A 144,179-nucleotide genomic window follows, 5' to 3' on the forward strand; every position below is an offset into this window, starting at 1 on the left:
AGCTCTGGGCTGGTCTATGGTAGCTGCATCGCTGACTGAGGCTCATTAACCATAGCTTTGGACATGAGAATACATCAAACACTCCTGCTCCTGCAGAGCTTTATGGGGGCTCAAACCATCTGTAAGTAGATTTCTTTCTATCTTACACGAAATATTAGTGCAGCAAAATTGTGCAATTTTTTAAGGTTCTATTGGATATTATATTCATAATACAAATCTATCCAAAGCACACTTTCAATGAACAGTCCATATGGAGTACGCAAAATTAGTAACCTGCAGTTAAAGAGTAGTGAACTGAACAACAGACGTTTCAGTTTGGATCTTTAGGGGCATAATTGATGGGAGAATCAGGATGAGATTTCTTTTACTACCTCTAAATTAAAATCAGGAAAGACACCACAATCCATATTTTCTCCATCCTTGTCATCACTCAATATTGTCTTCAGATTATAGGAAAAAGCCCATTAGCCTGGAAATTCGTAAGTTTAGATCCATAATTTAATGGCTTTTTGTTTTTATTTTCTTCAGCTTAACTAATACTGTGCTTATCTCGTGAAGAACTGTCAGCCATAATTGGAAGTCTGTGATAAGTCATTGTACTACAGGACACAGAGTGGATGCAGTAAACTATTGAGCAGTCAAAAATCAGCTAAAGGCAGTATGACAAATCTGTTTTCAGTCGACTGATCAATATTCCCCCGAAAAAGGATGTTAATATGCAAACAAGGGAAAAGTAAGGATGAAAGTTGTTTCGCTTAACTCTGGACTTTCAAACTGTAGATGTTATATCTGTAATAAAATACAGATGTGCTGTCTTTGTAGTCCATAGAGACAAACGGGCAGTTCCAGAACACATCTCCTCTGACCCACTTTAGACCTTTTTGATGAAAATGTGCCCTTCAGATGTCTTCTTCTAGCTCCTGAGAATAAGGGGAGCCTAGATGCTTAGCTCTGATGCAGCCATTACATTGCAAAAGTTGCATTTTTTCATATGACTCCCAGATACAGTAAGGGAGATTCAAAACATGCCTGACAGAGGCTCCTCCCTCCCTGCAACTGCACACTATAAAGCACAGTGTTTGGCACCTTGCTGACCTTTCCCATGTCCTTCCTGCAGACACAGAACTCTACAAGCCCTTTGGAAGGGACTTCTGTATCTCATTTTATCTGTCATCATTAGTGATCCTTGTTTGAAAGATAAAGCATAAGTTGCAGTGGGTTGTAGTCACCAATGTCTGGTCACTTTACCCATTCTTTTGTCCTCAGCCAAGATCAGATACATTTTCTATAAGATATATCAAAATATGTTTCTACATAGAAGTTGTGAAATGTTTTTAGGAATTATAACTGAGCAAAAAAAAATCACACTGGGAAACCTGACTCTGTAATGTTCAGCTACGTCAGATTTCTGAATATGTAGGCCCTTGAGAATAAAAATCCTGACAAAGCTGTATTCAAAAGCTTTGGCCATTCTAACTGCAGTAATTGTAAAATGTTCCTGCATTCATTCTCATGGCCATGCTGATTTATATAAAACCTACATCCATTGTTCCAGTGATTAGTATGGGACAGAAATATCTGTAGATCTATCTTGCTAATGTGTAGGCTAATGGGAGCTACAGGATAATAGTATGCCCTTAATTCACTGACTTCTTTCAAAGAAGAAGCTTTCTGTGCAGCCTATTAATCTACTAATGAGTCAAACCATTTCTGAAGTATATGGGCACCACTTCCAGACTTGCTAGAATTTGTTTGCATTTCCCTGGTTTTCTTCAATGTCAAAATGTTATCCACTGCATCAAGTGAGTCTATTTTAAGAATTACTTTCAGAAAGGATGACTTTATAAGGCTAAATAAAAAATATGCACAGTATATAGCACATGACTTTAATTTTAATGGAAAAAGTGCTGTTGACATTAAAAAATATGTAAAGATTTATATGTAAAGATGTATATTTGATGCCAATCAAATAGCAGACTTTCATAGCATAGTTTCATAATGGAAAAGGAAAAGATTTAAAGGACTGGTTCTGACATCATATGTATCCATGTCTAATCCAAACTATATTTACTATTTACTATATTTACTCTTTACTATTTTGTAAAGAATGCTTTATAAGTAGAATAGGAAAGAAACATCCAGGGGACATGGCACACTTTACAGACTATATCTGAAAAACATACTTTCAGGGAGAAACAGGGTTTTCACAAAGAGTTTTTATTTGTTCAAAGAAAAATGAAAGTACACAAGACACATTATAGCATCATGGAGAGTGGACTAGTTGGGGAACTAAAAACAACATACCTGGGCTCACAGATCCTGATTCCCAGACAAAGAAAGATAACTAGGATTATCTTTGCACAAACTGAAATGTGCCTCTGAAGTCCTGGCCCTTCTTTAGTGGCCCAGTATATGATGTATATGAGGGCAAAGATTGGTTATGATGGATCTGGTGTATACAATTTTTAGAACTAAATGTATGTCAAAAGCTAGTATTTTTCAAATGCTTTGATTATGAGAATTTCCATTTGAAAAGCAGCACAAGAAGGTTCAAGGACTGTGCTTCTAACTAGCTATTGTAATTCTTGTTACAGCATGTAAGCTTATTTAGCTTGTTAGTTCTACATTAGAGCAGCTAATATCTGAGCTTTAAATCCTCCTCCTTTTGGCCTCCTCTTCATCTGTTCAGGAACACTGGCCAGATGCCACAAGTTTGCAGCTGTCCTGGGTCAGTAGCCACCCTGTGTAACCTTAGTCCAACCATAACTTGGATTGTGTCCTTTGCTATTGCTTTCCATTTTTATTTAATGGTTGGACTCAAACCTGTTCTCTGGTATATTCAGTGCTGATCTTCTGATTAACCCCATGTTATGAAAGTAAACAGGGTGTTGGTGCTATGACAAGTAAAATTAAAGGCTAAGGAACAAATTAATTCCTCTCCACTGATATATATATAATCATTACAAAAGGAAACAAAACCCTGCTTTTAAAGGAATGTATTTTATTCCCATGGAACAGGTAAGATATTCAGACAGCTAAGTCAGAGTAACCAGCATAAACTTTTACAGACTACTGACTCTAATACTCTTGTCAATATTTTAAATACATTGAATAAGATCAAAAGGTTCAAAAAATTACAGCATTACATTGTTACACATTTTCAGGATAAAGAAATGCAGATTACCTGAGATTGCTTTTACTTGGCCAAATACATGTTACCAATTTATATTATAGAACTGTATGATGTGCACAATTAACAGTATAGTTGACAGAGTTGTGACATCTGCCTGGCAGGATAATTCAGATTTAGTACCTTAGGTGTCCCTCTCTCATACAGTTCTCTCACACATTCACAAGAGCTCCCAGCTCTCCTACAGTCAGTGGGTTAAGTGCCTCCACAAGGACATTGAGAAACCTTGAGGAGAGAGCCTTTCTCTTTCCAGTGGCAGTACAGCAAGTATCTTTGGCAATGCTCAACCATATTTGTCCAAAAAGTTATCTAACTCATGTACCTACACAGAACAGACAGCCTCACGTGAAGATGCACTGAATTAACTTCTGGGCACAAACAGCTAATGAAGGATGCCTTTTTTTTTTTTTTTTTTTTTTTTTTTTTTTTTTTTTTTTTTTTTAAATGCTCAACTAGGGAAGTTCATCAGGAAAAGATGCTAAGAGTTCCTTATGTTTATTTCTATGGGAGCACCTGAATCTGAGAGTTATGTATGCTGAGACCGAGATGCACTATTCATGGCTGAGGGAGCTGGGGCTGTTCAGCCTGAGGAAGAGGAGGCTCAGGGGAGACCTCATTGCTCTCTACAACTACCTGAAAGGAGGATGGAGCCAGGCAGGGGTTGGTCTCTTTTCCCAGGCAACTCTCAAAAAGACAAGAGGGCATGGTCTTAAATTGTGCCGGGGGAAGTTCAGATTGGCTATTAGAAAGAATTTTTTCACGGAAAGGGTGATCAGACATTGGAACGGGCTGCCTGGGGAGGTGGTGGACTCTTCGTCCCTGGAGACATTTAAAAAGCGACTCGATATGGCACTCAGTGCCATGGTCTAGTGACTGTGGCGGTAGCTGATCAAGGGTTGGACTCGATGATCTCTGAGGTCCCTTCCAACCCAGCCTATTCTATGATTCTATGATTCTATGATTCTCCACTTTTCCTGTTGAATCTGGATCACAGTGTAAAAAAGATCAAAACATTCAAAGGATTCATGGGAGAGAAAAAAAAGTAAAAAAATATCTTTTTCTATCTTAATGCTATGAATGCTTCCCTTGGAGAAATGCACCCTTACTTCTTGCTTCATTTACTCCCAATGTATTATTTGCACTGTTTAGCACACCAAGTTTTCAATATCCTGTTAGGTGATTATTACTGATATACAGAATCTTGTGTAATAAATAGGCCTGTCCTAGAATTATATCTGCTTTTGTATTTTATTTTCTATTTCTCTTTGATATTCATTTAAGAACAAATTTAAACATGTAAGTCAAAAGAAAAAAATTATCCTGCTATGTTAAAAAGTTATGTAATCTAATGAAGTTAGGCACATCCTACAACAGTGGTAGTAATTTGCAGTTGTATAACATCTGAAATGAGAAAATGATGTAAAAACTTTCCCAGAGTCTATCACTAGGGTTATTCAGGCACAATGGAAAGATGAATCAGGCCTCAAAACAGAATAAGTTAATTTTAAACTTCCAGTGTACGTCAGCTTTGAAATTTTGGTCTTTTCTTGTTTTAGCATTCATAAAACGACATATATAAAGAAAGTCATCCTCAGTAATCAGTTAGAGGCTTAAAGAGGCACACAATTAATTCATGTCCAGTGGTATAGCAAAAGAAGTATTAAAGCAACACACTAAAAAGCCAAACAACGTGTACATTATTTCCTTTTTAACAATGACAGAAAGGACTGTTCAAAGGACACAAATCACTTACACAAACGGTAATGTAGACACATCTAAATTTTCTTAATACTTATACTTAAGCCTTGTAACTCCTTTGGTATAGATAAACTTTTTAAAAAAGCATTTTAAAAGCAAATTGAGCAGAAGTAATTTTTTTGTTGTTTTTTTTTTGTTGTTATTGTTGTTGTTGTTGTTCAGCTTTACAAGAATTCATTTTTCATGCACATCAGCTACTTTACATGGTTCACCTGAATGGCTTATCAAAATAAAGACAGATGTCACTGGAGTGACTCTAGCACTTCTTGGGTGGAAAGATGCCATTTACAGCCTTCATTTTTGTGCCCACTCTTACCAAAATATCTCTTGACGTTATCTCCCTACCACCAATATAGTCCTACAACATCTCAGAGCCAAGCATGGAGAGGTATCAACAGATATCACTTTCCTTGCATGTTCATGTAAGATTTCACACTTTCCATAGACAGGAATTTGAGAATTTTAAGTGTGAGTTGAAGAGACAGGAGTTTTGTAGGACTGTGTTAATAAACAGATGTTAAGGAAAACGTTTACCTTTCCTCACAGACATGGGCCTTTCCCTCGCTATGATCATGGTGGGGAAAACAAAATGGCTCAGTTAATTTTAAGACAAATAGAAATTACAAAAAGAAGAAATCATGTGCTCCACAGTGGACCAGAGCCAGCATGGCAGGAATACTATGTAGTGGTTGAACTAGAAGCACAGACACAGCAGGACACAGGATAAGAAGGGGGTGTAACTAGTTTCCTATTCTGACAGCTGTAATTTAATAGAGGGTCATGGTGTCCCTGGGATGTTGGTCAGCTGTCTTTCAGCACTATGATCCTTCATGTTATTCCAGTAGCAGTTCTATAACTGACTATGTCAAACTGCATTTCCAACAACTTGAATACTACTTCAGAGCTACCAGGCATGAACTACTACTGTATTTACAGCAATATGAAACACAGCACTGATCTGGGAGTTGAGTTCATCTCTGACCTACCTGAGTTGTTACCTTCCCTCTAAAATAGAGGTTTATTATCTCTCCCAGGTTTCTAGATTGCTTTTCTATTATCTATTTATCTTCCACACTTTTACTGACTACCTGCTTCAGCTGAAAACTGCCACCTGCCTCAGATTCTCTGTGATGTCTGATGGAGATCTTTGACAGTTGAGTCTATTGCTGTAGCTACAGTGTGCTGTGTTATGTTCCCTGGAGCTGTAAAAGAAAAGAATTTTGTTGGGCCAGGAATAGACATGGTTGATGCTTGTAGAGAAAACTGACCTCAATAGAAAGTGATGTTTTGGATATATTTTATCACTAGAATTCTACAGTCTAATGACATTTATATGAATGTTATCATGGAAACTGAAGCATACATATCTCTTCCACTAATAAAACTAATCTAATAGGATTAGAGTTTTATGCTAGTGACAGCAACAGTTTTTATGAGTGAGGATAGAGTGAGACAGGCCAACAATGATTAGTTGTTGACACTGAGCTTATAGAAGATGACCTAGGTGATTTACAAATACAGTTCTAATGCTAACACTGTGTGTACTTGCTGGAGATGACGAGCCTGTGCACCACACCAGCCTGCACATGGACATGAGAGAAATCTGAGTTGCATATTTATGGAACAGAAATCAGTCCAAAAAAGAAAGCAAACAACATAATCAGAATGCATTGTAATGTAGGCCAGAATATCACACAATCGTAAACATGGATCTTTAGATCCAGAATTTGTGATTAGAAGACATAATCTGTGATGTGGCAGAGGAATCCAAGCTTAGAAGAGGGTCTGTACAATTTTGTGTTCAAATGAAACTGCATGAAAAGTGGCATGTGAGGGAAATGGACTATTCCACTAAGAAACTTATGCAAACAACTAGTGGAAAGACTCACAGAAAAGAACATCAGGTATTAAACATTTGTAGCATTTTCTTTTTCTCTGGTGAAAATAATACTTAACTTTTTCCATTAATGTCTCTAAAAAGACCTCAAGCAGATATCAACCAAAACAGGAGAGTGTACAGCATACATTCTCCCAGAAGTGTCTCTCACTACCAAATATACACAGAATAAATAATCAGAAGAGTGATTTCTTTTCACACATGCATGAGATAGATAAGTTTATTTCACTTCTTCTTTCCAAGTAGACCACTGAAAAACACAGAATGCCACCCTCCCACACAGACGTACATCAATGCACATGTAGCTCCGAACATTCGCTAGCTTCTTGAAATTCACATATAAATTATTAATTGCTATCACTAATACATTTTTAATTTTACCCTTAGAACATGGATCTGAACATTTTTACTCTGAATAATGGGCTTCCTACACTGAAGGTGCTCTGAGCCTGAAAGGATGAAACATGATGACTGTCTCTTTTTAAATCTGCAGTAGGGAAGGAATCACTTGTGATCCTTTGTTCTTCACTCACAGAGTGAAGAGAGAGCATTCACTTTAAAAACTTGATGCTATTGCAACATGAGGACCACTGAGGTAAACCCATACATCAACTAATAGTCTGAGATTTTACGGTCATTTCTGTGACTTTAAGAAGAATGCAAGCTGTATCTAAACTTGTGCAGACTGTAGGCCAGTATCATACAGTTATAACTGCATCTAGTTTAGCTTCAGCCTTTGTCTCTGACTACAGAACACAAAATGTGATGAAGCACCCTGCAACAGTAAGTCAAATAAGATCCACACACCTTTCCTAGAGAAGGTGTTCTAAAAAGAGATATAGAAAGAATCTGCATGAGGCACATATTTATATAGAGAAAATATACACATATATGTTAGTATAATCTGCTACGTTTATACGGATATGTCAATATATGCAGTAGTAATATTAATACAAATTTAATACATATAAATATAGAATATATCCATTTGTACTGTATGTAGCACTGCACTATACATAGCCTGCAGTATGTACCATGTAGTGCAGTAACACTGCACGTATGATACACCTTATCACATATATCACTGCGGAAAATTTGTGGTCTGTGATATCTATTAAAAAATCTGTATTTATATCTATATAAGTACACATTTATTCCAATTAATGCACATCAGTGAAGGAAATAGGACAATGCAATGAAAAATGGGCACCATTTATATTTTCATATATATATTTTTCAGCTCGCTTTGAAAATCACTTTCTTAATATTCTGTAAAACTATGTGAACTTCAATATATCACTATAAAAGACAATGTAGCCATTTTCTGCATTTGACAGGAACTGTCTGAGGTCCTATAAGGCCTGTAATTTTCTTCAGGGCACACAAGCATTTGAATATGGAAGAGAGCTTAACACCACTGTCATGTCAAACATACAACTTTGATTTCAGCACTGGAATCTTCTAAAAAAAAAGATCTTACCTAAGTATTCATCCTAATTTACACATTTTTAATCTGGTAATTGTGGGCCTGCATGGAAGCAACAGTGAGCTCAGCTGTGGGCATCTGTACTCAAGTCTCCTTTACTTGTAGTCCTGGGTTGCTTCTTAGTTGATGCTTTTCCCTCTTCTTGGTTTAGTGGGTTCCTCTTGCATGCTTGCTGATCTTCCAAAGGCTGTAGTACAGACTGCTGCCAAGACAGACACAGTGACCATGGAGATGCTGGGCACGGGTTCCTTTCAGACATTTGCACAAAAGATGATTGACACCACTACCTAAATTAATGCAAGTGCTCCATCTGTTTCAGGAATAAAAGCATTTGCTGTTTCTAACAGTGAACTACTCACTGCTCCTTATGACTACACTGCCAGTATCTTCCCAGAGACTGTAGCAACCTGCCTGCTTTACAAACACATGACAAGGATTCTCTCCTGAATCTGAAGAACTTGCAGTGGAAGCAATGATGCATAAATGACAACAATAATATCCTAAATAAACAAGGAATAATAAAATGTTACATTACTGAGATTTCTAGGTCTGTGTTTTCTGCTTTGATGAGTGTAGTTTAAAACAGAACAATTCCTAACACTTCTCATATAAAAGCTAAGAGATTCAAAAGAAGCAGAAACAAAGCAACATGATTTCTATGAATTTGCTCTTTATGGATTTATCTGTGGATGAATTCTTTGATGTGTACTAGGTATGGCCTTGAACACTTCCAGGGATGAGGCATCCACAATCTCCCTATTCAATCTGTTCTGGTGTCTCACCACCCTCACACTAAAGGATTTCTTCATAATGTCTAACCTAAATCTGCCTTCTTTCAGCTTAAAAGCATTAACCCTCATTATTACCCCTACATGCCCTTGTAAAAAGTCCCTCCCCATCTTTTCTTATAGGCCCCCTTCAGGTACTGGAAGGCTTCTTCTGAGGTCTCCCCAGAGCCTTCTCTTCTCCATGCTGAAAGACCCCAGCTCTCTCTGCTTGTCCTTGTAGGAGAGGTACTCCAGACCTCTGATCATCTTCAAGTCCCTCCTCTGGGCTTTCTCCAAGTGCTCCATGTCCTTCCTGTTTGATGGGCTCCAGAACTGGACACAGTACTCCAAGTAGAATCTCACGACAGTAGAGTAGAGGGGGATGAAATGCCTCCCTTGACCTGCTGGCCACACTTCTTTTGATGAAGCTTGGGATATGATTAGCTTTCTGGGCTACAGGTGCACATTCATAGCACCTACCCCTACCAGGAATGATTCCTCCTTCTCCAAGTCCCTGTCTTTGTCTTCTGTGACTTGGGCAGTATGACTTGAGCACTTGCTGGTGAAGACTGAGGCAAAAAAGTCACTGAGTACCTCACTCTTCTATAGGTAAACAGGTCTCCAGTTTACTTCTGGGAAGGGCTCACATTTTCCCTAGTCTTCCTTTTATGACTGACATATCTATAGAAGCTTTTCCTGATGCCCTGACTTTTCATGGCAAGATTTAATTCTAACAGGTCTTTAGCATTCCTAACCTGATCCTTGGCTGCTCAGACAATTTCTCTGTATTCCTCCCAGGCTGCCTGTTCTTAATTCCACACTCTGTAGGCTTCCTTTTTGTGTTTGAGTTTGCCAGGAGCTACTTCCTCATTCATGCAGTCTTCCTGGCACTTTTGCTTCACTTCCCCCTTTTTGGGCTGCAGCACTCCTGAGTCTGGACGAGGTGATCCTTGAATATTAAGTAGCTTTCTTTGGGCTCCTTTTCCCTCCAGGGATTTATCCCGAGGTACTCTACCCAGCAGATCCCTGAAGAGGTCAAAGTCTGACCTACTTTAGTTTGGGATATTGAGCTTGCTCTGTGCCCTCTTCACTTCCCTAAGGATCTTGAACTCCACCCATCTCATGGTCACTGCAGCCAAGGCTGCCCTTGATCTTCACATTCTCCACCAGCTGCTCCTGGCTGGTGAGAACAAAATCCAGCATTGCACCTCTCATTGGCTCCTCTATCACTCGGAGAAGGAAGTTAGTATCAATGTAGTCCAGGAATCTCCTGGTTTGCTTATGTTCTGCTGTGTTGTCCAAAGTACAAGAAAAGGACATGAAGTATTAAACAAACTAAATGCAATAAAGTTAAAAAAAAAATAATCACATTTTAACCACATTTACTTTTGTACATATTTTGCAACATAAAGTCAACAACTGTAATTACTCCAGCCTCCTCACACTACTTTAAGCGTAACACAAAATACGCAACCTTTACCCATGAGAACAGGCATTATGGTAACAGCCTTAATTATGCAATTATATGATTATGTTCTACCTCTTCCCCTACAGGATTTCAGCCTTAAGGACAGATTTTTTTGAGAATTTAGTGGCCACTTTTCATAAACATGTTAATAACGCATAAAAATAGTTTTTTGGGGTTTGTTTTTTTGTAGTATTTTTTGTTTTGTTTCGGGTTGTTTTGTTTTGTTTTTAAGGGATTGATAAAGAGAGCAGAGAGAGGTGACCGAGATTTTGATCGAAAACTTATTGCTGACTGGTCAAATTTAAATTCGTGCTTTAGAAGACGAAGTTCATGCGTTTAGCACAAAAAAACCTCATGGGTTTTTTTTGTTGTTTTTTTTCCAAGCCCGGGCAAACTGATGCGCCTTTTTGACAGCTTCCCGCGGAACAACGAGTGCAAAAAGCCTTATAATGCGAAATACTCGGCACCCTCAACCCCGAAGAAGAGGAGAACGGGGTGAGGTCAGGGGTCGGGGGTATGCACACTTCTTGCGCTGCCCGGAGTGAGGTGAAGATCGCGACACGCAGCCGGTGGAGCGGTCCCTTCCGCTCTCGTTCCCGGGCAGCGTACCCCTACCATCCCTGTCGCCCTTCCCAGGCGAGGCGCCGCTCCAGGTGGGCGGGGAGGTGGCGGGCGGTGGGGGCTTCGGCCCCGCTCCAGCGGCCGCCTGTGCCTCCGCTGACGTCCGCCTCCGGAGACCGGCTCGGAGCATCCCACCTCCCGCCCTGGCGCTGGCTCAATCTCCCCGTGTCGGGCGCCGGGCGCCGCGCCCCCGCCAGCCCCGAGGAGCCGGGTTGGGCAGCCCGGGAGGCGTCTCCTCCGCAGCCCCCGCCCTCCCGCGCCGGTGCTGAAGCGCTTCGGCCGCTCCCCGGCAGCGCCCCCGGGACAGCGGCGCCCCTTCGGCCCCGCAGCAGCACCCGGGCCTCCCTCCCTGCCGCTGCGCTGCTGCGAGGACAACTCATGGGAAATAAATAAATTAGTTGCCCCACTCACCCCCGCGGCAGGGAAAGGAGCCGGCGGCGGCTGCGGGATTAGATCCAGCCCAAGCTAGAGACCAGGTAACGTAACCTACCCGCCTGGAGGGAGGAGGAGGAGGAGCAGCGAGGCCGCTTAGGTCGCCCCCACCGGGGAGGGCTCCGGGGGACAGAGAAGGGGCTGCCGCAGGCGGGGCGCGCCGGCGCGGCCCCGGGCCGGCTGCGTGAGGGCGGCTGCCCTAGCGCTGTGAGCGCCGCACTGTCAGTGACACACACACCTCCACCGCCGCCCACGCAGGGATGGATGAATGGATGAGTGGATGAGTGGATGGATGGATGGATGGATGGATGGATGGATAGATGGACTGACGCCACTCGGGGTGCAGCCGCCGCCCCCCGCGGGCGCTGCCCCCGGTACCAAAGCAGCCATTGCAGAGAGGAGCCGTACGCCCCGGCCGTGCCCCGCCGCCCCTGCAGGGAGCAGTTTCCCGGCTGCCATGCGGGCGCCCGGCGCTGACCGCGGGGCAGGGAGGCGGGCGGTGGGGCCGGGGCCGAGACCCCAGCTTCGGGGTTGGGGGAGCCCGGCGCTATCCCGCCCCGCGCCCCTGCACGCATCCTTGCGGGGCGGCGAGCCTAGGCCACCCCCCGCCTCATCCCCGGTCGCTGCGGCACCGCCCGCCCCCGCCCCGGGGGCAGCTCCGGAGGGAAATGTGGGCGGGGAAGCCGCGGCGGCCGCAACAGCAGAGGAAAAAGGTCGCTGCCGCCCTTGCCATCATCAGGAACGGGCCTGCAAGAGGCGATAATGTCATAGCTCTGTAGTCAGGATGACCTTGAGGAAGGTGGGTCTGGAGGGACCCTGTGCTGCACCATGTCACCTGCAGCACTAGGTTGTTCTCTGAGCTCGGCAACGCTGACATTATTATCTCTAAACATTGCTGGGTTTAGTTAGTGGTTGTGTACTGAGCTCCCGCTGTAACTGGTACTAGAGATGGGAAAATGCTCCTTCTACATCATTCTCTTTACTTGACCTCTGTTAGTACACTGTGCAATCAAGGTCCTTGAAGGAAACGGTGCTAATTTTCTCCTCGTTGAGGACCAATTGTCCAGAGAGAAAAGTTATGTTTGCCACTTTCTGTCCTGGGTTCATGGTTGTTGAAGTGGCCCCTAAAAGGCACTGAAGCAATCTCAGAAGAGACTGAGAAGTTGCCCAGTTCACATTTCAGAGACCAGTGTTCCCTGGAACGTCAAGGAGGGCACATTACCTCTCAGCCCTGCAGGCATGCTGGACTGACACTGCTTTTCTAGTCAGGTGGATAGGAAAAAAAAACAAAACAGAATAAGAGCTGGCTGTTTTTTCAGATGCCAGCCTGAGCTTTCAGTAAGAGAATCTTACTCAAAATAAAATTGAAAGCTTTTTTTGGGAAGAAGAAAGAAACCAAAGGAAGCTGCTACCTGATGGAGGCGTCCATTCTTGTTTCATTGGTCTCTATAATAATCACTCGTGTTTCCATAGTGACATCCATCTGGGGCTCTCAAGTTACTTATAAAATAGTAATGAAATAGGTGCTTGCAGCTTCCATTGCAGGAATGGGGCCATAAACTTAGCAGCACTCCAATCAAACCGACAAAATATTGCTTCAGTTCTGTCTAGATGAATCATGATATGAAAGTTGGTCTTCAAGACAGAGGGATGTAGACTGATATTCAAAGGAAGCAGAAAACTGACAAATAGTTCAATAAAAGTGGTAAATGCTTTTCAGTACAAGTATTAAATCTGGGGATAATGTATAAGTGATTCCCTTCTTATTTTAAAGACAGCTCTCTCCTCTCTCCTGTTATTGTCTGCCAACTGTGAATATCATACTTGAGAATGAGTGCTGAATATTTACTCCTTCCACGTGGTGGAATAAATTCAGAGAAGAAATTATACTCCAGGTGTTTCCATTATTTGTACAATTTATTATGGAGCTGTAACTCTGTATTTGTAAGGGCCCAGCTAACTTAGTTTGCAAGATAGTGTTTACAATGTAAATGGCCACAGCAGACCAGCTAATTATTTTGAATAGGCTTGAGGTGGCTTGAGGCTATGGATTTTTTTATGGCAGCATTTTTGGTTTGTGAAATCAGACTTATTTATAGCCTAAATATCAACTGTGGTCTTCATGGAAGGTCTTCATGGATAGCAGAAAAAATAAAGTCATACATTTTATGGATAGGGAAGCTCTTTGGATTATATAGTGATGCAAATGATACAAATTATCTGAGTGGGTATTTTACATGTAAGGAGACTTTGAAATAGGACAAAGGGAAATATCAATGAAAGAGGTAGTTAAACATAGTGCCTCTATGGCTGTGGTGAAGAGAGATGGAATTCTGTGTAATTTCAGTGTAAATGAATGCACCATTAATAGTACGTAAAAGAAAAAAAAGAAAGAGCCTCCTTCCAGCACTTTAACCTAATTCCATCTATCCCTTCTCTGAAGTATATATTGGATTTAAATGTTCCTAGTTCTTGCTGTGGCAATATCTTCATTCTAGAATCTGAATTATATGTAGGCAGAAGATCCTTTGGGCAGCCTTACAGGTGATGCTGTTATTTATGGACAGGCAAGTTATAGATAAAAAAAGAGAACAATTTTTGAATCATAAGGTGATGTTTTTTAAAATATTAGACTTTCATTTCTCCTCTTTCTTGGATTTTGTTCACTATGTCATAGTTCTTGCATATTTCTTTTATAAATATAAATATATTTATGGCATGGACCCATTGTTTTTGTTTTTGCTTTTTCCCCTTTTAGAAAAGTCTTATTTTGTATCCTTGGTTTCTTAGGTAGATCATCTTGTCCTCCTTTTATGATGAGGTGGTTTTGCTTCCAGTAACTCTGGTTATTATTGGACCTCTTCCAGGTCAAGAAAAAAGACTACAGCTCACCTGATTTTTTTTCCATTGCAACATCACGGGATGGTTTTGAAGAGCTGCATTTTTCTTAAGGAGAGGATTGCTTTAGCAAATGTGGTGTCTGAATGCAATTCTCAGTTCTATCCCCCACATCATTTGCCAGAGTTAAAGCTGTCCATTTCTTTTGTGAGGATCAAGAGCAGAAGAATGTTCTTGGGATATGCTAATAATCTGTGATGTTAAGTGAATTTTATATTTCAAGGTCAGTATGATTATTAAAATGTAATTATCTTTTCATATTTGTTAAGTCATAGACATGAATCATGGATAGAGTGTTACCAGTTTCTGTGCCTGTTCATGTAATATATATGCCCTAACATTTGCATAGCATCAAAGAGGAGGTTAGCAAGGAAAATAGGACCTCATTGGCCACTGTTTGTGTGTCAAATGAAAGTGAGAAGCAGGCTGCATCTCAAATATTCATCTGAAGTCCAAATCCTCATTCCTTGACTTGCATGTATTTGTGAGCTGTTGTGCCAACTTTCCTAATTCTGTTGTGAATCTTGGAACACTTGAATAAAATTTTGCAGTATTCAGACAAAAGTATCTGGGACATAAGAGTAAGGAGATAATTTTCCATGACTTGAGAAATAGAGGATGTTGGACAAACAGACTGGGGAGCACTGTCTGTCACATATTCCTGATATTCCTTATAGCTCTTAGTCTTATAGTCAAACAATGAAAATAATGTTAAGCTTTTATTGAAGATTAAATACCTAGCTCACCAGGTCATTTTGTCTAATGAACTAGGAAGAGGCCCCAGTTTGGTTTTTTTTCCTTGCAGTCTTAAGATTTTTACTTCATAATATTCGTGTCTGAAAGGGTGATTCATCAGCATCAGCTTGTTTTTCTGCTGAGTACATTATTAAATTTAGTTTATGCAGTGTTTTTAAGTAGTTCCTTTATTTGCTATCTCAAGGTCAAGCTCCCAGCTACATGCTACTATTTTTTTTTCCAGGACACGGTATTTTCATGTCTCATGACACTTGCAGTGATATCTAATCAGAGGTGTGCATTAAAAGCAATTGCTGATAAAAATGGAATAAGCCTTTCCAAAAGGATATTAACATAACTAGAGCAATTAAAAAAGTTCTGAACAATGAAGGAGGAAAATTATTGGAAAAGAATGGAGTCTTAGCAAGATATACTTTCCTTTATGGTTGTAAGATATAAAATCCTAAAGAGAATTAATATTAATTCACAAAATCAGGATGCACTAGAAAACAAACTTAAGTCTGATTTTTATTTTATTTTTTTTTTTAATTTAGCTGTTAATGCATTTTCTTTTAACTTGGTGCTATGGTTATTGTATATGAAGTATTGAATGTATTTAATTTCCATACAACAATAAATCTGTGCTCTGAATAATAGTGTAAATTGTATAGAATTAGCTAACAATTAGATTGTAAGAAATTTTTACTTTTAAGTCAGCTATTGAAAAATTGCAGAAAGGCCAAACATTGTAGAACTTGTACTATTTTGGAATAGGTGGATTTTGCATCTTTTTCATATGGGTGGTATGAAAGATGACAACATCTGATTTGTTAACCTCCAAACAAAACTCCATGGACTGGAGTTGTCCAAATGTGCAGGACTGTTTAAAAAAAAAAGTTGGTTTTCTTCCAGTCTGAACATGTGTCCCACAAAAGGACACTTTCCAGTTGTTTTGACACCAAGCTTAGTAGTTATTTCATGTTATTCCCTGTTTAAGATGGACTCAGCTCTATGTGAGGATCAAGATGCTGTGGCAACATCCAGAAAGCAGACTGCAGAGAAGACAGATCAGAACAACTTTTGTATTTCATGTTTTTTCTTACCTTTATATATTTTTAAAAGTTTCAGTCCTTTAGAATACCTCATTTTCTCACACCTTCTGGCAAACTCTGGCAGATTCAGGTGTGCCTGTTGTGAAGTGCCCTTCCCATCATACTGCACCAGTGACAGCAAACTGTGGGGACTGCTCCCAAGTTTGGCACTTAGGAATAGTGCAAAAGACAAGGAGTCAAAATGGTTCTCAAAATATGTTTAACATCAAAGAAGTTGAGCCATTTGCTGTCACTGCAGTGGTGGTGAAGACAGTGAAATGATGTACGATGCTTTTTGCACATGTTCTGTGCAACAGAAACTAGTAAAATCACTCACAAAACAATATTATGTCATCCAAAAAGATAGAAATAATTCCATTTTATAGAAAGAGATGAATTAGGATTTTTAGCATTCATGCTCGCTGTTCCTCACTTCGACACTCTTGCAGTCTATGGTACAAGCAAAAAGAAAGATGAAAAAAAAGATGAAATCTCTATTTTCTCATGTATCAAACTCAGTGTGAGCTTCAGACTTGTATTTCTCAATGCTAGTTTTCTGAACTCAGGAAATACTGAGAACAAATGTGTATTTTACAGTTCTAAAAACGTGGAGTCAGCGAAAAAAGAACTTATTTCTGTGCTGACAAAAATTTTAAAAGCATATATGCAAAATGAGTATTTGATTATTTTAAAGCAAACTCAGTTCCTACCGCAGTGTATTTGAGTAGTATTGCAGATAGAGAAATGTGGTCACTTCCAGTGTATGCTTTTGAACTAAGTTTTATTAGAGTGTTTTTCAACATTTTCAACATAGGTCTTTGTGGCATTTTTTCTTTTTGCTTTTTTTAGATCTCTGAGACAATGATATAAATATTTGTTAGTGAAGGTTAGAATTTTTGATGTGACACAGGACTTTGTTTAAACTACCAACTATAAAACGTGGCTCCTGAGAGACATAGTTGCTTTTCTCTGCTGACCTTATAGTGAGATGAAAATTGGAAAACTTCCAGTGTAGGATGTCTCAACACTTTGCCATGCTATTGAATTAAAATGCAATAGGAGTTGTGATTACTATATTGAACTCCTATAGTTCGCATTCTTAATATGGCCTGCTGGATAGGTTTAAAAAAGAAATGGAAAAGAGTAACTTGATGATGCCAATAAGCTCCTCAAGGGAATTTAGGTGTCTGATTCCTTAACAATTGGTATTTTATGTGCTAAATTTCTTGACAATTCTGCCTTTGCTGAGTACACTTTCCACAGAAAAAATCTTTTCTGGAAATTAACTTCTTTTGTGTGCTATGCCAGAGATGGATTTGGGTCTGAAACTGGGTTCTGTGCCCTGTGTTCTCAACAGTGCCTTCTGCTTATGTTAGAAATGGACATTGGTGAGCTACCAGCTGCAAACTGGAACTGAAGACTGATTTCAGAGGCAGAAAAAAATGTCAGACTCCAGCTGGCTGAGAAAGGGGGTTGCAGGTCAAGAGAACAGAATAGATTGTGAAGGGAAATTGGTGCAGGAAGCTGAAGAAGGCAGAAGGCCTAACATCCCATTACCAAACCCTTTTTAAGATGTATATCTTTATTATAATTTGTATATAGTGTTAAACCAAGGGCTTCCTTTATACCCTGAGGTATTTGTGAGTGCTCTGCTCATTGTGTCACACAGGGGTCTTAGCACCTTGTCTTCCATTAGGCAGCCTCTTTCCCTTCTTCTCACCAGCATTACAAAATGTGACTCAGGGGACTCAATAGCCCATGATTAGAAGCCACAACGCCAGCTTTTAGAATGGAATGAAAAAAAGCTTTTGAATTTTGAGACCTCTGGGCTGTATATTTAATGAATATAGGTAGAAAACAATACGCCATAATAGCCTGTATTTACAAAGCATGAAGTATGCGTTGTATTTGTGAAGAATAAGTAAAAAGGAGGTCCTGTTTTCTTGTTCTTGTGCAGATATAATTATGTTGGCCAGAGGCATAGGGTAGTTTTTGTTCGCATGTTTTTCTGATGTAGTTATATACAAAAAAATGTTTTGAGGTAGTTATGCTGTGTAGGAGGGTGCTTTATTTCAATTTAGCCTATTTCCTCTTTCATACATAACAACACCAGAGCATTATGAAAGCTGTGCATGTTCTTTGTCAGTTTTAGCTGTATTATAACAGTGAAACAGGTTTATAAGGAGAACTAGTGTGTACAAAGGCCAAAGTCACATGAGGCATAGAAATGCAGGAAAAGCATTTAAAACTCAGGCCAAAAAACCTTGTGGTATCATCTCTCAGTCAAAGAATATGTCAGTGTTGTTTGGCTGACATTTCCTCTATTTCTGTGACTCCAAGTCTGAACTTGATCTCCCTTCCTCTCAAAATCATCACAGTTGGAAAAGACCTCTAAAATCACCGTGTCCAACTGCAAATGACCCCCTCAAATAAAATACATGTATCAATATTTGTATCACTCACTACAGCATGGCCTGAAGCTCCTCATCTCTCCTATAGTTCCACTGGGTTAAAAGTTTATACCCAGTAATGGCTGCTGAGACTCTTTCGATTGTTTCTCAAGACACAGTTAGTTGCCCAGATGACTTGCTTTGATTTATCTGATTAATTTTATTGGAATTTTTTTCTTATAACGTTTTATCTGTTTCCAAACAAATATTTTCATGTGTCTATCTTCTTTACTCTTCCCTTCCAATTTTTTTTTTTCAGGGAAAGCTTTTTCTTTCTCCCCATTTATTTGAATAAAAAAACTCAAAGTACCAAGTTAGCAATCTGCTCTTCTCATCCTACCAGCATGGCAGGAAACTCCTACTGGGTTTTCCACACTAAAACTGGAAAGTGTCAGAAGCATGCTCACTTGCAGGACAGATTTTATATGGCATAGATGATGCACACCTGTGCTAAACAGTGTTTATGTATTTTTAATGCTATTTTTAACTTTAATTACAGATGCATACATTCTTTATCCTTCTGTTTTTCAATCCTGCCTTTCAGGTGTTATGATTAGGGTAAAGAAAAAAATACAGCCTTAGGAAAGTTACAAATGTAGAGGGTGAAAACAGAGTAGAAGGGATAGAGACATTAAGCTGAGGAAATATCATTACTTTGAGGAATTTCACAGAGGCAAATATCTTCAGCCTAGCAGAAGGAGAATAATATGTCATATTTTTAATGAGATGGGGTTTTGGTTGTCTTCAGATTTTTTAATTTTTATTTTTTATTTTTGAGAAACTACAAGAGAGAATGCTGACCTTTACTTCTATTATTTCTGTGTGCTAATTGTAGTTCATAGCAAGTTTTGTTGTCTATGTATAGTTGTATTGCCTGAGCACCAAATGAGTGTATATTCTTGGCTGTGCTGTTATTCACACCAGTGTATCTGTCAAACAAGATTCCAATAAAGAAATGAATATGAAATATGACATGAGAAAAACTTAACAACTGAGCAATACAATTCTAAAATATCAATATTTCAACCTTGAAAATAAAAGGCAAGTATTGAGTTTTATAGTCATTGTTTAGCCTGGTGATTGAGAATATCTTGACTTCCAGAAGTACTTCACAAATACTGTAAAACACTACCAAAACCATTACACTTAACACTATAAAAGTAAATAAAGGCTAGAACCATCATCTTGAGTAGTAATGACCTGTGACCTCAATGGGAGCCAACCTGGACTCTGCAGTATGGGCTTGTTCAGATGATTTAGCAATGGGTGGGTGAAAAGGGGGTTGCTTCTGACTAACAGCTTGTTCAGCACCACTGAGCCCCAAGGCAGAGCTCCATCTGCTAATGCATCCCACTGTGTGTGTTTGCTTAGATGCTCAGCACATGCACAGGAGACTCCCTTCCACATGTGCTGTGGAAAAGGAACTCTGTGGAAAAGGAACTCTGACATATAAGATGCATGTATGTCATGTCTATACATGGCTGGGTCCTCTCACACCAACATGCATAAGGGAGTGTTGATCCAGTTGATGGTTTCCAGCTCAGAATTATTTTTATGATTAAAGAAGTAATAGTGGCTTCCATCATGTTGCTTAGCACTAAAGCAGATTGCTTTAAGCAGCCTGGAAAATACAGTCATAGGGTGTTTGTAATGTAATAGGATACAAAAAGCATGTCCTTTCCATGGCAAAACCAGATTCTTTTTCTGGATTTGATAGCATGGAAAGGTGTTAATGAAACAAGATGTTCTTGCTCAACTAGGTAGTCAGCTTACACTTCTGGATATACTTTAGAATTGCTGAAATATTATATAGCTAAAATGATGATGAATTAAAACATTTTTTACTCATTGGAAATGTATTGTAAATATGAGGTAATGATATATTTTTTCCTGCATCTATTTTTTAAAAATTAGCAAAGCTGTTGTTAACCTGTCCAATCTTACTTTTAAATTATTATGCATAAATTGCTAGTCTAATAGAATAGGATTCTTACAGAATACTGAAGCTTTAATTTAGGATTCAGAATATGTTTTTAACCTTAATAAGCTGGCTAGAATTTTTTTTTCTTTTCTCAAATTTACCAGTTTTATTCCAAGTGTATAAATGCAACAGTTTTTGTATGCAGCACAATAGTCTTGTGAAACCTGAATTAGGCACCTAAATTAGTATCTTTAATTCCAGTGTTACAGGGTCCTAGGTCAGTAGGTTTTTATCTCTTAATAACTGAAGATTAAATACTCTTTTAAATCAATCCTTTCTTCTACGTAACACTTGTACATGGTGGAATCAGAAGTTCTAACTGTATGCTGAACAGCCTATTTTATAAGTATTTTGAACAGCAAATATAGTTGTTTTATAAGCAGATAATCTTGCATTCTGGTATAGTCTCAAAGAAGCATCAGCTTGTTTCTCCTTATAGCAACTGGATAGATGTGAGGAGATAGTTTCTTAATAATATTGTATGAATAATTGTATGTAAATATACAAATACACAAGGTGATTAAAAAATGGTAAGATATATGCAATATGCTGCATACTAGGAAATGAAGTGAGGAAATTAAGAAAGTACTGGAAGAAATGCAGGTATATTGGCTTCATGTTTCATGAAGTTCTAGTGTTGCAGTATGGTATATACAGCCTGTATTAATCTGCCATGAGTACCATACGTACCTGTGGATTTATTTTCCATATGAATCTTTTGAGTTCTTTGGAACATTTCTAGGCCCAGGTGCATAGAACAAATAGTGATACTGATAGATTAAAAAAACCCTGAAGAGTGTTTCATACAAGAGCAGTGTGAAAGAAGGCATAGGACTGAATGAGGGGAAGTACAGAAGCATAAAGAGATGTAGAGTCTGAACTGGGTAAGAAAATGAATGTAACAAGGAGCAGGTTTCACTGCCATTGCTTTGGCTTAGGACATGAACTGTCAGAAAGGAACATATGTAAATTTACAGAGCAAATTTAGCCCCCTAGAGAATGAAGGATTCCTGTAATCAAGGAAGTTTTTACTCATCCAACCAAAGCAGAGACAGTTCTGTTTTGCAGTGCCAAGTGACTGAGATTGTTTGCTTCATAGCTATTCTCACTGCTCCAAAGCAGAATTTGAACTGTTTGGTCAAACCCTGCTGAGTTCATTAACTTTGTGTTTTTGTTTCTGTTACCCCATTGGGAAGAGAATAGTTTGTATTTATGTTCCTAAAAGATTGGACCTGGCTTATTTAACCAAGCTCCACTGAGGACAGAACCTTTTGTATTTATTTGAACTCTTGCTCCCAGGGTCATTTTCATCTGCTTCTCTGACCTTGCCAGAGGGAATCCCTCTTTATTTCTTCATTTGGTAGAACTGTTTATCTGGACCCTGCTGAGGATAGAAATGGGCTGCCTACTTTCTTCTGCAAAAAGGAACCATGAGAGACCATAATTTTTACTAAAGAGAGAAGAGCGTATGTAATGCTTTTTTTTTTTTTTTTTTTTTTTTTTCCTCTGCCCATCAGCAAATTGGTGATTTCTTGACTTGGAGGGTGTTGCAGTGATACTTCAAGCAGAAGTAGGAAGGTGGGAAGGCTGGGGACAGCAGTGAGAAGGTACAAGGTTTTGAAGGTAGAGAAAGAAAGGAAGGTACATGGATATAATCTGTCAAGCTGATGGCCTTCAGTTTTCAGGCAGTCCAGAACTGCAACGATTTGTTTCCTGTCCTGTTTTTGAGGAAGGTCATAGAGCTACCTAAAAACTCCTCTATGCTCAGAGTGGAGGGAATGCACGGTACTGTCAGATCACTGGCTTTAATTTCAATCCTAAAATGCTGAGGCATAAGTATTAGGGCAGTTTGAGCACCTGTGGTTTTTGAGACACTGTGTTAGTGCTGAAGTTTAGTTACTGTCTTTAAAAAAAAATACACACATGCACAAAATAGCTGCTGTAGAGCTACAGTGAACCCGTTCATTGATCTGAATCTTTTACCCATGGTAGCTAAAAATGTTGCATTTATCTCAAATACATGTACTTGGGGTGGCTTGAAAGAAGCTGACTAGTTCAGAGAGCAAAAATGAAAAGTGAGCTGTAAGGGAAAGGTGCTGCTGTTGCGGTATTCAGGCCAGCTGGGAGCTCCATAAGATTTATCTATTTCCTGAGGAGCCTCAGTTGGCAGGATTTCTGTGTAATTCTGCCCATAAAAATAAGCCTGCTTTACCGTGGTAGAAACTACAGCCAAGAGTTGATCCCCCAGGGGTGAAAGCTTCTGCCAGCACAGCTGCCCCTCCAGGCAAAGTAGAAAGACACTGTACTGTACTCTTTAATCACTATGGTTTGTATCTCCTTCTTGTCTTCATTACTTCATTAATTGCCAAGCATTTTTATCACTATGCGTATATGTTAAAGTACACATACTTTATAGAGACATAAAGACATACCATTAGAAGTGAAGATACCAATAAAGGCAGTAGTACCACTTCATTCAGACTAATTTTCCTTTTAGCTCACATTTTTCAATGTCATTACTGCATCCTCTCCCCTATGAAGAACAGTCCTTTTTTTTCTCTTGCTCAGTAAGTCTCATGTACACAGTGAGTTCCACTGTATTAGGCTCACAAACATTATCTGATCTGACTAGAAAAACATATTTTTCTACTAAAACAAACAAACAAAAAACCTGACCACAAATAATTTATTAAAGAGAAAGCAAGAGATTTAGTATAAAAATCTAAAGTGATATGAGTAAAACAGAAAAATTGCATACATATATCAGCGATTTGAACATATTTTGTTTTCATGAGTTACTTCAGTGTTTTTAAAAAATAAGAAAGTTTGTGGCCAGTTTTATACTTTTTTATTTAAGGCACTAGGTGATGCTGAAATAATGATGGCTTAATTATGCCCTGATAGAGTTACAGCCATCTGTAGCCTTAAAAATTGTTTTGAAGGTATTGCTTTCTTTTACTTCATGTATGATTAGCTTTGGGTTCATATAGATACATCTACATACAAGATAGTGTGGACACCTGAAGGGAAATCCTAATACCAGGGGAAGCATGAAATGTCAGTCTTTTTGTCACGGAGCAGTTTTTCCTTACCTTGGACTTTGTATACTGCTGAGTTTTTGAGCTATTAGAGCTGTTAACTGTGGGAGATTTAAGGAGGAAAAGTGAAGGGAGGGTGGTGAATGTTGCTGTGGAGCAGGCTGAAGCATTGGCCACTGTTGATGTGGCAGATGAAGGAGGTGGTAGGGGGGTGCACGTGTTTTCACTCCAGTGCCATTGCAACAAGTGCAGAATGTAGTAAAAAGGAAACTACTGATAGTTCACTTTAGCCTGAAACTTGTGCAAAGGTGGTTTTAAACCCACCCTTATATCAGGCTCATTCTGAGGGGTGGTGTACAAGACAGGAGAGTGTCACATTTTAAAGACAAATGAGAAAATCTCGTTTCACATTGCCCAGGTGCAGCATGTCTGTCTGCTCCTGTTGTCCCTTCATGTTGCCTTATGGTCTTTTCCATTCACTCCTTACCATCTCTTGAAGATAAATCCTGCAAGAGTGCTTACCTGAGAATCAGGAAAGAACCAGCCCCAAAGGCTGTGTGTACACACAATGTTGGGCAATGTGACGAGGTACCTTTCAGATTTGCATTTTTTTCATACCTAACACACTCAAACTTGTGCACTGTCACGCCCTGTGGTGGATCTTATTACCCAAGCTCTTGTTTATCTGCAGTTATCTAAGCCGGAATGATAACACTTTTAAAATAATTCACAGAGAGTATCTTTAAATTAATCTTGTGGAGTTTTGTTCTTCAAACAGATCTATGAAATTTCTTGAGCTTACTCAAAAAATCTTGGTAATATCTCTGGCAAACTGTTACTGTTTTTCTGGTTAGCTGTAAGCAGTCCCTGATGCATGTTGGTAGGTGTCTGTATCATCAGAGACAGCCCTAATTCTTTCATTGCATTGAGTAAAATACATTCTGCTGCCACTGCTCTGACATTTGCACGAAATAATATTTAATGGTAGGCGTTTTTATAGAATTTTAGAATGCCCCATCTTCAGCTATGATGAAATAGAGTCTCTTAAAATTCTAGAAGAATATGAGAGAAAGTATTTACGCATTGTAAAAATTAATGTCTTATTAGCAATTTAATCAGTGCAGTCACAAGTTGTCTCTAAAAATGCTGCCTCTCCAACTCTGCAGCTCTGGGCAACTGTCCAGTCTTTACATCAGGTAAGCTGCCCTCTATGTTGTTCTGTAGGACACTGACATTTTAACTGGATGGTTTATGCAATGACTTAGTTGAGTAAATTTTGAATTAAAATTCCACGTATAACAGTTGTCACTGTTCCTTTTTTTTTGAACAAGACAGTTATTTGCTTTTGCTATATAAAACTTGGCTTGAAAATTTACCTTCAAAAAGGATAGTATTAGATGGGTATGGTGGAACATAAAGCATGAGATAGTTTATCTGCTCCTTCCATACGTTTTCTCCTATACAGCCATGATAGCCATAAAAATATTCCTAATGCAACATTCCTGAGCTGCACACTTTACAAACACAGCAGCAAAAATATGGGTATTGCAGCACATGCTTTTCAGAGACTGATTACTCAGCCAAACTGAATATATTTTTCTCAGCAATACACAAAAGATTGCAAGATTTCAGATTTCAACACTGTACTGTAAAGCTGCAGATCTACTTCAAATAAGATGGGAAGAACATTTTTTAATGTACTTTTTAACTGCCTTATTTCATAAGACTTGCATAAGCAAACATGAAAACTCTTATCCTACCTACCCCAAAACACTTAAGATTTAAAAACTTTGACCTGGAAGAATGAACTGCTTCATTATTTCCAGTTGCCTGCAGCACCAAGAAACTGTGTTATGAGTGCATAGCACTGGGTTCATCCAAATGCAGAGTTCGGTGGCATAGATATCTATAGATAGCTATAATTCAGGTATGTGAATCCTAGCTATTCAGATCACACGCAGATGTCAGCACTGTAAGGGTCTAAATATGGCTGAAATAGTTTACTCTTAAATCAGAAAAATTGAGAAATTCCATATAAGCCAAATAACTTCTTGCAAGTCTTTGTTTATAAACTTAGGTCTTTCCTAAAATGTGAAAATATAAAACTATATACCAGCAGGAGAAAAGAAGTGGAGATTGTAATCCAGGATTTGAGGTCTTGCAAGGGCTTAAACCAAAACCAAAACATTACACCAATGGAAAACAACCTGTGACCAAATCGCTATTATTAGAACAAACCCCTACATAGCTTTAAGTACAATCGCCAGTGCTAATGTAAAGCATTCTTTCAAGGAAACCAACACCCTTGGATTGTGATTGAAGAAATTGTGTGTAATACTAAAGATATCACTTGGCTGTGTGTGGAACTGATTATTTTTTTAAAGTGTCTGTTAATAAATAGATATTTTACTGGAACAGTTTTTAGTGAGTAGTAAATCTGAGCTGCAGTTCTGGTCGGCATACAGACTACATGGTTATGGTGAAATTTCTTCAATTTTAACTGTTTAAGCTCATGATCCTGGAAGAAAACTTGAGCCACGTCTTGCTTTCTGGCTCTTTTCCAGGAAGGAGTGGTTAAATTTAACAAGTATTTGCTTGTGTGTAAGTGGCGAGCAAGATGCAGTAAAGCAGCTTCATCTTGGCACCTATTTCAAGTGAGCTCTTGAGTAGCTGGATTTGTATTATATTTAAAAACCTACTTGTCATTATTCACAAAATGCACTGTCAGATTAGTCTTATAGGTTGAGCTGAGTAATAGCTCTCTGGGTATCTATACATTTTATATAGACAGTGGTCTAAGACTATTAACTTTTATTTTTTGTCAAGTTCAAGCTGACAGTGAACTGCAGACCAGTTGACTGCCAGCAGCGTGCCCTGTGCCAATTAGCTCTGTCACTCAGAAGCACAATTTAGCCTGAGCTATGACCTTCTACCTCATGCTCAGCTCCCAGGATTTAAAAGATCAGCCTCGATGTAGGCACAGATGCAAACCCTTCTGTTTTCTGAAACAAATGGACAAAAGGCAGCTATGGTCCTCCACCCTGATGCCAAGCTGGTGCTGTGCCCATCTGTGTTGACCATGTAGTCAGCATCTCCAGAGGACAGCTGTGGGCTCATCTTCTAGGGACATTATAATGGTACCTGCTGCTAATCTCTCTTCCTGTGGCTGCTTTTCACAGATCCAGTGCCTGGGATCCTGTGGAAGGAAGGGCCTCCTGATGATGGGCACGGAAAGGGGGAACAGCTTTGCTGACACAAGTGAGAAGCTGGAGCTGGGACTAAACATAAGTTGTCAAAATCTAAAGGAGGGTTTTCAGTACAATATTGTCTCACTTCCTATTTCTCTCCAATAATAGGAAACATGGTATTGTTGTTACCACAGGGTCTCTGTCAGAGTTCAGCAACCCATGTTTACTTCCTTTTTGTCCTCTTCTTATGTGCTTGTGTCAGCAAACATGTTCCCTTCCTGCTGTTGTCCTCAGTGCTGAGAAGAAAACCCTTTGCAAGTTGTCCTCCCTGCAGTTTGGCCTTAGTGGCTCACCTATCACTGCCACATATAATCTCCAATATATTTCATCCTTCCCTAAGGAACTGTTTCATATTCAAATTTCAGACAGTAAAAAGATCCATTAAGTGATAATATTTTCCCATGATTAGGCTGGGCTTTTCTTTCAAGCAGCTCCCATATTGACTGTGCTCCTGGTAGTGCTAGGGCTCAGTCTTACTTTTTATATGAGATTGTCACAGGTCTCAGACATGCAGATTATCCTTAGCATCATTATTGTCAGATGCATCAAGAAATTAATTGAGAGAGTTGCTTCTTTTTTCTCCGTGAATATTCAAAGAAGTGAAGGGTGAAAGTAACAGCAGTTTTTTCATAAAGTTTGTTCCAGGGACTGCATAAAACTCCCAAACAAAGCACTTCTAAGAGCTTGAAGGATTTAACACCAATTGCACAGTGAACATCTAGGACAAGAATAAGTTCATAGTTTTTAACCTGAGTCATCAGGATGTTTTTCCATTTCATTTAGCCTTGCAATTTCACATCTTCCAGCATTTATTCCATCAAGACAAGTGTGGTGTGAGAGACTGGTGAGAAATAGCAGTCATAATGACACATACAGCTTTTTTTTTTTTTTTTTTTTTTTTTTTTTTTTTTTTTTTTAAGTTAACATTGCTTTTGCAATTAAATAGGAAGATGATCTGATTTTTTCCCTGTAAAAGTGATGAGTTTATGTAAAATTTCAGAAATAATGGAAAATAGTTTTCTGAGCTCTGAAGTAAATTTTGTATTATCTCCAAAACAACGGATGTAATGATGAGCATTACTTATTAACAAAGGAAAGTTCCTACTTACTCTAAAAAGCTTAATGTGGTATTTTAATATGCCTGTGAATGGAGCAGTCTAAAAAAGATTTAGTCAATTATTAATTACTGGACAATTTTGCTCAAAATGAGAAAAAAAATTTTTTGCAACATTAGCTGCGTTAAGTGCCTGAAATTTTGCTTTTAAGCTTCTGCTGATCTTTAAAGCATTTCTAATGTATTTTTATTTGTTGGGCAAAATCCTATTAATGCTGATCTTAGCTTATATGTGTTTTAAAAGGCAGGTTCACAGCAAACATCTCAGTGTGTGAAGTCCTGTAGCATAAGTCACAAACTATTTTCAGGTGTCCCTAGACATTAGCACTCATTTTAAAGGCTGTAGCATCCAAATATGCTTTGGAACTCCTTTTGATGAAAGTGAAAAATCCTGTATGTCAGACAAAGAATCTGTGAAAGAAACCTTTAACAGATGATATAATGTTCATAGTCCTTCTTGTGAGATTGTGTTCTCAGTGTTGAGCTTCACCATAACCTCTTGCACCTCAGTAATTTGAGATGCTTGTTGGTTTAGCAATTGGTGACACAAAATAAACTGTCCAAACACCATGTGTTATAATCAGCCAATCAGGTCTCCAGAGAGTCTTTAAATGTTCAAACTGAACAAAGGCTCTGTATCTATCAAGTTCAGATTATTGTCTTGGACAGCAGCTGTCTTCCAGGTAATGTGCTGGTTTTCTGTTTCCTTTTAACTTTACTTAGTGGTAATAGGTAGCTTCAGGTTACTGAGGTAATCCATGCAAAACTAATTGACTGATTAAATGCAAGGCAAGTCGACGTGCCAATGCATGTTGTCCAATATTTGCTATTGCCTTTTTAATGATTACCTAGCATGTATCAACAGAAGAGTGTGAAGCACTTCAGTGAAGAAATATTCCTGCAGTTTGTCTGCTCCTAAAAAGTTATAGCAAAGATTAACAACGGAATGGTCACACTTTTCAGGCTTTATAGACTTGACTGACATTTTTTGTTCATATGTGTTGCCAGTATTTCTGGGAAAACAGAGTTCAAACATCAGTCTTTTAAGAGAAATTGAAGAAATGGAAGAATCAGTGTTGCTCAGGCCATATTTCAGGACTGAAATGTAAATTAGAGTGAATGGTGTGCTGGAAGTGGTTTTGTGGCTATGGGACTTGGAGTGAGTTGGAGGAATGAGCAGACAGTGATAGGGAGTGCTAAGTGGCAGAAACAGCTTTGAAGCTCAACAAACTCACAGTTAACATGGAAAAAGAGGAATGAAGGCATGAGAGGATTTGAAGAAAAGTTGGACAAAGCTGAGGCAATGTGCAAGGTAGATGATTGCTGTGGCAGCATGTGTGGGAATGAGGACTAGAGCCTGGGCTGACAGGGCGAATTAATCTCATGTGTGCTGAAGTAACACATAATTTATAAATGCAATTTCAGTTTTACCTACAAGACAAGTCTTCATGATAAACATCACATTTTCTTGGGATTTTGGAGTACAGCAATAACATAATCCCCCTGCATGAAACTCAGTGATTGAATTAAGGCTATTAAGTTTCTCTGAGCACTTATACAGTTAATTCTTCTGCAGTGCCAGAGATTTTTATAATAAAGAATGAAGGGTTGCTTTAAAACAAGTAATCTAGGTGCATATTTCACTGACAAAAGTAACTCTGTTTCAGTCTTTTGCAACCTCAGAACTCAATATTCTATGCCTAGTTTTAGCTCTAGGCTTCTAAAATTTATTAGATTCCTTTGACTGAAGCAAGTGCAAAAGTAATTCCCAATTCTGTTTATCATGTATAACAACAAAACTTCAACCAACCTAAGCGGTCTCACCAATAATTAATGCATTAGGAGCTTTGCAATAGCTGATTATATGTAATTTTAGAGAAAAGTTTACTGAGTTTATTTAATGGAGATAACTGGATGATATTTGGTGCTGTTTTTGTCATCCCTGTTATCAAAGTTTAAAGCCCCAAGGTCTAACTCTGCTTACTGAGCTCAAAACTGAGTGCAAAGCTCTCTGATTTCACTAGAGTATACTGATGGCTTAGAGGCCAGAATTTTGGTTGTTGTCTTCACAACTCTTCTGACATCAAAATCACTGTAATGACTTACCATATAGTAAAGATATGGACTTAAAAGGATCAAGCTGCAACACAAAAAGTGGTCTATAGTAACATCTTTCATGCTTATTTCTGATGGATACTTTTTGCCTTTCTTTGTATTTTTTTTAAATTTGTATTTGTTCATTATATGATTCTTAATAAATCTGCATTAAATGTTAGTAAAATGAAAATAACAGAAAGGTATTCCTATAGGCTAATGGTAGAGAGATCCCCAAACCCTTATGTCGGGACTCATGTTTGAACAAGTGATTTTTCATGATGCTGCATGCAACCTTAGCAAAGTTTAAATTTGAGGAAAATTCCTTTTGCCATAACTTGCTTCCTAAAAAAAATGGTTTTCAGAATGTCAAACAAAACTGATTTACCAGTACAACTCCCTGTCCCCTTAAACAGAAGATGGAAAGAAACTGAGGGGAAAAAAAAAATTGTCTTTTCTCCCTAAAGTCACAGAGAAAGGAAGCTCTCAGCTTGAGCCACGTAACAGAATAAAGTGGCAGAGTGAAAGATGTGTGTGCAGTGCAGTTATAGACATTATAAAATGATGACTACATGATGTTTAAACTTTGCTTTATGGTGTTTCCACTGAGATATTCCATTAGTATGTGATGATAATGAATCATCACTGTACTTCACTGAGAGCTCTTGCCATGTCTGCATAATTTTATATTTTTTTTCCTTCCTGTGGTTTGCACATTGAAAAGAAAGGAGAGAAATTACTCGAAGAATGTAACCAGAATAGAAGTAGTAAGATTATAATGGTACTCAGAAGTGGACAAACTTTTCATCACAGTTTCATTTCATTCCATCAGTATTATTTTATTCAAGCTAGACATGCAGCTTTAGATATAGTCTTGTGGGTAATGTGAAAGAATGTCTTTAAAAATGTCCCTGGGCAGTGCATATGCATTGGCAAAAGTGGGGTTTTTTTGTTGTTGGCTTTTTTATGCATGTGTTTTTTGTTTGTTTGGTTGGTTGTTGTTTTGGGGTTTTTGTTTGTTTAGGTTTTTAAATTCCTTTTTTTTTTCTTTTCATTTCTGTTGACATAGCTTGTCTACAGCAACTAATTTGAGAAAGAATATTTTCAGCTAAAGAGAGGTTTAAACAAGACAAGTGATTCTTTACTGGTGAAACACTCAGCATCTATACTCCACCTCAGTTAAGCTTTCAATGTTTCTCCCAGATCTAACTCCTCCACACTCAGATGGTAAGACTTTAGAGCAGGGAAAGTGCCATCTGGTGATTCAAAGCAAGACAGAACTGATGGGATCAACTTCTTTCAGATGACAAATGGAACCGGTCATCAACCTCAAATAAAATTGCCATATGTGATGTTTGATCCTGAAGACCCTAAAAACTGACAAAACACTCAGTTATGTCCATCATCAGGTTTCCATGTGAAACTGTATTCTTTCATTATATTGCAGCACATTAACATCATAAGTTTAGCAGCAGTAAATCATATTCATGCATTTCTGTAATCACAAAAATGTCAGTGTCTGTGATGTGTGCTGATACAAAAGCTGTACTATACATATAGCAACTATATAAATTATGAAACTTAAAACATGTACTTATATTTGTCCTTTTAAATCAGATTTTTAATAGGGATTGTGATATACATGGAGATTATGTTGTACATGTGTGTAAAATATTAATAATAACATCGGTTGTATGAAGAAACTATATAAACAATAAGATGTTAGAATAATGATTATAACTATTTTATATGTAAGTTTAAAAAACATTTGATGGTTGATAAGCTGAAGATGTGTCCATAGCTGTAGGCCTTAAATTTAAGAACAGGCAACCCATGAAAAAAGAAAAAAAGTAGTCTGTGACTGCAGAGTAAGGGAAGACAGAAAAATGGCAATATTTTATTTAGCAAGTTCAACTCCTTTTTGTGGGCAGAACTGTAGCCAATTTATATCCTAGTTTGTGATAAGGGTGAATTAGTTGCTACAAGAATAAGGTAAACTCAATTCTAGCTCACTGCAGTTGTTTAAAGGCTCATCTGCAAATATTTAGTCTGAATATTGATTTTATTTGTATGAGTACTCTGAGTATCCTGTTGTTTTTTATAAAGCACATTATGCCAAGTTGTGGGTTTTTTTCATCAAGACTCCCTTTAAGAGGCTCATCAGGGGAAAAATTAATGCTGGAGTGTCTAGAAAGAAGTACTAAAATGATGTGTGTAAGCATTCACAAGAGTTGCTCCTTTAGTTTGAATACTGAAATTTTTATTGAGAAACAAACTAAAAATTCTGTAATTCCTGTTCGTAGACAGATTTTCTTTGAAGTCAGTAAGCAGTTCAGAAGGGGCAGACTGCATATGTAGTTTGGTAAACTGGTCCTTCAGTTTAAAGAAATACTTAATACAAAGTAACATTCAATGAATATTAGACCATATGAATTTTCTAATTTGTAATTTCTGTGTTTGAAAAACATTTGCTTCAGTATGCCATTTGAAATCACTTAGTTTTTTTATATATTAATGGCATTTTCAAGAGAAGAAAGTCATAAAGAAAAGAAAAAGTGCCCTACTGAACGCTTATGGCTCTCTCTGGGCTTATACAGGTGTGTTTTGCATAAAACTTCTATTAAGCTGCTAAGTATGACCTCAAGGTGCCTTGTCGTACTCTGTGAATTTTTAACATTTTTGTACATGGTGGCATAGATGATAATGCAAAGAAACAGTATTTCTCAGCCAAATCCTGTTTTGTAATCCTCTTTAGCTTGCTTGTTAAATTTTGTATATACAGGTAATAGTTCAGCTTTACCATTAGTTTACATTAGTGCCTTCTAATTTAAATCCTAGTGTGAATTTAGCTCTACAAATTCATACCGTCCTCTAATAGTGTGTGTCTGACATGGTATAGATAACTTTATCCATAATAGACCGTATATTTGTTATATGGAGATAAGAGAAGATGGTACTTCTTTCTATTGGTACACAATCACTGGTTGGGTCAAGGGGAGTCTGCATAGTAGAATGAGCTCCTTACAATTGCATCCAGTCACCTGATAATGTGAAATGGCTAATTTATCCATTCCTTTTCACTTAGAAGGTCAAAATGAACAGGTGTCTTAATTTCTGTTTCTATAAGTTTTCTATATGTTTTTTTTTCCTGTTTTCTATAAGTTTTCAAATGAGTTTTACTTTTTGGTTTTAAGTAATATTTATTTTGAAATATCAGTAGAACAAAATTAAATTCTAAGTGTCTTTACAAAGTTAAGAGATTAAAAAATAAATTCAGTTCATTGAAAATTTCAATAACAGTCCAATTTTAATGAACCTTAATGTTTTTAGAAGTCAACTAGTGGTTAAAACCAAGATTACTCTAAAGTAGATTGAGTGAAAGCAATTATCCTTTTAGTAACTGGAACTTTTTTGCATTTGTCATGTAATCAAGAAGGCAAAGAATTTTCTACCTCAAGAACTCTTTTAAGTTGCCAAAAGCTATATTGAGTTGTGTTCAGAAAACCAGAGAAAGTTACAGAATGCTTTCATTTTATCTTAAAAAGAAAAAAAAAGTATTTAAAGAACTGACTAAATAATTTTCAGCCTCCGAAACTGACGCAAAGTGTAAACAACTGAACTGTATATGGAGTTTAAGAAGTACTACAAATTCCAGGACTTTCACTCTCTACAACTCCCTGAAAGGAGGTTGTAGCCAGGTGGGGGTTGGTCTCTTTTCCCAGACAACTCTCAGCAAGACAAGAGGGCATGGTCTTAAGTCTTAAGGCCGGGGGAGTTTTAGGTTGGACATTAGAAAGAATTTCTTTACCGAGAGGGTGATCAGACATTGGAATGGGCTGCCCCGGAAGTAGTGGATTCTCTGTCCCTGGAGATATTTAAAAAGAGACTGGATGTGACACTCAGTGCCATGATCTAGTAACCACAGTGGTAGTGGATCAAGGGTTGGACTTGATGATCTCAGAGGTCCCTTCCAACCCATCCGTTTCTATGATTCCATGATTCTATGACTTGACTGTGGCATAGAGCCAGGCCTCCTTTGGAAGACCAGTGCTGCATTAGAGTCAGGATTCCTCCTGGATTCCTCCTCTTTTTTAAACAGGAGCTCTAGCAGCCTGGGAGATGGAACAGCAGATCCCCATCTGCTGCTGGCCAGCTGGACACTACTTGTACCTCCTTTGCATGAGATCAGCCTGGCAGCAGCAATTATGCTCTTCAGCCATCGTGCAGCTGAGCTGCAAACATGAATCAAAAGGGGAAGGTGCATTTCTTCACAGTCATGTTTGTGTCAAGGATAAAGTCCCTGGGTGTGTTGGGCTTTCTAGTTCTTATCTAGAAAAAACACTTAGCATGGGTTTGTGCCACTGAATTGCTGAGGAGTCTTTTCCTGGTGAGGAGCGCATGGTCCTTGTTAGGAGAGAGAATGAGATTGTTTATTGAGGATTTTTTAATAGGGAATATTATTGGAAGAAATATGTGATTTTCTGGTAACTAATTGCTTAGTGTGCTTAGCAGTGAACAAACTATTTTATATTTCATTAAATTTCCCATTGCTTTGTGCCAAGAGAGCCCTCATCTCTGTCTCTGAAGCCTTAACTCCCACATTTGGGAATACATTTTCGAAATTACTAATTTTGCAATATGTGCAGGAAATAGTGCAAAATGTGACATTCCATGTGATATCTTCTGCAATATAGACCTGAGGGACAAAAAGATAAAAGACCAAGAAAACACCATGGTAATGTTTGTTCTGAGAGAAACGGATGATAACATAGCTGTTAGGTCTGTTTGAGAGCAGGATTTCTAAGGGAAGGGTGGTGGGTTTTGTTTATTTTCTTTCTTTCCCCTCCTCCTCCCTCCTTCCCAGGATTTGAGCAAAGTTCAAAGTTTATGTAGGAAAGTAGAAAGGGATACAATTAGGTCTTTGTGGATTTGACTTGAAAGCATATTTCATTAAAGAAAAGAAAATTGAAATATATTCACATGGTACAATTTAAAATTGTTTGACTCTTTTATAAATTTCTGTATCACTAATTCTTCCTTACAAATCTTTTCAAAAGAGCAGGAATAGTCAAGAATGAGTAAGTAGTTCTGTATTGTCTTTAAAATGTATACCAGTGTAATTAAGAAAAAATCTTCACTAAAACTCTGATAATTGGTTACACAGTCAATAAACCTTCACTCTACAGAGATGTGAATATTTGAAATAGTTTGAGTCTTGTTTCACTAGTCTGACATAATTTTTTATTGTCTGTGTTCCTTGCAAGAACAGGAAAGTTGTCAAATTGAAGCTCCAGTCAGCTCAACATCCTGTTTCCAAAGGTGTTTAGTTGGATAAGCACAGACTGTAAGGAGCTGGAAATGTCTAGTATGATCTTGTAATAAACACTTGATGGTTTGATGTTCATTATGTCCTGTAATAATGAGTTCCCCTCTGTGAAACTGGTGTTTGGATGAAAATTTATTAATTTGTTTTAAATCTATCTGATAATTTCTTTGTGTAGCTCCTCATCCTTGCATTTTGAGAAGTAGCTGTAGTTGTTACCTACCTTTTCTATATAATTCAAGTTTTACATTGTGACAGACATAGATTAGCAAGAATACATTACTAATGTCATTACATCACCTTTAAATTGACTAGGAAGAGCTTTTTCATGTATTCCACTTTGTTCTGGGCAGCTATCTGTGGTGACTGTATGATGTATCAATTTGTTTTTCCATTATCCCAGAGTCAAAGAAGAGTATGATAGAAATGGATATTGAAAAAATAGAGGGTCTCATTATATCCTACAGTGGGAACATTTTTGGCTTGCTCTTTGTGTTTGTTTTGCAGTCTGCACTTCCTGGGAATGCAGACATGGAGAAATACTGATGCAGCCTGGGCGCCCAGGTTGCTGGTGGAAGGGAAGCCCCTGGCAGGCTGCAGGCAGCAGCCAACACTCCCAGAACAGTTAGGAGGTAACTCACACAAGTGAGTTACTCTGATGGCTGGCCCTTCCCTGAAGACATTCAAATTAGGGCTCCAGAAGGAAAAAAAATGTATTGTAAATGAGAGGTTGATGTTACATCAGCAGGAGGTCATTGTAACTTCAGTTTATGTCCTGATGGTGGTGTGCAACTTAAGAATCTGTGCTGGTAGTGTGCTTGGTAGAGAGGAGAAAGTAGAATAGCAAAATTAAAGCAGTTAACCTGTGGGAAAGTAAGTTTTTCCAAGCCTCTTGGGTTTTATCCCTTTGCACAAAGGGAAGGATGCCTGGCATGAAGTGAGGTGAAACCTTGAAACATGCAACAGAAAGGACTGGAGAGGTATCTGGGACAAAATGACTATGATGCACATGACCATACCAAAATAGAGATGGCTCCAGGAGAGGCAGCTGAAAATTCCTTCTTTTTAGGTGTTTTCTGGATTAGGGCAATTGAGACTGGGCTGCAAGGAGAGCAAGCTAGTTTTAGCTATGGTTATCTGAACTTTGCTACTCAAATGCAAAAATCATTAAACTGTGAGGGAAAGCCACCCTCCTTCCCATACAGTTTTATAAAACCCACTCATCTTAAGACTAGAAGTTAACATTTGAAAAGATCCATTTGAATGAGGGCAAAATTACAACTTCTGCAAATCAGAAGGCTAAGCACAGTATGAGGAGGAAGCAGTCTTTCATTTTATGCACCTTTATTCCTACTAAAGAGGCAGTTAAATATACTGAACAGTAAAATGAAGAAAAATGGAGAAGGGAGAAAAAATTCCTACCTATTGACAAGTCAGAAAACCTCAAGAAGTTTTTTAGGTAAATCTGGCATAACAGACACTTTAAATCACTAATCATAAGTAGACCATCACTGAACTAAAATACTGCTGAAAAGAAACAACCAGTTAAGTACTTTTGCGCATGCATTTCTGTATCTTAACTGGCTTGAGTTCTTTATTTTTTTCTTCACTTTTTGTAAGACTTCTCAGAGACTAGTAAATGAATTTTAATATTACTTTGATACATAAAATTACTGATATGTCCTCAATTTTAAATTCTAAATGAGTAATTTATAACTTCAAAATCAGAATAGAAGTAAACAGGAAGGTAACCCCATAGATTAGATATTTTTGTTTTAGTAATGAGTGCTCTTCATATACTATTAGCAAACTAATTTGTATCAGTCAGTAGGACTGAAACCCACTGAAACAAATATTAAACATTTTTGTAATTAATCTCTGATTTATGAAGAAGACTTTCTGTAATATACAAAAATATTAAAGACTTCAGTATTGTATATAAGAAAGCTTTGTGGCATGCATTGCATCCTTTTCATAGACACATTCTTTTCTGTCTCTCAGTAAGTACCTTATTTGCTCAAAATTTTTACATGACATTAATTTCTAACTTGGAAAGAATGATATAGATCACCAGTATGTACTAACATCTGCCTGCATTGTGGTGTTGAAGTGTTAGCACTAGGAGAAGGAAATGGCAAGCAAGTATACATAAATTTAGGCTCAAGAGCCTGCCCAGTGTACTTGTACAATGCTGGTTAAACAGACTGACAGAGACAGTGTAAGATGGATTAATACTGGGAAGTAAAATTAGTTCCAAAATAAAAGTAACTGTAATTTAAGCAGTAGATATGAACAGGAATATCGTTCTAGCCCTGTATGTAATCAAACCATACTGCAAGGTTGATGGTTTGCTGGGTACCGTTGCAGTTAAAGTAGAAGCTTTAAAGAGAAATTACAGAAGCAAACCCCTCAGAAATAAAAGTATTATACATATCACAATGCAATATGTCAGTGACAAAAATGCAGCTTCGTTTATTATTGCAACTATCATCTGAGACACAAAATTGTTTCTAAAGACTGGTGGAACATTTGATATGTATTCTTGAGGAGCATTGCATTTCTAACAGAAGGGTGTCTGAAGGGCAATATACCCTTAAGTGTATGGAAAAGTAGGCATACATTACTTTCCTTATGTCACTAATAAAATTTACATCTTCATCTAACTCTAAATTCCTTTTCTCTCCTTCCTTGATAACTATAATAGTGTAGAAGTTGAAATGTTTTTTTTCATGGCTCTCAATACTCTGAAGAACAATTAATTTTCTCTCTCTCAGATGTCACTTTATCCATCTGTCTTTCTCTCCCTCACTCTTTCTTGCATGTTTTTTTTTCCTCTGGAAAAGAGGATTTTTCTGAACCTGTAGCCTGAGTGTCTGACTATTGATATTTAGCCATTAGCCACTTCTTGATCTCTTCTTTTATTTCAGAGCATGAAGAGTGCAAATATGCTTCTACCTACTCAAGAAAGATTTATCCAACATTAGAAGTGTTAGATTTCCAGATGATCCTCATATCTTCATAGACAATGTTTGTGGAAGGAGATTTCAGGCAAAAGCCTGACAGCAATACAAGTCATAAAAATTCCTTTATGTTGCCCTAAAGTTATATTAACACATAAAACAACACCTGTTGTTATATTAGAATATTTACTTTAAAGTTTTATGCTGAATTTAATTTTTTAAAACGTTGAGGGGGGTTGGGTTTTTTTGTTTGTTTGTTTGTTTTTTGATGTATTTTATTTTCATCTTAATTTCTCTTTCTTCCATCAAATTCACACATCTATATATTAATAAGAAGAAATGCATTGCCTATTTAAGATGATATTGGGATTAAAATCAATTTTGTTTCATGGAAATCTCAAACACGAATTCACATTTTCCTGGTTTTGAACAGCCTAATATCTTCATGAGTAGGGAGCCAATTTATTTCTTTCCTATGCCTGTAAGTGAGGATGTATTGCATTGAAGATAGTGGATTGATCTTATCATGATATAATGAAATATCAATACATTCTTTAGCCTAAAGCCTGCTTTACAAAATTCTTGTTTCAGCATCTAATATCATGTGCATACCTGAAATACAAATAAAATTATTTTATTATGGAATTACTGCAGTGTACAGACTAACAGTCATGGAAATACTTGAACAAACAGCAGTAGGCTCAGCTTCAGGGAAGCAATTATTTACTGTGACTTTCTTTTAAACTTTTGTCACGTGTGATTTTCACAAGGTTTCTTTTATTACCCTGTGCAGTTGCCATAATAGCAGCATGTCTGTTGTTGGTAACCTCAGGCTGTGTTTGTCACAGGCACACGATGCAAGTAGGAAAAGTGTACTTAAGCTCTGACATAGTATGGCATGACTTGGTTCTATTATCTGGATTTGGCCAGCTGAGGGGGGTTCAGCATGTTACTTTGCTAGTATAAAATCTGCTCCCTTGTAATTTTTGATGGATCATTAATTACCCCTCTCAGGTAGTAACAATGGGTTTTGTAGTTTAATTCCTGCAACAAGTTTTGTAAAACATAGGATTATTTCTGATATGCAGTGTGGAGAATAAAACTAAAGTAAGGCTGATTTTAGCTTGTTTTGGTTTTATTCCTTTTTGCCATAATTTCCAGTGTTTGCCACTGTGCTTTTGTTGCCTTGTTGCTCATGTTTTGCTACATATAAATCAATTTCTTAGATATGAAACATTCTTTCTGATCCTAATGTCATTTGTGTTATTAAGATGAAGCTTCATCTATTTCTTTAGAAAGAAAATTTTAGTTTTTTAAATTTCAAAGCGAAGTGAGATAATTTGGAGTCTTCTTCATATTATTTTAACCCATTGGGAATTTTTCCTTTGGCTTAAGTGCATGCTGTACTGCTTGATTCTCAGGGCTGTAAGCTGTGATAGGATAAACTTTTAAAGCTATGAAAGCAGTGTCTGTTTCTTTTTCCAGACTGTCAACTGATAGTTCTCAGTCCATTCCTTTCACTGCTAGTATCTTTTAACATTTTTAGAAAAATATTTGGCACTGGGATTTGGAATGTCCATGGAAAGTATAACCCATTGTGGCTTATGAACTTTGAATTAACAGATAAATTCTAAGTAAGATTCTTTAGCCTCTTCAGTAAAAGAAACCATATGGAATTCAAACAGATATTAGTACAAAAATAATTCCTTCTAAATATTGTTTATTTTTTTACATGACAAAGTGAGAAAGTAATGATGATTAACAGGACATGAGATTGTCAAAAGCTAACTAAAACACAAATTATAATACAAAACATAGAAATATTATCCAGACTATTAGAATAGACAGCGGGAGTATTCATCTATGTATTTCATTACAACTTGGTTATGGTTTCGTTGATTACATCTAGCAGGTATTTATACTCCGATGCGCAGATATGTGTTTCTGATACAGAAAACTTTTCAAGTAAGGATTTTAAGACTTTTGCCAATAATCCAGAAATCTCAGATATGTTTATTGTGGATGCAGAGTGGTCTCCTGCAGCTCAGGACCTGAGATTCACTGTTTCACTGTCATGTATAACAGATGCTTACATTTCTGCCCAGATGATCTCAGGCAGAAATATGCCAGACCTACACAGCATTAATCTGAAGTCTGGATGTTTAACCCATAAGCAGTCCAAAGTCTTCTTTAAGCCTAAAGCTCCTTTAATGTTTGGGATCAGCTAATGGTGAGAGATACACAGATGAAGGGGCATTTGCTTTCAGAACAAGCTGAATTTTGTTAGTTTCTGTATGAGAAACTGGGAAATTTTAAAAACTGTCCTCTCTGCATCCTCTTTTAAAGTCTTTTAACTGTTGAGAGTGTGCTTTTTCCTAGAACAGATTTTTTTTTTTTTATTTGCATGTACAGGTAGGACAGACGTGTTTCATACAGAACATGAGTCTAGGGAATTAATTCCTAGGGTTTTAGAATCACATTGATTTTGTTTGTTTACCTATTTCCATCAGTCTCTTCCACTGCTTTGGTATCAGCAATAACATTTCACATGACTTTTTTCTCAGAGACACCTTGGGTGAAAACCAAACAAAAGCCTTTATTTTCATATAGACTTAAGTGTTAGAAACTTCTATTAAAGGGGTCTGTGAAAAGCTTAACATACTTTTGTTCCAGTATTAAAGAATGGGTTTTGCTTTTTTCCCCCACTTAACCCCCTCTTCCCAGCCCTGAATGTGCAAAAACATCTAAAATTAAAGCAAGAAAAAAATGTTTATGATGTTTATGATAGATATTTTTATCCTCTCAAACTTGACTTAGGATCTGATTGTCATACGATAAACGGTTTTGCTGTTAAGTTTTCTTAGGTGCTCTTTGCTGTGTTGCCACTACTCTTGTTGGTCAGCAGTATTTCTGAAAGGAGCATCAAGCCCATGCATCCATTTCTTGCAGGAAATTATGTATCTGATCTCTGCAAAGAAATACCTGGGTGCTGGATGCCAGGGAACAAGCTAAAGAGTAAGAAAATGGTGACAGAGAATTGAATTTGCTTCTAAAACCAATGTTTAGTCACACCACTTGATGAAGAAGGTATAAACTGTTAAATTTCTGTGAAATTCTGTGTTGATAAATTGTACCAAATAAAACTTAGCAGTTTGGCCAAGATCTACATTGTCTCCAAACTGCTGAAAGATTTCACAGTTGAAAGCTGTTTGGCCTGGCAGTTCTTCTCCAGAAATACTGTGATGTTTGGCACTGGTCAGCTGAGGCAAGAACGGCTATTGGAAAAAGTGGTGCAGGGTGATATCAAGCCAGAAATAGGCTTTTTTAAAAATACCTGTGACTGGGCTATACTATACAGGAGAAAGATACCTTGATTATTTGCATGAAAGCACACAATTTTTTTTTCAGCTTGACTAGAAAAGAACAGAAAGGAGAAGGCAACAAATAGATCACAGAGAGAAGCAAAACCTACCGAGAGGGGAGAGCTGAGTGTTTCTTTTCTAACAGGTGCATATGGCTGTATACATTACTGAGCCTGCCCACATATACTTGCTTAAGCCTCCCCACCTCCTTGCGTTACTTAACACATAATATAGGCAGGGTCAATGAGGGTGAATTAAGTCATGAGACGAAAAGGTGACCTTGTTCTGCTGTGATGCCAAATATTTCCTCTGAAAAGTCTGCTGAGTCCTCCTGCGATACCCTTGAGTGTGAGTACAAATATTAAAATACTGAATAAATAAAAGACAGCTTAAGTAAGGTGACTGTGATTATAGAAGGCAGAATGGATTACAAATACAATTTAGGCTTCAAAAAATATTCTACCTACCATACCAATCCCCCAGAATATTTTCTTGTTTTGTTTATGGCATTTTTTCTCTTTTTTTTAATAAGTAAGTTCTACTTTGGCACAGAAAATATGCAACACAGAAAATATGCTAATCTGCCTCTCTTCCTGCATGTTTTTAATGAGCACTTGCTCGTGCTGCGAAATCGAAACAGACAATAGCTTGGCTGAATGTGTTGAATTTGCATATAGGATTTCAGCTAAATGACTTTTAAGCCAGCATTGACTCTAATTTTTCCAGTAAATTCTTTCATGTGGGGTTTAATACTGGGTGTTTTATGGGTTTCTTCTTTCTTCTGCAACAAGTAAAGGAAGAGGTTATGGCTATATCATGCTTTTAAATCAAGATATCGTACTTTTCCATTAAAAGAACTTGTACTTTGAGTTTCTGCTTGGCCCACTAAAGATGTCATCTGTTGAATTCAGAATAGCCCAAAAGATGCATTTCTGTGCCTAAGAGAGAGAAATAATCTGGGATGAACTGCAGAGAGACTGTTGCTAGCCTATAATCAACATTGCTACTAGGTTTCATTCACCTGTGTTTGGTGCTGAATTTGCCAAGTTTCTACTCAAGACAAAAGGGAATATTTCTACAGCATCTGAATCATTTGCTTTAATCTTTAATGGGACTTGTATCACTAAATTGTGGGTATTGTGGGTTTTATTTTGTTGTTTGTTTATTTTTTAAAGTGGGTGAGAAAGAATGCTTCTGAAATAACCTTTTTCCCATTGAGTTCAGGTTATTTGCATAAATAAACATTTGATTTTTCATGAATATGGGAAAATAAATAAATAAAAATATTCAAAAAAATAAATAAAATTTGGAATTCCCCACTACTACTCTCATTTAAGAAAGTTTTGTGCAGAGACAAAATTTTTTTCTGTCTCTCTAGACTGTTCCAGAGAAACTTGATGGTATCGCAGCACTCCGAACATGTAGATTCCAGTTCCTACCTGCAGGTTAAAAAATCTGTTGTTTTTTTTAATCTTTGCACACCATTGTGGGGACATTGCAACAACAGTAGACAATTTAAAAATGCAGATAGATTAAATAGGTTTTGACATTGAGTTATGCAAAAGGTAGTTTTAAAAGGAAACAATGATGCAGCGTTAAAGGCCTTACCACTGAGAAGCATCCAAATTTTCATGCTGAATACTGCGAGGGGAATGAAGAGGGCAATAAACAATATATTCTGCAACAGTCCCACTCATCACTGAACTCCCTTAGTGGACAAAATAAAGATAATAAAACTGGTCATATATAGACACTTAGGTTGAGAGCATCTCATGGCTGGAGAAAATGGTCTGATTGCTATTTGCATCAGAGGTTTGTATTTGGCCAGTTCTCATCATCCTTCAATTTGCTGCATTAAAGTTTGATACAGAAAGGAATATAAGCTTCATATGTATGGTTGATACATAAGCTTCATGCATACATGATAATAAATATAAGCTTATATATGAACTTCAGTGATCAAGCCTTCAAAGAACTGCTGCATGACCAGTGAAAGCCCTTAAATGTCTTCTCCTAATTGATTTAGAGTGAGTTTGGAGTTACATAGCAAGTGCAGAAATGCCCCAGCCTTGATTGTGCTGGATAACCTACTCCCATTGGTATCTCTTAAGTAGGCTGCAGGAGGTCATTTGATAGATCTATCAAATGGACTGTTCTACATTTTAGAAGTTACCTGGTCAATGGGGTGTTACACTGTTGCTGGTGTTAGATGACTGACTCTTCATTTTTTAGGACTTGCCTAATGATCAGAATATTACTTAACATTCAAGTTTGTTTTCTGCTTAAGAAAACTCAACATCTTTTCCATTTCATGGGAGTACTTGAGTTTTGTGACTATTCAGGAGGACATTGACACTCTATCTGGATACAATTGTTTTGGTTTAGAAGCAATAATGTGATATTTTTTTAGTTGCTGAAAATGAAGGTACTAACGGAATTCAGCCTGAGCTGGAGAAATTGCTGCTTTGGAGGTTGGCATGTAAACTTCAGATTTTCCTGAAGTGAGTGTCCTTCCACCAGGGAGACATTAAATATCTTTGAACAATGAGAAGCTTTCAAAGCTCTGCACCCTGAATGTTTTAATTTCAAATAAAAATTGATGTATACATGTTCCTCAACTCTTTGTTGAGCTGTGACAGAAAAGGCTTGCCTAAAATTTGAAAAAAAAAAAAAAAAAAGGTGTTATGCAGAATGAGAAATTATGGGTCTTTGTGGTCTGAAACCTAAGTCACTGCCTTAACTAGAAGTCTGTTCGTCCATGTCAGGAATGGAGTTAAAATAATCAGGTGTATGCTTAATATTATTTGTGCATACATAGGATAAATATAAATCCTGAACAAAGTAATCATTGAGGTGAAAGAAAAAGATGCAGTAGAACCGACTGAAAAAAAAGAAATTGCAAACAAGGAGGAATTAAATGTGTCAATCAACGTGACAGGTACCAATCAACTCATAGTGGCGTGGAAACATGTTCCAAGATGAAAGAGCTTATGTACACCTTGAAAGACTTAATGCATCTCTCTGCTTTTGTTTTCTGTTTTAATGCATCAACCTATTTGTAAAATAAACATCATATGTCAGAAAGGCTATGTTTTTTTCACATTCAGCTACTCAGCATTCACATCCTGAAGAAACAGAAATCTATAACTGGTTATTATATTTAAATATATCTGTAAGTCATATTCCTCTCAGAAGTATAATACCCTGGAATGCATATAATAATACTATTTTGGATAGCTGTTTCTTGATAAAATATATCTTTCTTTGTAACTCATAAGGATAAAGACTCCAAGCCAGATTGTACAGTAGCCATTTTATGTCTGTCCCATGATGCAAATATGCCCTAGAGTCATCTTTGCTTTGCTTAAGTAAGCATTTTATTTCAAGTGCTTTACTGGCAATTAGCAATGATTTTGTAGGTACTTGGCAGCACATGGTAGAGTCATATTACACTATTCCACATCAGAGCAAGGATGTATGATACATTAGAGCAAATAAACCAGTGCTTTACTCAGTTAACAGGCAAAAGAAATTTTCTTACAGTAAGATGTAGCTATGCATATCTTCTTCATAAAGCCTTTTAGATATGAAGTGTATGCATAATATGTAACTGCAAGTTATTTTTTCCTTATGGAATTATGGAGGAGGCACAAGTGCAGGCTTATTGTCTAGCTCATCAACCACTACTATTTCTAAGTAATTTTCACAATTTTTAATTATTTTTTGGCATTATATCATCACTATTCAAAACCAATATTGCTCAATTTTGCTTTCTTAGGTTTTCAGAGAAAGAAATTGTTCATAAAGCTTTTCTTTCAAACTCTGTCAACTTTTAAATAATGATGCTTTTATTATATATTTCTTGAGAAATGATTCTCATGTAACTGTGTTACAGTATTTTTTTCTTGAACCTTGGAGGTGTCCTTATGGAAAAAACAAAATACAGTGAAATTCAGAAAGTGTACAAAAGCTTTGAAGAGGGTGCCACAGTCTAGCAACCGCAATGGTGGTAAAAGGGTTGGACTCGATGATCTCTGAGGTCCCTTCCAACCCAGCCAATTCTATGATTCTATGATTCTATCTCTAAACCCCAAACCTGGACCAGCCCCAGCAAGTGCAAAGGGTGAACATGGGTACTGGAGGCTCAGATAATGGTCAGAGTAGCCTTTCACAGTACTTACTTATGAGGAACCCATAGCAATGAAATATGCAGACAGATACCAGACTTTTTTTCTTGATCAGGGTAAAAAGGAGTATACAGAAAAGCACAATTCATATTAGGTGAGCAGCCACTGGTCTGAAATACATATGCTATGCATTAAGTAATGAATAATCACTCAGGCTTATTGTTGATTCTGCTAAAACCTTGCTTTGTTTTCATGTAATTTTATCCTCAAGCCTCAAAGGAATTGAGTGCTTTGTTTTATATTTATTTTCTGGATCATAGAAGGCATGTAACTTTATATGACAGGAGTGCTGTTTTGTTTGTTTTGTTTTGTTACAGTGCCTCTGGTTGTAGTTTCTGGTCAAATTCTCTTCTTCATAACTATATTGTATCTCTGTGTTTGGCTGCCCTAATAGTACAAATCCAGTACAACCAGACAAGTATTCTGAGTGCAGAGCTTCAATCTATTCATTTTATACCTGAGAACAATCCAAGTATTACAGTACCTGTTCTTTCCAGCTTAGAATTTTCAGATCAAAAATAAAGTTTGAGGGAGATTTTGAAATTATTATTAATTTAAGTACAGAATTTGTACATAATCTTTGCAATCTTTGTTTTCATTTGAACAGTTGTAAAAATTTCTATGAACTAGCATATGAAAAAATCCTGCAATAGGCCTATTTATGGATGATAATAGAAAAATTGAGACTTTCCTGTGATTGATAGAAAATTAAACAGTATTTTTTTTGTTAATTTACCATTTCAATTATGCAGAGCTATCATTGGTAATAATAAGAGCTATTTTGTAATGTGCATGGACTGCAAATGCATGCATGACATTATAGATAACACTATGAGGCATGTTTAGATCTAATGCACAGCCAATTGAAAAGCTGATAAATAGCCAGAGCTAGATGACATCTCATGTACTCCTTTGCCAAGTCCTACTTTGTTCTGCAATGAAGATGAGTCATTTCTTTACTTACATTTTGGAGATGAAGACAACACTAATTTCCTCATCCTTTTGCACTCTGATATTTTCTCTGGAACTCTGAACAGGTGCATTCTGTCACTGTCCTTTTTCACTTCCCCATCATATTGGGAAACTAAGGCTTAAAAAAATCAAGGTTAATCTTTTAAAATTCTGCTTTATTCTGCAGGGATCAATCACAGGTTTCCACACAAAGAGCAAGTGAAAAATTCTGTGCCTTCAAATTTCGTTTAATAGGTACTACACCAACATATATTGTACCATTTTCTGAGATGCACAGGCAAAAGCACACAGCTCTGGCATGTTTTTCCATAAAATGCTTCTTTTACCAAGTAAACAGTGCAATAAATTTATGTGACATTGTGCAGACTTATTTTTTGCACCAGTAAATTATGCTGGGGGGAAGACAAAGAAACAATCCATGCACATTCTGCACGTGAAACACATAGAGATTTATTTGGACTTGGTCAGGAGAGAGTACAATTTAACCCAGCCTTTGTCTCTTAGTATAAACATTTTTTGACTGAAGAGATGAGTCTTACCCTATATAATTCACAAAGAAAAAAAAACAAACAGAAAAACAAACCCCAAATTCCTTGTTTAATATAAAAAATGCAAAATAGGGAATAATAGTATTAAGGTTCAAGAGAAAATAACAGATTAAAACAAGTACAGCCTCCCCTTGGGAACACCTGGCAGTACATCCAGTCATTTTTTGAGATAAGTGAAATATTGAAAAGTGTGTTTGGAGAAGAATCTGTAAAGAGAAACAAGAAAGTGGCTGTTGTTTCATCTACAGCTATTGACTGAGAAAGAATCTATCTAAATGACAATTAGAAATAAGGATTTATAGCTTAAATCCACCTCAGCCCCCTTGCAGTCATATGGTCTGTATGGGAAAATAGAAGTCTTTATGTATGGGCAATCTATGTATAGTCAATGCAGACTTATGCATAGATAACAGTTTAAAATGTCATTAGAAATTAGTAAAAGAGAAGTCTTTAAGGCTTTTAGAAAAACAAATAACTCCAGAGTCAGGTGTTTTGTACACAAAGAAAGGTATTATTGCCTTGAAAACTGAAAGACTAATCTTCTGTGGACTATAGTGCTCTCAGGATGTGAATCTCAGCATTGTATTCCTTCCTCAAGGAAAAACCTTGGGATCTACAAAACCTCACTGCCACTTCCTTGCCTTGTTGTCAAGATAAAACGAATAGCTAAACTGAATGTGCTGGAAATGTTTTTACACATTACCAACAGTTTTACATCTTGAAAGTCTGTCTAAATTCTTCATTTTATGTGTAAGGTGGCCTTCAGAAGAAAGTATATGATAACAACCAAATGTGTGAATATATCTGCTTTCCACAAGGAAAACCATGACTCACTTTTTACCTCTGAACTGATTAAACTTCTGTCCTGAAAGGGAAAAGAGAGTTATTGCTTAGGCTGATGCTCTCATTGCCTTACACTCGATAACCCTTGCTCTTGATTTATTAAGCTTCCAGGTAAATTTGATTTACTAGTATTTTCTGTGAATATTTTTACTGTGCCCTTTTGCTAATTGGAAGCATGAAAATACCACAGAGGTCTTTATATTTCTTGTCTCATTTGCTATATATTTAAGTAAATTGTATGGCTGTTTCTACTGTAGCTGATAGTGAAATTTTGAAGATCTGAATTATTTTGATCAAGATTCTCAATAATGAGAATAATGAGTTTTATGCTATGTTATCTCTTGTCACAAGAGGATGATCTGAAGTGTAAAGCTGTTCTGGTGATGAAACAGACATGTGAAAGCTAATGCTTGTGAGCCTGTTTATTTTGGTGTGGTTTTGGTGAAGAAGGGATATGTAGAGCAAAGCACTTTGGTACATGGGAGAAGTTTTACAGCTAAGAGTTCAGCATGTATCAAGAAAAGTGCATCTCCTTGCTTATTTTTCAGGTTGCTTTTGAGTAATGACACAATGCTATCCCGTATTCTCTGTCAAAAATGAGTAAATTACCAGCAAAACAAGAACTATTGCAATAGGAAGCTCCTACCCACATAATTATCAGGACTTCGGGACTTCAGTTTTCAGGTCTACTGCTTGGGTCTGCAGCCCTGAGAGTGGCCTATTTGGATCTCCCACTTGTGCTTAGAAAAGGAGTTCCTCTTGTAGTGTTTGAAAGGTAAAATAGTTGGTAAGTTCGTTTGAAAGGTAAAATAGTTGATAAGTTCTGATCAAAAGGTGTATGCTCCAGAAGGTTCATGGTCGCCACTGCAAGCTGAGGAGGTGAAAATATACATGATAACTGTACAGTGCTGGGCTTAAATGGAATATCTATGATGGTAAACTAATATATAGAATGTATCAAAAATAAGGGGAAAAAATGGCTTTCTAGATTCTTCAGATATGTCTGATGGCAGTGGTTTCAGTCTTATAAAGCACTTCTCTTGTGTCCTTCAATGAACAGTCATCTCTTACTTTTCAGTGCCCCTGTGCCAGAGCAGAACCAGAGGCTTGACACATATGTGTTAGATGATTAATGAGGATTTAGTAAATGGCAGAATAAAAAAAGATGCAAAAGGTGCACATTAGAACAATGTGATTTTTATTATACTCTTGATGAATTCTAGAGCTAGTTGCTAATTAGTTGAAGATTGTTTTAGCTGTAGCACTGTAGAACTGCTCTCTGAGAGGTACAGCGGTTGGAGTACTCTTTGTATGTTGTGTACTGTGTTAGGAAAAAGTACTGTCCATAACAGACAAGAGAGGTTTTTTGATCTCCCCATGTCCAATTTCTCACAATGGGTGGAGGAGTACACATCAGAATTTGATCAAACCATCCTGGTCTTCAAAGTTGTTTTGTATATATATCAGTAGATCACCTCATTAACACTTGGACAAAGTACATAGTAAGTTTGTAATTAAACATCCTCTTCCTTCCCATGGAAATCAAATAGAATCATAACTTCTTCCTTCCCTGTATTTGTTTATGCTAAAACATTGCTGTTGCCTAAATTATATTAGTTTTGGTACTTACTTCAAATGAATTTTTTATCATCATGTTGCAGACTAGACAAATAATCATCATGCATGTACTTATTTTATGTATCTCAGTGCCATGATACCTGAGTAGAGCTAAGTTGCCTTGATGTGATACTGAGCTAACGTAGCTATTTTTCTCCTACTAGCCAATTTTAGCCATGAAGGGATAGCATGCGTATCAGTGTAGTAGTGCTACACTGTCCCATGTAAACATTTATCTCCCCATTTATTTAGCTGTCTGCTCAAAGTTACAGGCCATCAAATAAGAATAGAGCGTCTTTTACAATCTTTTACCAGCATAAATTCTTAGCATAAGACTGCAAGTTGAGTGGGATGGACCTGTTGTCTAACACTATGTGGTTAGAAATGCTCCCTTGTGCTGAACAGTCCTCAAGTTAAAATCTATAAAATCTTATTTCTGGGCTTAAGAAGTGAATCTTGAAGGACGGACCATGCATGGCCCCAAACATGAGCACTGTGCTAGCATATCTGCATGACTATCCATCTGCCTGGAATCAGAGTCATTTGGAGTGAGGAACATACCCTGCTGGCATATTTTGCTTTTTCAGAGCCATGGGTATCTCTGGTCATGGGTTTTATAAAATGATGATTAATGTCTCTGGCTTGAGAAAACTGAGTTGTCTGTGAAAAAAATGTTAGCATTTTTAGAATTCTTTCACTTAAATTTATGAATTGATTCAGTTCTAAAAACATTTTTAAAACATATATAAAAAGTTTTCCTTTTTGCTAAATTTTGATAAGGTGGATGAAGTTTAGGTTCATTCTTTTTCTTTCTTGCTTGCTTTTCTTTCTTTCTTTCTTTCTTTCTTTCTTTCTTTCTTTCTTTCTTTCTTTCTTTCTTTCTTTCTTTCTTTCTTTCTTTCTTTCTTTCTTTCTTTCTTTCTTTCTTTCTTTCTTTTCCTTCCTTTCTTTTCCTTCCTTTCTTTTCCTTCCTTTCTTTTCCTTCCTTTCTTTTCCTTCCTTCCTTCCTTCCTTCCTTCCTTCCTTCCTTCCTTCCTTCCTTCCTTCCTTCCTTCCTTCCTTCCTTCCTTCCTTCCTTCCTTCCTTCCTTCCTTCCTTCCTTCCTTCCTTCCTTCCTTCCTTCCTTCCTTCCTTCCTTCCTTCCTTCCTTCCTTCCTTCCTTCCTTCCTTCCTTCCTTCCTTCCTTCCTTCCTTCCTTCCTTCCTCCCTCCCTCCCTCCCTCCCTCCCTCCCTCCCTCCCTCTCTTCCTCTCTTCCTCTCTTCCTCTCTTCCTCCATCTTTCTGTCTCTGTCTTTCTTTCTTTATTCACATCTCTTTTGTATCCCCATCTGTCTGTCTTCTGATCTACTATGTTTTAAGAATTCTGGAAGGACCTCTGGATTAATTTATTTTTTGACAATATTAAGCTTGGAATCATTGGCTCACATTATGACTTTCATTGGCAGAAAGAACTCACACATCAAGACTTTCCTGGAACAGCTGTATCAAATGGATTTTTCAGTTTGAATAATGTATATGTTTTAAATTTTATTTCATACAAATAAATGGTTTTCTCTGCTCTCACACAGATTTTAAAATCTACATTAACTAAATAATGACCTAAATCCTAAGGAGTTTTTTAGACTGGACACCTACAATTGTAGTAACTATTCTTGCTTTTCCAGGATATAATAGTTCCAAGAAATTTATTTTAAAAGCTGTTTTCCTCATTGCAAGTTTTCTGCCCATTCCCTTTTTGCCTTATGTGATTTTCTCTAAATTAAATAAGTTTAACTGTAACTTTTCTAACAGATATTTCATAATTCATCAGATTTCTCAGTTCACACTTCTAAAAGTCTCTGTGTCATCAGAAGCGCTCTTAACGTTTTCCATTTTAATAAGATAGAAAATATTTATTAAAGTAGCAACAATTTCCAAACTGGCAGGAATAAATGAAATATGAACCCTGTAGAAGCTTTTGCAGCCTGGAATTATTTTTCAGCCTTGGTCTGGTATGTCTTTTCAGTCATATGCTCTTAGGAACAGAATCCAGATCAGTTTACTTCCTATTACATAATCTAAGTAGTTGTCACTGAGGCTTAAGCTTTAGTAACTATTTCCACCCAGGGGAGTCATGTGCTGCACAAGCATGGAGGATAAATATTTCCCCAGTATATGTGAGATGATTCTGGCAGGGTTCTGGCAAGTGGTGGGACATGCAGAGATCACACCATACCATAAAAATGAAGTAGAGAAGACAGCAGGCGATAGATTCTAATTCCAAGAGCACGGAGCAACTTTGATACAGTTTACAGAAATTAATGTCAGCAGAATTTGAATTGGAATCCATTGCATCTTCATAACATCAAATATTAAGCTGATAGATGGATGTGGATATTATGCTCAGCAATAAATGAATTAAATATTGCCAGTTCCAAATTGTATGTTTATGTAAAAATATATGAATTTTGATTTTGGAAACCTTAACTAATAGTACAGACTAAGAATAGACTACTTTTCCCAGCACTGATATTTTCTTCTGCAGCTTGGTAATGACAGAATGATACTAAAATGAATATCTATTATTAATGATAATGGAAAATCTGCTGTTTTGAAAATATTATGCTATTTATTTCCAAGCAATACACAGCAGCTGTGCAGACAACTCCATTAGCACTGACTTGAAACTTTGGTTCTCCCATTTATGAAATATTACAAATAAGTGAAAATTATAACTCTCCGTCTTCCAAACACTGGAACTCTTAAAAATATGTATCAAGCATGCAGCTCCAATTTTACATGGCTTCCTTTATGCTAGGTGTTCTTTTTTGCAACATTAACTCTATGTGAATTTTGAAGAATATATGTGTGTGCTGATGTGCTAGAAGGACTTTTATTGACAAAATTTGTTCAAAATTGGTGTATACAGGGTTAAAATTATTAGCTTATAGAGCAGGTTGTAAAGCTGCTGGCTTTACCATGAGCAAGTAGTACTAGAATTTAAAGTTTGGTATTGTGATTAGAAATTAATTAATAAGTGGATCAATATTCTTGCAGTGAAGGGAGCCAACACTTAGAGCTATAAATGATGTGGTTAACAGAGCTTATTACAACTACTTCTGTAATGGCACAACAAAGCTTTTGGTTTGGGTTTTTTGAAAGGTTGATTAGTTTGATGGTTTATTTTTTTCTGTGTATGCAGAACTTTTCATCAACCTCAATCAACTTATTGTTAAAATTGATTAATTCTTCATGCTGGATCAGTGGCGTTTTCAATTTATTCATCAGCATTTCATTTCAGTGAACTGCAACCTGGACATAGTGCCAACCTCTTCAGGCTAGATATTCTGTTGACTGCTTTTTTTGAAGTAATTAAAACAGAATTGAAATAACTTTGGTTGGAATTCATTTCACTTAACTTCAGTAATCTAGGCATTTAGTCATCAAGAGTAAGCCGGTCATTTAGGTTTCCTTCAAGGCAATGAAAAAAGGTAATAACAGAAGACATGATGAATGGAAGTTCAAGCCATGACTGTGATTGTGAATACAGATTATGGCTTCCCTGGAAAATGTGGCAGCACAACATATGAGATTAAGAAAAAAACCAAAACAATCAAAAACAAACAAACAACAACAATAAAACACAAAACCAAATAAAATAACCACAAAAAGACACCAACAACTCCCCCCCCCAACAAAAGTCAATCAATTATGAATGCTGCATTAATATTAGTTTTGACAAATTGTTACCATACTAGTGTCTCATCTGTGCTCAAAATCTCATTTGAATGATGTAGCTATTCCAATATAGTTTCAATATAATTTTTTCAGACTTGGGTTAAAGTTCTGTAAAAACCTGACTTTATTGAGTGACTTAGTAAGAGCTTTTGGACTCAGTCTCTGTTTAAACCATGATTAAATAGGGTCTTGGTGTGAATGGGATTTTAATTGCACTCTCACAGTGTAATTTATTCACTTTTACTTTTTATAAGGCAATATCTTACGGTGCTCGCTTCTGTCTCAATAATCATATTTATAGTCTTCAAACAGGAAGAAGGAATTACATGACGTGCTTTTATTCCAGTTGTCTTGGTAAAAGTGAATTAGGCCTTTCTTTATTCCCACAGACATCAGTAAATTACATCTGTAGTCATCCTTGTTTAACTCAACAAACAGTTCTTGTTGCTTTTCCATCCGATTATCTGCTCAGCTGATGCTGTTACTAAAAATCAGCCCATTGCAAAGCCAAACCAACCCTAAGAAGAAAGGAAGTTATTGGGATTGTTCATTTATTTTTATCTTGCAATATGTGCCTTTCCCTCTTTTCTGCTTCCCTCCACGGAGCCTGCCTCTGCTAACCTCCCAGGCATATGGAAGAATGATATTAATATGCCTGCTTGGGATGTGTGATGTGCAAAGGGCTATTACTTTTCCACACTGTCTTCAAGCACACACTTGTCTTGTTACTGCTTCAGTGAAATGACAAGTATACTATAATATTGATTCTAACTGTAAATTATGGATGGGTTGAATAACTCCATGTTTGTTTCATAGATAGGAATATTTAGAACTAGTTTATTCATCTCCTCTCCAAGGGAAAAAACAGAAGTAGTTTGTCTTTTCTCAATAAACTATAGTTTTATTTTTAAATTACCCGTAGTAGTATAGTTTCATATTGTTGGATACTGTGCTGTTAAGGACTGAAGCAGAATAGGCTTGCAAATTAAGACTGCTGATTTTCTTTAAGATTTGCTTAGACTTTTGGCAAAAGTAGAAAATCCTAAAAAAGCCCCATAAATACTATTTAATAAAATATATAATATAACATAGCATAACGTAGCATTGCAAAGCATAATCAACATAACATGACATATAACAACATAACATAATATAATATATATTCTATAGTTTATTGGCACATAAAAGCCTGGAAAGCATTCACAAACAAAGCCCTTTTGTTCAAGTCTGTTGGAGAAACTGCAAAAAACAGCAGCTTTGTAAAATGCTAGGTAGCCTGAGCACATTTTAGCAGTTTTGGTCTCACGCAGAGTTTATTTGTCCTGCAGGTTAGAACCTATTGGGAAAAAAAGCAGTAAAGTCAGATTCTGAGTGAATCTTTCATTTACCTGGGTCTCATTTATCACATACCCCTCAGTCTCTGAATGCAGACATTCAGGCAAAATGTGGACTATTTTTCTCTTTCAAGATGATTAGCCAGTTCTTTAGGGGTGGCTACCAGAGCTCATTAGGAACTGTGTAGCCTCCAGAGCTGAGTAGTTAGAGCTAAAAACAGAGGACAAGCTCTCTTGATCCCTTCAGTCAGTCTTTCTGCATCCTTCCTTTCTCCACAACAAAATCCCAAGTCAGAGCAAAACCATCTCACAAAACTAACAAGATATATTTCCTTCAAATACTGAATGTTGCTCACAAGATAGTGGCAATAGTTTGTAGAAGTCAGTGAGGCAATGCCATTTGATGAGATGTTACCCACTATATTGCCAACCTGCTTGGACCTCATGTAAGAGCTCTTAATAAAAATAAGGGAATCAAATTTTTTGCAGCTTTTAAGCAAGGATCTTTTATAAGAGTTTAGTTCCTATATTGCTCGCTGTTTTGCTAGTGCCACCACACCATCATTTGTTTCAAATGCAGCAGTTTGGTTAATGTTCATTAGGGGTAACATAGAGCAGACTATTCAAACCTATAAAGCAAATATTGTATCCCACCTGTGCTCCTAACACAAATACTCCTCCTGTATTAAGCAGTGAAATTAATCTCCATTTGCTTCTTAATGAGCTTCTAAAACACACATGTACTTTTAAATCATAGTCGTAATTCACAGTTTACTTGGACAGAAGTCTACATCCCAGCTCTGCCACTGATCTGGGAGATTTAGTCAGATTATTTAGCCTGTTAGTGCATTTGTTTCCCATGTCCAAAAGTGGATCATACTTCTGAATCACCCCACGGGGATGTTGTAAGACTGAGTTTGCTCAAGTTTGTGAAGCTTTTTGCAGCCTTTGGCTTGCTGTGTGGAACTGGAATGCACTACACAAGTGCCAAATATTCCTACTATCCTACAGCAACTGGGAACAGATTTTTCACGTGCCAGCTCTTTCACCCTGTGACAAACGGCTGCTGATTCAAGTGGTGATGGGGCAAATTGAGGACGAGGCAGACAAAATGCAAGTAGAAAACAGTTATTTTAATGTTGTAGAAAACAAAACTAAAACTCCCTGTAAAATCAGAGTCTGTAAGCAAGAGAACACAGCCCATTTTCAGAAGAGTCTTTGACAAGCTGTTGTGTTGATAAATGATTCTGGCAGCTGGCAACTGCAGAATATTAATGAAACATTGGTACAAGAGCAGTCTGAACAGGCTGATCATGAGTGACTGAAGTCTGTGGTGCATGATAGCAAGATACATTATTTGTCTGTAACATTTGCTCTTAGCTTGACCTTGTTGCTTGCTGGCTGCATTCTCATTCTATTTGCCATGTGTTTTTTTCTTTCTTTCTTTCCCTTCCTTCCTCATTTCCTCCTTCTCTCTTTTTCCCTTTCTTTTGCTACTATTTCTCATTCGCTCAATGAAGTTCAAATGCACTGAGACCCATATAATACTTAATGTAGCATATCAGATATTTTAAATGTCCTCTTGCCCTGTTTCTCTCTTGTTCTTAGTAGACACATGCAGCTCTTACTACAGCAAGCCATGTTCTTGTTCACTGCTTACATAAATGGGATTTATACTGGGGAACTAGAAAAAGCTTAGGAGAAAATCCTTCTGTATGGCCTGACTCAGGGTGTGGGAAGCCTGAGCAACCTCTGTGTGTCTGACGAAGCGAAGGGAGATTGATGGCTTCACTCAGGACAGGCTTCAGTCACTGTTCCCTTGCTGCTTGCCCAGGCAGAGGGCAGGTAACATTCCTCACCCCCTGCTTGCCTATAAAAGCATGGGTATGAGCAGCACTCACTCTTTAGCTTTAGGCACATGATTAAATTCACATGACCAACTAAAAAAACTGGTGGTAGCCTTTATTTACTCAAGTGCTGCATTTTGGTGTTTTGTTTTAAAATTTTCTGGTTTGGTACCCTGTCCTTCTCATGAGCATCATCACACATGCCCCTCTGTATGCTTCCTACCATATTTCTTTGTACTCCTCACAGCCTATAATAAACGCTGAGAGATCTGAAAAGGCATTTAACTTCTTATTGCTTCATTCTTCCCTCTTCTGCCTCTCACCTTATCAGTTTTCTTCACCATTCATCCAAAATGCTGTTTTGTTTTGATTTCTAAAGGATTTTGCACTTTTTCCATATTCTACCTATACTACCTAAATATTACCAATTAAGCTTAGAATACAAGTATTTACATTGATGGGTGCTAGACTGCTTTTAGAGGAGTTCAGTTTTGAGAATATTGAGTAGATTTTACAGGGGAGTTTCTTTAGCTCCTGAGCACGCAGAGGGTATTTGAGACATTGGGTTCAATGGTTCAATGTTTCTGATATTTTTTTTTTCCTCTTGGTGCCTGCATATTTTTGTTTTTGTTTGGTTGGTTGTTTGTTTGGTTTTTGTTTGGTTGTTTTTTGGTTTTTTCACCTTTTATTAATTGAAGTTAAAATTGTCTATCACAATCATAAAGGAACATCAGGGAAGCTGTTATTAACTCTGTTCTGTGGGCTACACAGGAGGTGTGACATACAATGATCCAGACTTTTCTTTGTTCCAATGATATCTAGTGTAAGTCAGCAGAGAGACTTTTCCTGCAGCATCACCACAAGCTGGCCATGGAGGGGGCTTTGCAGCCATTTGCCTCTAGGCTGAGGCACAGGAGCAGCCAATGCCTCTTTGCTCTTCTCCCTAATGCCTTCTTAATTTGCTGTGAAGCTTTTGAAGGGAAGAAAGCACTAAACTGTCATAGCCTGCTCTGCTGACCTGAAGAACTGGGTATAACAGGATCTTTCCAGTATTCCAATGCCTTAGTTACACTTAAGAACCTTCAGTTTAGGAACCTGACTAATGTGGTGGCAGTGATTTTTCAAAGTGGTTGAGCATTATTTTTAGAAAAAGGAGTGCGAGCTTAATTAAATTATAATCCCTTTCCATTTTTATTGAGAGCAATGCCTTGATGTTGTGGCATTACTAAATTTATAATAGAGATTTAAGTGTTGTCATGTGAACATGAAATATGAAAACAAATATGCTCGAACCTTTGAAGTGTAAGAAAACAATAGTTAACCTTTTTTTTAGGAAATAACTCAAAGTTTTTTCAGATGAGCAGAACAGCTTTCTGGGACAGATAGCAAATTTTGTTGTTTACTGTCGCTTGATTCTGCTTTTCATGACAGTTTGAAATTTTGTGCTTTTAAAGGCAATTGATCATCACTCTGTGTGTTGTAAGTTACAATGGGCTTTCTGAGATACTCTGATACTCTTCCTTCTTATGGGGCCTGACTCAGCAAAACCAAACTGGAATTTAACTGCTTTGCCAAAGTTAAGTCTCAGCAACTAGAACTGTCTCTGCTTGTCCAACTGCTACTAGTGGGAGGCTGAGGTTTTCCTCACTGCTGAATGTCAATAGACTAATATTAAGCTGAGACCAAGATAAGCAGAAAAAAAGTATGTGCCAGAGTTTCTTTCTGGACATCTATAAAAAGATTTATGTACTCTGTTCACAGAGCAATAGATATCTGTTGCTGCCAACAGCAAGTCTCTATGATGTGATGCAGAAGCCAAACTACCTGAGCTTTTACAGCCTTGCACAGAAATCAGATGTTTTAGTGGGTGATACAGCTTCTGCCTGGAGGTCTGCCAATAATCATGATGATGCCTGTGATCAGCTTCAGTAAAATGGAGAATCAGACTTATAGTGGGGCTTCTATCCCAGGGCTAGCCTAGTTAAGATAATCTCAAAAGCAACACTTTGCTAGTTCTGTGACACGATTGCATGCAGTGCTACATGGCATTTACCTTGAAAGTACTCCAGACAGCATCCCAGTAGATTAATATAAACTGACAAAGTATATTTTTTAGTTTTTGTTAAAGTAATCATATCACTCCCACTGCTAATGCAGTTTGCTGTGAGAAATCAGAATATGCCATAAATGGCATGGAAGAAATGACATAGAGACTTGCTGGCAATTGCAAGTATAACAGCATCCTACATACTGTTAGCATCCACAGCTTTTGGTACCAGAATGGCAAGAGATGAATTGAATAAGTTGCCTTAATGCCCAGTAAACAGGATGAAGGAGGAATTTTCAGTTTATACTGTATGTGTAGGCTGCATGCTGTATGTACATATGTATGCTGTAGGCTGGATTACCAAGAAAACACAGTGGACTCCGGCTCTGTGTTTAAGAAGGGATTTTATAGTGGAAAAATCTTAGAATTACAGAATGGATTTTAGCTACTACATGATTTCTAAAAATGTTATGCAGAATGTACAAAGCTTAAGTTTTTAGATGTCAGAATTTTAATAACCATATGAATTGTATTTTAAGACAAAGGAGTTTTATGTGGATTACCTATGATTTCTTGAGCAGCCTAAATGTGCTGATTGCACCTCTCAGAACTTCTAAAAGATATCACTCTGGTGGTATCTATTATGGTAAATTCTTCATTGGAGAACAGCTGAGGAAAATTTGGGAGTTTACTAGCAAAAAACTTTCTGATTTCTTCTGACATGTGGAAACAGAACAAAAATAGTTCCATTAAACTCCAACTTGGGCCAGTAATTCCTGCAAATAATATCAACATCAAATAATAGGAAGATGAAACTTTAAAAAGTAAGAGTACAATATGGAATTGTAGTATTTTGTATTTATATTACGGATACACAGGGAATTTTAAGTCTCTGATTAGATCCTGCTTTTTAGAGGTTCTCGTGAAGTAAGCAAGAGGTATCAGCAATGACAAAAAATTGTATAATGACAACATATATTAAAAGTTTGTGTAATGACTATTCCTTGCATTTGTTGCTGATGCTTTTGATGAGGTACTGGTAAATCTTGCACACACACAAGCACAATAGCATTTACTGATAATTTACTGTAGCTTTTTCCCATTGCTTTTTTTAAGACTAATTTCCAGGGCTTTTTTTCTGCTTCATTTCTGTACTAAACCCCACTGTTTGTAGTAGAGCTACCTAAATTAACCCCTGCAGACAAGTTACTTTCAAGTAAATAAGTAATCACAAATATACCTTCAGTGACAGAAATCTGTGAATTGTAACAGTGCCTCATTTTGAATAGGCTGTTGAAAATAATCTTGCCAGAAGTTTTTTTACAGAACAGTTTTTGCTTCTAAAAACAGTGTGTTCTGCAGCCCAGTGAAAACTGGAAACTGGTCTCTGATCTGGAGATTCTTTATAATCCCTGAAGATAATGACTGAACAGTGAGGTTTGATAAAGAAAAATAGAAAACTGTTAAAACATTGTTTCTTCTCTTCTTTTTCAGCCTAGTTGGAGAAGAGACAGAGACCAAAGATGCCACCAGCAATAGGAGCTCCAGAGTACCCACCTCCAGATGGAGGCTGGGGGTGGGTTGTGGTGTTTGGGGCTTTTATCTCCATTGGATTTTCCTATGCATTCCCCAAAGCCATCACAGTATTCTTCAAAGAAATACAAGAAATCTTCCACACATCTTATAGTGAGATAGCTTGGATATCATCAATCATGTTGGCTGTCATGTATGCAGGAGGTAAGACATTTGTGAAATTTGAATATATCATAGCTATTTTTTTTCCCTATGGTCTTAGAACATTGAAGTTAATCACTACCTGACTTTATCATTATGGATTAAAGAATTTGCCGAAATATAGGCTACTTTTTGTTTCATAATTTATCAGAGAGCACTTTTATGTGCATCATTTCTGTTTTTAAGCATTTTATATTCTCTTCCTTTTTTTTCAATGCTGAGACAGAGACCATAAAAGATATCTTTACAAATGGTGCTAATATCAACAAAAGCTTGCTGTTCAGTTATTTTGATCTCATTTTTATTCATATAATAGTAGAGAACCATAAATTACTCACCACAATCACAGAATTATTTAGGCTGGGAAAGACCTCTGAGCTCATCAAGTCCAGCCTATGACCTAACACTACCACACTGGCTAGACCACGGCACTGAGTACCACATCCAGCCTTTCCTTAAACACCTCCAGGGATGGTGACTCCACCACTTCCCTGAGCAGTCCATTCCAATTCCTGATCACCTTTTCTGTGAGGAAGTGCTTCCTGATATCCAACCTGAACCTCACCTGGTGCAGCTTCAGGCCATGCCGTCTTCTCCGGTCACTTGTTGCCTGGGAGAAGAGCCCGACCACAACCTGACAACAACCTACAACACCTCTCTACAACAGGGAGTTGTAGAGAGTGATAATGTCCCTCCTGAGTCTCCTCCAGGCTAAACAACATTATCTGACTTAGCCTCTCCTTGTAAGACTTTCCCCCTTAGTCCCTTCACAACTTTGTTGCCCTCCTCTGGACTCACTCCAGCAACTCAATACACTTATTGAAGTGAGAGGCCCAGAACTGTACTCTGTACTTGAGATGAGGCCTGTCTATAATATAGAGAGAATCATAAAGGATTTTACAGGATCAGCAACAATAACCAAGGGATTTGCCAAAATTCACCAGGTGAAGATCTAACTTGAACTAGTGCAATCAGGAGTGGAGTAAAAAGCAGGTATACTCCAATAGATCTGCTTCTGAAGGGTACATCAGCAGTTTCACTGTGGAGGGCATATGTGTAACTGTGGAGTCCCCTGGACAAGTGCTGGAACCATCTGCAATAAAGGAAGAGCACAGGAGTTGAAAATCTGCTTTTCCTATGCTGTGACTTTTGGTCTGGACTCTCTCACCATGTTTTTTAATTGGAGCTAAATTTTCTAAGGGCAGAATCTCTATAGAGTTCAGGTGCATTCTTTTGCTTTAATCTCTGAATAACATTTAATTTATGCTGTTTCTGTCACGTCATTGTTGACCCAAGTTTTATTACCAGCACAGAGGCAAATCACAGGATGTTTAGCTTTGGCCATTTTTACCTGTGAGGTGCAATGTGCCCAACTTTTCATGTAAAAGACAAAACATGCCATACTTCTAGTTTCTCTCCAAGACTACTTTTACAGTTCTGCGTAACAATATAATAACTTCACCTGTACATTGACATTAAAAATTAAAAAATTGTTTACTCTTCCTCTTGCTAACACCTACTTCAGTCACTATGAAGTTTATCAGCATAGGAACAGTAAGAAAAGTTGTTTGGATATCATGTTACAGACTTGTGGTTTTAAAATGCTGAGAATGACAACCCTTCCTGATATAAACATGCTTTGAAGCCACAGCTTCTCTAGAACCACTTCCTAAAAAATAGGCCATTTAGACAATCACTGGCAGAATATGAAATAGCAATCAGGAAAAACATTTCTGAAGGAAATCACTCCATTGTTTTTAGTGTCTGAAAGTGGTTTGATTCCTTAGCATTTGATGTGCTGCAGCGTGAAATACACATTCAGACCATGAGTACAAGGTGCATTGTTTACTATGAAGTAAATGTGATATCTACATCTGCAATGAACACTGTGTTCATCATACTACTAATTATGGTAACCTGAAAACATCTAAGATCTGTCATCCTCATTAGAGCTTAGCATTCAACCTATTAATCATCACAGTGGGGTCAGTGAATAAGTTAGAGTCTGTGCAGACACTCTTTGCTTTGGAGGCTGCAGCCTCTTGCAGTAATTAGCTGGCATCTGTGTTTCAGTAACAAGGTATTAACTTACCTTTCAATGCCTGGAAAAAAAAAAAAAAGTAGGGGGGGATCTAATAGAAGGCATCCAGTAAGGAGCTAAAAGAATGTTAATTATGTTTATCCCTTACTTCATACTTAGAATAAATGGCATTAAATTATAGCAGGCCATCTGGCAATCCATATGGTCTCCTGCAGTCCTGGTTAACTCCAGCAAATAGGTCAAACACAGCATTCACCCCGTTAGAAAAGCACTAAGCAGAGGTGACAAATCTGATGAATCAAATCAATATGAAACTCTGTTCCCCTCTCAATCTGGCATAATTCATACTTTCATACTGGGTTTTGCTGTGGGGTTCACATGTTTGTTTTATTACATCCTCTCTCCCCTCCCCCCTTCATCTCCTGGATGTTTGTTAGAGTTTGCTAAAAAGCCATCACAAAAAAAACTAGATCCTGTGATGTGATCAAGGTTACAGGTATTGCACAGCCTCTGCTGTTCAGCCTGTGCTTGAAAAAAGCATCCTCTGGAGAAGAGCAATAGTTCAGTCTCCATGGCAACACCTTCTTCTGCCTCTCTTGAGCAGAGACTGTCAATTGTATTAAATTAAGGGTGATGTTTTTGTGATGGACTCCTGCACTCAAGGGACTGCGACTGAGACCACCAGACTTTTGTAACTGGAGGACAGAAGCTGGGATTAAGTGGAATTTATTGAGTTATCCTGACAGGGCAACCTGTGTTTCTCTATATCTATGAAGCATATATATATAAAATGTGTGTGCATGAATATTTTCTTACATACCTAAACTATATATGTACTCATACACTTACAGAGCCACTTTTATGCTCTGACACATTCACACATTAAGGAATTCAAGAAAAAGATCAAATATCTGGTCTCACTTTCTCAGTTCATTCTTCTCTTTTTCAAAACTTCACCTCTCACTTTGTGGAGAGTTAACTGCAAAAAGTGATGGGAGAGCTTCATATCAAAGCTTGATCTGTTTTCAGTGAAACTGTTTTCATTGCTTTCAGTGTAGGTTTGATAGGAGCCATCATGGCAGCTATGAAAGCCATGTGACAGGTCTGGTGATTTCCAACACAGCTGACCTTGACTTTTAGAATTCCTCAGGGAAAAGGCAGTTGGTTTGCTCACTTGCCTCTAACCCCCTTTCTGTCATATTTTCAAGGACAATTTCAGTTTAGATTTTTTGTTTATTTGGTCTGGTTTTGGTTTTGTTTGGTTTTTTTTATTATTATTTTTTGTTGCTGCTGGTGGTTTTGCTTATTTTTGCTTTTCCTAAAGAACATTTTTGGTGTGACACAGGGTTATAGAGATTAGCTGAAGAGCTGATAAATCCTTCCATCCATACCCAGCTGTGAAACGTGGAATAGTCTTACTGGTTTGAAGTTCAAAAAAAGAAAAGTCCATTTAAATTCTAGATTATATTTGTAAGTAAATAATTTACAGAACACCTCTGGACCCGTTTTGAAGAAAGGTGCTATAAAAGTGTATGTAGGGACCATTGCCATTTTTAAACACATTTATAATTTTAAAAGTCAGCATTTAATAGCTTCCTCTTTCTTCTTCTGTATATCTTGAATTATTCAGTTTTGAGTAGTAGGTGAAGTAGTTCCAAACAGTAGTAAACCCTTAGAGGATTTTTCAGGTGACAACACAAAAGTAACCTATAGACAAATTCTCATTGTGACTTTGTCAGATATTAATTTGGAAAATAACATATCATATGGTACGTTCAAAATATTTGTGATTTTTATCTCTGTGGGTGTTTTGGTGATATTGCTGTGAAGATGAAATGGCATGCACAGTGGAGATGACAGTTGCAAAATCCATGTAACACAAACAACAGATGGCTATGGATTTTTACTTTTGGACAGGACCTGGGCTTCTGCACTTTTCCTCCTCCCTGGTAATATTTTCTTATTTTGGTTTTTCAAATAGTGGCACAAACAGTTCAGTGGCTGTGGAGAGGGAGATTGAGAAGCTTTCTTAAATTGACCTATGTCCTTTGTTGTCAGGGACACACGTTTTTCTCCATCATAATATGCAAAGTGTTGAATTTTAATAACCTCATTTAGAGTGTCCTTGAAAGCAGAACTTATCAACTTTCTGAATGCCTCATGGGCATGAGGAAATACTTCACATTTAGTCTAAAATATATGTAAAACATCTACATCAAGTTAAATTGAAACTCGCAGATAAAGGAAAAGAAGTCATAATGAGGTGACACAAGAACAGAGCATTTTAAATCTTACTAGCAAATGGAGATAAGTACAAAAAAGAGGTATTAGGAGTAACAAAAATATTATAAATTTAGTTCAGTTTTTAACAGAGAAGACCTGGATACTAATTAAACCTGATTAAGCCTATGAATGGTAAATTATCCATTTCTTCATTTTCTTGGAAGACTTTGAGTTTTAATAAAACTGTAGCTTGTAGGACAGTGTTCCATGATAACAATGTTTAGAAAACACTTCAAAATGATCATTAAAAAGCAGATATGTTTTAGATAGTTTTATAAACTCTTTTCAGATAGGTTTATTGTGTTGTCCACAGGATTAAGCTGGGGTTTTTTACCCTACAACTTGTTAAGTTTGGCTGAACAGCTAATTGTGAAATATCCAGTGCTTTTTGGAGATCCAGTGTTTTCAAGTTTTCATGAGACAGTTTTTACTGGGATCTACTAAGCCACAATCAGGAAGCCAGTCTCAAAGTTAAGGCCATGCTAACATAGAGAAATGAGGTGTTTTTATTTTTTCCTTTGATTATACACTTAATTTGAATAATTTTTTCATAATATTTTATAATAATAATATTATAATAATAATTTTGCCTGAATTTTTTCAAAAAGACATTACACGACAAAGAATTCCCCCTGTGCTGCTACCAAGCTCTTTCAGTATTCAAATCGTAGGTTATTAGCAAGTATTTGATGCATATCATAATATTTCTGGTAACCTAAATTTAGTTAACTCAAGCCCTTTATTAAGGATCTCATTTACACACAGGTAGGCAATGTGGATAACGTAATGAACATTAGTTAAGCATTCTTTTCCTATTTAAGGATTGGTCTTGATCCTAATGTGGTTGTATAGCCACACATTTCTGTAAGTGAAGTAATCAATATTGACAGCTTCTTTTGCCTGCAAAGAAGATGCTTTTTTCTCTCCCACTTAGTTTCAAGTAATGGGTCAAACAATAATAAATAACATGCATCATGAAACACATTTTCTAATGGGCTAAAACTTTTGGATTCATTAAGGAAAATATCAAGGTACAAACTTAGCCTTTGTTATCTTTTGTAAAATTTTGAAGAAAGAATGTTTGTGTGTACTAATAACGTTGGATTAGTTCCCATGTGGTTTTTCATATCACTGGATCATACAAAGGCTGTATTTTTGATGTGTGCCACATAATTCAAAGGTAGTGAAACAATGGTCTAGGACAACTGGGAATCATGAGATATTTAGGCAGATACCAGAGAAATGCTGTGGGGAAGGAAAAGTCTGTGTATACCATTGTAGTCACACCAGCACTTCAAATGAAATAATAAACCCAGCGTTTTACAAAGAACTTATTATAGAATTTTACTGGTCCATTGTTTTGGAATGTCTAAGAACTATTCCCTTGTTTATTTTGAAGGGTATATTCAAGGGAAACAGGGTTGCACTGGTATGTTAAGAAGATATTCTAAGCCAGTATCAAATGGCAACAGCTGAGATTTTACTATGATTTATAAAGATATGTAGATCTGTAATCATTAACAGAGTTAAGTGGACCAGAGGCTTAGTGACAAGTTTCTGTTTATGCCAGAGGAACTGCAGAAAAGAAAGAATAAAGTTGTTCTAAATGGTCTTTTAATATAACTTTAAACATTTTTTTAGTTGATTAACTGGTTTTGTAAATTTTTCCAAAGATCACATACAACATATGTAGATGAATGCATGAAGCCTTTTTGATCAGTGAGAATCATTTCATCTCACAGTGATATTCTATTAAGATAATGTATATCAAAAAGCACAAATAACTGCAGCTTTAATTGGTAATGTATATTTTTTTGTGCCTACCAAAAAAAGAAAAGCTTGCTTTTCTTCCTTTCTTTTCCACAATTTTTTTTCACTTGTCAATTAATAGTTAAGCATTTTCACTGCAGTTTTATTATGAGTAAACAACTAAGCAAAAGATTGAAATAAGAGACTATATTTTGAAATAAGGCACTGATTTCCTCGTCTAGTTCAAACACTTCTTGCTCCACTTTCCCACCCATGATTTAGAACATGGTCTCTGGTTTTCTATGTCTGCTACTTTGAAAGACTTAATGATAGGTGCTTTGACATTTAGAAAACTTTGAAGGAAGTAGAGCTACCCTTACAGCTTTTAAAAAATATGAACTAGAAGTAATATGGACAGGACTGATGTATTTCGTCTTCCTCAGCATAGGAACCTACATCTGATCCAGTTGTCTAGACATCTTCTGTTGTCAGTGAATAGAACCAAAAATTTCTGATTTATCCCTTCATAATTTAAATGTCCAGAACACATCAAATTAATAATGTATTAGGAAGAGTTTTCTTGCTTTTGAGTGATAAAGGGATCTACAGGAGGAGTTCAGATATCTTCTTTGCACAAATCTGAGGTAATGCTACCCTAGATGATCATTGCTCTATATACATTATATTTTTGTTGTTATTCTCCCACATTTGCATGACACTGACTCAGTTGCACTGGTTTTGATACAATTAAAAATACCTGGTAATTTTAAGATTGTCTGTTAGCATGTAATCTTCTGTAATCTTGCAGTGACTTTCCTCATACCCATATTTTCCCTTCCAACACCAGCTTAGAAGAAAACACAACTAGGAGAATAGCTGGTTTGATTAATAAGTGACAAAGTTTGCATTCTTTTGTAGCTGATTATAAGCTGATAGAAGCTGATGAACCTGTTATGTTTTCTTCTGTTCTGTGAATGGTTTGGAAGTTGAATACAGTTCATCCTCTTTGTAACAAGGTCCCCAAACTCTTTCCTATCAGTATCATCTGGCACTACTGATTTCATCATCGTACAAACTTACTCATACTGCTCTCCTATGGACGACTCCTTCGCTCTTCCAAGAGTCAAACTTATATGACTAAATTTTTTCTTCTGTTACAAGAATGAGCTTATATATTCTGCACGTGCTGCTTCTAGATTTGCAGATGTGTCCTAGCCTTTATCTTGTTATTTTTTACATCATAAGATATAATTTATTGTCAGGACTTCCCAAGGGCTCTACAGTGGCTGTCAGGATAGAACTGACATAAGAGAAGATGACAGGTGTCCTGTTTGGCCTTCCCAAGAACGCAGAGTAATCTTGTGTCCTTGGAAGTCAAATTTCACTCAGAAAAGCTTCAAGAGCAGTTCTGTTCTAAAGTGTTTGAATTACTGGCATATACCAAAATGGCAGAATTGATCCCTCCATATTGTGACATTGCTAAGTGTGTAATTAAGGAGCTGAATATGTTGTTATTTGCCTAATCAGAATAATTACCAAAGCAGCAAGTAAATAAACAAAGTGCAGTAGGTTTTGCTTCTGGATAGTCAACTTAAAAGACTGTCTTTGCAGGAGATATTCAATGCATAAGAAACCAAAACTCTGCAACTGTTACTATGAAACATGTAATAAAGGAACATAAGGCTTTAAATCTGGTGAGAAGCAGCATGACATTAAATATAGTGAAATAAAGTTTTTATTTAGTTACTTAGTTATTTAGTTAGTTTACCTGGACATCTGCCCAGCAAAAGGCAGTAAAATTAAAGATTTAAAATAAAGTAGTGACATTATTGATAAAGAACTTTAGGTCATATGCTGCATATGGAGAATTTGCAGGTTTTCTTTAAGTTTATAGCCAATTTTTCTAGAGTCACAGTTTGACAAGTGACACTGGAAAAAAATAAAAAATGACAGTAGGAAACCTTACAACAGATCCATTGCTATACATAGTAATGAACACCAGTTTTCACTGATGATGTGGTGCTCTTATCAGAGACATGTTAGATAACTGCCTGAGGCTCCATTCCAAATATAAGCACCATGGTGCTAATCGTGCAGTGAGTGCTTAATATCAACATGGAAACATGTTTATACATTTATGCAAATACGGTTATCCATAGGTGTTTGTAGCATCAAGATTTCTTGATAGTATATAATCAATGACTTAAGTGCTCCCAGAGGCTCTCATTAAAATATTATTTTCATTTATATTAACCTTTAAAAGACATTATTCATAAATGTTTCATGTCTTTTTGCCAAAATAAAATATAAATAAACTATAGAAGGTTAGGTTTGAGGATCCACAGTATTTGAGCAAAACTGGCAGAATTCACTTTAATCATTTGCTTAAACTTTTGACTTATTTGTCAGTGAGCTTATCTCTGCTTCATAAATAAAAAAGGAAAATCTAAGAACATGGTGCAATTTGACATTAAGTATGAGCCTTCTAACTTCAGTTTTAGTTTATTGGTTTCCATAGAGTCCCAGTGCTGCAAAAGGCACTGAAGGGTGAACAATCAGACCCTGTGATTTTATGTTTGTTCTGATTATTCACTGAAACTATGTAGTGAAGCACTTCCGTGTAGTGACCTGAAACTATATGATTCTCACGTGAGAAGAGAATGCAGTCTACATTAGAGGTGGCTGTAAGGGGCCAATAGTCTGCATAATGATTTCTGATTAACACAGTTGTCATACAAAGGTACAGAAAATATATATATTAAAAAAAAAAAAAAAAAAAAAAAAAAAAAAAAGAAAGAAAGAAAAGTAAAAGAAGAAGTTTTGACACCCCCTCTCCTATGGCATGGATTTGAAGAAGGACTAAAGGACTACACCTGCCAGAATATGATGGGGCAGTTACTGAGGTCTAGTGAGTGCTATGTGGCTCCGTACACAATCATAAGCAACACAGTTGCTTTCACTAAATTAAGAAACTCTAGAGCTGTATATTTCTGAGATAGTTTGGTAATGAAATGCAATATCATACCAAATGACCGGGGACAAAATGTTTGCAATTATTTTGAAAAGCTAAGAGGAAGAGTTATATCATGGGAATACCAGATAATTATAATTTTTATTTCTTTATTTGTATAACAAAATACATTTGAGGTATTTCAGAGTGACTTATTCAAAGAGTTTTAATTCTGAACTGAAAATTCTGAGACTTGGAATTTTTATGTCAACTTGAGAATAGAATGAATGCTAAAGCATAAGAATGTTTCGTGCAATACTTACTCTGATTTTATGTCTTGTTCTTTAGAAATCAAATAGCATGTCACAAAGATAATACACGTGGGAGTGATTCTCTTGTCTTTCACACAGGATCATAGTTTATATCTGTGCAAAGGTTATATAAAACATTATCATTGTGATTTACAAGCTTTTCATATTTACTTACTCAAATGTAAACAGTTACCTGAGTGCCAAGCACTTGACCCTATGCTCAGAGGAGCAGCGCTGAAGCAGTATATGGGATTAAGACAAGAACAAATTGTATCACAGAATTCCTACTGAATCATTTCTCCTGTTATATAAAAAATTTACCGACAAGGCCTTGATATTAATTTTGCCTAGATCAGTCAGCTTTCTAAGCAATTGCTTTTCAGTAAGATGTATTAAAACTTAGTAAAGAAACATAGATCCTCCTGTGGGGAGAAAATAATTCTTTCATTAGTAAAGCTAAGTAATATTCTCCACACAGGCCCATATGTTAAATCCTTGCAGAAACAGTTATATTTCATCAGATTATTTTAATATGTTCTGGCTGAAGAATATCAACATTACTCCTTAGATGAATGGTGGCTCCATAAATGCATGATATTTAGGCAACATCTGTAATACAAATCATGAGGAGCCTGTATTTTAATGGGCACTAATTTATTTTGAATTTATGATGCATCACAATCTTTAGAATTAAGCTGCTTGACATTAGTCAGTGAAGAATAAGTTTTCTGCCAGTGGTGGGTTGTTTTATTTCTTCACACTTCACAAATATGCCTGATTCAAAAGCCACACAAATATCTTCAAACGCAGTAAGATGGCACTAGGCCACTTCATGTCTTTTTTTGTATCTGATCTCAAATATTCTTTGGTCCTGTAAACAGACCTGATCTAGACTTTCCCCCGTTTCTCTATACCCCCTATTTTCAGAAGAGCTTCTCTATGGAAATTTATCTTTTGCTGCTACAAGGGAACTGTACAAAGAGTATTATGCATGTTGTTTCCTCTCTAGTGCAGGAAAACCACAAATTCCACAAGGACCTTTTCACAGCCCCCTGATAATATATTCCTTTTCCACTGCTTATGTCCCAGGCTTCCTCTACTAATTTTCTTGATTCTTTCACTCTTTACTTATACATATTTTATGAAATACTGTTTTCATAGGAGAAGACATACTTTCCCCTTCATTAAACGGAGTCACTGTGTTTTGATTGAAAATGTATTTGTTGACTTCACAAAAGAAATAATATGTGACTATACATAGGAGCCATCTAAAAATTTGAAAGACCCATCAGGAAAAACTCTTTCCATTGTAAATGGAAATCTAATAGTGTCAACTTGATGACAAATTCAAATTGGATGACAAAAAATATGTGAGGTGAGTATAGGATATGCAAGGATAAGCTGACATTTGCTCAGCTAATGTAAAAAATTTATCTGATTTTTCTGTCAATTCATTGCGTAAGAGTGTTTTCCTCAAGCATCTGCACTTCTGTAAAAGTCTAGAGAGAAGTCAGGAAAAGAGAACGAAAAGAGTTTAGAATTCATCCTTGAATTATTGCTTAATTAGAAAATGTTATCCTGAAGATTATTATTTTTGAAAAGCAGCTAAATGTGGGTTTTCTAAAATATAAGTAAATTGGAGAATGTTCTGTGGAAGATTTTCAGAATCCTAGACCCATTCACTAAGTTGACTCCACAAGATCTGCTTGCTCTAGAGTGTAACGAAGACTACTGATTCAAATACAGCTAAAATAAAGGAATGCATTGAAAGACAGAAGAAATCACATAAATCCTCTTGATCAAGAGGATAATATTTGGTAACTTTTGGATTTTCATTACTCTAGTTTTGATTTTTTTTCTTCATGCTTTTAGCAACTGAGCAGTTTATATTACTTTTAGTCTTTTTGACCTGGAAGACAAAGTATTTCCTGTTCCTTTACATGTCATTCTATAATCAAACAGATTTTCTCAGTACACGTGTTATTTTTTCATGTCTATGAAAAGAGGAAAAAAACATGAACAACCCCCTGCCAAAGATTCTCACTTGTAATTCACAATTGAATGTGTCTCACTCCTCCCCCCACCCCAGTTTCCTACTCTCCCCTTTTGCAAAACACTGGAAAAGATGCAATTTCTGTAGCTGGTATGATCCCATTCGTACACTAGCATTGTTTGCACAATAAAACTCTAAATATCTTAGGTGCTAAAACCTAATAAGAATACTGAGTTCCTGTTTTGTATGAGTCCTTTGAAATACAAATTCCCTTCCACTTCTTTCCTTTTCCCTTTCTGCTCCCACTTTTCTCCCTCTTCCTGCTCACCATCTGTAGAGAGACAAGAAAAACCAGGTGCCTCGAATTGCCAGTGAGTGGGTGTGAGTCCACCTGTGTCTGATTAGGACAGGCCCCTATTGGGCATGAGCAAGACCAGGGGGCCAATAAAGGTGGGACACACACCCACAGAGGAGACCTCAGTTCACTCTGGTGTGAGGCAGGGAGAGGCCAGCAGCTCGTTGAGCCTCTGGAGCAAGAAAGGCTCTTCCTGCTACACTTCTACCCTGGAAGCGCTGTGTGGTGGCTGGAGTCCTGGAAGAGACCAGCAGCTCGTCGAGCTTCAGGAGCAAGAATGGCTCCTCCCACTACAACCATCTATGTTGTAAACTAGATATTATTCACATACTTTTCCCTTATGCAGCTTTCAAGGCATGGTCTGATTTATGTGCTGCGAAGGCATTTGGGAAATTCCCCTTCTAATTGTTACCACTGACAATCACCATATGTAATTTATTGGATATTATTAAAAATACAATAATAATGAATAACAATGAATAATAATGAAAATAATTATTAAAAGATTTCTCTATAAAGCGCACACTTATGTGTTAAACAGCAAATGGGTTTAGAAATAATCTTACAAAGTTATTGGCAATGACCTAAAGGTCTCAGGACACATCCAGATTTATACTTCTCGTTATGTATATTCTGAATATGTAGATGACATTTAATGATCTACTCATGATCCATAATTCACAATAAGTGGTCCACAGAAACATCATAAGTAGCAGACTGAGTATTTTCAAGTTGAAGTTTAATTATACAGTGCTGAATTGAGACCAGAAGGGAATAGAAGCTTGTAGTAGAAGTAGAAAGTAGAAAGAAGAAGTAGAAAGAAGCTTGTGCTTTCTCTGAAATGGCATATTATTGCCTGTATCAATATATGAGGAATCATTTCCAGGCTGAGTTCGTTATAATATTATTCTGGAAGAAAACAAGCTGTAGAATGATGTGCAGGGCAAAAATGGAATACTGTATGAACATTAATATGATAGGCAATTGGCAGAAGACATAGAAATCCAAATGACAATATTAATCTTAACTGAAGTTGGCTGAATTTTTCACAGTGAATGCATTGTCTGAAAAATATAATTATTTGAGTGCAGAGAGTATATCCTACTTTCAAAAGAATAACTAAGTAGCCTATGCTAGGTCTTCTGAAAGTGTTTGCTATGACTTCTTTCTCTATCTTATTCCTTCTAGGCTTCCAAATGACAAATTACTGTTCTGATGCCAGGAAAAGTAGGCACAGATTTTTAAGAAGGTGTATAAAGACAATGACTGACAATGGGGAGTAATAAATAAGAAGTGATGAATAATGAACATTTTTTAATATTGTGTTCACACGTGCATACATAGATTTGTAGAAAAGGCAGCCATTTCTCAAAGAGGAAGAAAGAAAAAAGGAAATATTTATAACTAGTTAGTAACAAAGTTTAGGAAAAGGCTTATGAGGAATTAAAACAGATATCTGCAAGCATTGGGGTTTTTTGTTTTTTTTTTTTTTTTTTATTCTAACAATTAACTCTGAGATTAACAATATATCTCTTATTTTCAAGTTACTATAATTGTACCTGTGACAATGGTATGCTGTAACCTCTGCTTTCTTTTCTATCATCTGCAACAATACAGAACCCCTCCATCCCTTTTTAACAGAAGAAAATACAGAACTTTTTTTGGCAATCTGGTTCTAGCAGTAAGTGAGCTACTTTTATAGCTGAAAAATGTAATCTGCTTTGGCAACACATGAAGTACTAAATATTAAGTCTTCTTCAGTTACATATTTGAACTTTAAAAAGTGAGTTTAGAAGTTTCCTGGTGAAAAATACTTATAAATGAGATTACTACTTTCTGTTATCCCAAGAAAAAGCAACTCATTTATATCACTAGAAACCCAGCAATCAGATGTGTAAAATGGTGGAGTTTTTTGTGTTTGGTTTTGTGTGTGTTTGTGTAAATATAATGTATATCTCATCATAGCAGGCTGGTTTTTTTTACTAAGAGTATCTTTAAGATAGAAAAAAAAAAAAAACAGTAGAGATACTAGATAGCTATAAAAGAACCTGTAGTTTTGGATTAGTAATATTTTTCCTTGGTTCCCTAAAAGCAGACATATTATGTTGGATTTATTTTAATCTTTTCAGAAATTTCATGCTTCTTTCAGTATAAATGCTTTAGCACACATATTACCAAACTGAAGTAATTCTTTCACTTGCAATCATCCAGAGAGACTGGATCAGGCACGGAGATGAATGGATAATATTTCAAGGATGAGGTCTCTGGAAAAAGACACTAAATATTTTCAAGCCTCCTGAAATTCCCAATGAAACCCTCAGAAGGATATAAATTCAGTGAAGTTTATTATTAATACCTTCATATTGACTACTGATATAAAAAATATATTTATTAGTATTTACATATTAGTATTATTATTGCTATGATGTTTCCAGAGGATTAGAAATTAGTAAGTAGCATTTAATAGCACATTGTGTATGTCAACAGTAATATTATTTAAGTGAATTACCCATCATATTTTTTAGATCTTAAAAGCTGTTTCAAATCTAGAATCATGATTCCTGAAGTCCTGAGGAGTTAATTAATTCTAAATACTAAGCTTTAAAAATTGATTGTTTTTTGCAGGAAAGTTTCATTAATTCCTCCGAGTGGATCATATTTGCCACTAAATTTTCTAATCTTCACCTTGAGACACACATGACATGAACTGCTTAAACTACAAGCTAGTTGCATCAGTGTTCTGAGAAGAAATACATTTTTCTTAGAAGACCATTGGCAATGCACCTATCATGTGCTTATGCCATTTTCTGCTATCCTTGTTCCAGAGGCATGCAGACCACTTTGTGAAAAATGTGTGTCTGGTGTTGCAGTGTCTCTATTTATATGTATCTCTCTTCTAGGTGCTTTGGTTCCATCTCATCATTAGCTTTCTTGTTTCTTGCCTTTTTTCAAGTTGAAAGACTATTTTTTGCAAATACCTCTGCACAGGCTTTACTTTACTCAGTTACACTGAAGGTAACAGGTGTACAAATATTAGGAAGTTGTTTTTTTTTTAAATGCTGATGTTTTTTGCTGCATCTGGCTTAATTTCACAATAAATGTGTCAATGTGAAACTCGAGCAATTAATTTTGGGGTAGAATTTTTCTTGTAGTCAGTGACCATAAACATTTCTGAAAACTGAGTGTTCAGCAGCTCACAGAATTACTCTCATTTTCTATTTTATTCCTTATTTCTGATATTATGAAATTTCATTTTAATTTCAAATGAAATGTCATAAACCATCTTACAGTCTTCTGCTTTGTGAGCAAGTGTTCAAGCTTTTCATGAAAAAAATTCTGTAGCAGAGCATGCAAAAGATAATTAAATAAAGCATTGATTTGCATTCATGTAAATAATTATCATCATGGCTGCTTCTTGATCAAAAGCTGAGCAATTTCCCAATTTTTTAATTTCATGGAATATTTTGCTAAGTTGAAGTTGTTCTCTAAATTATGTTGTCCTTAACTCCATATATATTCACATCCTAGCAAACAAGAAACAAAAAGATAAGAAAACCAACAGATGCAATCAAAATATATAATGGTCTTGGTTCATGTCTCTGATGCATCACTGGAAAAAACAAAACAAAACAAACAAACAAAAAAACCCCCATCAAACAGCTCAAGGACCATTCATCTCTACATAAAAGCAAACAATACATTTAGACTAAGCCCCACCACTGATCACTTATTTTGTTTCTTCTGAACATTTCAGGATAAAGGCAGCTCATATTTGCAGCCAGACAGATGTGTTTCTGACTTAAGCACATCAGTTCAAAATTATCAGCATCAATCTTTTGGGTGGAGGAACCATGAAGAAGCAGCCAGTGTGTCTGAAGTGCTCTGCCATCAGCCAGACTCCTATGGGTTACCACACACATGATCACTGTATTTCTTATAAAAGTCCTAAGGAACACCTGAAGGTCAAATTAATCCTCATTAGTAATCAAAAGACAGAAACTTAATAGAATTCAAGGATCCTTCAGGACAGAACTGAGAATGTGCATTCAAGGTAATGACACTGAGGAAATGTAGTTAGAGGAGGGGAAGTGGTGAGCAAAGTGTGATGGATGCTTGAACGATCCAGTGCTTACTGCCCAGCATCCTGTGCTTTCAGCTGCTGAGCTATCTTAACTGAGTTTAGTGACCCTAACTCAGTGCTGGCCAGTTCTTTTAGATGATATTTATTGCATGAGCATTTTTTTTTCTCTTTTCTTTCTGTCAGGGTTACTGTATTGTCAGGGTTTATGAAATCAATGCGGACAGTTGTAAATATTATTTGAAATGGGAAAAAAAATACTGCCAAATGCACAGAAAAACTATAGGCGAAGCTTTCTAATAATTGTTGAACTACACTAACTTCATAGCTGTTACACAAACACTGAGGGTATGTCAGAATCACAGGTTTCCATGCCCAGAAATGTGATAAAGAATCTAAGACAAAAATAATTACATGACATTTTACTATTTCCAAATTAATCATTACTTTTTTTTATTTTTTTTTGGTCTTTCTCTAAATGCCTATTCAAAAGTACTAAAAGTATTAAGCCAAAAATGTTTAAACTAGACAGAAGACTGCCAGAGAAAGCTCAGTAGTTTCACTTAGTCCTGGCTGAGCAAATGTTAGGAAGTTCTTCAGTATGAGGGTGGTGAGACTTCGGAACAGATTGCCCAGAGAAGCTGTGAATGGCCTCTCCCTGAAGGTGTTCAAGGCCAGGCTGGATGAGGCTTTGAGCAGCCTGGTCTAGTTGAAAAGTGTCCCTGCCCATGGAAGGGAGGTTGAAATAGATGATCTCTAAGTTCCCTTCCAACCTGAGCCATTCTATGAAAAGCAGTATATTTTCAAAATGTTTTCCAACTTCCAAGTGTTTTAAATATAATCACAATCAATTTTCAGTTTCATTTCCTCTGGATACTGTAAATAATGTTCTAATGGCTGTACCAGGTACATGCTTAAATCATTGTGGTTGAAGGAGTTCCTTTAAAGCAAAATGCAAGGCTCTACTTTTGCAAAATGTTGAGGATTCTTTGTCAAACAGCAAATCAGCTCCTGAAAGACAAAAGTAAAAGAGAACCACAGGGAAAAAAAGAAGAAGAAAAAGTCTGAATTATATAAGCAAGCAGTTTATCCTCTTGTTAATTCTTGGAGCTCCTTGCGTATTTCCAGCCTTATAGAAAACAGAAATAAAAAAAATAAAGCTGGACTGGTAAGATAGCTGCATTGATTCTGCAGAGTAGATGGCTGAAAATGTGCTTCTTTAAATCACTTGGCAGGATGCAATCTACAATATTGCATTAGTGCAACTTGAAATATTAGTATTCCATTTCTTTTCAAATTCTTTCAGCAATTCACTTGATTGAAATAAATGTCATATTGTTCAGATTGAGTCATTTTAGGTATTTTTGGATCAATGACATTATAAACACTGTATGACATTTTCAATATATGCTTTTAAAATTACCTTTGTGTCAAGAAGGTTCTTCTCTAGCTCCATATTAAAAATAATGCAGGTAATGAAATAAAAGCATAAGTACACTGTTTGTATGTGAACCAATTTACAGATGTGAATGATCTTCCATTAAATCACTGTATGAGAGCAGTGAGAAATCAAACCAGGACAAATAAATTAAACACTAAAGCCTAGGTTAAATGAAAGAAGATTTAATTCGTATGGTGAATATAAATACAGAGTAGAACCAAAGATGACCTCTTTATAAACATAAAAGAAAATTACTACAGTTTGATACTGCTTCAAGCCAATCCCTTCTGTTGTAACCATTCTGAGTAGTTATTACACATTTAAGTTGCAGAACATCTTTTGATCCCTCACAGAAAGTGCTGTCTATTTACAGGAGAACTGTCTAAACTAAATATATACATATATATATATTTCTTTTCTTTTGATTTTGGCAAGGAAAAAATGATGCAAAAGAGAAAAGGCAGTGAGAATTCTAGTGTCCTAGATTCTGTTCTTCTTATAAATTAATGGAGTGTGCCTAACGTTTGGACTTATAAATGTTATTCTACCTGAGAGCTGTGCAAGAGATAGATTTTATGCCAAATAAATCTTCCTTTATTCTATTTCATGGCCTTAAAACTGATCTGCATGTACTATTACCTCAAGGTATTATGAAATGAAAATAGTGTTTTCTAATTTGTATGCTTTTAGAGATACTAGATATAAATCATTGCATTTTGTCCAGAGTTACCTAATTTTTGGTAGTATATATCTTTTTAGGGCTGAAAAAGAAAATAAATTGATAGATGTGTTTATATGGGTATGTGTGTATCTCTGAGGATGTAACAATATTGTAAAATCTATTAAATTTATAGTGCTTAGTTTGAACCCTTTATTCATTCCACAAGAATAGCGAGCAATACATTTCATTAAAAAGAAACTTCGTAGTCTGAGTTATGTTTAAACTGTATTAGTACAATAAACATCTTTTTAGAGGAAAAGAGTTATTATTTATTCAAACATATGCTTTTTTATGTCTACTTATTCAGTTAAGTAGGGGTTTTTGTAGCTCTTCATTTACAACAGCATGGCTTAAGAGAAAATTTAAATGGTGATTGAAAAGGTGAATGTGGAAGGCAAATATGGAAAGACAACAGTTATAAGAAACATTTAATCTCATTTGTAAGCAACGTATTGCTTCCAAGAGGTCTTGGTATTCACTGAAGACCAGCAAAGCATCTTTATCCTCACATTTTGCACAATACAGATGTGCAACTGAATGTTCTGCTGAGCCATCAAAACAAAATGTAGGTGTCACATTTTTATTTGCTTTGTATAAAAGATCATAAAGAGCTCCTAAGTCTCTTCTCACATAACTCAAATAGCTCTGCAATCTTTTCCTTTGGCATGTGAAAAAAACAAAACAAAACAAAACAAAACAAAAAAAGTGAAAAGCTGCTATTTTTTTTCTTGTTGTCTTCTAAAGTGTTTTCAGCCCTTTCTGAAAATGTTCTTCAGTGACACCAGTTACAGTTCTGTCTTATTCCTTCTCACAGTCTGGTAATTTGCCTCAAACAGAAAGATATAAAACAAAAATACAGCCAGGAGACTGTTAACGTATTATGATAATGGTCTGAAATTTGGTTTAGGGAGTGGATAGTCTTTTGTGGCTGATGGTTTCAAAGTGCTAAGGGAGAGATCAGAGTAAGTATTCTTGTGGGCCTCCTGACTTAACATCTGCTGTGTAGTTACTTCAGGCTTTGGGAAAGTAGACTCAGAGATTCAGCAGTGCTTTAGTGCATTAATGTGCATTAATGTGTATTAATGTATAGCATGATTTTGGCAGTGTTACAATACTTAAACAGATTAATCTTGCTTCTGCTAAAAAGAAAAAATATGCAGGGAATACAGATACATGCTGGCATGTAAGCATTGCTTAAATAATTGTAGAAGCTGTTAGATGTTAGCTGTTAGAAATTCATGCATGGCTATAAAACATGTGATGTTAGACAAACAACTGGAATTTATGTAGATTCATATATATTAAGGTATGAATATGCATTATTTTATGAGACTGCAAACCCAAGCATATACACAGTTGTCACAAGAAAATGTTGAACCTATTAATCATATTGGAAGTGTTCCTAGATAGTTTAAGGAGTAAGCTTAGTCTCACTCTGTGGGTTATAGAACAATGAATATTTTCCACATACACAAATTTTAAATCAATACTGGAATATACTAATAGAAGGCCCACAAATAAATGGAACTGTGGTGGTAAATACACATGATTAACTTAAGGAAAACATTTCAAAGATAATACGCTGTTTAAAGGAAATTTACATTCCTAACATGTTCCAGAGTTAGATTCATTTGAAAGTATGACCCATCAGACAGATTTGTTTGATGTCTTCAGCATTTTGTCTCCCGTGTCTTCATCCATTGCCTCCCTAAATTAGTGCATCCATATTTAGGCTCTATGTAGCAGGCCTTGTAGGTGAGGCTGGCATTGCTACAGCTAAGATCCAGAGGTCCAGTTTTCTTGCTCCTAATAAGGAACCTGGAACAGTGTTAAAGAATATGATTATCATAGTCAAAACTCTTTGGGGGTGAATATTACAGCAAAGCTCATCTTTGTCCTTGATTATGGTTGGAAAACTTTGTCAGAGCCATGCGATGCTGTCTTTTTGATCCATAGCTTTATTTCAAATTCAAGCAATATAGCAATATTGCACAATATTGCAGACTATTTGAATGCCATTCCTCACTTTTCACACTTTGTTTAATGAGAATAGAAGCAGATTGCTAACAGGTCTATCCACATCATAAGTGAAGTATTTGTGCAAGGGTACAATTCAAGATGCTGCATGTAGTGAATAAATCTGTAAATAGTATGGTAGAATATTTGCAGTGAGGCATAGCTATAATGCCTCTTCCCTAAATTGCTTTCTGAGGATCAGAAAAGGAGCATTTTAAGTAAGACTACAGGAAGGCAACAAACTACAGCAGTAGTTTTAGGGGAGATCAGAAAGTTAACAAATGCTAGACAAATTTTTCATTTACAATGTTGTAAATACTTCCATCTGATGACATGAAAAAGAAAATAATTTTAAAAGTTACTTTTTTCATATCTTTGAAGTGAAATACTGTTCCTCTGTTTAACACTTATAAAAAATGAAAACTTTTTTTTCAGAAAACTAAATTTAATGTATTTTTAAAAATATAGGTGCTAATTTATATAGGGATGGAACTTCTAGCTTTGAGTTAAACAAAGAGTTCCAGTTAAAAGGGGTTTTTTTGACCCAGAGGATATATTTGTATTGTTCATGTATTGCAAAGGGGCATTCTTTCTGATTCATACATGAGCCAAACTACGGATTGTCTCAACATATCTCTATAGTAATTTTTTCTTTAAAAAAATGTGATTTAAGTTATAGTTCTATATAGTTATGAGAGAACGAGTTTAAGACAGAAGTAAGCATGATATGTTTGGGAATTGATCGTAGTGTATTTTGTCCATCCTTATTGTTTCACTACTTTCTCCATAAAGCCTCAAAGGAGAAACCCCACCTCATCACTGTGCTGCCTAGTGGCTCCCTCCAAATGGAAATAAGAAGTGGAAAGTATCTCATAATACAAGCTGTCAGCAAAATGTTTTAGTGCTTCATATGTGATTTAAAGTCTTTTAATAAATTTCTGGTCTGTTATATATTTGTTGAACCAGTCCATACTGTGGATATTCAGTTCTGTTGGTTTCAATGTATGGTTATGCTTAAGCTGCATTTCGGTGAGCAGCAGAACCTGGTCTCTTTATAGGTCTGTATAATGAACCCTAATGCCTTCAGCCTGAGCATTCTTTACCTTCCCAGTAAAATAGCCTCCTTGTTTATCCTCTGTGCCCCTACCTACCTTGAACAATGTAACTGCCTGGGAAAGAACATAAATGGCTTTTACTGGTAGAAAGCTGAGTGTATTGGCCAGGATCTGCAATGTCTGGACAGGAACTCCTTTTTTAAAACAGATGCTGCCCTAGGCTCCTTGTGACCCAGGTTGTTTAATGAATGCACAAACCTTGAGATCTAAATATCACTCATATCTTTGCTTTCCCATCAAGTTAATTTCAAACTGACCTCTTGATTCACAAATCATTAGACAACATGGCCAGGCACAGGGCAATATTATTGTAGAAGCTTATTTCTGTAAGGAACTAAGCTAAAAGATGATAATTTGACATACCCTTAAGACTTTTGTTGTCTATATGAAAGCAGTAATTAGCATTTTCAGTATCTCCATAATGATAATAATACTTTAATACGTGTGAGGTGATTAAACAGTAGAGTCTAAAAATAATACTGTATTTATGGAAATACAGTAGAGTCTATAAATAACACTGTATTTATGGAAATAGATTTTTAAATTGGGTTGCAATTGGCTTTTTCACATCATGGAGCTTCTGGTATTTGTTCCTTTAGATACTTATAAAGATAGAGACTGTTACCAATAGAGTGAATGATTTGCAATGAAAACAGCTGCAGAGTTTGGCATTCCACTTTCTGCCAGGTGCATGCTTTATTTTGAATTTGAAACTTTTAATTATGGTTTTTTTTTTTTTTTTTAATCAGATAGGTTTAGTCATTGCAAAAGCAAGACTATTTGTAATAGTTTAGGCCAAATATAGTGCAGTCAGATGGTATGCAGGTATACCTAAAGAGCTTTGACAACCTCTTAATCTTGATATGTAGTACACCATCTATTCTAGTCACAGTCATTTAAAAAACATATAATGCATGTCATGCTAAATTGCACACTAGCTGTTTGTTTAGTATGGACGTAATTACACCATAAACTGAATTGCAGTTGAAACTGAAAAATGGACCTGTAGTAATATTTTCAGGGTTTATAGGGCTTTATGCTAAACCACATCTTAGATTTTCCCAGAAAACCTATAGTCATCTTGGTGCACATTAACACTTCTTTCTGCGTGAGGCAGGGGAAACTCAGCCTGAGGGGCTTTCAGATTTATATTTTGATTTCACGATATTTTTTAAATCTATGTGTAGATATAAGTAGTGGACCAGTACATGCTACAGGATTAAGATCAATTATTAGTTTGCTTTCCAGGAGATTCCTTCTTCTCTGTGAAGAGGAGTTTTGATATCTGTCTCATTTGAAAATTTTCAGTCCTTGCACTTTCAAAACTTTCATTGACCAATCTGAGTATTGATTTCTTGTGAATTACAAGAATGTCTCTTGCTTCTCTGACGTCTTTAATCTTTTGATCCGTCTTCATAACTCATCATATTTATTTTGTCTGGAGGCAATATGTCCCCATCCAGGCTCATATGTCTGAAAACCCACATGGTGCTTGTAAGCCAAGACAGTATAGAAACAGCTCAACATTATATGAGATGGAAGAACAAAGCATTCCAACATACCCTAAACACAAAGACATGTGATGGAATTACCTGGTACCTATTAATGTGTTTTCTTTCTACCAACAGGTCCTGTAAGCAGCATTTTGGTGAATAAATATGGTAGCCGGCCTGTGATGATAGCAGGAGGTATCTTGTGTTCTTTTGGTATGATTGCTTCCTCTTTCTGCAACAGCGTCCTGGAACTTTATATATGTATTGGTGTTGTTGGAGGTAAGAGTCCTGTTTAAAAGGAATTATTATATTCTATTGTATTATTTCAATACTGTTCTACCAGTGAACCTCACTGATCACAAACCCACTGTGCAAGGCATTGTACACATGCAAACCAAGGTAGCAAATTCAGTTTCATTTCAGCTACCTGAATCCTTTAAATTAGCTGGTATGATGTTAAATTATTTCTTAGGGTATTTCAGTAACATGTGATGATTTTATTCAATAAATGCTGCATGTAGGTACTGTTCAGCACTGCACTGTAATTATGGTATAAAAATTGATTGGCTTGTGACAGCACTTATTACAGTCATTTGTGTAGAATTTCACATTCATTCTTTTAGTTTTCAATCATGTTGCACTTCAAACAGCATGGCAGAGGCTAGCAGAATTCTAGTAAAAATGCAAAAGCTAGTACTAACATTCTGTAGCCTTGTACATGCATATACTCTCATGGAAAACTATAACTTACATTTCAATGTTTTTGTATTTACCACGTCTCCTATTCATATATCATCAAAAGCCTGGATGTTGCCTAAGGCAATGAACTAAAGTCATCATAAAGCAAGTAAATTAAATAAAATACTTGTCAAAAGTTGTGAGGTTTTTTGATTGCTTTTTTTTAAAAACTACAACCTCAGAATAAAAAAGACAAGTGAGGTGAAATACTGACAGATATTAAATGAATGAGATAATACGTGTTACTATATTCAAGATCATCGTGATGTTGGGATTAATGTCCTTCTTTGTTCAGTGACTGTTTCTTAAAGCTCTTATTTTTTTCATATCCTAAACTTGGGGTTCACTGAAATATAAAGTCAGGTCAAAGAATGAGCCTATCAGAGAATGGTTTCTCCTGTGCCATTCAGCAGATGCACACCTATTAAGACCTCATTGCTTAGATGTCAATACAAAGAAAAGGCCTAGAGGTTCAGCTTGTACATACAGCACATGTGGCTCAGTGGTCTGCTCCCATGTTTATCATCTAGAACTCTTCCACCTTAAGCAGTGACTTCCATACCTGATTAATGGAGATCAATGTGCTTCAAAATAATTAGCCATTTTAACCTCCACTTTTGTACACAAGTTTGATCTTAAATAGAGCTGGAAATAAGAAATTAAATTTATGCATTTAAATATACCCTGCACTCATTGTAGCTTAGGTTACATTTAATAACTTCTGTGACATGAGCCAAGGGAGAATTGCATTATAGCAAATATAAAATTGTGAGTCAAGGCACTGATACCATAATTCTTCTGTCTACTATAATGTCTACTATTATTCCCCTGTCTCTGTCTTTGCTAAAACACAGCAAAGAGTTTTGGGTTTTATTGCAGTGCTATATGGGGAAATGACAGAAGGCCACCAAGACATAGTCTTGTCATCAACACACATGGAGAGCAATGGAAGTTTATTTCATTATCTGATACTAGTTGATTTCTATCTTCATTGAGAACCATTGGATTTAATACTGGTCATTTTAAAAATAGCTTGCAAGGGTGTGATAAGTTTTTTTTTAGTGCATGATCTTCAATAATACTGTCTTTTATGTGTTGTTTAGGTCTGGGTTTAGCATTCAACTTACAGCCTGCCTTGACCATGATTGGCAAGTATTTCTATAAGAAGCGTCCCATTGCTAATGGATTAGCCATGGCTGGAAGTCCAGTGTTTCTGAGCACTTTGGCACCTCTCAATCAATTCCTCTTTAATGCATTTGGCTGGAAAGGAAGCTTTCTCATTCTAGGAGGACTTCTTTTGAACTGCTGTGTGGCTGGGTCACTTATGAGACCTGTTGGACCGAAGACAGCCCCTCCTGTGAAAAAAGATGTTGAAAAAGGCAAAGGAGATTCTGCCTTGCACAAAAACAACAAGAAGTCTTTTTGTCAAACTATAAATAAATATCTTGATCTGTCCCTCTTCAAACATAGAGGGTTTCTAATCTATTTGTCAGGGAATGTCATTATGTTTATAGGTTTCTTCGCTCCAATAGTTTTCTTGGCTCCCTATGCCAAGCATAAGGGAATTGATGAATATTCTGCTGCCTTTTTGCTATCTATCTTAGCATTTGTAGACATGTTTGCTAGGCCTTCAATGGGACTTGTAGCAAACTCCAAGTTTATCCGGCCAAAGATTCAGTACTTTTTTAGTTTCGCTGTCTTTTACAATGGTGTCTGTCATATCTTGTGCCCTCTGGCAACAAATTACACTGGCTTGGTGATATATGCTGTATTTTTTGGGTTTGCATTTGGAATGGTCAGCAGTGTTCTTTTTGAGACATTGATGGACCTCGTTGGTGCTGCCAGATTTTCCAGTGCAGTTGGACTTGTCACCATTGTGGAATGTTGCCCTGTGCTCATAGGCCCTCCTCTAGGAGGTAAGAATCTCTTTTATTCCATTTTTTTCAGACATTACAGCATAACCTTGCAATTTAGTATTGAATTAATATAAATATTATTCTTAATGTGATTTAATGTCTTCTGTGTGACTAGGACTGTGTTGTAGCAGCAGTGCACTGCATCAGTTATCTTCCCACTTTACAGATGCAGATCCGTATGAGAATCTAAAGGCATACATTGTAAGCATGTGCAATAGATAGATAAAGAGCATATTACTACTTGCCCATAAATCCATGAGATCAATGCATGCTTTCCTGACAGTACATGGTGCTATCTTTGCAACCATGATTTACATGCATTCAGCTCCAATATGCTCTTTGACAACTTACTTCTTACTCTCTTGAATTGGTTGAATCCACTAGTCAGATTTTGTGAAGATCTCACAGTGACGAATAGTTTCACTAACCTAATGGAAGCCAGAGGAAAACCCACATAAATTTAAAATAGGACCTTTAATTTTGCATAAACAGAGAGGATTGGCATTTCCAGAGAAAAGAAACCAGTAGGGAGGTGCCTGAAAGAACACAGGCACACGCAGCATCCTAGGCAGGGTGTGTGCTTGGTGGGACCCCAGTGCAGTGCCGTAGAGTGTTTAGATTGAACATTAGGAAAATTTTCCTCACTGAAAGGGTTGTGTGGCACTGGAACAGGTTGCCCATGGAAGCAGTGAAGTCATCATCCCTGGAAGTATTTAAAAGATGTTTGTAGTTGTGGTGCTCAGGGACATGGTTTAGTGGTGGACATGTCAGTGTGATAGGTTAACAGCTGGTGATCTTAAAGGCCTTTCCCAACCAAAAGTATTCTATGAGTCTATCATTTCACACCACAGCCTCACTCCCAGCCAGTCCTTTAGACTGTTTTTGTATCCAATGGATGTATCTAAAATAATTTTTGTTTGTTCTTTTTTGTTTTCTAGTTAGTGTTTAGTAATGCAGTCAGTAGGTTTTGTAATCTTAAGGTTTCTGATTATATTAGAGACTAAAGAAATAGATGCTCAAATCTTACTGAAAAATATCCATTAAATGTGTATGTATGTGTGCTGCAGTGTAAAAACAATAATATGAAAACATGAAGATGCTGAGATTACCAGCCTTGTGAACATACACTATACTCACTTAAGCAGAGCTTCAAAAGTCAGCAAGATTGTTTGTGCCTAAACCCATTAATATTTATCAAAGTATTTTGAGGATTACTCTCAGTATTGATATGAAAAATAGCATTTTTTAGTGAAATTTGAAATAGACCTAAACAATTCCACTCACTTCAGTGCAATAGTATTTGTAAAACTATATATGTAATAGTCCTCGAGACAGTCCATATTTCCCTCATCTTTTAACATAAGAATTCTTTTTCACAATGGGGGAACCAAAGGTATTCTTCTCACACAGACTCTTCCTATGCCACCTAGTGGGAGACTGAGCCTGTGACTGCTGGAGTCCAGCCTTTTCAGTCAGGTTCTGAAATCAATATTAATATTAACTCCAAACATATTAAAAGTAATATTTATGGAGCAATAGCATATGCAAGTTTTTTTTTCCCCCAGTATATTAGCTTTGCAGAAGTTTTGAAAATGATGTTTGTGCTATAACTGTATGAATAATTGATTTATCTTGTTAAATAGAGACGACAATGGGGATGAGCACATGGAAAAGCTAAATTCCAGTTTTAACTTGTTCATACCCACTAGCATACTATGCTGAAGTAATTTTAGTGTAGAATTTCATTTTTCATCATCAGTATTATGAGACTGCTCATCGATAAAAACCAGAAAGTGGTACTACTTACACTAATGTCTGAATTATACAGTTGCAGTGCTATTTGAGTTTTTCCGAATGCAAGGTCTGTGAAATAAAGAAAAGACTGAAATAATTTGATGGTTTGTAAATGTGTATTAGATGATTAGGCTGGCATTATAGCTTCAACCCAGTAAAAGCATCTAAATACATAATAAATAGAAGTGCACAGGATATCCTGTGAATTTCAATGGTAATTAGCAGAGTTCAGAGCTAGATAGTTGGACACATACAAATGTTTATTTGGCAGTTGGGAAAATTTAGAAAGAATGGCTCATTAAATGGAAGAACAGTTCTATTTTATTTTCCTTGTCATAACCAAATTAATCTCAGAGGTCTGGATGTAATTTTTTGGTACAGGCTTCAGAGTTCAACATTACACAGTTGAGAGTGATAGTTGAAGGCAAGAGCCCCTCTATCTATTTCACCAGTCACAGGAAAGTAAAAGTGAAAAGCAAGCAGCTGATGCACAGTGACAGCAGCCTAAAAAGGCACATACCTCTTCATCCTATTGTCTGTGTGCAGCCTCCCTGAGTGTCAGACAGTCACTCCAAAACAATAGGAAACACAATTAGAAGGTGAATAAAATAATAAGGTGATGAAAGAAAGGAAATGAAAGAACTAGAAGACTGTCTGTCATTATTCATTAAGCTTTATTTTCTTTGTTCTTCACTATTTTATCACTGACAATGATTCCAATGACAATTGCTAGCTTGACTGAAACAGGTTTTGTTAGAGTTCCAATATGTATGCTATGAACATACTGAAAATGCTTTCCTCCCCAGCTTCAAAACCAATATATAGATATTTATCCTAGAGAAAGATCTGGATTGTATTGGGTATTCTATTCTAAATAATCTTTTTCTCTCTTGTCTTTGTGTTTCAGGTTGGTTAGTAGATGTTACTGGAGAATACCAGTACATGTATTTTGTCTGTGGAGTGATTGTGACTGTGGCCAGTATCTGGTTGTTCATTGGCAATGCCATTAACTACAGGCTTTTGGCAAAAGAAAAGAAGCTGGAAGATGAGAAGCAGAAAGCTCTGAAGAATGCAGACTCAAAGGAAGCAGAACCATTAACAAACAATGAGAACGAAGATGCTTCCAGCAGAGCTGATAAAGCTCTTGAAGATCCTTCAGAAAGAGAAACTAATATTTAATCTGCAGTATAGCTCAGAAGCTATATGACATTTATGACTTCCATTAGAAATATGTCTTCAAGACACAGGCCAGGTTTTGTGGTTATAATGATCAGTCACAATATTGGATGGGAACAGATTTTTGCCCCATGGCAAGACTCTTAAGTTAAAATATTGTCTACAGTTTATTTATTTCATTAATACAAATTTGATGTTACAGAGGTAGTTACTCCATATAAATGAGTCCATCTAAATATGACTCTGGACAATCAAGAGTCTGGTAAAACAGACTATATATAATGCCTTCCAATTACAGTTTTGTTTTAAAAGTGTATCTAAAGCAAAAGTATCTCTTACTCTCATATGGAAAGATACTTTGTGTTAACCTTAGAGTATTGCTAAAGAGTCTCTTCAAATAATCTGCCCAAACTGTACTTGCTACTAATATTAAAATAATATAATCTGAAAGATTTGTTTTAAAAGAGGCAGTGAATCTGAGTGAAGCACAATGAAACCTTTTTTCTCTTTTGTATGCCCACAAGATCAAAAAGATACATAATGTCTGTATAAAAAATTACAATATGGATGTAAAAGCTAAGTCAAGAAAATGAACAGTTGGTGGGCTGCATCTCTAAAATACAATAAACAGCTGAATTACAATATATTCCAGAAGTTGTTTCCTCCTGTGATAGCTGACTACATAGTACTTCAATATGCACATTAGAACACTCAGTACGTTCAGACCTTGCTAATTCAAACTAAGCTAAAGTCTGCATGTACATAAAGGGATTTAAAAGCAAGATTTACATTGCTATCAAGAGTGACAGTTAGTTTGTTCAGTTATGTGCTCCTGTATGGTGGAAGGAACCAGATTAATCTGTGAAGCATTCCTCCTAAAGGAAGTAGATTCAGAACCTGCTGATGTTGAAAGGATACTTACCCTTGGCTTTTGTGGATGAGTTTCAGGGCAATGACTTCAAAGTAGTTGCTTGGGTTTATTGGCCTCCTCAGAGGAGACTTAAGGTCTAACTTTAGGTCTTTGCAGACAGGTAACTTTATACCCATTCTTAGCTCCCTTTCCCATGTATTTAGTGAAAAGCTACTTTTTTGTAGTGCCAGTTCAAGCAGAAGTGCTGCAAGGCATGTTGATGATACCAGTCTGAAAGTTTGTACTGACATATCTTCGAGCAGGGTATTTGGTCTTGTGTCTACAATTTCACACAGACATTCATATCAATTAAAATACACAAAATTGTTCCTCTTCCTTTATAGAAAGAAAGCATAGGTCTACAATTTTACTTAACAGAAATTAGCATTGCACTTCAAAGCTAATAGGGCAAGCTTCTAAGGGTATTAGGTGAAAATATTTCTGATCTGTTTGTAAGGGAGGAAAGATGTAATTTATTTTGGAGAGATGCATACAAATGCTTCAAAATCTGAAAATTAAGAGTCTGATTCATAAAACATCTCTGTGCTTTTGATACGATTACATTTAATTCAGGGAAAAGACCGTAGGTCATTTTAGCCCACTTAAATCTCAAAAAGCTGCAAATATTTTGGGCAGACAAAAGCAAATAGTAAAATCTAGAAAATATATGTGTGCATTTAAGAAAGAATAGTGTCAATATTATTCGCATCTTCTAAAAATTTTTGGTAGTGCTTGCTTCTGTTTTGCAAGATTATCATTTTATATACTATGAAATTAATTCCACAGTAATACTGAACTTTTTCATTCTCTGAGCACTGTTTGGGGGATCATGAATTTACTTGCATCAAGGAACAGAATTTAATACCTACTCGTTACCTAATTATATGCTTGAAAATCAGACATCTTCTATAAGTCCCCTGATTTTATAATTGCATCAGCAACGTGATACATACATTTCAAGTTTTGGGAGAAAATGTGGGTCACATGCTACATTTGATTAGTGATCTATGTAAAAGAGAGTGATGCAGTTCCAGTAAAATTACAGTTCCTTTCCCAGTCTGCAACTTCAAAGGAAAAATAAGTATATTGCATCTCCTTCTCAACTGTAGCCCTATCAACACAAGATGAGGTAGAAGTGTCGCTCTGGTTTTGGCTATACAAACATATAGGGTGAACTTTAGGATCTGTGAAGGCCCTACATGCCCAGAGTCAGTAAGTGATGAGGATTTTCATAGGGAGTAAGCTTTCATGAAGTGAGTAATATTGATTATAAGTATTGAATTTTGAAAGACAAACTGAAATTTTATCAAAAGTGTAGTCATCAGGAATATCACTGTGCTCTTGGCAAAAAGTGATAGAAAGGCAGAGATTATTTGAAAAGAGATTAATAAAGAGGCTGATCCAAATTGACTGTGGAAAAATTCTAAGTGCTTATTGTCTCTTTGCAAAAAACAATGTGATTAAGGATATAGAGTAGAAAATGAGTGTCAAGTTTTTATTTGAATCTTCTAAAAGTTGCTGTTGAATAAATAAGGGACTCAGAAGAAAGATGGTTAAAAAGATGTCTCAGGAAACATGCAGGCAATTTACCTCTGCTACGCAGGATCACAGAATACTGTGCAACATGGCATAGGAAATAAAGGAAAACAAGGTTCCTTGAGCCATAGACACACTTGACCACCAGTAACAAAAATTATGTTTCTGTCTCAGAGGAAATAAAAATTGATATAAGCATAAACATCTGCAGAGCTCTTTCATCTCTGGTCAATTATGTGAAAAAAATAATACGAGTGAACCAGATGCTTTACCACCTCTCACCAAGGTGCAATTTTATTAATCCATAGTGTAAACCATAGGGTAAAATGATAAATCTATAGAGTAATATGATGTGGCTGGCAATTGGAGCAATATAAAGTATATAAAGTATGAACTGTACCAATGAAACATTTCCTTACATCTCTTTCCTTAATTTTCCCCAATAACACTAGCAATGAAATAAAAACATCAGAATACTCTTGATATTACTAAATATTAAGGAAGTTAAAAACCAGAGATGAATGAAAAAAATTGGAACTCTATCTATGCAAAAACTGCCTGAAATTTAAAAGCTCCGTCTTCCAAATAACAGGTCCTAAAGGGGCAATTGCCTTGTATATGTAGCTCTTATTTCTAAAAGTAATAATAAGAATAAATTGCCTTGAATCAATTCTTTAGTGAGCAGCAAAGTAGTAAAATGAGTATAACTTGCCTTCAAATCCCTGAATATCACTCTTAGTTGCATATGCTGTAATTTGTACTGCAAATCACTTCATCATTACATTTCTTCTTTCAGGATAAGACCCAACTATATTCCATCTCTCTGAATTCCCCTCATGCCTTTTAAATACCTTGCCCCTACTCTGAACCATTGCAGCATCAGGACTAAGAGATGCCCCTGCCCTACAATCAAGAAATGTGCTCTTAAACTTCATGACATACCAGCTGGATTAATTATGCACTATGGAGTCTGTAGTATCTCTCAGCCAGTGCAAGCAAATCCTTAACTGCTCCTAATATCATTTATACTCGTGTATATATGTATGTCATCCTCTTAATTTCTCTGCCACAATATCATTTAGCCTAATTATCATCCTTATCAATATCACATTAGCCTAATTACTTGATCAAGCAAGAAAATGTCGAAACTTAAAATTAGTAAGGAAAGGAGACAACATAAGTAATATTTTTCCTATTTAACATCAGGGTAAAATTCACTGAGATGTTTTTATGTCTTTAGGATTATTTTAGATTGTACTCTCTAGTAGCTGGGAGGTTCTTCTGTATTGCCCTTTCAAACTCCAGAGAAAGACTTCTCACCAGTAATTCTCATTACTTTATCAAGAACATATCAAAAGTTCACCCTTCCCACTTTTCACTGTTGAACTATGGTTGTAGATTTTCTTAGTTCTGTATTCTCATGAAGTTCACAAAAGCATCTTTTTATATGAAGTCCTGTATCATAGTCATCAGACTACAATCTTTTTATTTCAGAAGTGTGATCTGAGAACTGTTTTGACAGTTAGGGAAAGTCTTATTTTATCTTCAAATAGACTTATTTATTTTTTATAGTGCTGTCCTTATGAGAGAAGGTTCAACTTTACTTTTTTTTCCCACATATCAGCATCCATTGTGCTTAAGGAACATTTGACAGTGTGTACTTAATTGTTTGTCCCAGAAAACCTTTATTCCTTTTGAAGGTTCCTCGTCGCAACCTCATTCTCCTTTTTGATGTAACGCAAAGATTATGGGCCTTGAACTTTCTTGTTCTCTTTCCTTAAATGCTTACGAAACATTTTCACTTGCTACTTTCAGGTCTGGATGGTTGTCAGTATTAGTGGGAGGTATTATTTGAGTACATAATAAGCTACAGATATCACATACAGACAGATCTGGGGCATCCATCAAGATTTCACTAAACAAAACCAGTGACCATTTTTATAGATGAACATGTTGTGACTGATATTGAGAATTAAGAGAATTGAACTGAGGAAACTTTTGTTAGTTTCTCTATAGATGACTATTTTTCTACTCACCAAGAGGAATATAAAGGGATTTTTAACATAATTATTTTCTGAGGCGATATCAATTTTAACAAGGCTCTCCAGACTATTTTTTTTGAGTGGGTGCTTTTCAGATATTTGTGCATATATATATATTGAAAATATTTGTGTGTTTTATCACCTTTTTGATCAAAAGTTGCATAAGCATTTTTATGTAATTTCAACATTATTTGCATGTTGTTGTTTTGCAGTTCAAATTTTGCTGGTCATCTACCTCTCAATTGAAGTTTGGAGACTTGTGTGACCCTGGAAGAATGTAGTTAAAGAAAAGCATAATGATCAAAGCTGCACAGAGTATTAGAAAGTCTCCTGAATTTTTGAAAGTACTAAGTTCTATTTTTTAGGCAGTGCATATTTGTGACAAAATTCCTGTATTGGCATAGCTATACTAAATCTAAAGATTTATTCCATACTGGTATAGGTTTTACACCACTGAACTGGTATAAAAATTTAATGTGCCATTTAGATATTCAAGGTCTACTGCTCTTACTGTGAGATCCTGACCTTCAGTCTCCTCCCCCCCTTCCATTTCTGAGTTTGTGTAAATAATTAAGTGGAAACATTACGTAGTTATCACATCCACCTTTAAAAAATATTACTGAATACTTTGGACTTTGCATCCCTAAAAAAATGAATAAAACTTAAATTTTGTTTAGAAATAATGCAGAATTTTGGCTTGCTGTTTTTTGGTGGTTTTTTTGTTTTGTTTTGTTTTGTTTTGTTGTTTTGTTTGGTTTTTTTTTTTTGAGGCCTTTGAGGGAGATAGTCATGAAATGTTGGACTGGAGTTATGAAATAATAGTTACTCTTCATATGTTCTTTACAAAAAGATATGATGATTGTTTCTTCAAAGATACTGTTTTTTGTCTTTCTGCAAACCATTCTTGCCTTCTCACACCTAGTAAAAAGTCAACTGAAGACAACACAAAGAAACCTTTCAAAGTCAAGGATCCTTATCAAACACTGGAGATGATGTGATGTGTCTTGAGTGGAGGTTTCAGCCTTACTTTCTCCATAACAAATCTCAAAGAGAATCAGATATAGAAGAGCAAATGCTGGTTTTGTTTCAAATGACAAATTTAGCTATACCTGCATAATATACCTGATGAGCTGGTTCCTAAATTAACGCACAATATATAGCATTTTAAAAGCCTATGTAAATAAAAAAGTCAAACTTAAACTATGAATGTAGATTATAGAATGTAGAGGTTTTTATTTAAATAAATACATGAACAAATATGCTTAGCTCCAAAGGAAACAATCCATTTCCTTTCAATACTTCCTTCAGCAGTTTATAATCTTAGTTTTTGTTATATCCACAGAAAACAGTTTATGCCTTTTGGGAATGTATATATAGATTTATATATAAGGGAATATATATGTGCATGTGTGTATATATGTACTCCCCTATATATAAAACTCTAATTTATATATATTATATATATTTATTTATATATAAAATATATATAATGTCTTAGAGTTAGTTCCATACTGTGCTTGTGAAATGAAGCATATCTTTAAGCAGATAAAACACTTCTGCGAATGAAAGAAAAAAAATTTTTTCAACAGGAGTATATTTTATTGTTTTTCAGCTTCTGCTGGTTTTATTTATATTAGAAATACATTCATAAAACATCAATAACACTGGTATTTTGACCATGACTTTATTCCAAGTAGCCTATGATCACTGAGCATTTTCATTATTGTTAGACTGTGCAACCCACAGTGTTGGTGGGGGGGCTGCCTGATTGCTTTTGCTGTGGAGTGTTAACCAGATGATCTCTGAACAGACTGCAACACATAGACTGAGTTTTCAAATGTTGCAGTATGTATGAGATCACAGGAGGTAAGGAGGGACATGATATTCTTGGAAAAAGTATGGAGAATGAGGACACTCAAGGCTGTGCAAATAATCTACCTATTATGCTATTATGGCAAACTCTCCAGAACACTAAGGCTCTAAAAACACAGACAATTTTTCATACCTCTTTCAGGTTTTGGTCTTTTTGTTTTGTCTGCAAGTAGGAAAGACAGTGAAAACTCTGTATTTATCTCTGACTCTTTAAAAGTTCTACTTTAAAGTTATTGAGAGATCTTTTTGAAGTGGTACATAAAGCACTTGCATAAATACCCTTCCTGAAGTGTGACATAGCTGCAGTTTCCACTTGTAGCCTACTTGGAAAGTTCACTATATCTGCAGTCTACCAACAGAACTTGGTATTGCTATGCAATAATTAAATGTGCTGTAGCCATTGTTGCTGACTAACAAATTTTTTCTTCCTTTTTTGTATTTTGCAATACTGTACGGTTTTTACTTGAATCTATTGCCTTTTTTTTTTTTTTTTTTTGACAATCATTTATTAGCTATAGGTGCTATTTATTTTCCAAAGATATCTGGGTGAATGATAACATTCTCTTTATAGATGCCAAATCCTTTTTCTGACCTGACAAAATTCATTGTTCATAATGTATATTGACCCTGTAAAATGCTTATGCACTGCATTACATTGTGTTTAAATGCATACTTGCTCATTAACATCTACGCTTGTACCAGTGTCAAATATGTCCAATTTATCCATATATATTTATGGAAAGTTACATTGAAAAATGTGTATGATAAACAATAAAAAAGAAAGAAAATAAAAATCCTGTGTAAAGTTTCTGAAAGGATCTAAATGCTGTTTTGTAGACTCTTTAAGAGTTATTTATTTACATTTGTAAAGTGTGCAAATATTCATAGATATATTAACAGATTGCTCAAGAGTAGCTGAGATCACAGAATCGCTTCTTGCATCCAGGAGCAGAACTGGAAGATTTCCTGCATAGGAAAGATACTACCATTGGCAGAACATGCTACTAGACCCTTGCTTTTCCTAATTCCACTCTAACTATGGTTTAATCTCATACACTGCTCAAATACAATCTGAACAACGAGGATTTTTTAATGTTATTCTGATTGGGATGTTTTTCTATATTCCATGTACATGCAGTTTTATTCAGTTGTCATTAATACTCATTTTTATACAGAAGAGGAATTTATCCATAAGGCTTGAAACAGAGAATGTAGACAACTGTTTCTCCTTATCTTTTTAAGCATTCCCAAATGCTATGCATTTTCAGCTGACTTATGTTTATAATTAATTGACCCAGTTAAAATGCTGGGTTTTTTATAGAAAGTGACTGGATGATTACAAATAGAGATATTAAGGGGATATTAGAGATGATATTAATATTGCAGTTACTAACATCTTTTGCATGATACCTACATAGCTTTCACACAGAAGCACAATAAGTTACTAGGAAACAAACATGTAAAAAATTAACTGTTTAATAAGAAAGAACTAACATTGTCTAAAAAAGAAAATGGTCTTTATTATTAGATTTCTAATAACTGTAAAATCTATTTTCAAAGAATGCTACCTATAAACTTCTCGAAATGGAAGTGTTGATTCAGCTACTAGAGTGTATTTGGGTTTTGTTTAGATTCTATGCCCTTGCAATATTTGCATATTTGAATCTTTGTAATGGTAATAAATAATTTTCAGGCATTGAGCAAGCAAAAAATAAAATTAAAAAAATCTATAGTGACAAAAATGTCCTTTTGGCACAATGGCAATATAATACTTAACTTATTGGTGATTAATAGACACTGATTTCAGGAAAATCTTACTTGTTCCTGAGTATTTGTATGTTGATATCTCAGTGAGTGACAAGATAGAGAGAGATTTTCATCTGCAGTTTGTCTTTAAAGTCAGCTGTTACTATATTTTCCCACAAATGATATTATTTTCTAGTAATGAGTCCTTTCAATTAACAGGTTATTCCAGGCTGGGCTAATTGGTTACAATTACAACTGTGTTTCAGCAGTAATCTCTTCCACATTTCACTCCTCTCATCAAGCATTGCCATTCAGTAAAATTCTAATAGCTAATATTCACACACTATAATATTTATGATATAATTAAATCCCTTAATGTATCTATATGAACATTTGTTTTTCCCCATGCTTCCTCTTCACATATCCTGATATGCATGCATTTGCCATATCAAATTATGCTTCAGTTCATCTTTTTAAACTGAGAAAATTCTCAAGAGATCAGAGATGCCAAGTTTATTGCTTAAATATAGAATCAGAATCACAAGCCAAAGAAAAGCAAATGGTATATATAGTGCTTTAAAAAGAGGCACACATCTGATGGTTGACATAGGAAATTCAAATTTCATTAAGAAACTTTTAATTTCCAGTGCCTGGTGACACCAAACTGTAAGCAGGTCTCAGGATGTAACAACTATTTGATTAGAATAAGAGGATTTTTTCATAGAAACTTTCTGCAGGATCCTATTGTACAATGTAATGATGTTTTCACCACAAAATGAAGAGATGATTCTGCTTTTTCTCTGACTAACATGAGACCTTAGTCTAGTACTGTTTTCTGTACAAAAGAACTCTTTGGCTAATAGACAATTCCACTGTTTTTCATAGAATCATAGAATTTGCTGGGTTGGAAGGGACCTCAGAGATCATCGAGTCCAACCCTTGATCCACTACCGCTGCAGTTACCAGACCATGGCACTGAGTGCCACATCCAGTCTCTTTTTAAATATCGCCAGGGATGGAGAATCCACTACTTCCCTGGGCAGCCCATTCCAATGCTTGATCACTCTCTCCGTAAAGAAATTCTTTCTAATATCCAACCTAAACCTTCCCAGGCACCTCTCAGCAAGACAAGAGGGCATGGTCTTAAGTTGTGTTGGGGGAGGTTTAGGTTGGATATTAGAAAGAATTTCTTTACGGAGAGAGTGATCAAGCATTGGAATGGGCTGCCCAGGGAAGTAGTGGATTCTCCATCCCTGGCGATATTTAAAAAGAGACTGGATGTGGCACTCAGTGCCATGACCAGACCAACCCCCATCTGGCTACACCCTCCTTTCAGGGAGTTGTAGAGAGTGATGAGGTCTCCCCTGAGCCGCCTCTTCTTTAGGCTGAACAGCCCCAGCTCCCTCAGCCTCTCCTCATAGGGTCTGTGGTCGAGGCCCTTCACCAGCCTGGTTGCCCAATCACAAGATATCTTTTATCACAAGATATACAAAAAGATTGTTTATCTGGAGAAAATCCAGAAACATATAGGCAGAAAAATATTTTAAGGACACTTAACTGTCATTTTGTCCATTACATGTGGATTTAAAAAAAGTTTGAAGCTATACTTTTTTTTCAATTCAGTTCAAAATGTTAGAATCGTAGATTCCAAGTATTACTTGCAAATTAGATCAAATCAATAAATCTGAAATAAAAATCAGTTCTAAGAACTAGTATTCATCTTTAATTATTTTCTTTTTCACGTTTCATTAGACTTTAAAGTAAATGGGCTTGGAAGATAATTAAGTTCCCCCCTTTCCTGTGCTCTTCTGGTCCTAACTTTTTCACTCACTTTGATCATGCTGAAAAAATATCCATCAAATACAGTAACAAATGTTTGCTGCCAGACATGGATCTACAAATAATAAAAAAAAATACACCTGAACAAAATTAAGTTAAAAAATGGGGGGAAAAATAAGGTCTTTTCCAGCAATTTGGAAAAGCAAAACCTCTCAGATCTTATGAGATAAAAAACATCTCTGAGAAATCTCTTTGAATTCCTATAGAAGGAAGTAACTGAATCAAAATGCATGACTGGAGGAGGTACTGTTAATCATTTGTAGGTACCCTAAAATCTTACACATATTATTCAGTTAAAGAGAGATGCAAATAAAGTCAACTTTATTTGAATGTTTTTAAGCAGCAACATCTATGCAAGGATTTCTTTAGGTTTGTTAAAAAGCAATGAATTTTATTTCTTTTGATGTCTATTTTTGAAATGAATTTAATTATTTTTCCACCTGGAAATTGTGTAAGTGTAGTCAAGCTATATATATTTTTCTGGATAAAATTGTTGCAGATTTATTGTGACAGCAGAAGAGCTTTGATGTCTTTTGTACAAACTAAATACAATCCCAATGAAATCTAAAGGCTCTTGCCTTTTCTACTTACCCTTCATATAAATCTTCATAAGCTGGATGTGTGCACAATCTACTTGAACCCTACAATATTAATGAAATCGGAGTGGAAAATTTTACCAATGCCACTTTCCTTGTTTCTTAATTTAAGATAGGTAGAAGTTCATCAGCACAATTTATTTTGGTTTTATTGCCCTCCTAAAAGTTTACACAGATCTACAAAACATAAGCATTTAACTAAACTCTTTATATGATATTTGAATTTATTAGGAAAATGCATTATTCAAACATCTTAAAACTTTTAAAAGTTTCTGTTGAAATAGGATTAAATTGAAAAACAATAGTAAAGGTTTGTTTTATGTGATTTCTTTTATATAATCCATAGCTTGTATGAGGTTGTATTTTCCACAAAATAAATCAGTTTCAGGAATGGTCCTTTAGAACCCTAAAGCTTTAGCTAGGTATCAAAAGAAATGGCAAAATTTTCTGAAATGCCACAAATGTATCTGTTTTCAGTGACAAAAGAGTTTATTTTGGAAGAACACTGTTTCTTTTTGCCAACCATCATAATATACTCTGATTAATAACTGCAATTCCAATTTGACCTGAATGATCGATGAGTAGCACTTAGGCAGTGTAATTATTCAGTTCAATCACTGAACTGAATAATTGGGAAAAAATGGCTGAGGTTGAAATGAAGGGACTATTTTTCCCTCACAGAAAAAATGTTTCTTTGCCTTAATTACAAAACAAAGCTTTTTGATTCTATTTTGAATCTTCTGAATGGAAATAAAGGTAGACATGGCTACCATTTATGAAACAGTAGGAATCAGTGATGATCACATCATTAACCAGACAGAGAGAAACAGATTCAGATCTTCCTTTTGCCTGGTGTGAATGAATGCATGATTCCCACTTGTAAAGCTGATGGAAATTTCAGGAACAAGTTGTTTCCTGCTAATAATTTTCACTGCCATAGAGACTGGAAATTTTTGGATCCCTTTCACATGGCAGCACGCTAGCACCTGGACTAAACATCTTCCAACAGCTAATATGTTATGCAAAATAAAGGAACACTAATAAAAGAATGAATTAATACCTGCACTCCAGGAAAAATCCTACAGAATCATGTTTAGGAAATATAAGAAATGCATTGATTTGAAAAGATAGAGCATCCACAGGTTTTTTAATGTAAAATAGAGTAGCATTGATAATCTCCTCTCTCTTTTCACCCAGTATATATTCACTGCAAAGAAAAGATTTTATCATTGGATATTATTAAAATCCACAATCAGCTGCTTTGTTTTTACATGGATGGAATTTACATGGATGGATTAATTCCATGGATGGAATTATTGTATCAGAGGTAAGATCTGCATTGATTGAAAATTACTGCCTCACAGAACTACATATTTGTCTTTGCATCCTCAAACCCAGAGGCACGGAAGTTTGGTCTGGATATAAAACGCAACTGAAAATGGGAAATGATTCCCCCAAGCAGCAATTTTTTTCCAAGAGGGTTAGTCTGTCTAGAAATACTTTTCCTACAAGTAACAGTGTCATCAAACCGTCTTAATTCTGGCTTCCACTCACTTTTAATAAATCAAGATTTCATCTAAAATTAATCAAGTGAGAAGATATTAAGAACTCCTTCTTTAACTGTGCTTCAACAACAGCAGCAGCAAGGACCTAGAGATTCAGTGCAGTTGACAGAGGGTGGCTAGTGTATGTAATCCCAGGGGCTCAAAAGTGTGACAGACTCAATCCCCCTCAGTAATTTTAGATTAACACGAGTTTGCAGCCAGAGGACTGCTTTTACTTCTGGAGTTGGTGCTGGGCATCAACAAGAAGCATGTAACACCCTGCAAACATTTACAATTCCAGTCTGTGTATCAGTTGATGACTTTTTCCCACACCTGTGTCATCAGGCTTGGAAATGTATTTTCTATTTACTGGAGCAACAGCCACTGAGAGGCCTCCACAATAACCTTGCTCCCACCTTCCCCTGAGTGTCAACCAGGCAGCTGACTGGAGAGCCTGGGGTGGAAATTGCTTGACTCACACTTTCAGCACCTTCTCCAACTTACACCTAAGCATCCCCAAAACACACCACCAACAAAGCAGTGTCTTTCTTCAGCTCTTCAAGGTGCTCAGTTCAGGGGCTCATCCACTGGCTTACGACAAGAAGCATCTGTTTTGCACAGTCCAGCTTCATCTTCCCTCTGCCCCAAACCACATCAAGAGATGACCAGAGCTGAACAGTTGATGTAGTTCTTTCTTGTGGTGGTTTTAATTGTCAGCATGCACAAAGGAAAAATGAAAACTTAAATAAAAAATGAAAACTTTAACTTACGAACTTTTCTTTTTGATGGATTTTGCCAAAAAACCCATAAAGAACCTCAGAGAAAAAATACAAAATATGTATTAATTGATTCTTCTACTTTAGGATGCCTGACACTGGGAAGGTTTCTCTGTCAAGAAATTTTCAGTTTCTATGGAAAAAATACTGTCTGGAATAACTTTTTTTGACCAAACACATGATTAGAAAATGATAAGTACTCCTGTCCTGGAAGTATATTCACATGGATGAAAGGAACACACAAAATTTTCAGTGTAAGAAGACACAAGAAGTATCACTTTCAAGGGTCTTTCTTCCACTTCTATAAAGCTTTTTTCTTTTCATACACACTTTATGGGAAAATTTGTGTGTTTAGAAAGTTTCCCCTTTTAAATAGGGCCAAAGTATAACCAAAAAGAAATTAAATTTCAAGATAATAGGAATTTCTTTGATAGATTATCTTGGGAAATTTCCGAGCAACTTTCTGGACTGTATTTTTATTTGAGTTTTCTATATTACTAAGTATACAAGAAATTGTGTCTAGAGACCTTTGCTAAAAAAGGTGAAACAGACAAATTCAAGGTGCAATATCAGTGATTACTAATATTTTTATGTTCTCAGAACACATACTGTTTTCCTTGTCACCTTTCCAGCAGCTGAAGAACCACTTCCCCTGTTACAGAATTGCAGTTCTCAGCATGAGATTGCTGGCATCCCTGAAGAGTACCACACAGCTACTGGCTTTTCTTGCTTTTTAACACTTCTGGCCTAGAAATTGCCTCATAGTTCAGGCAAACTCAAAGCCACATATTAAATTAAGGGCAATTATTTCTGTACTCAGATGCTTATTTCTAAGTGGGGTTTATTACCATAGGAAATAATAGACACAGGATTCTGTAACAGTGCTAATGTGTTAGATGTTAAAAAATGTTTAAAGCTTTGAGAAGCTAAAAATATAAACCAAGCACCAGAGTTTCAGGATCATTATCTAATCTGTATTTACAGATTAGATGAAAAGTCATCTTGCTCTCAGTCACCCTAGCATCTGAAAGTTCAGCTGGTGACCCCTATACTATATAAATTGGCTAACATTATACAATTTTGTGGATCTCCAGAAGACATGGAGCAAAGAAAGGTCCATACAGCCTCCTAATACCTTGAGTATTCTTAGGTGTTGTGTTGAAACATAGACAGCTCCCCTTGTTATCAGAAGTTCATATGGTGCTGACTGGTGTTGTGTGTTCTTTTCCTCCTTTTCCATCTTCTTTTCCACCTTCTTTCCTTCTTTTCTATCCTTTCCTCCGTTTCACAGGACAAGGCATGTCCTGTCATAACTTTCAGTCTGGAGACAGGATGCAACAGAGGGGAAAGGCTGTTTGCCCAGTAATATGTGAGTAACTCCTACCCTAAAAAATAGTAAGTGGTGTGTAGGAGCTGGGCCTTATCTGGCTATCTCTTCTCTCACTTTTTCCTTTCACAGGGAGCTTCAAAATGCACTGTTGGGTCCCTCAAAATGCTCTCTAACTGAAAATATAGATGATTGCTGCTGAGTAGGAATGACCTTACTACAATATGACACTTTTGGTCTCTTTTGCCAGATGATTTTCAACAAGACAAGAGGGCATGGTCTTAAATTGTGCCAGGGGAGGTTTAGGTTGGATATTAGAAAGAATTTCTTTATGGAGAGAGTGATCAAGCATTGGAATGGGCTGCCCAGGGAAGTAGTGGATTCTCCATCCCTGGAGATATTTAAAAAGAGACTGGATGTGGCACTCAGTGCCATGGTCTGGTAACTGCAGCAGTAGTGGGTCAAGGGTTGGACTTGATGATCTCTGAGGTCCCTTCCAACCCAGCCAATTCTATGATTCTACATGATACGACTACTGATACTACATGATTGAGTGTGACATACTATGTGTGATTCAGTGAAACATCTACCTCACAGCAGCCACGTGCTTCAAGATGAAGAAGTAGATTACTTACATCTCTGCTAAGATATTTTATCCACATAATTTCTATTGTATCTGCTATCCTTCAGCCTGGCTGATTAACATCACCAAATAAATGGTTTGCTAAGCCACGGTTTAGATGCTGTTTCCATGAAAGTGCTGAAAGTGACAACTTCTGTACAAAGATGAGCAACTTTGAAGAGGTTATGTGTGAGAAGTCCTCACAGGGAGTACATGAACTATATGAAGAGTATGGGACTCTTCGTTAGTAAGGCTACAACTAAGGAGGGAGGGAGTGAGAGGAGGGAATGGGAAGGCCTTCAAGCTCCACATGCTTTGATTGCTTCAGTTTTACCATGTGTCTGTACATGTGGCTGTGAGACAGAAAAATGCATTTCCTGTTGTGTCTCTGCAGTGAAGAAGAGGGTGTATATATAGGATGAGGAAATATACTGCTCTCCAAAACCTTCATTTCAACAATACAAAAGCAAGAAGGGAGGAAAGAAACAATAAGTGAAATCCACAAAGGGCATGATCACCTCTATTTCTCTCCGTTGCTGTCTGATTTACGAAGCTCAAGATGTAGCAGTGTCTTAGCTTCAGTTAATAATAGTGTTTCCCAAGCTCTTTTCGAAATGATGAAAATCACAGCCAGTCTCCTGCTTTCACCTGTGTTGCATGAAAATGGCTCACAGGTGCAACACAACATTTCAGGCTACTGTAATGTAATTCTGACTACTTTTTACTTAAAACATTATATCCATTACATTATAGAAGAGCTGCCACAAACAAGCCTCTAATAAGCTAATTTATGGCTTTCTACAGTTAGCCTTATCATAGAATCATAGAATTAGCTGGGTTGGAAGGGACCTCAGAGATCATCTAGTCCAACCCTTGACCCACCGGAGCAGTTGCTAGACCATGGCACTGAGTGCCACATCCAGTCTTTTTTTAAATGTCTCCAGGGACGGAGAATCTACCACCTCACCGGGCAGTCCATTCCATAGCCTGATCACCCTCTCCGTGAAGAAATTCTTTCTAATATCTAACCTAAACCTCCCCTGGCACAACTTAAGACTGTGTCCTCTTGTCTTGTTGATGGTCGTCTGTGAAAAGAGTCCAGTTCCCACCTCGCTACAGCCTCCTTTCAGGTAGTTGTAGACAGCAATGAGGTCTCCCCTGAGCCTCCTCTTCTTCAGGCTGAACAGCCCCAGCTCTCTCAGCCTCTCCTCATAGGGCCTGTGCTCGAGTCCCTTCATCAGCCTGGTTGCCCTCCTTTGGACCTGTTCCAGGACCTCTACATCCTTCTTAAACTGAGGGGCCCAGAACTGGACACAGTACTCGAGGTGTGGCCTAACCAGTGCTGAGTACAGGGGCAGAATCACCTCCCTGGACCTGCTGGTGACGCTGTTTTTGATACAGGCCAGGATGCCATTGGCCTTCTTGGCCACCTGGGCACACTGCTGGCTCATGTTCAGTTTCTTGTCAATCCAGACTCCCAGGTCCCTTTCTGCCTGGCTGCTCTCCAGCCACTCTGTCCCCAGCCTGTAGTGCTGCATGGGGTTGTTGTGGCCAAAGTGCAGGACCCGGCACTTGGCCTTGTTGAACCTCATCCCGTTGGAATCGGTCCAGCTCTCCAGTCTGTCCAGGTCCCTCTGCAGAGCCCTCCTGCCTTCGAGTTGGTCCACACTTCCTCCCAGCTTGGTGTCATCTGCGAATTTGCTGATGATGGACTCAATCCCTTCGTCTAAGTCATCGATAAAGATATTAAACAGAACTGGGCCCAACACTGATCCCTGGGGGACACCACTAGTGACCGGCCGCCAACTGGATGCAGCCCCGTTCTCCACCACTCTCTGGGCCCGGCCCTCCAGCCAGTTCCTAACCCAGCACAGGGTGCTCCTGTCCAAGCTGTGGGACAGCTTTTTCAGGAGAATGCTGTGGGAGACGGTGTCAAAGGCTTTGCTGAAATCCAGGTAGACCACATCCACCGCCTTCCCCGCATCCACCAGTCGGATCACCTGATCATAAAAGGAGATCAGGTTGGTCAGGCAGGACCTGCCCTTCCTAAACCTGTGCTGGCTGGGTCTGATCCCTTGCCCATCCTGCAGGTGCTGTGTGATTGCACTGAGGATGATCTGTTCCATAACCCTGCCAGGCACTGAGGTCAGGCTGACAGGCCTGTAGTTTCCCGGGTCCTCCTTCCGGCCCTTTTTGTGGATTGGCGAGACATTCGCCAACTTCCAATCGTCTGGGATGTCCCCCGTGAGCCAGGAAATATAATACAGAGAAAGAATGAACATACCCATTCTGATATATATCCAAATTTAACATTGGATTTGCAACTGTATTTCTGAATATGTATGAAAACCTAACATCTTCAACGAGCTCTGCAAGCTGCTGTCTGTCCAAGTAGCTTGATTCGTTGTTGGATTGCAACCTATTTTAAAAAAGATGGTGATTGTCAGCTGAAGATGTCAGAATCAGCTTTGAAAATAGCAGCCATATGTTTCCCTGGGTAAACCCTACCTTTAAAATATACCAGTTGGATAAGCATGTAGCTGTTCTGGAAACTGTGAATGCAATGAACTGAAATTTTAAATTATTCCCCAGAAACTATGATATATATATATTATAAATTAAAATTAAAAAAGATATGAATTCATTTGTAAAAGATGTTTTATTATATTTGTATACAGATTTTAATGTTCAGTATCTTCTAATGTTCCTAAACACAAAAGAAAGAAAACTACTTGCTTCAGAAAGCAGATACTTGTCAGAGATATTTAGTTGATCTCTTCTACATTTATATGAAAATAAGTTTATTAAAAAAGTCAGACAAGTTTTCACTCAGCACTATGAAAAATTTCTCATACCAATCAAATCATTCAAAACCCCAGTACTCAGCACAGCTTTTATATCTCTTCATTTTCATTTTCCCTAGTATGTATGCAGGAAGGTCCATAGGAATCTGCTGTACTGAGTATAAACTTCCTGTGGAGCTCTCCAGGTAACTTGCAGCTGAATTTCCATTTGATTAATTTAAATTTAAAAATATTAATTATATAAAAAATGTTTCATGTTTCAACTTATAAAGCTTTCCTTCTCATAGGGAACAATTCTCATTTAATTCAGACAGTTTCTCTATATTAATAATTAACTGTCCATTTTATATTTCATTTCCTTAAGCTCTTCTGTTAGGAAGATTATTTAAAAAAAAAAAAAGTGTATAGATGAAAGTGTCAGAAACTTAATCTGCTAGCACTGATCAGTAAATGAGATCTGTCCTTCTAATCTGAGTCACCAAGAGAATCTTCTCAGAAGATTAAAGAAATGGCCCTGAAAAGTTCTGGTAATCGAAGTTGCATAAAGTCAAAAAGCAGTCGGGCTGCTCTGTTCATTAAATTCACACTTTAACAAAAGAAATTAAAAGCATCATTGGCCTTTTAAATCTTCAAGACTGCAGCTTAGAATTGAGCTGAGGAGAATAAAATTTAGGCTTAAAGCTTTAAAAAGTGATTCAAGTCCTCCTGTAGGAAATCCTGTTGAAGATCTACATCTTTTAAAACAGTTTGACATTACAATCTCAAATACAACAAATTGTTACCTCTCAAAAAAACCCAAAAACCGAAAAACAAAAAAAAAAAAAAAAAAAAAAAACCCAACCAAAAAAAAAAAAAACAACAAAACCCAAACCCAAACCAAAACCACCACACAAAAAACCCCCCATACTTTAGGCACATCAAAGGCTGGGTTCATGTGCTGAAACAAGTCTATGCAATCATCTCAGAGTTTTCAATTTTACAGCCATCTACATCTTCCTGAACCTTCAGCACATCTCTGTTACCCTGATCTTCCTGTATGCTGCCCATTGCATTAAAGTGAACACCTGTGCACAGTCTGTAATTGCCCAGTTCTGATTCTTTTGTTTCCATGGAAATCTTTACATTTTAAGTTACGGAAAACATCTCCATCATGACTCTCATCTATCAATAGCTTTCTTGCACACCAGTGGCATATGCTTTTCTATTAAATTTCTTGGCTTATTTCTGCTAGATATTTGTATTCAGCATTCTGAGGGGAAAATAAAATGTTGACAGAAGGCAAGAAATAGTTTAAAAAATAAGATTATTCTCTCAGAATTAAATGAGATTTGACTAGTATATAAAAGAGATATGTCACGCAATATTTGATCATTTGAAGAGCTCACTATGTAAGTCATACATCATCTAGAGTTTTCCAAGCCTGATGTTAAGAGCTGTGAAGTTGTCACAAATAATTTGGAGTAAAATGAGAGGATTTGATGTCTCACATGTCTGTACTGTGAAACTGATTGAATATACCAGAAAAGTGAAAGCATGTGTTGAGCAAAAATAGAGCCAAGTAAAAGTGTATATATTTAATAATACCCTTTGAGAAACCAAATCCTCATCTGATGTAAAGCAGTACTATCATTATAATTTAGCATGTCACAAGCATAGTGTATTTCTTTTTTTTTCAAATTAGTTTTTCCATACATAATAATTGCACTCAACCTGTAATAAAAAGAGCAAAGGTTACATTGCAGTTTGTATTTAGAACAAATTAAGTTTAATGGAAGAATATTTTTCAGTCATAGCAGAAAACATTCCAAGAAAATAAATGGAGACCTTAGTCTCCATGAGCTCAATAATTAAATCCAAAATTTCCACTAGAAATGCAGTAGCTACATATCAGACCTACTCAGAATAAACCTAATGGTTATTATGGTGCTACTGAACCAGTTTTACACCATTTGTAAATAGCTTCTACTAGTATATTGCTAGTATTTGATACCTCAGCCATTTGACACATTGTCACTTTCCTCATTTTCATTAAGCCTAGAGTAGGATTTCTGCTGCCCTCAGATCTCTAAGAATAATTAAGTTTTAGAAATATATGTCTCCTTCCAGACTCTGGAACACCTCTCCCTCTTCCCCTCCCTTTCCCTTTTCTCCCTCTCTCCTTTTCTCCTTTTGCAGGCAGAAATTCAATTTTTCCTCTTCAGATTTTACCAAAAAAAAAAAAAAAAAAATCATTCACCATCAACAGAAAGATAAAAAAAAGTCTTATCAAGGTGAAAATTCAAAGTGAAATCAAAGTGAAAAAAAACAATTTTTTTTGCACACAGTAAAATTCAGCAGTATTGTAAATTCAGTTACCCCTGGGAGATGGTTAAAACAGGTTGAGGTCCATAAGTTTATTTTTCACAGAACCCTGAACCTGATGGTATTTTGCACAGAAAACTTCCACTCATCAGGAATGGTCTAAAGGATCTCGCAGGACAGTGACTGCCAGCATCAGTGTGATATCAGGCGTCTGCTCTGAGGAGCATTTTCCTTACAACATTAGTGGCAAGCAGAGGAAATTTTGTACTAACCTTCACACTGTTTCTGTATCTTTTGAAGATCATCATATTCTGACTTTTGGCTCTTTCTTGGCCTTAACTGGAATCAATATTAATACCCACCAGGCTGAACTTATGAGGTGGTGACTTATTCCTATTGAAATATTGAACTGAAACCCTACTATTAGGGGAACCAATGGCTACAGATTCCTTACCATAAAAAATTCTGAAATTCAAGACAAAATGTAAATATGACTACTGAAGAATGATGACTACTCTATGTATTTCTGTATTTCACACTAATTAATGTACCTGTTTCTATACATAAAGCAATATTGAAAGTAAGAATGTAGAAATTATAAATTTTCTAAAAAAAAAAATCAAGCTATATTTCATTCCTTGCATACATAGTAAGAGAAAATACGAAAATTTTCTGCCAATGTTGCTGGCACTATCTTAAATAACAAATACACTTTTAGTGGAGAAAAATTCTGTTGTTAAAACCAATTAAAACAATTGCAATTAGGAGCATTTGGAGCTGGACTTTGACCTGACACTTCACTTTACCATGTGTTTGTCTTTATGTATTTTAGATTCAACAACAGAAGATATAACTGGACAGTCAGCCCACTTATTCCAGCCAGGCTGGTAACACTAATCAGGTTCCTAACATTTTAGAAACTAAAGTAGCTGTAATTGAGTTAATATATTGAAAATCTAGAGATAAGGCCATTAGCACAACTGTCCAAGGCTCAAAAAATGAGAACTGCTGGATCTTCAGTGTTTTGAAACTAATCTGCCTAATTGGCTCACAAAGTCTCACTTCAAAGATGTACTTTTTTGTGATAATAAAACACATAATTACTAGATGTTAGATTGGGTCAGCCTTGATGAGGAACTGAAAGAAAACCAAAACTTCTTGGCACCACATTCAATTTCAGGTGCTTAACTTTCTCCATTTAGTTGGAGAAGAATAACATACCCTGTCCAGATTAAAATATCAATTTTATGGTATTGTCTTAAGCTATTTTTTTCATAATCAAAAGGAATAAAAGCCATTTACTTACTCCTAATACTTTCTCACTTGTCATTCATATGTGTAAATGTTTCCAGACTGGGAAAGCACTGAGAGGTCTGAGAAGACAGAGCAAGGAAAACTCCCATCCATAAACAGAACTCAAATTCCTGCATTGATACTTAAACATCTCTTTCCTATCACTGGTCTTTCAGCCATGCCTTGTAATTTATCCAATTCAAAACCAAACCTAAGCCATAAGTTCATGTGCTTACAAAACACAATTTACTTTCCTTTTGTAACATCATAACGAAGTAAATCTGGAATTATTACAGAATAGCTTGTGAATGTGCTATATTGCTTATTAAAAAAAGAAGTCTTACTATATAATGTCTTTGGATTTAACCTTTGGTTTTTATTAGTATGAATATAATGGAACACTAATTTGGATGTGGTTCCCAAAAAAATCCTAAGGAAGATCACTTACAAAAATATCTTTAATAGAATATCCCTTTTTAAAATTAGTTTATGAATAAGGGATCAACCAACTCAGATAAGAGTTTTTTCTTTAATTTTAGTAAGCTATACTTGAAAAAAAATGGATATTGCTTTATGTTTCATCTTCTTTCACCTATTTTCTTTTTTAAGTCTGTAATTTTATTTGAAGATTTATTTTTTCTTTTTACTTCTTTTGTGGAATTTTTAACTGGTTTTGTTTTCTTCCTTCAGTTATTCTTCTTTTATATTAATAAGAAGGTTCTGAAACTTTTGATATATAATGGAATCTGAAAGCTTTTATTATGAGTAAGAACAAAATACATGTACAGCGTAAATAATGGAAATATAAAGTATGAATATATAAGCCAGTAGTGGAAATTTTATTATTAAAATTTCTATAAGCTAAATTAAAAAAATTAAAAATCAAAACAAAAAAAAACCTTAAAAAAAGGAATTCCTACACCTAAAAGGTGAAGAAAAAATGTGTTCTAAATTGACAATTCAAGAAACAGGAAAATATTCATAGATGAAAAGAGAATTTTAATATTTCTAGAAGCATTCTATTATGTCTTGGGAAATTCCATGTAGACTCTCAAATATGCAATCTTTATTTACTTGGGAAAAGAAGTCTCACCACAGGTATTTGATAGGGTAGAGAAAAATCACTTCAAGACAGGAGAAGAATATTAAATTTGCAGTGTATTTCTTCTTTTAAGCAACATAAGAGCACTATGGGCAAAGGGTAGGGTACTCCTGTCCTTGTTAGCCAATTCAATTTGTGGAACGATAAAGAGATTTCAAATCTTTTAAAGTAGAGAGCCATATATGAGAAATGTAGAGTCCCATATACTTGAAAATTTCTAATTTTGGAATAGTGGGGAAAAAATGAGGCTTCATGCCACCATTCTTCAGGTACTTCTGCAGCCCCTGCCTGTGCTAACCCTGGTTTGACCTTGTGGGGTGCTGAAAGGCTCATCCCTATAGCCAAAGAGGTGTGATGGCTGGGTGGACCCCAATGTCCCAGTCTGAGATGGGAGATACCTCTCTCTCGTGCCTGTGGGATATGGGATCTAAGGGCTGGGGGGTGTTCTTGGACATGGTGGGGATGGGGAGATCCCAGGGGCTGGGCAGAGCAGTCAGGGCTGGCTGTGCCCTCAGAGCATCACATGTATTATGAACAATTCTTTTTTTCTGTCGCAGTCCTGAACATCACTTTTGAAACTGTGTTGTGATGTTTTTAAGTGCATTTGTTTACCATTACTTTAAGAAAATGTATTTGTATGCCTTATAATTGCATACATTTCACATCACTTTAAATTTTTTTGTTTAATAGTACATTTTAAACACAATTTTTAAAAAGGTGTTTTCATGCTTTTTAGGTACATTTGTTTAACATTACTTTTAGAAAATACTTCATGCTTGACTGAGTTGCCTTTACCTCATTGTTCATTTTTGTTCTACAAATTGCTCATACTCTCCTTTATAAATCCACAAGTTTCCTTGCAAACATTGGAGCCCCATGACCAGAGTTCTCTGCTTCCCAAGGTTCTATTCATGGTGTTGAACAAGTGTCACCTGCTGGTAGCTGTTCAGGCATCCTGGTTTTGAGTCAGTGGTATTGTAGTGTCCAACAGCCAGTTGCTGGCAATCAGTTGATGGCATCCAGGGCTCTCTTTCCCACTGCTGGAGTGATACATTTTATGTATCAATGTATTTCCTAATTAGCCAGAGCAGGGAACAGGATCAGGCCATAGAGTCTCTTTGAAGAGGATATAGTCATAATCTTCTGTTTCTAAGAAGCTTTCATGGCAATTTTTCAGTTACTCCTTAGCAATGAATTCACCATTAATAAAGACAGCTAAAAATAGCTGTGTGCAAGTTTTCCCTGTGTAAAGCACATCTCCCACCTTCTTCTTGTGAGATGCCCCATGTAGATGAAAATGAAATTTCAGTGCATTTAATGGAAGGAAACTCAAGATCATATCTTTGTATATCCCTCACACATAGAAGAGGCTATTCATAATGTAAAAATACATGAAGCTTGTCATAAGCATGCTATTTATCCAAAAATACTAAGTTATGTAGACATACTGGATGCCTGGATGCCTGTACTGGATGCCTGTACATTTTGTGATGTACATGAATTCATCATCTCTCCACACTCTTTACTTAGGAAAAATACAGAAAAGTGTAAATTTTCCCGATATTGCAGTAGTGAGGCTTTCAGAGGCATTCCAGAATACAGATGCAGCTTGTCCTGGCAGTAGTAAAACTTGTCAATGTTGTAGATGAGGTGATTCTGCCAACTTTTAAAGAACATGTTTGCTTGTCTTTCCACTTGAAAAGACTATTAGTAGGTTCCATCATGTGAAAGGAAACTCATTTAGAAGGAACTGCAGATTCTTCTGACTTCTAGTTGTAAAACTCAGTGTTATTACGAAATACGTTTCCTTTAGTAGATATAAAATTTTTATTTATGCATCCTGCAGCCTTATAACTCTGGACTGTGATCCTGTCTGAATTTATAAATGAGATCTAGAAGGAAGGAATGCTGGAGGCATTCAGTCTGTGTTAAAGACCTTCAAGGAAAATATGCATGATGCAGGAATTAGTAGTGGCTGTTATTAAACAATGCTTTTCCTATGAGTCAAAACATGAAATAATATCCACTTGGTTCTGGATTAAATGGAAGAGAGAAATCTTTTTCTTGAAATAGTAAGGGATAATAACTTGAGAGGCCTATCAGTTAAGCTAGTCCAATATTTTTTGTCCTGCCTTGTTTATCCCTTACGCTTAGTCATAAGTCTTCTTAGACTACATCCAGTGAAATGCACAGGTGCCTTTAAGATAAAAAGGGTAGATATTATGCTTTTAAACTACTCCTCTTTCAGAGTTTATCATCAGACTCAGGCTGCTGAGCACACTCCTCAGTACTGTTCCTCAAGTCTAAAAGCACTGCTTAGAAACTGGAGCTTGAAATCCATTCAGGGGATTTTTAGTCAGAATTTATCCAAATACTTTTTCTAGTCACTATGGTATAAGAACCTTTCCTTTTTTTACACTGTTTTCCCAAGGATCATTAAGGACTGAGATATTTTGGTTCTGTGTTCCAGGAGAAACTGGTATTAAAAGTTATGATGCCTGGGAAAGCTCTGTATCTTCCAGCAGAAGGATAATCTGGAAAGTGAGAATGTATTTTCTCCTATGTAATTCTTGTGTTGCTGAATCCTTGTCTTGCAGACAGAAGATGAGGAAAAAAAAATATACATATATTATGATTATACAGTATTCTATTACGCATTCACTACCAAGGAGAGTCTTAGATTTTGGTCAGGCAGTATATTTTTTTGTTTGTTTCATTCAGTAACAATGTAAAACAAATTGAAGAAGTGGTTGAGGTGCTTGTGTTTAGTGACACTGAAGACAGTAGCCCAGCCATTAAACTGTAGGTGTTCATACTCTTTCCTGAGGAGGAGGCTATCCAGCCTATTACGGATTTTGCAGGAAATCGAAGGGAGAAATATAAATTTAGAACCCACGATTTCAAGTATGGAAGTAAATACTTACTTACTACTTTCATTGAGACTCTAATAGCTAAGTAGTAGTGAGAAACTCTCGAATTCATAAATGCATCATTCCTGTTCGTATCATTAGACATCTGGAAAAGTTGTCAAGTGATAGCACAAATTATTTTGAAGTTATTTCTATGGTCTTTAGAATTCAATAATGCTTAGGCAAAAGTCAAGTCCTATTCTTTAGTTGCATGCAAGACATCCAGATGTGCAGAAATAAGGAACTCTCAGTTCAAAGTCATCTAAAAAAACCTTTTACATTTAATCAATTGCCGTATGCAGTTTCATTTCAGTGATAATAAAATTTTGTAGATTACTTATCAACAAAACAAAACAAACAAACAAACCAAAATAAAACAAACAAAATCCACCAATTTTTCTAACTGGAAAAAATAGCTGGCCAGTATGGCCAAGAGGGTCTTTGAAAGAAATTTTGCGTAATGGAAGACTGAAAACTATAAAAAAGGGTTATGTGCATTTCTTGTATATGGAGTCAAAAAGTCATGCTTAAGGAACATTGGTATTACTCATAAACATTCCCCATTGGTAAGCACCTGAAGGCAAAAAGAAATACTTTGAGTAAGCAAAAACAGTTAAATGAAGTAAATACATCTCCTGTCGGACTGTTAAGACTCACAGATTTTCCTGTAAAACTGATGGTGAGTGTGGGGCATGTAAATCACCAAGTCTGTAATGCAGTTAACAGCCAGTCAGCCTCTAGCAGGTTACTTGTACTCTGTAATCACCACTGATTTTCAGCTTCTTTCTGAAAAAGCTTCCTTTTTTGCCCACATGCCACCACCACATTCTTCCCTAGAAAATGAAGCAAAAATTTTGCTGTCAAAGTATCCCCATGTTTCTTACTGGAAACATGGGAACACCTAAGATATGCTCCTGAAACTACAGATGTTTTTGGACTCTAATGTTGCTAAGTATTTTTGTGAATACATTCAAACTTGATTCAAGTAACTTAAGATAGAATTACACAAAAAAAAGAAAGGAAAATATCTCAGATATCAGCAAATAAGAGAGATTTAATTTCCTCTCCTCCAGTGACACATGAAGACTTCACACTGACTGAACCATTCATTTAAAATCTGTACTTGATATAAAAATGAAGGAAATTACTGCTGTTTCTTTATAAAGTAGATTATTCTGATTTTCTTTCCTCTTCTTATAGCATCAAGCAGATAAGTCAATGCAAATCAATATGCAAAGTTATTCGATCACTTTCCCAATCTAGCTCCTGTATCTACTGGAGTAAATCTAAGATACATTAAATGACTTGAATGATACAGAAATTGCTGCTGTACTCAGACCACATGTCTGTATTTCTCTATATTCTTTCTGACTATTTAAAAATGTATATTTTCAGCTAGCTTTCACATTTATTGAATTATAGCCCCCTGAATGGTTTTATAATTAGTACCAGATTTTACTGACTGCATTCTTTCATTATAAAACCAATTAAATGAACTGAGTAAACATACCACTAGCTACGAAATTATTTTTAGTAGGTTGACAATTATTTCTTTTAGCTTTTCACGTCGAAGAAATCTGAGCTTAGCAATTGTTACTAATACCACTGATCTCTTTTAAAAATATGCATATTGCAGTTTGACGTAGGTCCTCCAGTCACCACAGAAAAATATATTCCTTGAAGGAAAATATATTAATGTCTGCATAAAAAAACACTGGTGCAAAATATATTATATACCCTTGTGTTTTATCTATATTTTCCCTATACAGTCTTTATTTTTTTTTCTGAATACTGTTTCTTGATGATCTATTGGCCCTTCAGCCACTGTTGTGAGACTCTTCTACTATCTTTCAAAAAATTTTTACTTGATTTTGATGTCCTTACAAAATTGTTCATAAACAAACTTTAAATTCTTGTATTATGTTTTTTCATTTAATTATTTATAATCAAGGTACTTTTATAGTTCTAGAGAGAAATTCCAGTCTTTGAAGGCAGTCATTTATTTTTTAGGATCCTCATTTACACTTCTTCTTACACACGTTGCCATTATTTGTGTTCTTGTTGAAGATGGCTTAGATAAATCTTAGAGGGTTTAATGTCATTAAACATTCTCAGTGTTGCATGCAAATTCTCCACTTGTTTTGATGTTCTCTTAAAACTCTTCTTAATTTTTCCAAATTTCATTTTTTATAAGTAAATAATAATATAGTGAATATTTCTGCTTGCTTTTCAGTTTTAATCAGCAAAATAAATTCTGTAAACTGTGCCCACTAAATGATGATGAACCAGATTTCAACCAGTTTCAGCACATAGCTTCAGGCTTTTAAATTAATTGCTTCAAACAACAGTCTAAACATTATAGCTGAACTAAATTTTATGTTATTTATGCTTTCCAGATGCCCAATCAGTTGGCTAATACTTAAAATTACAGTTCCTACTTTTCTTTGACATGTACTCCATGCTAGTTTTTTGACACAAATATAATACACAAACAGTGTATTCACTATATTTGGTTAAGTTTTCCAAGTGTCAACGTTGCTTCTTCACTATTAGGTCTGTTCTGTTATTCCTATGAATTTTTGTGCAGTGGTAATATGGTATTTTGCCATTTGTGTTACTGACACTGAAAGAGGTTTTGGTCAATATACCCTATGACTTTGTTTGCTGAGACTCTTTGATTATTAAAAGCTATGAAGTTCGGTCACCTCATGTTCCCTTCCCTTCCCTTCTCACTTCCCTTCCCTTCCCTTCCCTTCCCTTCCCTTCCCTTCCCTTCCCTTCCCTTCCTTCCCTTCCTCCCTTCCCTTCCTTCCCTTCCCTTCCTCCTTCCCTTCCCTTCCCTTCCCTTCCCTTCCTTCCCTTCCCTTCCCTTCCCTTCCCTTCCCTTCCCCTTCCTTCCCTTCCCTTCCCTTCCCTTTCCCTTTCCCTTTCCCTTTCCCTTCCCTTTCCCTTTCCCTTTCCCTTTCCCTTTCCCTTTCCCTTTCCCTTTCCCTTTCCCTTTCTCTCTCCTCTCCTCTCCTCTCCTCTCCTCCTCCTCTCCTCTCCTCTCCTCTCCTCTCCTCTCCTCTCCTCTCCTCTCCTCTCCTCCTCTCCTCTCCTCTCCTCTCCTCTCCTCTCCTCTCCTCTCCTCTCCTCTCCTCTCCTCTCCTCTCCCCTTTTCCATTTGCATTTCATTTTAGGAAAAAAAAGGAAAAAAAAAACGCTTTTATACTGTCATTCGTCCCAAGGTCAGAGGATCACATAAAAAATTTATTGGAAGATCAGTAATCCAATCCCCTTCTCATAGCTGGGTTGGTGTCCATGACCTGGGGACAAATGCAACCCTGATTACTCTGCCCAGCCCCTGGGATCTCCCCATCCCCACCATGTCCCAGAACACCCCCAGCCCTCAGGTCCCATGTCCCACTTGACAGCTGGTCCAGCTTGCTGCTGGCCAGAGTCACAGCCCCTGACAGAACACCTTGCTGGCCCCATGGGTACCATGCTGGCCCTCAGTACCCCCATGCACACATGCCCATATCCCAGAGAGCCCCACATCCAGGAAAATCACTAGACATGGAGTTTAGTGAGAAGCTGGGACCAACTGTAATGGTCAGATGCAGGCATGGGCAGTCAGGTGTCCATCCCAGCACACATTTGCACAGGACAACCTCCTTTGCTCCCCTTGTCTCTCTGTTTGTTCTCACTTGTTTTTCCCAAAGCTCTTGTGATCCTTCGCTTTCCTCACCTTCATTACCTTACCACAGCACCATATAGTGACACCTCTACAGTCCTGAAATGTTTCTCTCTGAATCCTACAGCAATCCCTGTAGCCCTTGGCAGTGCCCCTAGTTTGAGAGGAGGGAGACCCAGAGAGCCTCCTTGCTGACTGTGGTGCTGGGTGTCCCCGATCTGTTGGTACTGGGACAACCCTGGGGGCAGAGCTGGAGCTCCTGTCTCTGACACCATTGGAGACCACCAAGCCATCACACCTCTTGGTTGTGAGGATGACCCTTTCACAGGCTGATGGATCCTATGGGGCATTTGATGCAGCTGGCCAGGGTGATACTGAGATTCCCCAATTTTGGCATTCCTCTGCAGTCCTTTGTGTGTGAGGGAGGTATTTTTTTCTCATGTTTCCTAATGGGAATTTTTGTTATAAGAATGGATGGTATTAGATTGTGTCTGTGTTAGTACTGTCACAAGTACATGACAGAAGAACCCACACAGGTCAAAAATACTTTCTTTAAAGAGCAATAAATCAATTAAATCAATTTGCCAGCAGTTTAATGATGCAACAGTGATCTAAGTAAATTGATTTAAATATTTTGCTATTAAACTGCATTTTTCTAAGCAGAATTATATTGTTAAAATCCACACATGCACTACTAGGGACTAATGACACTGTCAGTCAATATATCTTATTTAATCTCTGAAAGCCTTTGTTCCCATATGGTCTTGGTTTACAAATGGAAATGAGTGAGATTAGTGTTTCCAACTTAATTATTCCTCACAGCTACATCAAATAACCCTGAGAAGACATTTGTGCCTCTAAGACTTTTACTCTGTGTCCCAAAGATGAATCACACCCCTGTTTCCATAGCAGAGTCCTTCAGCATGGGTTATGTTCAGCAGTGCTTGCACTGTGTGGAAGTATGGATTGCCAAACTTGTTTAAATTCAATTTAATTTCAGGAGTACAAAATCCACATTTTGTTATAAAAATAAAATGGTACAACTTATTTTATTTTATTTCAGCCTTACTTCATTAAAAGCTGATAGTTTCTTTATTAAATGTGATTAAATGTATTTTAGTGTCTTGTTGTGGAATTTTAAGAGATACAGACTACACTGAAGATAAATTCCTGAGAGTCATGGCAATGAAGTCCAATAAAAAAAGTTATTTTACAGAGAAATGGTAGCTTGATATGTCTGTAAAATTTGTAGGAATGGAATCATCTTCAAAACCTCCCAGGAGTTAGAGAAGGAAATTGCATTTGATGTAATGGGAAACATTTGAGATTTTTTAATGCAAGGCAATGTATTCTACATCCTTGCTGTCAAGAAACTTTTTCAATCTTCTTCTGCCTTTGGGATGACACTTCTGATGACTTTTAAAATGAGAGAAGGCTTACTCTATATTTGGGACATTGGAAATACTTGTATGCTTGTGATGGAAATTAACTGTTATGAAGTTTTACTGTGAAGTTTATTAGAAATTTTCCTTACGTATAATGTTTTACACAATTAGAGGAAACAATCTGATTTTGATCAAATCTCTTTTACCTGTGATTGTGTCCCCAGTAGATAAGTATGAAATATAGGGAAGAGGATGACATATTTGAAAGAGATTTTTCTCTCCCAAGGATTTTGTGGGCTTATACATTTGTTTAACAGATTGTATCTTAGAGTGGAGTAAAATAAGTACATTTTGATAAGGAGTTCTCTTGAATGTAGACTAAATGTTTTGCAGGCCCATAGAGTGTAATCTTTGACTGCCATATTTAGGACCTTAAATCTGAAAATGACAAATGCAAACCTAAGATTTACATTTAGGAGTTGATAACATTTTAAAGCAAAACACGTGCATAATTGCAGAATTATTATATTTAATATTTTCTCTGTATTTAAAAAGTTTCTTTTAAATAAAGAAAATATTTAATAATATTGAATGAATATATTGAATATTGAGTATTAAAAGAAATAATATAGCCCATATATGATTCAGTAACCTTGGAAAGAGGCTCATGGAATCTGAACATAAAAATACAGCAAATCTCTTGTTTACATTAGCCATTGATATGTATGAATATGCATAGATATAGTAAATATTTTCTAATGTTTCCAAGTGAAAATATACAGTGAAGAACACTGTCCCAACAGCTCCCATACAGCGTCCCAACAGCTCCCCATGGGGAGCTCCCCGGGGAGCTGTTGCGCACAACAGCGTCCCAATAGTTGGGGAGTGGAGCCGAGCCGAGCCTAGCCTAGCCTAGTCTTGCCTCTAGCCTGATGTCTCTGCTGGCTTTTTCAGGACTGAGCCAAGCCTTTGAGTTTGAGCCTCACCTTTCATTGGCCCCCTAATCCTGCTCATGCGCAGTTGGGGTCCACCCTAATCAGGCACAGGTGGGCTTAACACAAACTCATGCCCTCTACCTGGCAATTAGTGGCACCTGGTTGCCTCATTTCACTACATTTCTCCCCTCCTTTTTTTTTTTTTTTTTTTTTAAGAACTACCATTTATTACAATGACAATTGTAATATGTTCTATTGTACACAAATACAACAAAAATGACAATTCCTCTCACTTTTTTTTTTTGTTGCTTTTTTTTGGCCTTGCCTTGCCTTGATCAGTGCTATTGCTCCTTTCAGGTTAAAACTCAGTATGTGATACTTCTCCTTCCCATCAAGTCTTTGGCAAGTCAGGAAGCCACCCAGCTCATTAGCTGCAAGTGTATTGGACAGAGTGCATGTTGTGTAATGTTCCATTTTTCAACTTCCAATATTATCCAGCTATTCTGTAGACTCCTTGTGTGAAGAATAACTTCTCTCCAGCAAAGGACCCTTGTGTGCAAAGGGTACTCTTCATAGTCCTTCTCCTTCATCTTAATTTTAATTGATTGTTTGGTGGCTTAGAAAATTAACTTCTTCTTGTTGTTGTAACATCCATTCAGCAGACCACTCCAGGCAAGTATACAGTGAAAAAACCAAACAGTTTGTACTGTGGCATGTACAAATTGCAGCTAATACCTCTTCCTTAGATATTCTTACAAATGAACAAAATTACCACAAAACCTCATGGCATAAATGCCAGTAGGATTACTATCAAACTCACAAACACAGGTGAATTAAAATAAGAAGGTATTCATCAATAATTTATGTAAACCTCACAGTATCCCTACAGCTTGTTACATTTCATTGACCATAAAAAGGGAAACATTAGGTACTTGGTTCCTCAAAAAAATATTACGATAAATTTGATCTATTTTGAATGTTTTTTCCTTCACAATTTAGAAAAGTTTGAGCTACCACAAAGTTAAATGCCCGTTTTCCTGATCCCCACATCAAGGCAGCACCATACTTCAGATTTTCTTAATTGCTGGAGAACAATATGCATAAAATAATCAAATTTTCCTTGAATCAGCAGGTTTCTGAGTTTTCTTGCTGTATGAATGAATAAGACTTTAATGACTCCAGCCAAATTATTCTATTCAACAAGCGAGTGGAACATTTTGCATTGTTTTGTCTCTTGCCACAACAATTTTCTGTTGCAAGACAAATCTTTCTTAGGGATCAGCACCTCAAAGTCTTAACCAGGTGTCGTAATAAAGACTTGCAAGCGGTGCTCTAAGTCTATAGCTCACAGAGTGGAACTAGCCTAGATCAGTCCTGTGGCTCAAAGAGCTACTGACCTCTCTGATGCCTAGCCCAAGAGTGAGCTACCCTGTGGGTGTGAGCCTCACCTTTTATTGGCACCCTGGTCCTGCTCATGCTCAGTAGAGGGCCTGCCCTAACTAGGCACAGGTGGACTTGATACATGCTCACACCCACTCCTTGGCAATTTGAGGCACCTGGTTGCCTTGTTACTCTACAATTTTCTCTGTGGGGAAATTAATGAAACCCTTTCAGGTCAGCTTCATAAAGAGGATTTTTAATTTTTAAATTTTTTAATTATTATTTTTTAACACTTTTTTTAATCTTTCAAAATTGGAACGTATAATGAGAAATTTCTTTACAGACTGAAATACATAAACACTGCAGGAATTCCAATAGTTCCGCTCTCCAGAGTTAAATTACTAGGATAGAATTTTTGGGATTAATAATTCTGAGACAGTGAAAATTTATGAACAGACTGAGATCCCAAATTGCATCCTCAGTCAAGCGTTAGAATTTTGTGGGATAAGTATAGTACTTTTAACAACCCCATCTCAGGTTCCAAAATGCATCAGGTCTTCAGCATCATGCAATTAATTCTTGAGGATCTATTTCTGTTATTCCTGTGACTTGTTAACGTAGACAGAACAGGAGATGGTTAAGGTTTCCTAGGTAGAACTTAAATAAAAACTGATCTGTAGTATTAATCCTAGCGCAGATATTTTAGCAGTAAAATTTGATTCTTGGACTATGATTGTTCTGCAACTCTTTCAACTGAAAACAGGGACAGACAGACTAAACCTGGGGAGTAAAAAAATTAATCTGTCAGAATAGGAGAAAGAAAAAACACAACCAGATCTTAAAATACCTTTCACCCATCCCTTCCTTCTTCCCAGGCCCAAATTATTTCACTGTGTCCAGTTCTGGGTCCCCAACATAAGAAAGACATAGAGCTCTTGAAGAAAATACAGAGGAGGGCCACAAGCATGATCAGAGGGCTGAAGCATCTCTCCTGTGAAGATGGGCTGAGTGAGTTGGGGTCGTTCAGCCTGGAGAACATAAGGTTCTGGGGACATCTTATAGTGGCCTTCTAGTACCTGAAGGGAGCCTATGTGAAAGCTGTTGGGAGACTATTTACAAGGGCATATAGTGATAGGGCAAGGGATAATGGCTTTAAAAAGGAAGAGGGTAGGTTTAGGAAGAAATTCTTCACTGTGAGGATGGTGAGACACTGGAACAGGTTGCCCAGGGAAACTGTGGCTGTTCCCTCCCTGGAAGTGTTCAAGGTCAGGTTGGATGTGACTGTGAACAACCTGGTCCAGAGGGAGGTGTCCCTGCCCATGCAGGGGGTTGGAACTAGGTAGTCCCTTCTGACCCAAACCATTCTATGACTCTTTGATATGATTCTCTGAAAGCAATATAAACTTCTTGCTGACAGCCTCTTTTTCTGCAGAGGGCTGCCTTTTTATTTTAGTACTATGAATTAAAAATCTTGTTCACTTTGCGCTGATCACAAGCTGGTGCATCATAGTAAATACAGTAATTTATTTTTTATTTATTTTTTTAACGCTTCATTTTCAATGTAGCTTTGAGACACCAAGAGAAAGGAAAATAGAATTGGAGCCCCTATATGCTGATTAAACCAGATGGATGTTTATCCTAGAACAGATATAATCAGATATTAGTCATTAGGGAAGTTACAGCTGCCTGGAGTACCATTCTTGGCATCAGAAAACACACGTTGCATTTAGTACAGGAAAAAAACAGCAGGACAGAGATGAAATAGAAAAAAAAGGATCTAATTCAAAAATAAATATTTTATTATGTTTTTTAAACTAATTACATACCTGAAATGCATGACCTCAGGAGATCTGGATGCTGTCTCTGGATATGATTTCATTTTATGACCTTGCTCATAGCCCCAGATATGTGATTCTCAGATCTCTAACAGACAGCACAATATTCAAAGAGTGATTCAGGGATCGTGCAGGTTTGAAATGGTGAAGTTACAAGCAGCTAGTGAGAAAGAGTAGACTAAGAACATCTCTAAGGTGATCTCGGATGCTTTGATAGTTGACTAAGGGTTACTCATTAAGAATCTCTTAGCTGGGTTTCAGAAGAGGCATGTGAAATTTAAAGAGAAAAATATCCTAGGTTTGATTTCTTGTAAAAAACAGAGAAACCACCATTAGATAAGAGTGGTAGAATTCTCTCCACTGGTTGGAGAAAATTCAAATCCTCACAATATTATTCTGCAGCTATGGATGAGATTATGACAAGCAGCCTTTTCCCTGTGAAAGGCACTTCTGAAAGCTCTGTAAGATTTATGAGTCAATAATAACAATAAGAAAACCAGCTTTGCCTGTATGTCAGCAGCCTGAAGACTCCCTGAGCTCTCGTCTCTTGGAAATTCTTATACATAGGGCAGCAAAGAAAAATATATATATGCTTTCCTGGTCAGAGGAACATGAAACGATTCTTGAAATCGTTCTAAGAAACTACTGGTTACAATGTTTCCTCTGTATGTTACACAGTAGAGTGACACCATCAAGACTTTGAGCCCCTGGACTGCTCTTTAGAATGAGCTTGGCTTCTTTTTAGTGGGCTTCACCTAAGTGGAGACATGATCAGATCTTGTACACCTCTGCAAACCTATCTTTGAATTTTGATGCTGTTTACAAAGAGAGTAATGGTTAGAAATGGTCCCGTGCAATTAAGTGGATGGAATGTTGGGATGCAAAGCTGGAGTCTTCTTTTACTTAGAGTGTTTGAAGAGTATTCTGTCTTAATTCATCTCTGTTGAAGCAGATTTTGGACTAAATTTTATCTTTTGCTTGTTTCAACTCCGTTATGGACAATGTTGTTGTCTTATCTAATGTCTGCTTATAATGTTGATTACTGAACGGAATATTAAATTTATCTTGAATTTCTGGGTTTTAATTTAATACCAATAATACAAAAATCATAACTGAAGCATTTGAACTGCACAGTATTTCTTGCCTTCTCCTGTCATGAGCCTGGAAGTATTAGGAAGATTCACAGGAATAAAATTCAACACTGTAATGGTTCCAGCTTGGAGAAGCACTTCTAATTTCTCTTAGACTGGATGACAGAGCTGGACTTATTCTGTCTCACAGAGGTAAATGCTAATGCATCATTCATAAAAAGCAAATGTTCATGGGTCAGAGAGGTAGAGGCAAACCTGGGAGATTTTGTGTGTATAAGTAGCATCACCACAGGCCTTACTATGAAGCAGCTTTATCTCAGATTCTTAACATGAGTTTTACACCTTGAGCGTCACAGGTACTGCAAGTATAAGTTGCTTCCAATGAGCAAAATTAGAGTTTCTTGCTACATGGCTAATTAGTGTAAGAAATCTTGTCTCATAGCAACATAGATGTGATGATGAACACCTGCCAGCCCAGATGGTTTGGGGAGGAATTTTCTAGTTTAATAGAATAAAGTACTTGTGCTGAGCTTCCTCAAACTATTATTTAACAGAGATTTTGCAAGAAGTCTGAAATGTGATTATTGTGAAAACCTTACAAATAAGCATCTCCAAAAATAACATGTTCAGCTGTCATCACTTGTCAAGTCATGGCTTTTAAATAATGCAGGCCTGTTACATCTTAGTCTGTCAATGTGTGCTGACAATAGTATTGAACAGGCGCAAACTCAGGAATACTGCAAAACCAATTGGATCCACAAAATTAAGATTGGATCCACAAATAAAAATTTGATCCAAAAAATTACAAGATTTTCTTTTATTAATTGCAGTCTATATTCTAAAAACCTGTATGAAGAAACAATGAGTTCTAGGACATTTTTAAAAATTTCAGAAAAAAGTTCAAATACCTTAAATATTTACTGAATTGAGTCTTGCAACTTATGGCAGTAGTTCAGTACAGGTGTGTTAAAAACTCAAAAATAGCTCTGTGTGCTAGAGATATTGCTGCAGCAACCTCATAACTTACAGCTGAAATTTTGAAATCTGGGATGTGTCAGGCTGCAAGAATGGCTTGAAGCATTTCTATCAGAACACAGAACACATATTTTGGTTAAATTGCAGCAAAACTACTTACATTAAACAACCACAACTTACATTACAGGATTTTGCTTATGAGGATTTCCCCTTTTTCCCTCTCTTGCACTTTTTGGGTTTTGTTGTTTTGTTTTTTTTTTTTTTTAAATTATCATTCCTTTACAGAAGGGAGAAGGAAGAAAACTCTATTAATTCAAAGGATTTGCTTATCTTATTTTTTTTACAAAATAGTAGGAAAGATCCTATGAGCTAGACTAGAAATACAGAAGCTTCTGAGGCACATCATCTGAGGCATTGCTTTTCTCATAAATGTATAAATCAAGAAACGTGATTTTTCTGTAACATGTACCACTGTTCTTTCTTAAAGGAAGTACAATACACTTAGAAAGTACTTCATGTACTTGCTTACTAATAATGTTTAGAGGGACTGTTGGTACAATTGAGAGGGACAATAATGTTTAGAGGGACAATGCACAATAGGGAGCAAATTATAAAATTTCAGAAATGCATTGTGAGTTCTTAGACTGAAGTCCAGATTAAAACAAAAATGGCATTATACTTGTAACTGTGCATCAGAGCTGCAAGGTGTAGCCACCAAGATGAAAGATAATGACCTATTTCTACCTTGGTCTCCTTCCCCACTGTAGAGTCAAGCTCTCTTCAAGATCAACATCAGCTGTTACCATTAAAAATAATATGGTGAAACAACATGAAATCTCTTTGAAACATTCTGTGGAATTATAAATTAATCCATTTGGCCAAGCTCCAGGGTTTTATTTTTTTATGTTTGCTGTCCACAGACATTGGAGAAATGCAGTTTACTGGCAGGAATACTATGGAGACAAGTCTTAAATTACCCTCAGTATTTGTACTGAAGGGGTTTGTGCTCTTGTCTAATCAGAGAATAGAAATGAATCACTAAATCATAGAACACCAGGTTGGAAGGGACCTGAAGGGTCATATAGTCCAAGCTTTCTAGACAAGATGCCACAGCACCCTGTCCAGCTGAATCCTAAGTATCCCAAGCTGGGTAACCCAAGACTTCCCTGAGAGTATTATTCCAATGGCTGATTTTTCTCATGTGAAAAAATCTTTGCAATTTGATGGTTTAACATAAAATGAATATTATACTAGTGTAACTGAATTTAGAATCTTCTTAATTGATCTAGTGAATGCAAAATTTCATTATTGGATAGATACAGCAATAAGACAAGTAGAAAACATCATAAATTCATTCACTGAAATGTGTTAGTTAAATTGTCCATTTAATGGATGTGAAAGGAGCAATAACTCACATGAAGAAAAGAGAATGAAATTTTATGGATATGTTGCCTGACTCTGTAAATGAGGGCTACAAATCTAATAGAACAAAAAAAAAATTAAAAAAAAAAATCATAGATATTCCAATTCACGATTGGTTCCAATTATTGTTCAAGTACTTCATGTACTCGGCCTAATGTGCCAGTCCCTTCCAAGAGCCTACATAAGAGCTGCCTTTCAAAAGAATCAAATTAAAATATACATTACAAGCACTATCTCTGTAACTTGATTGAATGTGGATGAGAGCAAGAGATACCAGAAAACTATCATACAGAGGTTACAAAGAAAGGGTCTGAAAATCAGGAATGCTGATTTTATGAAATTGTAATTTGAATGACAAAATCTACATTTACTCTCCTATGCATATCTTTATTCTGAGCTTCTTTGTTCTGCAATCAAATAAAAGTTCCATGAAAGCACAGATCTGACAGGCATTCCAGTGCTTACATTACTGGTACAACCAGCAATACTAAGCTACTTGAGCTTTTATGTCTTTTAGGATTTTTCAAGGAGGAAAAACTATGGCAGCTAGTGAAATCTCTCAGCTGACTATTCTGCAGACACAATGAAATAAAAGGATAAAACTGTATCGAGATGAACTTCTTTTAAGGCATGGCTCTTCAAGGTCCAACCAGGTGTTCCAGCAGAAATTGTGCTTGGAGTCTATTGCCCTCAGGGTTGTTGACCAGCCTAGATCAGTACTATTGCTCCAAGAGCAGCTAACCTCCCTGTGGCTTGCTCAGGACTGAGGCAAGCCTGTGAGTTTGAGCCTCACCTTTATTGGCCCCCTGATCCTGGGCATGTGCAGTGGGGGCCCACCCTAATCAGGCACAGTTGGGCTTAACACACGCTCATGCCCTCTACCTGTCAATTAATGGCACATGGTTGCCTCATTTCACTACATAAAACCTTCTTCCTCTCCTTCCTCTTCATAATTTCTGAATGTGAAGGTGGTACTGAGCCGTGTCCTTTTGTGAGATCCAGATCTCCAAATAGTCTTCCCAGATTAATATCTGCATATCATCTGAAAATATGCAGACTGTGGTCTAGATCCACTGCATAATGTCATGTCAAATTTACTCAAAAGAACTGGACCAAAGTGCCTTGGCTGTTTCTACTTGAGTTTTGGATTCAAACAGTATTCACAGCAGAGATACATCTGTAATTTTTCATCTTCATTTTCACTGACTACAGATGGTTCTGTCCTGCAGTCTCAGGACATCTGTCTAAGCCTGTAACTTCAAGCCTAATGATACCTGTTGGCTTAGAGACCCCAAAATGACTTATTCTGGTCCTGCCTCAGTGCAACTGCTGAACAAAGTCTGGATCTGCAAAATCATACAAGGTAGCAGGATGTGCAGACTTCACAGGGGAAGATGCTCACACTGAGAGCAGGTTATAGATATCAATTAATCATATTTGTCTTAGTCCAGAGCTCCTGGGTATAATCAAGGTACAAATATTAATTACTAAAAATAATCTATGGAATGTTCACATTAGATATCCACTGGCCATAGTGAATGACTGTACCCTTCATGCTGTTTAATTAACTTTCCACAAGAGTGTCTAAAACACTAATGAGAAGTCAGGAAGTACTGCAAACAAGGCAGACAACATTACTTATAACTTTAATGATAGACAAATGGGAGAAGAGAAGCCTGTTTCCAAACACAAAAGCACCTTCTAGACCTCAATCATATACAATATATAATCTAGGATTGTCCTACATTAAGGACAGAGCATTGGAAAACGTACCCGAAGGTCCTTGTATGTGGAAAAAATTAGATTCATAGAACTTCTATATACCAAGTAACACTAACAAGTATCCATTCTGTTATGTATGTTTTTTGCAGGTAACCAGTGGAGGCTGCAATATCTAAAGCTTTTCTCAGCTAATATGACAACTTCAGTTATTAAAGATATGCAGTCTGGATATAATTTCAAAGGAAAAAATATGCTGTATTTTGAAGGTTCTTATAAGAAGTGACTCTATTTACATTGAAACTAACTACAAATCCAACAGTTAAAAGAATCAAATATGGATTCCTCTTCTTCTTTTACTCACCTCCCAGTCTGTGAAGTAGGAATGTAATGAATTATAACATATGTTAAGAATACAGTCAGGAAAAAATGTTTCCAAATCTCTTGAAGAGAAAAGAGAAAACAGCAACACCTCAACGTAGTGTTTGTTTCTATACAAAGAAGTTAAAAAGATTGATCTTTTGGAGTAGGTATGAGATGCAACTAGCTTTTCTGGAGGGAGGAAGCTGTTGGAAGCACCATGGACTGATTGCTCCTGAAGGGGACAGGAGGTATATGTGATCCTAGGGCAGAGAACTTACCAGTGAATCTCCATCCCAGAGTATCCCAGATCTGAAAATTGTGGTCAGACTCAATCAAGAGTCCTAATATAAAGGCAATTCTGTGGTGATGAGGCAGGACCAAGGCCCAGACATTAATTTACCCTGGAGGTCAGGGTTAGGATGAGGTATAGAGATTTCCAGACAGGTACATTGTGAGAAGACAAGGCTAAGAAATCCATATATAGGTCAGGATATGTGTCAACAGGACCAGTGACTGGGCTATAGCTGAGCTAGAGACTACCCAGCTGAGAATCTTTTTTTTTTCATTGGTAAAAGAGATCTAAGGTATTCAGAAGGTAATTAAAACATTAGTACAGAGGTGTCAAACTTAATCTGATCTTTCTTTAGAAGTGAAAAAGTTTGGCTGTTCTACTAGCTGGTAAAGACATGAGACAAAGAGAAAGGTAGAGCATGAAAGAAAGAAAGGGCTGAGAACAGGTTTTTGTATAACAGTTAGTAGAAGCTTTTTTTTCCTCACCTTTTCAATTTGATAGGTGGTACAATGGTAAGCGTCTGTCTCAGAAATGCAGTTTAATTATTAGCTTAGTCAAACACACTGATCATATTTCAAAAAGAAATGCTGATAGGACAGGGACAAAGCTGAAATGACATTATTTGATAGCTACAAAGCCAACAGCTTTAAGGAACTGACCAAAAAATTAAGAATTTTTTTTCCATGAGGTAGAAATGTAGACTCTTGGGTCTCTAGTCAGTAATATCATTCTTGGTACTTTTGCCAAAGGTTTGATGAGTCACTGGAACTTCTCCAGGTGGTTCTCCTTTAAAGGGAATCAAATCCAGAATTCCTGCTGGTGTTATCATCTGGTTTATGCTATCCACATTCTACATTTTTGCATTTCTTTCTCCTAAAGAACAAGGTGTTATAAGCTTTTGTGAAATGATGCTAATATACTATTCTAATCAGGCTGAAGGAATTTTATGGCTAGAAACATCGATGTAATGAAAAAATAAATAACTATTTTAAAATGGTGCTTTCAAGAGGCTATTTCAGCTTCTAAGTTCTCTCTAGTTATTTTCAAATAAAAGCAACTTATTTTGCCAAATTTTATAACAGTGTTGTTTCACTTTTTTGCTCACTCACTCCAGTTGAAGATGACAGGCTCACTGTGACAGGATTTTAATTAGTTTCCATATGTGATCTGTTTCTACCATGTGGCTCTGAGATTGTGTTAGAAAAAGAAGCAATTCAAAAAATTGCAATTATTTACCTTTATCCATTCTAACATTCCCAGATCAGATGACTTTGACACTTTTATATTCTGTGTGCAGGGGTATATGTAAAAATATGTATATTTTTAACATATATTTAACAACAATACAAGCATATATTGCATTTATATGTATACAAAAAACAAGTACATATTTTGGTCTGTATACAATATATTGCTATATATGTCTATGTATATACATGTGTGTGTATGAACGTGTACTGTTGTTTAATTCCAGACCGTTTGGATAGACTTCTCGCTCTCTGAGCAATCGTGTTGGAAGAAGGAACAAAGATAGACAGGAGGTCAACTGAAGGATTTTCAGCTGTTAAAGTCAATTACCAGCAATGGCTGAAATGAATTTAAAAAAGTCTTTTCTGAAGGGTGAATGTACTCTACTTTCAAATATCTGACATGACAGTGCTGGGAGGCCCTTTCTGACATTAACTTAGCTCTGCTTACTATTTTATTTGTTCATGGAAGAGTGAGGCTTGTTGCATTGCTTTGGTTTCGGTTTTTCCTTTGCATCTATTCAGTTTTCATGGCTCACTAAAAACCACTGTCAAGTATACAATAATTTTCTGTATTCCCAAGATGTGCTGTTCATCTGACAGGAGCAATTAATTTACAACACACAAAGAACAAAAAATGTTTTATTCAGAGTCTCAATAATTTTAAACAACAAAATGAAGTGTCAGGGGGCAATTTGGTTTGAATTACAGAGGAAGGAGCCCAACACCTATTCTAAAGAAAAAGTGATGGATTAGTGTTTTTTTTTTAAGCTCATAAAACCCAAATAAAAGAAGGATGTTTCCCTTTTCACGTCCTTTGTCTGATTCATTGTGTAAGTGCTGACACATTCCCAATTATATAATTATCTGCTCTGCACAGTTTCTAGTTTTGTAGACTGCTTCAAACTGCTCATTACGTGTCTATATATGTGTGTATATATATATATATATATATATATATAAATTAAGTCTCACTAAAAATATTTGTGTCTTTCTCCTGAGTTCATAATTAGAAGTCTTTGGAATTATTTCTAAAAATGGTATTTGCTAGCTACAGTGAAGACCATATGTATTGTTGATAAGGATTATTAAAATTTATTTTAGAGTACTGTTTATTTCTCTTAGGAGTCTCCCACTTGCATCAAAAATTAATTTAAAACTTAGAACTTGGTACAGAAAAGCACTTAAGCACATACCTAAATCTGTCACAATTCAAGATAACCTATTAGTACATTCATGAGTTTTGACCCTGGAAGCAACAATTAGACCACCTAGCCTGACACTTTATATAAAAAAAGGGAAAATATAATGTACTTATTGCTGTAATAACTTCTGAATGTTGTCTTTTGCTATTAAACATTTCCCAAAAATCTATTTTGACATGATAACTTCAGGTTATGTGGTGTTCATAAGTTGTATATTCTTACCCACAAATGCTGAATGAAGGTAATTTTTGATTTATGTGATTTAAATCTCTATTAAAAATTAAGCAGTTTTTATCTCTGAAAGAAAATCTTTTCCCATATCAAAGCCCCACACAAGGACATCACTGAGGTATCTAGATCAGACTAACATTCAGCTATATTCTTTTTCCTGTGAATGCCAAAAATCTAGCTGTGTTAATATGGGCAAAATGGATATTAAACTATGGTGAGTTCAGGAGATTAGTTTTATGAGACAGGATTAACCAAATTGATACTATTACAAGCAAAGAAGAATAATGTAATTTTAATGGGGGCTTACCAACAATTCTGTAGTATTCTAAATATTTTAAAAGCATTTTATGATTTTTGCCTTATGAATTTTACTTCCTGAGGAAGGCTGACTAATGACTAGGCATATTAAGTTGTTAGGATTACATCAGGTAAGAAGATTTTTTATACATGTAACACTAGATCACATAATTATGGAATAAGAAAAGTTACATTCCAGATACGATCTTTCATCAGAAGCTAGAGAGTACAGATTTTCATACAAGAAACAGTTTATATGCTTTTTGTTTGGGGTTTTTTGTTTGTTTTTTGTTTTGTTTTAATTGTTGTTTTTGGTGGTTTGTGGGGTTTTTTTGTTTGTTTGTTTGTTGGTCAGTTTTGTTTTTTTCCTCCAGAAAGGGGACCTGATCCTTTTCTGATTAAGTTTGACAAGTTTTACCTTTTTTTTTTTTTTTTTTTAAATTGATGTCAGCCTTGTCCTCAGTCTGCTGAAATTTTTTGTCAAATTTTAACACTATTTTCAACAGCAATGGTAGAAATTCCTTAATAAGGGTGATTTTCTTCTTGTAATCATACAATTCAGTGGCAGTAATAAAAGCAAGTCACAATAAAAGGTACATAATCTTGCCTGGGAATCTTGGGACGCAGATTTTGTTCTTCACTCTCATATTATGTTCTAGGAGGAAGTTTTTCCCTTGCGTAAATGACTGTAAAATTCTAATCCTCAAGAGGTTCCTATTTCAGTAGTTTTTGTCTAATAGAGCTGAAAAGAATATATTAACCTAGGAACTCCCTGAAGCCATAAATTGTAGAGTTCAAACTGCCACTTACCTCACTTAATGTATGCCAAGAAGATGTTGAGCATCAATTTTAGCTTGCAACCACTCATAAAACAAAACAATAGAAGCTAAGAATTCAGCTGCAGGGGGTTGGGGTTTTTTTTCTTTCTTTCTTTCTTTCCAAAAATCAGAACAGGAATCAAAGGCATTGTAATTTATATGATACAAAAGGAAGCAAACCACCTCCATCAGAAAACGTCAAACCTAGATACCTACTTCCCTCTGTCCTTTGGTCAAGATGGGCCCTCACTCAATCCCTGGATTCCTCGTGGACACTGTTCTCTCAAGAAGCATTCACTGGAGGTAGAACACTGTCTTCTTAGACAAGCCTATCAGCTGCTCTTTTTCTTAAAGATCTGTTTACTGCAACTAAAAGAAATACCTCATTTACTCAGTACAAATACTAGCAAACACTTAATTCTTTCAAGTATAAAATGTCCTTGTCTTCTTCATTCAATAAACTCTACTGTGATCCAGCATTCTGATTTCTCTACTAGCAAAATGTTATTATAAGAAGTCTTGTAATGTCTTTACCACTGGTTCCATATATATATATATTTATATATACTTGTGCTCTTAGTGAGTACTGAGGTGAAAAAAAAATATCAACGTAGTTTGAAAAATCCCAGCCAACCAGAAAAACCCAACAACCCCACCTCTCGCTTAAAAACTTATTAACAAACTTCTTAATTGACAATCCTGCTAAAGTTATTTGTGCCACCACCATCTGCTTGTGTGTGGGATCACTCCTTCCCAGGCTTTGACTGTTCTAATGATATACATGGGTATATCAGCAGTTCTACATTTGACAAAAATAGAAAACAGATTAATATCCATAGCTTATCACTGACTTCTCATGAAGATCAGGCACAACGCTAATCTCTCCTTTGAGGATGATAATGGAGTTGGGGTAACTATCAGCCCCGTGTTTGAAGAACATCATGAAAATTAGACTAATAATCAAAAGAGTCAGCAAACTGAAAGCAATTAAGCTTTGACTTGAAAATTAAATGCTAGCAAAAATAATAGGAGTTGCTTGTAGATTTGGAGTACTGTTGGAAAATTTACTCAAAATTTATTCAAAATATATTTTTACTATGTTCCCTGGGAAGTTCAGTGAATAGACAAATATTCTACACAAGGATTTTAAGTAGTCAGTACATGTAGAAAGATACGGTGTCTACCACATTTTCTATTTTTTTTTATTTTATTTTTGCCAATAAAAAAAATGAAATTCAATATTTGTATGGCTCATCTTCCACTATGTTGTGAAAAAGTGACATGAGGCTTGCAGATCCCAGGTTGCCTGATACTAGCATTTGTTTTAACTACATTCTTTTTTAGCTGAAAATCATGATTGGCTGATCCCACTTCATTCACCAGTTTCGGTAGAGATGTGTGTTGCTGTATCCCCTTCCCATTTTCCTTCAGCACTGTGCATTCTGTTTCTCTTAAGCTTAGTCAGTAGCATTCCTGCTACCAGCTGGGGCTGGTAAAGAAAGCAGAGAAGAGACAGTGGCATTGCCTGACCAGTTTTGTAAAATGAGGAGTTCCTTCACACAGGAAATTCTCAATCAGTTCTCCAGCTTCTTCATTTTCACGTTTTTCCATAAGAGCAACATGAAATGAACTGATGGCTTGGAAACCCAAACTCCATGTTTTAGGTACAGTTTGTGATAAACAGAAACAACCACTTGAGTCAGCTTGTAGCTATTGAACCTTAGTCCTTTAGAAATCTTCTTGTGTTACCTTATGTGTCTATTTTCTTTATGTAGAAAAAAGAAAGAGGGTTTTGTGAGTTTTAAAGGTAATGGTCCCCAGTTCAAGAGGAATACTAAGAGCTGGAACAAAACAGACTATTTCTAAAGCATAAAGTGCTAGTAAAATCTCTGTTAAAACAGTCTATTAGGCAATATTTAGTGAAAAAAAAACCCTGTTAGACGTTTTTCTTATAAGTAAATAAGTGTAAGTATTATTAGGGAAAAGTTATAATTAATTTGGGCACTCTTGTATTAAATGTTTCTAAGAGAAGATTATTATTTTTCTCACAAAATGCTAATATCATTTCCCCTCCAATTCAAAACTAAAATGATTTCTCCAAAGATAGTAAAAATGGCTTAAAAATTGTATTTTTTTTTTTTAATTTCTAGTTTTAGTTTGTTTACTGTGGAGTTTTCTATTTTCTGCTGAAAATGGTACCATTTTTCTATGGCAAATCAAATCTGCCTGGGTATTCTACTTCTCCGTGGCTGTGTAAAATTTAGAATTTCCTATCACTTTGTGCATCAACCCTCTTCATTAAGAAAATAATGAACAGATTCTTTCTTACTTCTGTTTTCTTTGCTGTTGCTGTTGTTTTGATTTGTTTTTTTCCCCCCTTTGTGAATGTTTGCTTCATGATCTACAGGCTTAAAAAAAAATAAATTCTTCTTTTCCTTCTTGACTTCAGAAGTTTTTTAAGAAGACACAGGCTTCATAAGAGGCTTAAAAAGGTTCAGTCTTTATAAGTAAGATAAAAAGGTTCCTGTCTTATGTCCAGTGATGAGATGTCAGTGAACCAAACTACCTTACAAAGGCTCTGCTACTGTATATCGTTGCATTTCAATCTTTTAACTCTTCAGAACTCCACGTGGGAGTTGAGAAAGAGGAGGGCAGTGCACAGGGTTGTGCAAAAGAGGAAAAAACAGTCAGCTTTTCAACTGCTGATCTACTTCCTTTCAGGGATGTTAATGTGAGGATACATGAAACTGAGCCATAGTTAGTCTTGTATGGAACTTCCCACCATAGCTCGTAGCAGAAGCCATGTGAAAACTTTCTGTTTCCCTAACTGAATAGAATCATGGATAAAGAAATATCTATGTCAACTCTGTGCTGTAGCCTAAGAACAGATCACTTCATCAAATATCACCTTTCAGAACAAGATAGGCACTGGATTATCTCTCTTTTGTTAAATCTTTCCTGAAAGATGCATCTAGAAATTGGGTTTGATTGCCAGTAAGGGCATTTTTCTGCTCTCCTCTTGAAATCATTTGTACTTTTCTGTACTTCTCCTCACTTAGCATGTCTAAAAGATGAAGAAATCAATAGCAATACCAGACTTGTAAAAATACTAGCCATCACATAATCTCTCCCTTTAAAGATGAAATTTTGACTTCCAGAAACTTATGCTGAGATGGCAACTAATAGCTTTTCAAAACTAATGTTTGGCTGTAAAAAAAAAAAAAAGACATTACAAAAATAGATCTCATAGAAGTGTTTCACTGTGGAATCACATTACTCAGAATTCATGATACTGAAAACACTTCTAGGCATCATTTATTAGTAAAGTATTAATTACTAAAAGTTACATGAGCACATCAAAACCAAATGATCCCAGAACATGTTATGGTGTAATATTTTCCAGTGTTCAGTGTTTATGTACTCAATTTTTTGACTGGAAGCCATCCATTTTTTCCTAACTTTGGTGAATTAAGTAAGTTGCACAGTAGAGTACTGTATTGTAATAGCGTCTTTGGTGACAGAAAATTAGTCAAGGCATGAATCACATTCATTCATTGTGAGAAATTGTAGCGGGAGGAGCCATTCTTGCTCCTGAAGCTCGACAAGCTGCTGGTCTCTTCCAGGACTCCAGCCACCACACAGCGCTTCCAGGGTAGAAGTGTAGCAGGAAGAGCCTTTCTTGCTTCAGAGGCTCAACGAGCTGCTGGCCTCTCCATGCCTCGCACCAGAGTGAGCTGAGGGTTCCTTCTGTGGGTGTGTGTCCCACCTTTATTGGCTCCCTGGTCTTGCTCATGCCCAATAGGGGCCTGTCCTAATCAGGCACAGGTGGACTCATACCCACTCACTGGCAATTCGAGGCACCTGGTTTATCTTCTCTCTCTACAAGAAATCACACATATTTATTTAAGTTAATTGCTAATTCTTTGGGACAAGGCCCTCATGTGGTCTCTTGGCTTTGTTCCACTTATTTCTACAGTTCCCTTTTAAACAAAAACTCTGCCAGGACAAAGGGTTGTTATTCTTGTAGCTGGGGCAGATTTTCTCAATGTAAACAGGAACTATAATGTGGTAGGTAAGCACAGAGGGTACTTCTTCACAGCTGACTACTGGAAAATGACAGCACCTGGTGAGTAGTTAGAAACAACAGGCTCAAAGCAATATGTTGAAAGAGAAGGTTCAGACACGCAGGGCTTGAGATTGTCATCAGGCAATGTGTCAAGCTAATAAAACAGAAACAAATTTGGCAGGCAATGAAGTTGGCAGATTCAGGAGCATCCTCAGGGGACAACAGGACTGTGGAGAAGTCACCATAGTGCACAAATTGAGAATTTTCCCAATGCGTCTCCAATCAGAATGACTTGGTTTTATGTGACTACTTTTCCTCTAATTTGGGGCAGTAAAGAGGCTCATAACAGAAGGAGGATAGGTGTTACTTCCAGGGCTGCTACATCTGTAGTGCATGCTACATCTGCATCAATTGTCTTGATAAATCATATTTCATTACCTATTCGTGAAGGAATCACCTGACTGCCCCAGAAAAAAACCTGAAAAATCTTATAAGAATATAACTAGAAAGTTATCAAATTTTCTTTCTTAGAGACTTTAATAAAGACTTATGCTTTCAAGGTTTTTGGAACAGTATAACACTTTTAGGTCTGTAGTTTATAACCATAACCTGGTTTGATTATGTATGATGCTGCTTCTGTGTATTAGCATAAAAATTTATGAATAAAGCTAAATATTAACAGAATATATTTGTTTCTTCAAATAGTAGCAAACAGTGCTAAACAAATATGCATGCCCCCAAGAATGAAATATTCAACTGTGGAATGTGATCTGCAGTTTATACATTGACATAGTGAGAAAGGGAATGTGTTTATTCTACATGATTTATTTTTGACTTATGCCAATTTGGAAAATTACACAAGAACAAATTAATGCAATAATAAAAATAACTGAATCAAATTAATTTCAGTGAACAAAATGCAACATGAAAAAATATTGGCAGAGTGCCATGCCAGAGGGAGAAGCAGCACAGTGCTGGCTGTCAGGGAGAACCAGCCCAACACCACTTGCTGGGCACTGGAGAGGAGCCGTGCAGGTAGGAGCAGTGTAGCCCCATGCACCATCTGCCAGTCTGTGTAGAGCTGTCCCAGCAAAGATTTGGTGGTGCAGAAGCTTCCAGCAGAGACTTGGCAGAGGGGAAAGCTGGTGACAGAGTTTTTATGGCAGACAGCTGGTGGCCAATAGTTTGTGGCATCCAGATATCCCTTTCCTCAGGCCAGGTGGATTTAATCCACTGTGCTGCATAATTTGCCTTTGCGTGAGAAGCTTGCTTAAAAGATGTAAATTTTTTCTATGCAAGTATAATGGAACTCTCATCATAAGCACAGAGGATTTCTATGCACATATACTTACAGTGCCTGAGGCCTTTCTTATTACTAAGTATCAAATTTAGAGAGCATGAACATGCATATTTGTAAACAGTGGTTTACCTCTCTAAGGACATTTTGCTGCCAAAATGCAAATGCCCACTGGCTCTAGGTGCTGTGTAGTTTAGTATCAGCTGAACTATGGTAGTGAGAATTCTTTTGGGGTTTTAAAGGTAATATTTTTTCTTTGTTTGTTTTGGAAAAATAATATACTACCTAAATAATTTAGATTTTGGGTCTATTTTTTTTAGAAGAACAATTGAGCCCTATTTGTAACACCAGAAATAAGAGTATTTATTATTTGATGCAAGTCTTAAATTTATTAAGGATAAAGTTGATGGGTTTTTTCATCCTACATATCTGTTTTACACACTGATGTTTTTCATAGTTTGTTTTCAATTTGTTTTATCATTATAAAAATCCTACGATGACTTTTCCCTCAGCTTCAAAGAATGGTTGTATAGGATTAGCAGTAATTTTTCAAGTCTACATCTCCACAAGAAGCTAAAAAGTTCTCAGGTGATGTTTTCAGTTCTTTGAAAATCTTGTAAGTCGATTGCAGGCTAGATACCACTAATGAACCTTTGAAAGACAAGACACTCTTTTCATCTAGGTGAATCAAAGAACCATAATGAATAAAGTAAAAGTAGTAACACTACCAAAAGTACTTGGTAGTTCCTTGTTTCATGGAAACATATCTTTTGAGCTTCTTAGGTGTTTTGGTTTCTTTCACTCTGACAAATAGTTAAGTCTCAATCAATAATTAATGTAGTTTTTCTTTGCAAATCTCCAATGGAATTTTTCATCTCCTGTACAATTTTCCTTTCAAAAGAACTAGCATCATATGGATGTGAAATATTAATATATATACACACATATAAGCCAGGTCTTAACACGCAATTCATATTTTAATAACATGAAACCTGGAATTCAGTGGCAGAAATTCTTTCTACAGACACACATGTATTTTAGAATAGTGTGGCCTTTATTGCAAAGTCCTCTTCAAAGAGGCTTGTACCTTGTTATTGGTTTTCTGAGTTTCTGCTTTGCTCAAGAGAGGAAACACTGATGAATCTGCTTTTAAGCTTTGCTTTTCTGATGAAAAACTTCCCTACAACTGTAAAAGAATATTTGAAGGACAAACCAGTCAACATTCCTTAGTAAAACTGCTATATTTCACATTGTTACCCGATATTCTATAAGAAATAGTGGAAAAATGATGTATTTTTCTTCCCAGGCCAATATGAAACCATCCCTCAATAACTTATCACTTGTGGGACAGAAAAGAAATTAAAATCAACCCTTCTGTGAGTATCCAGGTGTAACTAATAGCATCACTTCATGTCCATGTACCTGCAGGTAGCGTCGTAAGCAGAAATTACCTTCCAGTACTGTTGAAAATGCATGATCTAAAGGAGAGTCCATCCATTTCTTCAAAGCTATTGTGGCTCTGAAAGCTGTCATATAGGTATGAGATTCCCTTTGGAGTTTAATTTCATAAACTGATAAAAGGCAAGAGGAAAATAAAAAAATGGTGGATTAATTTCCCTGTGATGGGTAACATTTTTCATGTGTGATAGTGATGAGATGGTAATTGTCTCTGTTACAGAACTGCCCGCTGCTTTTTTCCGTCACACCATGCGATGGGAAAGGGGAGAATGAAGCTCTTCCTTCCTTACCTCTTCTTGTTGCAATAAACACTCATGACTAAATAGAACTGTGGAGAACATTTTTTCATTTGGATTATAAATTTAAAGTTGGAAGTCTTTGAACCTTGTAATTTCTTACAAGGAATAAAGCCACTCAAAGAGCAATAAAAGAAGTAGGGCTGTATCCTCAGCCCTGAATAAGCTCACCTAAGGAGTCTTCCAAAGCCACAGACTACAGAAGTGCAAACGATTATATTAGTTGAGCAGCAATTTACTGAAGTTAGGAAAGGCTGTTTCCAGGTTTTCTCTTGGAAGTTTCCCATTTTTGATGAAACTGAAGTTCAATGAAACCTGCGGTTCAGGGAAGAACATTGCTCACAAGTAATGAGACCTTGGTTTTCAGACAACTTTCTGTCCACTTAAAGGTTGTCAAAACTTTTGGTAGATGTATCAAAGGTAGATATCTATTTAATATCTTTGAAGCCATTTTTAGAGAATTAATTTGGAAGAAACCATGAAAAACATATTTGAAAATCTAATAAGTTGTAATAGAAACAGATCTTATGGAATCAGAATTAGAAATCAATCTCTGTAATGAGAAATTAAAAGTAGATTTTCATGTCTCATGGCAGAGTTCACATCTGATGATAGCATAATCATATGTAGGATAATATGGTTTGTAGGGTAATATGATATATAGGATAATAAGGTTTGGCCTGAAGTTGTAATCTGAGCTTTCTTCCAAGGTAGCTGAATGCTAATCCTTCATTTAAGTCTTAGTAAGTGTATCCTAGCTATAGTAGGCCCTATGCATTGATTTCTGAAAAACTATGATGTGTCTATCAGAAATGTTAAAATTATAAATAAGGGAAGAAATTGGGAGCTTCCTGATGTATATCCTTGAACTTCTAGTCTCTAGCATAAACACATGTTTTGAGGCACAAAGCTGCATGTATTTCTGTAGAATTAAAAGGAGATCCTCCATCTCTGTCATGTAAAGAGACAGTCATTGAGGGACGGCATCAGAAACACCAGTGAAATGAGAGCCTCTGCTAACCATATCAGCAGAAAATAATGAAAAGAAGGCAGTTTATGACTCTGAAACAGAGGCAGAAAAGGGAAATTCTTAAAAACAAGAATTGTAAAACTTGAGAATGTGGATATAGGAAAACAGCAGTGACTGTAAAATTAGAAAAAGTTAACTAGATTCACTTCTCTCTTCCTTCAAGGGCAATGCTAATCCTAAAAGGTCAAAATAATGAGAATATGAAACACCAGTGTGAAAGAAAATCTTAAAAATGCATAGCTCAGGTCATACAGATTTCTCAATAATAAATGTACTTTCTCAATAGGGGAAGTTTGTGTCTCAGTGGGGGCCAGATTCCCTCTGCTCATGTTGAACAACGCAAGGAATGGGACAAACTGTGAAGTGTGAAATAATGAGCTTCTCAGAAGGAGCAGTGGTGTTGGATGAGGTAAATAAAACGTGATGACACTTGTCTAGACAACCACTGGTGCTGAATTAATTGTGAATGAACATACTAGCATGCACTGTTGCATTATCTAAACAGTATCTCACCATTCCTACCCTCCAAAGTGTTGCTTTTTGCATCTTCTTTGCCACATACACTAGCAGTGGTTTGCAGTTGTGGTGTTTTCCTAACAAGGAAGCAGTGTCCCTCCTCCCTGTCATATTCCTCTGAGGAAACCTGGGGTTAGGCATGAAGAATGGTCTCTTCATGAAGGATTTTATACATGGATAGTCAGGTCAGTGGTTTTTTTTATCAATATAAAACATTCACAGGAAACTAATGCAACATTCCTACAAGTATGTTCACAAATGAAATGTATTCCTGAAATAATTTTAAAAGTCATGCTCTGACACTTGATATAAGAGGGAAGGAGTCAGGCTGCCAAAGAGGAGAAAGACCAAAAATTCATACAGGCTGTGAAGAAGCTTGTATCACAAATACTATGTGAATTATGTATAGGTTTGGATCACCATGGGTGAAAAAGGGATTTACACATCTAATATACTGAATCAGTGATTCAGACACTAACTTTTGGATAAAAGGAAGCATTATACCTTTATCTTCCCTGGTCTTTTGCAAGGCAAAGGTGGTGAAAATAATCAGCTCCCAGACCAAAAATTTCCTACTACTAAATATCACCACCTTATCAATACATGGGTTACTTTCTACCTTCTTTAAGGTAGGAAGAAAGATGTATGGACCGAACACACAGATGACTATTTTACAGACACTGTGCATGACAAGCCTGAGATTCATACTGCTGGGCAGTGTTTCAACCAGAAATTAGGTGCCTAAAACTGGATTTTGTATGATTTAGTCCTTCCTTCTTCCAGTTTCAGTTCTTTGTTGTTGTGGTGGTTTAACCTCAGTGAGCAAGTAAGACTCACTTTTCACTCACTTTCCCCCAGGGGGGTGGGGTAGAAAATCAGAAGAGAAGTGAGAAAACTTCTGTGTTGAGATAAAGACAGTTTAATAAAAGCTGTATGCACAAGGGAAACAAAACCAGGAATTACTTCCCTGCTTCACACCATCAGGCAGGTGTTCAGCCTTCCCAAGAAAGCTCCATCATATGTAATGGTTCGCCTGGGAAGACAAATATCATCAATCCAGACCATTCCCCCTTCCTTCTTTTCCCTAGCTGTTAATGCTGAGCATGACATCATATGCTATGGAATATCCCTTTGAACAACAGGAGTTATCTGTCCTAATTGTGTTCTCTCTCATCTTGAGGACTCCAAGCCTCCTTGTTGGTGGGGTAATGGGAGAAGCAGAAAAGACCTTGAATCCGTGTAAACACTGCTTGGGAGCTGCTAAAACATCTCTACATTATCAACACTATTTTCAGAATGATTCCAACATATAGACCATAGTAGCTGCTATGAAGATAATTAACTCTATCCCAGCCAAAACCAGCACATTCTCCACATACCATTTGTCATGCTCAGGTCCCATACTACCCAATATATCTTCATTAACTACCAGTCCTCATCTCATCCTTTGATATAACAGGCAAATATCATTACCTTAGTATATGGACCACTCCTGTAAAATGTCCATAGAATGACTAGAAATATCCACAACATGTCCATAGAGTTCATTTAGCCCATGACTTCAGGCTCCATCTCTTACGGTGGTGTCACAGTTATTCTCACAAAAAAACATCACTGCTTGAACTATTGAATTAGGAAAGCTACTTGGACATATAAATTGTTAGATATACTGAAGATATGCTAGGCCTATATAAGATTTCAATTTGACTTTCTTTAAGACAGCTCTTTTAACATCTGTTTCTGCATTCCATGGCTAGTTTACTCGTAGGCATGCTAACTCTCCTGGGAATCTAAATACTAAATTGTAAAGCAAAAGTAACTTATTTAAACCAACGAATACCATCTTCATAAAATGGAGAGAAAAAGTGTAGGATAGCATCTATTTACAAAAGTAATTATTTGAGCAGTGGCAAAGAGCAAATATATTCCTAAATCATTGTTCACACAGAAGTTAAGCAAAAAGAGTTTACATTTCCTTAATAAATTATTCACTGAAAATCATTCACTCAAATCCCTCTACATTAAGGCTTCTAATTTTTCCAGGATATGTGACAAATGACTTCACATCATTTAAATCATGCCTGGATGCAACTGTACAGCCTCCAGCAACATGCAGCTCAAGTGGGAAGAAGTGTAAATACTCACAGCAGCTTCCATATCAAAAAGCAATCACGGTTCTCATTGAAACAAGCTGAGCTCTTTAAAAGAATGTTAATCAGCCCTCTTCAGACAGATCATCTCACTGGAGACAATGAACAGTGAGTCCTCTACTGTTTACAGTCTCTGACCAGGTACTTTTAAAGGGACTTACTTGTGGAGGATGAAAAGTACATTACATTAAGATCTTTTCAGAAACTCTGGTGATTTTTTTCTTTCTATGTCTATAGTGTTATATTTGCAAGTGGTTGCCAGAATTATTAAACACAATCTGGAGTTTTCCTAGAAATCAGAAGTAACCAATCCCATCACAGAAATAACCTCTTCTACACAAGCTTCAATG

The 144,179-nt window shown here is 36.5% G+C and overlaps 1 protein-coding gene across 1 annotated transcript; it reads left to right on the forward strand.

Moving 5' to 3' along the window:
* The first annotated feature begins 11,489 nt into the window (after nt 1–11,489).
* SLC16A7 (solute carrier family 16 member 7) lies at nt 11,490–94,069 on the forward strand. The gene is made up of 5 exons (XM_030463340.1): nt 11,490–11,663; nt 60,520–60,762; nt 83,441–83,584; nt 85,147–85,959; nt 88,661–94,069. The coding sequence occupies exons 2-5, from the start codon at nt 60,549–60,551 to the stop codon at nt 88,930–88,932; spliced, it is 1,443 nt and encodes a 480-aa protein (XP_030319200.1). The 5' UTR covers nt 11,490–11,663; nt 60,520–60,548; the 3' UTR covers nt 88,933–94,069.
* The last annotated feature ends 50,110 nt before the right edge of the window (nt 94,070–144,179 follow it).

The sequence above is a fragment of the Calypte anna genome, chromosome 1, assembly GCF_003957555.1.
Source record: "Calypte anna isolate BGI_N300 chromosome 1, bCalAnn1_v1.p, whole genome shotgun sequence".
Classification (NCBI taxonomy): Eukaryota; Metazoa; Chordata; class Aves; order Apodiformes; family Trochilidae; genus Calypte; species Calypte anna.

What these genes read in the sequence shown, in the direction of transcription:
- SLC16A7 (XM_030463340.1), top strand. Translation starts at nt 60,549, where the DNA reads ATGCCACCAGCAATAGGAGCTCCAGAGTACCCACCTCCAGATGGAGGC. An exon ending in GGCTGTCATGTATGCAGGAG is followed by an intron (nt 60,763 to 83,440) that starts GTAAGACATTTG and finishes TTCTACCAACAG; the next exon opens with GTCCTGTAAGCAGCATTTTG. An exon ending in CATAGGCCCTCCTCTAGGAG is followed by an intron (nt 85,960 to 88,660) that starts GTAAGAATCTCT and finishes TTTGTGTTTCAG; the next exon opens with GTTGGTTAGTAGATGTTACT.